We start from the raw sequence: 102,355 nt of genomic DNA, 5'->3' as shown, positions 1-102,355 counted from the left end.
ATAAGACTGAGGTGACGGCTTGGAGGTTGTAATGGTTCTTTTTAACAGAGGTGATAGAAGCCTAGCTATTTCCTTGCCAGATTTAAGGAGCCATAGCTTTGCATTCAGGCACCTAACGTTCTGTTCTGAGTCAGTGACAGGAGTGCTGGTGGAAATGAGGCCCTGTGTCAGTGAAACGATCAGATCCAAAGCCGCTGCATTCCCACTTACAGCATGCCAGGCATTGGCCATGGGCACAGAAAGGCAAAAACCATGTGTGGAACAGCCCACAAACAACCTGGAGCGGTGAGACAAGGCAAAGTGAGCACTATAGCATGACAGATGCTTCTTTCTCACACCAGGCACTTCTTGTCCTTCTTCTCTGTTACTGGTGGCAATAGTGGAACAAAATGCTGCTTTGACAAGCAAGGGTTCTCTGTGATAGGCACACAAGTCTCTACACTTCACTTCCGCTCTTGCTTCTTCCTTTCCTCTTCCCCTTCCCTGCTGACAGCAAGGACAAGACATCTGAAACATGTGAACGGTATGGTGCTCCAGCTCCCGTGTCAGGAGGCATTCCTGCTGCGGAGGAGTGGCACCGAGGTCTCCCCTCATGGCAGAGCTTTACAGCTCTGAGAAGGGATGGTGGCATCAAGCAGCCTGTTTGCTGAGCCATTTCTGCCCCTGTGTGAGAACAAGCACATCTGTGGAGTCCTTGAGAGCCACAGGCAGGGGTTATCATCTCTCTTCCTCAACTGCTGGATGAGATTCCAAGGGGGGAAAGCATCAGTGACTAAAGATCCTCCCTGCAGGAGGCCATAGAGATGACTAACATTACCCAGTGCCTCAGAAATGCTCTTATTTCCAGACTGCTCAGAGCAAAAATACTATTAAAGTATTTAAGAATTAGATTACACCAAGCTGACATTAAGCATTCTCCTGGGAGGAGGCCTGGTATTTCACTAGGGATTTACTGTCTTGGTTTCATTTACAGCAAACCTTTCTTTTAAGCAGAAAAAAGCATTTAAATTATTTGGTCTGAAATACCAGAATCATTTAGCATGAGCACTTAAACCAGGGGCCATTTTATCAACATGTAATTTTTTGGACTAATGCTGGGTAGCTTCATTTGCCCTTAGTGCAGCTTTGATGGAAGATGGAGGCCATATGCCATCCAACTTGCTACAATGTAATTAAAAAAACCCAACCAACCAACCAAACAAAACAACAAACTAAAACCCCAGAGCAAAGGTGTTCCATACTGGAAGCTGTGTTTCAGAAGGCTGAAAACCGTTTAGCTCGATACATCCACCCAGGCAAAGGGACACAAAATGAAACTGTTGCTCTAGTATGAGAACTACACCTTCCCCACAGGGTAATCCTGCATTGTCCGCTACTTAAAATTAACCAGTATGGTTATGAACTGCTGTTTGAATAGCAGGGAAGCTTCTTTCTCCTACTCTTAGTTTCCTTCTGCTCAGATGTTAATGCCTACAAGTTTACCATGAGATGCCTTCGATGATGATCTTCGATCATTTTAGTGTTTGATTGTGTTTGGAGTTAAAAACGACCTCGTCTCCCAAGCAAACACAAAAATTCTTTCCAAACACCCTTGCCTCTTTGACACCTTTATGCCTTGAGTGTCAGGGTAACCTTTTGCAGTGAATCTCAAGCTGGGAGACCGAGAGGGGCAAAGGAAAGGGAGAAAACTCCACATTTAGAGAGGCAGGATTTGAAAAGGAATAATCCTGCTCCTGCTCAGCCACTGGGATAGGGTAGAAGCTGACAGGGCCATTGAATGTGTTATCCCATTTGCCTGACCCCCTTTCCACCTCAAGGAACTGAGCTCATTACAGTGTATGGTCATGGTCAACTAAAACTGTACTGGAAGCAGGAAGCTGGAGGTACAATACTACATTGCCTGCTGAACTTTACCCTCTGAGGCAGCCCACAAAGCCTGTGGGATAACCATCAGAGCTGTCTAAAACAGCAAATCCTCACTGTAAAGAAACCATGGCAGAAAAAACAATTACAGCTCAAAAATCTAAGAAAACCTGTCACTTTGTTCTTCATCCACCTTACTTTCTTGACAATCCAAGGCTTTGTAGACATAAAATTAGCAAATATTTTGTTCAATAGGGCTCAGACCAGCAAGAGCTCATGTGCAACACTAACGGGCTTTGCTGCAGAAGAGAAGGAGACTTGAAGTTGTCAGGAAAGATCGTCACAGCATCAGTGCCCCAAAGAAAGAGGCTCTCTGGGAGTTTTCTCCTCGCTTCCTCCCCCCCGCTGTGCCGGCTCCTCAGATGACTGGTATGGAGCCAATATGATGGTACTTGTGTGATGACTATGTAGGGCCACTGTCTTTCTGACTCAGAGGTCTGGAACTCAGCACTTGTGGTGAAGGCCACCAGGCAGTTCCTTCCATGCCTGACAGAGAATGTGAGTGCCTAGTCCCACCTCTGGGGGCTGAGTATCAGGCTCTAGATGGCTCTGAACAGGTGACCACTGGATAGCTTGTACCAAGAATACATTTACATACACTGGCTTTTTTTCTGAAGGCTTCAAGATCTAAATATCATTCAGAACACTTTCTTGGCCTGCTGCATTTGCAGCCATCAGACTTCACAACAAGAACCCAGTCCTCCAGAGCAGTACAGCTTGCCTGCTCATGAAGAGAAGAGAAGAGAAGAGAAGAGAAGAGAAGAGAAGAGAAGAGAAGAGAAGAGAAGAGAAGAGAAGAGAAGAAGAGGACCATTCAGTTGGAAGGAACCTATGACAAGTGCCTGCTCCAACTGCCCAGCTAATTCAGGGCTGACCAAAAGCTGAAGCTTGGTATTGTGAGCATTGTCCAAATGCCTCTTGAACCCTGACAGGCTTGGAACTTTGACCAATGGACTCTGCCTAGGGAATGATATCTGTTCCAAAAATATGTGGTGAAAGAAGAGACAATGTAAGTTATGCATTCCTCTTCCTCTATTTTTTCCAATAAAATAAACTTCTGGATTCTGGTGTTCTAAACCTCATTAACCAGCAGCCTGCCATTGTGATTCAAGAAACTTCTCTCCCTTCCATGCAGAGCAGTTGCTTGTAATCTGACTTCCCTCTGCTTCTCCAGGTCTCCAAGACTGACTTGATGCTCCATGCATTCCAGCTCCTACAGAGCAGAAGCAGAGCAGGGAGGGAGCTCTTATTCTTGCCAGCAACTTTAAGTCAGTTCTCCACACTGCACTGAAACTTGGTCAAGTGAATCAATGCACTGAAACACAGGGTTCAGACAGCCATAAAGAGGGAAAAGAAAACTGGGCTTTGTTTCCAGGTAGCGGTGTATAATGTGGAAGATGATCTCAGCACTAACCATTTCAGACAAACGACCTTTTACAAGTTCTTTCCATCTAAGTCTCAGCTCCATTCATTTTGCCTGAGACTTAGATCTATTTTTGGAAGCTTTAAAAAATATACAGGGTGTTGCCAACCATTTTTATTCGAATGCAGGAACACTTATACTGAAGACATGACTCTTGACTCCTGCTCTGATGGCAGTTTTTTCCAGGCGAACACCAAACCCTGACCCATGGCACTGTTGTCTAGAGAAGCATCACAGCTCTTTCTGACATAGAACATGGAGTAGACTCAAATCCCCCCAGAACGTTATTGTGCGGGAGGAACTGCCTGTTGGAGTGATCTTCCTGCACGGTGACAAATTTCCATCTTGTGCTTGAGTTTATACATGAAGAGCTAAGAAACTTTCCTGGATTTATTTGCCTTTGGCCACAGCAAAACCCTAGTGCAGGTATAATGATAGGGTTTCCCTCAGGTCACACCCATCCTGCCTGTTTCCTCAGGGGATTTACATCACCAAGGTTCAAATTGCATAGTTGAACCATGCAAGAACCACTTTTTCCTTTTCAATTGGCTATTGAGTCAGAAAAATTCAATATTAAGAAGAGCAGAAGCCACAGATCATTTGATTTTTCTTTGTTTACTGGCACTTGCCCACATGGTTGCATTCACCGTGGGTTATTCTGCACTGGAGACTGCTGTGAGTACAAGTGGATGCACAGCCAGCTGCACCAAAGCTGTTGGTGTTTCCAGAGAAGACACAAATTTACCTGTCTTGATGCATGAAAGAGTTGTTTATTATAGAAAATAACCTTCTTTCCCCTCCATATCTGCAGGAAGTAGCTCTCTTGTTTCCTCTTGCAGAGTCATGAGAGCAGAGAAAGAAGGTTTATGAGGAGTCTCAAAATGTCATCCAGCAGTATCAAATCCCCATTTTGTGGTCCACCAGTGGGCTGCAGAACATCATACCTGCACATGCTTCTTGACACACACAAAGGCAACAGAGCGAGTTCTACATAGGATCTGCATCTGGCAGAAAGCTCTGAGGATGCAGGAAGTTTATAGAAGAATTTGGATTTTAATATTTGAGTTCAAGAAGATAAAAGTGAAGCATAGTCAGAAGGTTGTTCCTGTTTTCTACTATTCCTATAACTTGATGCATTTGTAGAAGCCGAATGTTTTCAGAAGCATAAGAAGTATAGGAATAGGATGGTGTAAGGTAGGACAGAAGCATAGAGTAGCATAGCATAGCATAGAAGCAAACTCACCAGTGCCTATCATGTCCTCATATTGATATTTACAATGTTACTATAGTAAAGATTTCAGGCAATGGCAATCCAGTAAACATTTCATTCCAGCAACACAAACATTCTACAGGAGCCACTCCCACGATAAACAATACAGAGGCAGATACCACCTGCATAGCCTGCCTAGGTAACATGAGCTTTCTTGGAACAAAATCTAAATCCTCTACTGGCCCACAACAATGTGCAGGAACAGTTAAGTATCACCCTGTATTTCATTAACCGCACCCCCAGGCTGATGCCTTCTCTCCAAGGAAATGGATTGCTTTGAAAAATTAGCTCATGAATCTCAAGAGGAATTACTGCGAGTCGTTCTGTCTTGCCTCAGTTTACCTAAATAATTACTGGGATGCTGACAGTCTTAATTAACAGTTGCAATGCACTCTCAGGGCTGAAGGTGAAAAATATGATTATGGTATTACTTAGCTTCCCAGGAATCATTTGCTATTATGAACATTGTCAGGGATTAAGAGGGAATCGGCTGGTTTGTATCTCATTAGTCAAACCACCAGTCCCTGGGGAATCCTCTGCACATGTTGGGATCTTATGGTGGGAAGGTGTTAAATGTACTGTTAGAAACACTGTTAAGCACTTGCAGTAACCACAAGAAGAGGTTCACACTCCAGATCTTTGCCTAAGCTGGATGCAAGAAATTGATTCACTCTCTTTTACTTAGCACAGCTGCTCTTGGTAAATAAACAGGGAATATAAAGCCCTGTTTCTCTGGACAAATAAAAGACAGAAGATGACAAGAGGGAAACAGATATTGATTGCTGGGGGCTGGCCGATGGGTGCTAAGTAGCTATTTGCATTTCAGAATAGAGACAGCAACGTGGTGTTACTTTAACTGTACATTTCTGCACAGACGATGCTCGGTCCACCTGAGCCTGATGGCTGATATCAGTACGACAGCAACAGGACAAAGAAATGTCAAAATAATGCAAGGCTTACCACGTACAAACTCCACTCCCTGCATGGAAGTCTTGAGCCTGACCTTTGGGACCTTTCATTCCTGGCTATAAGATCCTGTTCCTTAGATACATACAAAACATGTCAAAACCTAGTGCCCACCTACAGTTCCAGGTTGCCAAGCAGCTGATCTCCCAAGACATTCCTTGGCCTTGGATGACCTGACCATTTCTCCTCTGGCTGCAGATAAAAGCACTGACTTGCAGACATGTGCAGGCTGACACCTGCTTCAAACAGAATAAAGTTAGGAAGCTGCCTCATCCACTACAAATGACCACAGAAAACTCTTTTTTCCCTCAGGTTTTTCCTCCTTTCCATGAAAATGCAGATGATTTTGCATTAATCAAAATAGTACCTGTTGGAGAGTGTACCCAGATCTTCCTATACCACATGGTACATCCGGCATCCTGGCTTGTTAACATTAAAATGTAGCAAACATTCCTTTCACAGACCTCAGACCTACATGGTCTGACCTACTCTATTAGTCCTACAATCACACCCTGCCACACTGACTCAGTCCCTGCCCCAGGCCTCTGCATGTCCACAGTGGGCCAAACCACAAAGACGTCAATGAACCACAAGGTTTAGGAAGCCAATACCGTTCCTGGGTAGCATATTCCAGGTGCTGAGCATCACATTGGGTGTTGATCCCTCTGTCCCAATCTGAAGCAGCCATCCATCCTTCCCCTGTCTCAGTTGCCACATTTGCAACACTGGGGTAATGTCTTTCACCAGAAGCCTTAACTCTTTGGGAAAAAAAAGTGCATTAACTGCTGTCCAGTCCTTCCTGGTTTTTCAAACCTTGTGTGTGCAGTATGTCTGCTTCCCTCCAGCCGTGTTTTCTCACAGTTTCCATTTTGCAGTATTTAGAGGAAGCAGACCAACAAAACACAAATCAGGTATTTCTTTCTTTTTAGAAGATTCCCTTTTACACAGTCTGTGTTTCTGTGAATGCTAATACTGGCTCCACATGCTGACAGCACACTTTTCATCTGGAGCAGGCAAGGACGTTTCTGTCTGATTATCTAGGTCACTTTGAGTTTTGCTGACTTCATGTTTTAATGTGAACACACTTCAGCAGAGATGAGATTGGATCTGGCACAAATCTCTAGGGGCATGGGCAGGTGATGTTTGACCAGTCTTCTTGGGACAAACAGGTTCAGCATTGGTTTTTTCATAAATTTGATCCAAAAGAAGGAGCCACCTCTGTACTGGCTCCTTGTGTCAACAAGCTGCGGTGTTTCTGGTCTGACACTTAGAATCCTAAATCTGGATTTACTGCTCTGATGAAGGACTGCTCTTCCAGATTCTCCTCAACTTTGTTTTTGCCTAGTTTTCCACAGTAAATGGAGTCCAACTTTCCAGGATGATTCACCCTGGCTATAAGCAGAGATAATCCAGTACAAATCAGACGGAATCAAGCACAATTTGCTGCTGTCCCAAATGCGTCATCATAACCTAAACTCCTTTCATTTCTACTTTGTCATCTTTTCTAATCTCTCTACACCACCTAACATTTGTCATAAGGGATTAAGTATCCTCATAAATCCCAATCATACTACATCACAGTCCTGTGCCATTTTTATCTGTGTCCTACCCAGGAACACGGCATCACATCATGCCATAAAAATGAAATTGGAAATATTTAGCATCATCTAAATATTTTTAGATATTTAGCTACATCTGTCAAAAGTCACAGACAATAACCTGCCCTGCAGAGAACTGAAGCAGCCTGCAGTGCGTAAGCATAAAGGAAGGAGCAGTCTTGTGTAGGCAAGTCATTCCTGTGCTGTGGGAATGAAATGAGAAAGACTCAGCGCATGACCCAAATCTTCTCCTGCTCACACAAGCATCAATATCCTAGAAACAGGCAAGACAGTATCTTCGATGCACATTCATACCACACAAACCTCTGCAACCACACCCCACTCCTGAAATACAGTCATCCATCCACCAGCAGGTACTCAGTCCCACTGCCAGCTCCCCTGCCATTCAGCTGGCTCACGTTTTCGTGTGACTCAGCAAAATCCCAGACAGAGTAACTGCACACTATGTCTGGCAAATTCAGTGTTAGAAGAAGGAACTCCTCTCCTCCTCTCCATTGCCAAGCCCACCAGACAACCTCAGCACTCCAATGGGATACAGAATAAGAGAAGGCCTGGAACACCACAGCGGTCATAGTTGTATTGGAGTGGTGTGCTCTCCAATACGGGGCTTTGCTCACTGTAGAGCTCGGCAGACACATCTCAGATGCAGGGTCCTGACATAACTGTGCATGAATTTAAGTTCGCTTCAGTTCCCAGTGCTGCACCCAGGGATGAAGAGCAAACTACTTAATGGGTGATAGTCATCTTGCATATACAGCTTTGAAAAGAGCTCAGCATGGTGGAGAATTGAATGGCTTGGTCCTCCTATCCAAAAATAGCTCATAAGGAACAACCGCCTTTTGTATTCCAGTAAGTCCAAGTGAGAGTAACAACAGCAAAACTGATACACTTTTTTTTTTTTTTTTGTCCAGTAAACTGGAAGACCATTCTGTTTCCTTTTAATGTCAGTACAAAGTGGGCTTTATTCACTAGGCTCGCTTTCATCATTCTTCTTTAGGCTGACTTTCTTCAAACTATTCAAGTCTACTTTATGGTAAGACAAATCTCACCTTCCAATACTATTTGGAGGTATAGGATTTGTTTAAGCCTACATTAAGGGAATATATTCTGTTTTGTGAATAATTTCAGTGCCTCAGTTTCCTTACATTTAGCATGAAAACCTTAATTTCTCATGCTTCAAGGACAAAAACTTACACCATAATTAGTGCAGCTTGCCCAGCAGCCGGCAGGCATGCGAGGGAGGATACCAGTCCAAGTGATTACAGATACAGCACTGTGTTTATGAAGTTCGTTACCTTGCTTAGTTAAAAAAAAATCTGAAGATATCCCACTGTGGTCTATCCAAAATGCTGCCCACAGAGATTGTAGCTGAAGGGTGTGGTGCAGAATCAGCTGAGTTATTTTACCTCTCAGAAAATTTACAAAAGCCTGTGTCTATGAACCTGGCTCTGTTCTTCCTCACAGTGGTGCAGACCAAGTGCAGCAATTCAGGATTAACCATAGCTGAGACACAAATCTGACCTATTGGGTCAAATTCCAGGATAGCTTGTGTATCCAGGCTCAGAAGAGCTTGGCTCTCTGCTAAGTGCCTCTATTGATTTAATGCTCAGGAAAGGAGGAAGGACATTTGACTGGCACACAGTCTCTGCTATAGTGAGGCCTAGCTTCACCTTTCAAAATTGCCATTAATTCAAATTAATTTCATATTGGACTGTTTTATATAATCCACAGCTTTCGACTTAGCTACCTTGTTTGTAGAATCATTTGGAATACACTATATTGTGAGTACTATAAAAACGTGGGTGTCTGGGAATAATGGACAAATGTGATTTTGGTGAGGGGCTTCCCTGTGCTTGTCCTCAGCTAAGAGTATTTCTTACAGTTCTGCTCTGCTTCTAAAGTAACTGTGGTTCAAGGCATCAATATTTCCTGAGGCTTAAACGGTTCCCCTTTAGGAAAAGTAAAAGCAGTTTTTCCTGTTTGTGAAATCTCTGCATTGCCAAGAACAAGAAAGCTTTCTAAACTCGGTCTTTGCTGCTTGCAGAGCTCCACTGCCTTATAGGGTCTGAATCCCCTCGATTCATACTGGAGGCGGGCTGGGAATGCTGGCTTTTCCTCCTTCTGGGTGACTTTGGGAGGCCCACAAATGATGTCATGGTACATTTCAGGCTACAATAACAGGAAATTATCAAGTGTTTACTCTGGCAGACTGGGCTGTGATGTGATTTTCCTCCTCTTCCTCTCCACCACCACCGCCTCCTCGCCCCTGCCATTTACTTCCTTGATATATCTGCTTCCTCCGATTAAAATACTACAAGGTGACAACACTGAAGGAGGAAAAAGGAAAGCAGGGGATGCAGACAGAAAGGAGTACTTCAAAAGGATGATTCCCCTTGTATCACTCACACGGAACACAATTCCCGCCCACCGGCCCCACGCACACTGTGTTAGCACAGCAGCCCGGCTGTGAGTCGGGAACTTGGCCTGCAGAAGCAGATGCACCGGCCAAGCTGCAGAAACCAAAAAGAAACTCTCCCCTCCCTAATACAGATGACTCACAGGAGAGATCTCCCTAGCAAGGTTCTGCTTCTGAATTTTCCCGTGGTTGGGAAGACTGTGACACACAGACATATCTGAAAACACATGACATAGGGCTGATAGGCTCCAAGAAGGAGAGCCCGCACTTTCAGGGCTTGGGTCAGCAGGACACAAGTGAACTTCACCCAGTGACTGTGACACAATCTGAGGCCAACATCAGGTTTCAGTCAGAGGTGAGTGAAGGTGCTGGTTCTGGGCTGGGTTTCAGGCAAGGCTTGGGCCAGGGATTCACAGCATGAATGTTAGATATTCTGTTCTTTCCAGCTTAATAAAATGGAGGGAAGAAGGATGGAGATGTAAGGACGTACCCAGAAGACAAGGGATTTCAGTAAGGAAAAAGACAAGCGTGGCTAGACTGATAGGCTTAGGGACAGCTCATGTTTCCTGGAAGGATGTGGCATGACTACACCCTTCCAGCTCACTGCTGCGTCACTGGGCCAGCAGAGTACACACCAGCAGCTCGAAGCTGGGGGATGCTAAGGAGTAGGTTGTGGTGGCTATTTCTAGAGCAGGAATTCCATGACACAGGAATTTCATGGCTTATAACCACGTGAAGATTCCTGTGTTTGTCTTACATTTATCCATCCTTGTGGAGAAAGGTCTTTTCTGACACCTTCAGCAACTGTGATAGATTTTCAAAGAGTGGGATTTCTGCTCTAAAATCTCTATTTTCAGTGCATGCTTTTTCAGCGTGTGTTGGCCATGAGGTCCTCTGACTACAGCCACAAGATAGTGGAACAGGCACCCCCTGAAACCATTTGTGTGCCCTTCCTGAAGCCCTCCGCTAAAGCATAACCATGCACTTCCCAGAACTGGGCCCCAGTGAACTCACCCAGGGGAACATTCGCTTTCATTTGCAGATAGGAAGGACATTTCATCCTGGGTGAGGAACACATGACTCCAGTATGGGAGACATCTACCTCCCATCCCCTGTCCAGTGACAGGGTTCACCATCTCACAAATATTCCGCAGCACAAATGATTCTTCTTCAGACCTGAAAAAAAACCTCTGGATAATAAAGTGGTGTGTTTGTTTATCCTTGCTGAGACTCTAAGTTGTCAACCAAGCCTCCGGCACCACTGATAGAGATGGAGGCAGAGGGTGGGGCCATACTTGTCACTGCTGGTGGAGGTAATGGAGGCTTGGCTGATGCAACTGTGCTCTTCCCTTTTCTGCTGCACCTCCCCACTCCTTTCCTGTTTCATCCTGCTTAGTCTGGACATAAACAGGGCAGGAAGGGAGAGAGTAGCAAATAATAATAAAAAAAAATTATTGTCTATTTCTCTCCATTCATGCAATATCAGCAACACTGATAGCTTTAAACGACATCAAGACATCTCCCAAATGGAAAAGCACAAGGCTTGAGACAGTCACTCTGCAAAACTGTTACACTAGGATGAAGGAATTCTTTCTCTAAGCACTGTGGTAATGCATTTAGAAACTGCAGCTCTCCAGTTCATAAAGCTCAAGAGCAGAAAGGTGGGAAAACATTTTAGAAAAAGATACAGACACACCCTGCATCTATGCTGCAAGCGTAAAGTGCAGTTACAGTAGTTAGTGGAAGGAACGGGAACCATGAAGATGTGACTTCACCACTTCTGGTTACTCAAATACTTATCTGTGGTCAGTGACAAGCTGATACAAACTGCGTTAAAGCTGCTGGTTCTATGTCCTTGCTGTCATTACCAGTGGTGTCATTACTTGAGGCACCTAATCTGGGGCATGAGGGAAAGACCATCCCAGCAGTATTCAGACATTCTTTACTCACCAGCACAGATCTGTCCTGGTCTAGAATGAATAGGAAGCTCGTGCACCAAGCAGGTAGCTGGGACCTTAAGCCCACTTAAACATGTAATTCACTCCTAGATGTGCTTAAAATGAAGCACAATCTCAAATGCTTTGCTGAATGAGAGGTTGAGACTTTTCTCTCTTGAGTAATCGCAAAGACAAACTGCCAGGGTTTACCCACTGTTAAATTGTGTGGCCTAATTAACTTATCTTTAGGAAGCACTTTAAAGACAAAGAATCCTGTGCACTCTAATTATTATTAATGTTGTTATATTCCAGAGAAGAGCAACGAAGCTGGTGAAGGGGCTGGAGAACAAGTCTTATGAGGAGCGGCTGAGAGAGCTGGGGTTATTTAGCCTTGAGAAGAGGAGGCTGAGGGAAGACCTTATTACTCTCTACAACTACCTGGAAGGAGGTTGTGGAGAGGAGGGAGCTGGCCTCTTCTCCCAAGTGACTGAGGACAGGACAAGGGGGAATGGCCTGAAGCTCTGCCAGGGGAGGTTCAGGCTGGATATCAGAAAAAAATTCTTCACGAAAAGAGTCATCGGGCACTGGAACAGGCTGCCCAGGGAGGTGGTCGAGTCACCTTCCCTGGAGGTGTTTAAGGAACGGGTTGATGAAGTGCTTAGGGACACGGTTTAAGGGAGTGTTAGGAATGGTTGGACTCGATGATCCAGTGGGTCCTTTCCAACCTGGTGATTCTATGATTCTATGATATTATTAAAGATACCTCTGAGGTAGCAATGTGAAAAGAGAAAATTGTGCACTCTGTTGCAAGCTTAGTAGCAGGCAAAAAGCAATATCCTGAAACTACAACCTGATTATGCTACGAAACCATACAGGCTGCCAAGGACTGGGTGAACAGATATGGGTATGATTCTTAACACTACTAACACAAAGGCCACAGAGGGTCATCTTTGTGCGAGGCTGGGGTGAGGGAAGGAGATTCACTTCCTATTTTGCTCCCAAATGAATGGTGGGATGGAGACTTGTTTCAAAGAAACCGAAGGCCACAGTAGATTAAAGTCACTCCATCTTTCAAGCCTCCTTCTTAAATAGTGACAACGTCAGCCTCGCTGGAGAATGGTTCCTGCAGTTTGGCAGCCAGGAGGAAGGGTGGCTACATTTAAGGCCTTCCATGAGGAACTGAGAGAGAGTCACTCCTCACAAGCTTTCCTCCGATGCTCCTCTGCAGGAAGGGGTAGGCTGAAAGAGGGATACTCAGAGTGTTGCATAGGAAGGATCCAGCATTACTGCAAACAGTGATCTCCCGGCCATAGCCTTTAGGCTGAAAACAGGTTTGTTCAAGGTGTGGTAGCATCAGAGTTGTTTCAAGCTGCCTGACCACAACAAGTGGACAGGGCTCCCAAACATGCGCACATACACACACTCCCATTATTCAGTCCCCAAGGATTTTCCATCACTTCTTTGCAGACTTTATGGGATCTGATTGAAAAATTTCTCAGACAACTACAGCAACATCAAATCTAAATACGTCCAGGAGAGTAGCACTACAATTGCACAGAAACACAGAAAGGGGCACTACTTGTACTTCAGCAAGCAAGTTTAACAGCATGACCATCTGAGAGCCAGTGTATCTTTTGAGGGTGCTTGTTTTGAGCCCTGAGAAAGATCCAGATTTGGGAACTTTCACTCACTTCCCATGCATGTCAAATGGATTTGCTTTCCGTGAGTCAGTGCCTGGGGCTTCACCAGGCTCTGACTTCACAACTATCAACTGAATTTCTCTTTGCTGTTGAGTCATTCTGCCCACAGACAGACTGTGCAGACACCCTGTACATGCAGGCTGAATGATTATGGGAGTGTGCTGCACCAGACCCTAAATCTTCCATACCTTGAGGGCCCAGGATAGTCACCGTCTCTGTCCACAATCTTCTCCCTCCGCCTGAATCCTGCTTACCTCACAAGCCCTGCAGCTGTGTTGAGGACACAAGACTAAACTGCATCAGTCCGTTTGCTGCCACCCTGTGGCGAAAGGGAGATGGGAGCATGAAACTGCCTGCAAATCAGTGCAAGAAAACGGTACGGGACACGGCACACTTGGCTGCCTTGGTCAGACTCCTACTTGCACTGGCAGCAAAGCACCTCATGCTGCACAATTATGCCTCAAAATCTCTTTTGAGCAAGAAAACTGATAACCAGGATGGCTCGTTTTTTCTTGCTGTAGAGGCTTTTTTCTTCCCCTCTCTGCACTCCTGATGAGTGGACAAAGCTAGTCTGAATGCACTTGTCTGGGATGGGAACCAGCCACAGAATAGACTCATTTTGAAACCTGGCTTGGAAACCATGATCGCATGGGAGTGTCAAAGGGTCCAATGGCCTAGCAGAGACCTCACAAATACAAATTTATTTATGGTACAGGGCAGCAGAAGCAGCTTGATCCTCAACCCACTATGAGACAACTTGTGTTAAATACTTTATTTTAAGTGAAAGAGGGAAGAGTTTTGGAATAGGGTAGGAAAAAAAGTGAAAGTAGTAAAGTAGGAAAATAGTAACTTCAAAGCACAAAATATATGACTTGCCTGGTTAAGGAAACCACCCAGCTACAAATCACGTCTGGGAGTTCAATACAGTTCATCCCCATGCCATTACTCTCATCTACTCCCAGGTCACCTGTGGAGCACTGCACAAGGGTCTGAAAGCTGATCAGCGGCTACAGGGCCAAAGGAGCAGCTCATAAGCATGGACAAACCTCAGCACCTTCTTTTGCTGGGCTGTGCAGGAGTCATCAGAGAATTGTCTCACAGACTGCTCTGATGGTGGATAGCACCAGCAGGCAGCAATGCTGTTCCCTTGTCACTCACTAACACACATCTCCTTGCATTGCTCCTCTCACTTAAAAAATATGCAGCTGAGGGGCTCTCCAAGAGAGAGATAAGGGCTTTAGAGGGAGGAAGGAACTCTCATCTGCGTTTGCAAATCTATATTGGCAAGACCAGGCCCCTTTTCCCCATCTCTTTTGCACTGTGTGCAGCTAGGCTGGTGAGCACCCGAATGGCAAGCAACACCTCATCCTTCCACACAGGGGAGCACTGGGAGCGCAAAAGAAGTGGTAGCTGTATATATTTCATGCTGATGCAGAGGTCAGCACAAGTTAGCGGCAGTGGTCAGCATGTGCAAGGGAATTTTCTGCTAGGAAAGCCTAAGCTCTTTTGCAGGAACATGTTCTTTTTATTGCTATTTTCATGAAAGAAGTCAAGAGTGTTCTTTGTCATATGATTTAGTCTTAGGTAGTCCTGTAAAGAGCAGGGAGTTGGAGTCGATTACCCTTATGGCTCCCTTCTGACTTGAGATATTCTGTTATTCTATGGTTCTCTGAAAAGTGGCTTTTTTTGTTTTAAGATCAATCAAGATGGGAGGATTTTGATGACCTAAAAATGCCTCATTGTATCTTTCTTATTTTGGACATTACATTTGTATTAATCCATTATTGTGTTACACACTTATAGAAGTTTTCTTTTGTTTGCCTTGATTGCAAATCAAGTGGTTTTACCTAAGATGGGACAATTTGGTATTCTCAAAGTGATTGATTCCCTGTGGATCTCCCTGGTGATCACTGGGTGGTGTGATGCTGATAACCGTCACTGGATGTGATTCTCACCCTGCTCTGTAGATCACTTCTTATCACCACAAATGTGCCTCATGATGGGCAGCCTTGGCCACATCTGGCTGCCCCCTCTGGGCCTGTACTGCCCACTCACCTCACTTGGCGCTGCCAGGCTAGGTCTTGGCCAACAAGGAAACTGCACCGTGGTTGTGGCTTTGTATTTGGCTCCTGGCCAATGAGCCAGCTAGTGCCCACTGCATCCTGACAATCCGATCCTTAAGATATATCCAGTTTTTGACTTTTTATTCTGATTCGAAACAAAGGCATATCACCAACTGCCAGGATCCCATCTGAGATGGCAATCCTCAGAGAATCCACTTCCACTGCACATGAGACTCTCACCTGAACCCATCCAGGCAGTTAATGGTGTAGCACAGAACACCCCATTGTGCCTGGAGCTCCAGTGACCGGGAAGCTGAGGGCTCAGGTGGGGGCAGTGCCCGCGTATGAAACGCCAGCAGTTTCTCTAGCTCTCAGTGGTGAACCCCAGCCTTCACAGTGCTGAAATCCACTACTAGCTTCCTCACTGTCTGCTCTCAAAGCTTTTTTCCTCTCCCCTTTTTTTCAGGAAGAACCTGCCATGCCCTCTGGAAGGGTTGTGTGTCCATAGCCCAGCTGTGACAAAAGGGAGACCGAGGTGAACAGCCTGTGCTGGGGAAGTATCTCCTCTTCGGTGTCCAGCCCCAGAACTCATGGTGCAGGTGGAGTTTGCTGCCCTGGACTGGCGCAGGTGAGCCTGTGCGTTGGGGATTGCTTCATCCCCGTGCCCATCCTCCCCGGGTACACAGCCTCTCCCGTGTCCCTGCGTGCAGGGCTCCTTGTGTGCCGGGATGGAGCGCGCAGCCTCGGCACACACCAGCACCAGGGGCTTCGCTGTGAGTAGCGGCTGGGGACACCCTGTGCCAGACACTGCTGGTTCCAGCTAGTCCCAGTGGACCTGGCGTAAGGCACAGCCGAGCCCCCAGCCATGCTGCTCTGGGAGCGGGAAGGAGAGTCAGGAGGGAAGAATTGGGGCCAAGTCCAGAAAAAACGGGGAAGGGAAGGTGTTATGTTAGTTTTTATGTTGATTTCTCCTTATCCAAATATGCAAGTGGGGCCATGGTCTACGATTGTGGACCCCTTCTGCATCTGGGGAAAAATCAAGAATGTAACTGGCGAATCTCCATTAAACTGCTGCAATTAATACAAATTTCCAGGAGATTATATGTGGTCACAGAAAACATAGCACCGCTTCAATCTACTAAAGAAAAAATCCCCCTCACCAGCCTGATCTCCCCTCTGCAGAACTCACAGTGAAGGCGGATGCAGGACAACATGGAGACCTTCCTCCAGCTGCCAGGGTGCCTCCAGCTTCTCACATGCTTTGTGCTGGAAATACTGGCAATGTTTTTTCTTTCTCTTTAGACAAAAGCTAATTATTGTAATTGCATTGGAACAGAGGGAAGTTACCTGGTGTTTCAATTAAAAGAAAAGCAGCCTTAAAATATTATTGTGAACAGAAAAATCAGTGACAGACAAAACACAATCAAAATTGCAATTAAAATATAGCCTTATTAAAATTTACATACGTTACCGCATATAGAAATTTTTACTTACTGAACAAAATAATCTTAGTACATCATCCTGCTATATAAACAATGTGATATGGGGGTTTTGCATACATCAACATCATTTGTCATTTCAAAACTAAACATAGGCAACAATTAAGACCGTCCAGTTAAAAGGTGAATATTCCTAGTCTATATCTATGCCTTATGAAAATAAATGTCATTAAAATTATATTGAGTACTGTAGATTGTGTTCTTCTTTTTGAACAGCAAAATCCATACAGATATTTTGGCTAATAGCTCAGTGACATTGTTACTTTAATACAAAGAACTGCTGAAATGTATTGACCCCCTGGAAGCATCCAATAAAATTTAGATCACACTGAGATCAGGAAGAGGTTGACATTGACTTCAGTGGAGCCAGAAAGGCTTTGCAGTTGGAGGGCTTCCTTGCTGGTACCCAAGTGTTGCAGCAATTCCTGTGTGCCCACAAAGCAGGTTATCAAACTGTGTTGGATCTCGGCACTACAGACACTCGGCTCAGCCTGCTCCCTTCTGTACATCAGTGCATGCGTGCAGGCAGACCAGGCCAGAGGTACTGGCTTGTTTAGGTAGAATGGAAAAAAACATCGTTTAAAAAAAAACCAAACATGCTTCTTCCTTGTGGTCAGAGCAGGACCACTGTGCAATTCTTCTTCCCCAGCCTGGAAAAGGAGACTGTGGTCTATCAGGCAAGAATAGTGGGTTTTATGCCAGCTGAGGGAATGTGCTGGGGCCCTATGCCATGGAATTGGGCGATGCACTGCACATTCAGGCTATAACGCAGCATCACAGCCCATCTTTGGACAGCTTGATGAGAGAGAAAAACCATGGCACATAAGAAAGCATGGTGTGAACTACTATATGGGAAAGACTCTCATGTGATTTGACAGGTCTGATCAATTGTGTATCAAGTAATGCAACCGTAGGCCTCAGCAATGATTTGAAACATGCTAAGGCAGCAAGCTAAAGCAGTAAGAAGTATTTGCACTCCCCTCCCAACAAAGCAAATAAACTATGCCAAAGGTTTATCAATAAAGGCAAAGGGGAACAGCAGTTCTGAAGTGTTAGTGTTTCTTGCTCCTTTTCAGCTTCTGTTTGAAGATAGCAATGTCATAATAGCTTTTAAATTTCACCAGGAAAATTGGTATTGGGATGATAATAGTTAGCATGCCGAATACTGCAGCTAATGCTGCTGTCACTTGGCCAGCTGTGGTAAAAGGGATAATATCTCCATAGCCAACTGTAGTGAGTGTGATCAAAGCCCACCAGAAGCAAATAAGAATGTCAGCAAAGTGCAGCTCCCCTGTGTAGGATGGATGGCTACCCAGCAACTCCCCATAGAAAAAGAGAGAGCCAAAGAAGAGAGTCTCAAAGGCCAAAATCATCAGCAGGATGCAAATCTCTCTGAGGACAGACTTGAGGGTGTAGCACAGAACCCTGAGGATCAGTGGTGTTTCTATCAGTTTAGATATCTTCAGGAGTTTGAGGAGATAGACAATGCGAACAAAGCCCAACCAAAGCCCCAGGCTTGGCATTCTCTGAATCTGCCCAGCCACAAAGAGCTCAATATAAACTGGGAAGAGGGAGAGGAAGTCAACCACGTTCAGGGGATTCTGGAAGAACAATTTCTTGTCTGGACAGAAACAAAATCGTACAGAGAATTCAAAAGTAAACCAGAGGACACAAAAAAGCTCCAGATGAAGCAAGTAGGCGGCCTGGTGGTAATAGGGTTCATGGTCATGGCGGGAGACCTCGTAATAGCCAACAGAAGTGAAGTTAGCAGTAAAGAACTCAAACTGTGCCTTGGTCTCCTCACAGAATATGATGACAATTCCAACGATGAACAGCAGAGAAACAAAAGCCAAGCACTGCAGAGGGAGGAAAGGGCACATACACAATTAGTCCAACAAACACGTATCGCATAACTTCACTGCCCCACCACAACCCAGCATCCCCTCCACAGGCATGGTACAATCCCAGACAATCTTTCTCAAATCACCATTGTTTTGCACACACGCAGTGCATTTATACCAGATTGGAAAAATAATAAAGATTGAAGTGAAAGAAAAAAACCACCTGAACCCTTATTTTGGAATTTGAAAGGAAGGGGAAATGTCCAACAGCTGGAGCAACACGGACAGACGTGCACTGAGGCCCTCTTCAGCACTAAATGTTGGCTCCAGAAATACCAGCAGCACAGAAAACATCCTCTGCAGACTCTGACTTGTCTTTGTTGTTCTGTATGCCTGACATTTTAAAGAGGCACAGGGCATGCATTTTGTACAGAGAAGAGGGACAAGAAAAGGAGAGGAGAAGGAGGTGTCTGTTAATGAGAAGACAGAATTTTGTTATCTTTTTTGATCTGGGACTCAAAGCATACTTAGCAAAGCTATAAACCCATTCACATTTTTTCATGGACCCATTCCAGTAACCCCAAAGGACACAGGCTGTGTCCATATCCACTTATACTATTACCTTAGCACTGAAAGAGGAAAATGGTTTTTCAAAAATAGACCATATCTTTGGCTGCCACCTGGTTCGCCAGCTGAAATCCCTTCTTTCTGTCTGGATTATGAGGCACTGGTCATCGGTCTGTTCATTCTCATCCCAAATATTAAACTCCTCTGGCTGCACCTCTCTGTTATTCAGCTTCAGCAAGCAGCAGGATGCTAGCTGTGCCTCATTTATTTCCCAGAAAGCCAGTTCTTCCTCTAAGACTGACCTACAGGTATCAATGGGGCAGTGGAAATGTTTCGTTCTATAATAGTTCAACACGTAGCTAAAGATCTCAGCACTCCTGTCAAAAAAGAACTCTTTGGTGGTTGGATCATAGTCATAGATACTTGGGGCATGGGGCTCAGTTAGGCTGCACAGCTTGGTCCCTGGGAAGGTCCGGAGCGTGCTGCTGTACGTCTCATATCTGACTCCCCCAATATTCAGGGTGATTTTTTCCTTGGAGCCTTCCATCTGAGAGGGAGAAGGGAGGTGCAAGTCCTCATAGGCTCTTGTTTATCTTCAGTCAAAAAAGAGAAGAACACAAATTAAAAGAAGTAAAGGAAAACAGGTTTTAGAGCAGAAAGGTTTTCCAGGGTAACTCATTCCAGTGCTTTTAAAGAACATTTGTACCTGAAACCTGCATTTCCTACGCAGGGAGGAAGGCACATCTGCCGTTCCCCATCATGTTCAGTGCCTGTTCCCAGACTCTGCTCCACAGCCATATTGTTTGAGCGGTTTTCAGGAGATGCATCAAACAAAATGACAAACATCTGGTTTGCATTGCCCGCCCTCTCAGCTTTTCCCCATGGGGACAGAGCACACAGTCCAGAGTCCATTTCTTATTTGTTTGTATACTGTAGTAATTGCAATAAATTCATTTAAGGTAAAGTTCTGATTCCCAAGACATTCCTTCCAGTATCCCACCAATAGCTTATTCTCCAAAGAAGTCTTTAAACGTAATCTCCTGTGTTGAGCCTGGCATAACAATCCACAAGAGCCCCTGCTGCCTGGTGGGAACATTTAGGTTGTCTGAGTTATGCTGTTTCCTTGAGTCTTCCCTGTACATAGTCCCACTGGGCCAAATGACCTTTCTCTCTGCAGGAAGCTCCTCCTTATCTGGAATCTGTATGCAGGATTCCAGGACTAGAAAGAAATGCAGAACAGTATACTGCCTTCTCCTCCAGGGCTAGCTGACATCTCAGAACCGCACCAGAACCTACTGCTAAGGTAGGTCTCTGGCACTGGAAAGCATGCTCAGTTGCTTTTCCTGTAATACCTCCCCTGTTTTCTACTTCAAAATCCAACATACCTGGGAGAAACTCCAGCCCTGCTTTACGAACAATATTCTAAGAGGGGAGGGAAACCAACCTCCTCTGTAGCCCCAGGAGCACTTGGCTCTCCCAAGGGTAGGGCTCGATAAGCCACTTGGCTCTGCAGGGTAGGGGCAGGATGTTCTTGAGAAAGTGGCTAGGGCTGTCATTCATCCATACTTGTCCTTTCTGATGGTGTGCACCCCTCCATTTCCCCACCTCCATTTCCTACATATTTCCATCCAACCTTCTCTTAAGCCCTGCATTTCTAGTTTTGGCCTTTCTCCTCCTAAGACAGCGCAAGCTTGTCTATCTTTCCTGCTTGGACACTCTTACCCAGAGATGGCTGCTCAGTGTGCTGAGACCATGAATACAGAAATTCCAGCTGTCTTTCCTCCCTTTTCTGCAGGAAGTGCTGAGCATGGGAGTCACAGGTCACTTCTGCAACAAACCTCTCCACCCAGGGTCAGCAGGGAAACAAGAACTGCACCTGCAGAGGCTCCCTGCAGTAAAGAACTATCACAGCACTTCATTGAGCTTTGTCAGAAAGGGCTGGAGGCTGCAGCTTGGTCACACATTCGGAAGAGAATTACTGCCCATCTCCTGTCCTTGCCAAGCCCAACAAATGTGAGTCTTGATGCAGCTTCACCCTAAAATTTCCTCGAACTTCAATGAGAGCAGGATTGAATATAAGGATTAAAAGTGCGCAGGCATTGCTTAGTGCTTGCTGGACAGGAATCCACCCAACATGATTCTAAGCATGTTAGATTAACTCAGCCCTTGGCAAATCTAGAGTAATGTTGTTGGCCTCTGTTGTCCCGCTCTCTAAAGAACACTGTTTTTGAGATCCCAGCTAAACTTGCCTTTATCTGCTTAGAATGCCAGATACCTCTTGCTCAAACATAACAATTCAGAAGTGAGAAATAAGCCAAGAAGTGCCATTTCATATTCTTACCTTGGTGTTATTGCAGCAAGTCTGCAAGCAGAAGAAATGAGAATAGACTGGGAAGAACAGAGACAAATTCCGTGAAAACAGGATGTTCGATGGCTAGTCTCCAAACTCAAGCCCCAGAGATGCCAGAAAATAAAACCAGCCAATAGCACTGAGAAGATGTGGAGGCCCCCCTCTCCCTTCCTCTCGGCCCTGTCAGGAGTCGCTCTCCCTGTGCCAGGGAATAACACTTGCACAAGAAGGCAGCAAGTGCCAGGCCAGATATGCTCTGACTGCTCTGCCAGCCAGTGCTCTATGAACAATCTCAAAGGGCCACGGCGTTTGGGAAGTACATGGAGATCAAGTGTCTTAGGGTCAATTAGTGATTATCATGGCACAGAAAGGCAGAAAGCATGACTCTTTCTTGTCTGTGCCTTCTTCAAGTTTGAGTTAAAAATAGTATAGAAAACAACAGGTGTAAACAAACCAAGCAACCAATCACCTGACCTCACTTCTTGTCACACTCTCTTGGGTTTTTTTAGTTTTTAGAGTTTTTTCTTCATTTCTGGATGTCCCAAAGCTTAATCTTTTGCAGCCAGTGATTCTAAATGCATTTTTTTCTCATTGCTCACTCCAGGAAGAAGGTGGGCAAGTAGTTGTTAATCCCAGTCCAGAAAGCCATGCTGCATGTGAGATTTCCTTTCAGCTGACATTCCAAGGCCATTTCTAGGTGTCACCTCTGTTCACCTTGAACTTTGTAGAAAGAAAACTGGAAAATTATTTTCCTCATTCTCAGCAAGAGCAAGACTATTCAGGAAGGCTCTGGGAGCTTCCTTTTCAGTTGTACAAATGAAAAGCAGGTTCGTGTCTCTCTAGAGGAAGTATAATCACAGTCCACCTAGTTCATTTTTTCATTTTAATCCACTGCCTGACATGCTGAAACTTTCCTTTCAAAAAACAGGTTTTTCATTTAGGACTTTTACCTAGATAGAAGTCTGGTTCTTCACTCCTCATTGGCCCTTCACCTACAGGCGCAAGTAACCTCACTCACCCTACTCAGCCAGATTCCCAAAGTGCTGCAGGGGCACCACAGACAATCCCTGCCTCTTCTTCAGCCCACACCACAGCAAGGCTGCAGAAACGAAAATGACAGATTGCTGCCAGTCCTGCGTGGGACATCCTGGGCAGCAAGCATTTTTGCACACTACCTCCCACTTCTGTACTGAGCAACCCAGTAGGCAGACATTGCAGGCAGAGCAGCAGTACAACCATAATCACTATAGATCCAGGCTCTGAAAGCCCAGGAAGCATATGAAACCTAGGCTGGTCCAGTCCCTGCTCCCTTCCATGTCTATAATAGACACCAAACTCCTCACATCTTTCTCCCTCTCCACAGAAAATAAGAATGAAAATTACGCCTTTTAATTTATTTTCTGATGGGTCTCTGAGAGTCTGGAAGCAGGTGATCTAATTAGGTTTGAGGTACCACATCTGCTCTGCAGCACTGCAGTGTTTGCCTTTCACATTTGTGTTGCAGCAAATAAACTGGCAAGCAAAATGACACATGGTGTTCCTGTGCTCTGAATAAGACCCTTTCATTGCAGTAAACAGCCTGTCCTTTCAGAACACTTTTTAAGCAGATGAAAAGCCTAACTTCATTTCCAGTGGTCAGGGCCCTATTCCAAGTTTTCCCCCTCCCTCCTGTCTTTTGAGAATTCACTTTTGCTGCATGAGGCACTGCGGGAATTTGGCGATGCACGTCAAGTCTGTTCCCTCAACCCGGTACTTCTCTTGAGCAATGGAACTCTTGTTCCATTTGGCCACAGAACAAGGTAGGCTTTTGGGGGAGCAGAGTTAAACGGTAACGGACTGAGGCATTTCTCAAAGACAGCACTTTAACAGAATCCATCCAGCATTTCTTCACCCTCATCTCTGGCATTTGGTAAAATAAACATCACGCGAGGCCAGCACTTTTGTAACTTCCTGCTCATTCGCACTCTAACGCGCATGGCAGCGTTACTCAGTCAGGGGGCGTTCACTGTACTTGTGATGGAATATAAGAGAAGTTGCAGCCGAGGAAACATTTCTTTGGAGAACGTTTGTAAAAAGCTGGTGATGACGATTAACAGTTTCGCAAACAAAACCTCACTTCAGGATACGGAACAGAGGCTCATGCTGCCCTGGAGCCCTGAGGGAGACGGCACCGTGGCCACGGGGCCGGCTAGATCGAGCGGCTACCCGGGACTCCGGTCCCAGCCCCTTTTCCTCATTCCACGCTGCGATTCTCCTTTCCCCTGGCACGAGGCTTTCCAGGATGACGCGAACCGGCCAGAGGAAACATAGGCTTTGACAGAACCCTCCCGAACACAGGGTCGGTGCCCGGCGGCCGGCAGCACCCCCCAGCTCGCCCCAAAGGCAGGAGCTGGACCGGCCTGACGCACCGCCACCACCGGGAGGCGCGTGGGCAGGGCGCAGCCGGAAGCGGTTGGCGGCGCGCGGGGCGGAACCGGGCGCTGTGCGGGGCCGGAAGCGGAAGCGGCGCGCGGGCCGGCATGGCGGGTGGCGCGCGGCGGGCCTGGCGGCGCGCGGCGGGCCCGGGCCGCGGGCGGCTGAGGGCGCTGCGCACTGTGGTGGCGTGGCGCGGCCGCGCGGAGTGGGACCAGGTGATGGTGGGGCTGTACTGCGGTGAAGCGCGCCTGCAGCAGGAGGCGCTGGACCGCGTCTCCGCCTGGAAAAGCCGGTACGGGCGAGGCGCACCGGCAGTGGGGCCCGCGCGCTGGTTCCCGTGGGCGGGGCTGCAGCCAGGAACGCTCCTGGGCCTTTAGTCACCCCGCTCCGTTCGCCCTGCCCGCCCGGGCCGGCCTCACGCGGTGGTGTGGGCCTGGGGGCAGCCATGTAATCGCTCTGCTCTAGGTAAAAGGCCCAGGAAGGAGCCTTCGATTCCGTCTTGCTGCGCGCTGTGGTTTACCGCGGAGTGCCAAACGTGGCCAGAAAACCACGCTTTTTCCCAGAATGACTGTATGCTTGTGAGGCTGCTCACCTGTCTCTCCTTTATCTCCAGGTACGGTCCCAAAATGCCCCTTGCGGTGGATTGCACTGCTGAGCTGATTCGTTGCAAGGTCCTGGATTCGTCTGGTAGACTGAAGTCGCACGAGCTCATCCTCTCCTATGGGCTGGCTCTTGTACGGTAGGGCTCCGCAGGCCTGCGTGCCACGAGAGAGGCGCCTGGGCAGACAGCATTTCTCTGCTGTGCTGTTCCACCCTGAGTCTCTGGGACCCTGGCGTTGAACAGTGCACGGGGTTTTGTCTAGGGAGTTCCGAGTGTCTCTGCAGCTCTTGATAGTCGTTTGTTGTTTCTGTAACTTGCGTGCAGGTTTGTTAACTTGATCACAGAAAGGAAACAGAAAATGGTCAGCATTCCTCTGAGACAATTAGCCAGAGAGGTAAATACTTAAGAATTACTCAATAACTTCTGCGTATGTAGAGCGCACATGCACAATGCTGGGTGGAGGGAGTTGTGGGGGGGTCACTCTTTTTTAGCCAAAATAATGGGTATGGATGCTGGTTATTTCCAACTGCAAAGTTTTAAAGAGGTGTGATGCAACTAGATGTAAAAATTCACTCTTTAAAGTTGGAGTAGGAATAACAAAAACCGTCGATCGTTAAAGCACTTTGAATTGTGCAATAAAAAGCCTTGACTTATATGTAAATGATCCTAGTTGGCATACACCACGCATTTTTGCTTCCTAGTTATTTAGATATGGAAAAAGAGCTAAATCTATGGTTTATAAATTCTGTTCTCTTGACAAGCAAGGTTATATGTAAAAAGCACTTAGTTTTGCAAGTATTTTCATCTTATGCTTTCGCTTGAAGTGAGCTTGTCCAGTCCTCTGTGGAGGAAGGAGGGTTCAGGCTGTAATTGTAGTAGCAGGACCAGCTCACCACCTTTTTTTGCTAGCTGCACTGAGCATCATCTCCAGGTCTGCACAGCAAGTGTTGGAAGTGAAGGACAGGCAGTGTTGGAGACTGTCCTGTATGTGAAGCCTTGCCTGGGATCGCTGTGTGAGAATGATGCATTCGTTTTTCTTTTTGCTGGGCTTCTTAGAAAGGTGCATCTTCTCACCTTATAAAACTGATCCAGCTTGAAAAAAGCTGCATAATTAGTATCCTTAGGAAAGCTGCAAAAAAATGCATGCATTTAGCGTGTGTGTGGTTTGAGTGTTAGATGTGATACTATTTGTATCTGATACACAAACTTGCCATCCGGAAGGTTTCATCAATTTAAATATAATTTAGCTGCTTCCCAGTCTCTCCTTAAATTATCCGTAGCTCCTCTGTCTGAAAAGAAACCTGCAGTTGCAGCTAATGGTGAAGAACTTAAAACTGTAAAATCCCAAGTTTGTATGGATCCTAGGCCACAGGAGCAGTGGGATCAGAGAACAAGGGACTTCAGCCCCCTCTTGATGTGGGAAGCAGGGAGCTGCAGTGCAGGAGTGGCATGGAACTATTCCCACCCCGGTGGAGGCTCTCTAGCCTTGCAGGGCTGCACGCTGTTGTGTGATGCAGCCAGAACTGGAGTAATACCTGTGGCTGTTTTTCCAGGTGGACATTCCCACCTGGGTTGTGGATCTCCGTCACGAGCTGACCCACGGGAAGCTGCCACGGCTGGCCCTGTGCCGTAAGGGTGAGTGCTGCCAGCAGGCGGCATTGGGAAGACCCAGCCTGATGTGTGCTCAGGGTGGCAATGCCAGTGCTGCAGGCCCCGTGGGGAACACCCCTCCCTCCACTTTGGGGCGCTACGGAGCAAGGCAGGCAGCAAGCTTGTCCTAGGAGGGAGAGCTGGGGTGCGAAACACTGGAAGGGTTGCCGCTGCCTGGCGGGGGTAGCTGAGCTGTGTCTGGTAGCTCAGAGCTGTGGTGCATCACAGGGCAAGTGCTTAAAGATTTTCTCCTTCTCCTGAAAATAATACTGGAAACAATAGTTTGGCCCTCTTGCTGCTTTACAGCACAGGGAGTTTGTCTCAGGGAAAGAGGTGCTTTTCCTGTTGCAGTAGAGATACCTGAGACTCTCAACAAAATCCCATGTAGGGCAAAATGCACTAGGGTACTGCAAGCCTGAATGAATGACGATCTCAGGGCATTTGAAGGGATTCCTGGGAATTTTGGGTTAAGTACTGAGTAGGCAGCTAAATCACCTTCAGTAGGGTCCTTAGATTGAGTTGGGTAGTGAAATAGTGATGGGAGAAAAGGGGGTTTCTTTCCATTCTATTTAGTGTATGCATATTGTAGTCTTTGCACAAAAAATTAACGTTCTTGTTAGGGACACTGTTCACTAAAGAATTGATTCATTGTCTCATCAAAGTGCTGTTGCTGTAACTTAGTTTCTGCTTTAACTTGGCCTAGGTTGAGCAAGGTGCATTGAGCAATGTCCAATCTTTTCTGTTGCCAAAAAGACGGTGGGTGCGTGTTACCAGGCCTGTGATACTGGACTGTGAGGTTCTGAGTAAGGGGAGGGTAAGAACTGGGTAAAGGGAGGTGTTCTTCTTTTTGTTTTTTTTTTTTTTTAAATTCCTTCACCTTTTCCTTAATGGGATTTCAGGGTTTGTAACTTGTTAATAGCATTTATTTTCATAAGGCAAGTTAGCAACCTGCCACCTCTTATTTTTTTTCAATAACAAAACCTCACTGAGAAGAGAACGTTTTCTGTTCTCCCTAGGTTGTGATGTTGTGCTGGACTGGCTACGAAAGACGTACTGGAGCCGTCAGCTGGGTAATAACTTGTGTGAAGAAAGTGAGGATGAGGACGAGGAGCGGGAGGAGGTGGAAGGAAGTGCAGAGTTGGACAGTGATGCGTGGGAGGCTCAAACCCCACAGCATGAGGCCTGTCAGAAACACAAGGAATTCCATGGTAAGTGTCCTAAGAACAATGGCAGATAGAAGGATTAGAAATGTCCTATGCTACAGGAAGCAGTTTAGAAGCATAATCTTCTAGCCCTGGCAGTTGCATAACTATATACCTTTAGTCCTGGTTTTTGGATTCCTCTTTGACCCTTATTGCTCCCTGGAAATCACATGTGGTGACTGTAATGATCTTTCTAGCTTTAGAATTTCTAGATTTCTTGCAAGTCTGTTCTGGATTCCTTTATAACAGGCACATGCATGGCTAAAGGAGCTGTGATCCAGAAAATATTAGCTAATTTGTTGTGTGCTTTGAGTTTAATACAGAATTTATTGGAACAATCCAAATGTAGAGGCAGTATGAAACTTGGGAATGCAGCGGCACTTAACACTTATCTTGCCAGCGTGTATATCTGGGCTTCTGTCTAACTTCATGTTGGATGAGATCCAAGCATGTGCTAGTTCTTGCTCTCCCTGGCTACCCTAAAAAAATAGGAACACCCCACCCCCAGTTGCTGAAAGAGAGAACCTCAGAATGTTCTGTGATTTGTATGTCCAGATTCTGTCAGAATGTTCTGTGTTTTGTATGGCAATGGTTTATCAGTCCTACAGCTGAAATGCATCTGAAGATTTTCTGGAGTGGTGGGCACCCTGAGAGCAGACAACGGTGACACCTGAGCAGTGAGGTGGTTTGGAAGGTGGTGCTATTTAAAGTGCCATGAAAGTGGTCCACAGGTAGAGAAAGGACTTTCCATGCAGATGGTAAATTAAAGTTTAATGAAGTCCGGTAAGGGTGTAGTTGGTTTGTGAATGGCCACAGTGCTGTTAGAATAGATTTAAAATGGAAGTATAAGGAATACAAATATTCCTCAGAACATGAGCTGCCTATGGGAACAATTTCCTCCTCAACTGAAGTATTTAGCAATTTTTTTGTAGCTGTCTGGATTTATCCAACATGTCTGTCTTTGGTCACTCTTAGTGATAAAATACTGAATTTGCGGTTCAACCCCACTGGATAAAGTCTGTGTTGCTGGACAACCATAGGAGCTGTAGGAATCTTCAGAGTGTGGTTTGAATTGGAACTTATGAGTTCGTTTGACTGATGTCTTCCTTGAGCGTATATTAAGCAAACTAAGCACCCTGAACAGAGACCAAATTCCCTTATGTAGTTGATCTGTTCCCCGTTTAAACTGTATTTATGTTTATTTCTAGAAAAAGTCAGAGATATGCTGATATCCTACAAGAATGAGCAGTTTCGGGTAAGTGCAGTCTGATCATCGGCACTTTAGGTTCTTCTCAGTTCCTGCTTGGGGCAGCAAGTCTTCTCTTTGCTCTTGCTCAAACTGAAGCACTGGTGCTCTTGGCTAGGCCTCATTTGAAATACCTGAGTGCTAGCCCGACTAAGTTGCTGTGCAGGGAGTTCCATGTGACTGCAGGGATCCATTTTTTTGTCTTTATATCGTTCTCCCAGAGTTTGAATCTGTCCAGAAGCATCAGTGATGCAGAAGTGGTATTTTATATAGAAGTTTGTATGAGTGCTGCAGAGGTGGCAGTACGCCAGTGTCTGCAGTGCTGCCAGGGCTTGCCAAGTCAGGTACTCTTGCCTAAAGCAGTGCTGCCCTTTAGTATGTAGCCCAGAGGAGAACTGTGGCTGCCATCTTTGTGGAGAGGGGCATGGTTGGTACCTTGTTCAGTTCTCTCTCCTGGCATTGTCATACACTGCTTGTCAAAGTAAAGCTTCATTGCAGAGAACAAGTTGTTTGAGCTGTGATGATTTCTAAGGCAAATACTTTGTTCATGTTTATAAATGGGATGTGTACTAGGAGGTCCCAAGTCTTCCTTCTCCAGTTGGATAGTGCTTGGTTTGTTTCCGTTCGTCCTTGTGTCTCCAGAAGCTGAGACCTGTCATTCATGTTTTCTATCATCTGCAGTATATTTTTGTAGTGGCCCCAGGGCTGAGGTGCTGCAGTTCAGATTTGTGAATAATTCAACCCCAGAGAAATTTTTCTGCTCAGCTTCCACTTCTTAATAACAGGATAGTTCTTAAGATGTGTTGAGAGCTGTGTGGCAGACCCTGTACAATCCCTTTGGGTATGACCTCACCAGCACACTTGTTATTGGAAAGCTGTTCTCACTTTTATTTTGATTAACGTCATTATGGGCTAAAGGACAAAGAGTGCTAAGATTCCAGTGAAATGCAGACTCCAGCAGTGGGAACTGGCAACAGGGTGTTTATTCAAAATGAACGTTCCGTTTCCTTCATTGTCGTAGAGTAGATAACGTGATTCTCTTTTGTTCATCCATCCGTTTCTGTAGTTTGCACTGGCTCATTTTGTATGTTTTGCATTGCATCTTAAAGGAGCCCAATTGGTTGTACATGGGAAGTGACCACTTAACATGTTAATGGAATAGGGGGAAGTATTTCAAACTGAATAGGAAAACACTACTTCCAAGTTTAAAGTGGTCTGGGTTGAATGGGATGTCAGCGAACTGCTGAAGAGTAATCTCACTCCTGTAGTTTTGAAGCTCACGTGAAACCCTCCTTTTCCCACCAAAATGGTGTATATACAGGCAGAAGTGTAAACTGTTCTGTTTCAATTTAATGGGGTGCTGCATGCAGTGTGTTTGAAATTTCTCTGTGCACCCTTAAGGCTGCCTTTCTTGTTGCATGGTTTCTAATGGTGTGCTTCTAAGTCTGATAGCTGTGACAAAGTACAGCTGAATTGTGAAAATCCATGCCCTGTAGACAGGTGTGTGTCAAATATAGCCTGTATTAATTTTTAATATACCCCCAGAGAGGGGAACTTTGTGAATTCTTTGAAGTGCTGGTGGTGAAGCACACATGGCGCAGGCATCTTCTCTTTGTAGCAGTGCGTTTCCATTCACCGCTGGAGCATGCTTTCTGTTAATGCTTGGATTTTCCTTTCACTCAGGTTATACAGACTGTGCAGTCTGCTTCAAAGTCTCAAGAACTGTGGTTTGATTCCTCTTCAGAAGTGGACTGGATTTTGGCTCAGATCAAAGACCTGATGCAAGAGAACAGGTACATTTCCAATAAGGAGCTGAGGTGAAAGGTCCAGTGCAGAGCTGGGCCTGTACACCTCTTGCACTACCTTTTCACTGTCTTGTTCACATGATTGTGGAGAAAGCAAGTGGTTGATTCCCTCAATGTCTTTGAAAATGGAGTTGTTAATCTGCGTTCATGAGTAGTGTTTCCTGTGCCAGATGGTCTCCAAGATGCTGTCCCTGACTTAGCTGTACTGGCCCCAAGATGTGTCAGCATCTTCTGTGTCTCTTCCTTACTTTCTGTTACTACAAGGGCCTCTAGGGCCCAGTGTGTTGGGACTTTATTATTATTATGTAAATGTGCATGGTGATCCTGTCCCAGTCTGAGAAACGTAGTTAGTGTAACTCTGTAGAGGGGAGCAAGTGTCACAGTACTGGTGTTTTGGATGTAAATGTGTATGCCATACAAGCTGCCAATTATTTTTAAGCGGTTATCAGGTTTGCCAAAAAAAAAAAAAACCAAGGAAGAGACTTGGACCTTAGTGGCATTGCCCATTGGTTGCTGAGCATGGAGTAACGAGCAAGAAAGCATGAAAATTCCGTAACAAGAAGCATAACTTAATAAACATGGGACTGATCTGTAATTTAAACTGTCTGTTGCTGGATGGTTGGAAGATGCTGGTGGAAGCAAGCCATTGCACCTACCTGCAATTCTGATGCTCTCTCCCTAAGAGAGAATTCAAGAGAATCCCGTGACTGGATATTGGGGTAGTTGTAGAACTATCACCTCTGTCCTTTTGCTGCATTTGACTTGACATGTTGGTTCACTCTGCCTCTGTGGGTCCCCTCAGCCTTATGCTTGCCAGTCTAATAGGAGGTGAAGCGGTCCCTGAGACGGACTGTCCTGTGCTCTCAGACTAATAGAAGTTCACAGGATAGCTACAAGGGCAGGAAATGCCCAGAAAAGAGCTGTAGGGAAGAGCAGTTGTGACTCTGCTGTAGCTTCTCTGCCCTTCAGCTGTGAGCTGTGCCTTGAGGTGCACCTTGCCAGCAAGGCACCAGAGCCAGCTTTTCACCTGACGTTTAACCTCACTCTTTGGGTCAGAGGGGCTCAAATCTTGGCTGGCCTGCTGGCAGGATACTTGGATCTTACTGCAAACCATAGGTATTTCAGCATGATAAATGTTTGTGTGCTTTTGAAATACGAAGATATTTACCTTTGCAACCCAAGCAGAAATGTTTCCTTCCAGGTTCTGGTTCTGTTGCAGTTTGCATAAATGCACATTCACTCCAAATCTACTGGATATATCCAGCCTCAAACTGGCATATGATTTTAGTGCCTTACAGCAAGGTACATCACCTTCTCATCATTACAGGCATTTGGCTCTCAGACTTGTTTCAGAACTGGTGCAAGTGATGTTTTGATATGTAATGGAGTAAGTGACATAAGTAAGACTCTCTGATTGCTCTAGGGAAGCAGTTGCTGAAGCTCTTCTCAGTGATGGCTTTCTCATCCCAAAGATGGATTGTCTGAAGATGCTAAATATCAAGTATGAAGGTTAGTGGTTTGAACACCACATAAGTGAAAAGCATGTAGCTAGTGTTATGTCCAAGCCCATTCTTTTTTTTCTTGTTATATTGAAATCTTTAGTTCTCTACATATTTTTCATATGTTTGATTCCTTAAACGTTTTGACCTGTTCCCCAAACCCCTTTATGGCCCTGCTTAGCTACTGCTGTTTCATAAATCTCTTACCATGGAAAGATAGCTCTTCAGTGCTGATGCTGCCTGGCCAAAACATCTTTTAAAGGTTGCATGTCTGCCTTTATCTGCAGTGGTTACTGACTTGGCAAACTCCCACTGGTTTCTTCTCTACATTGAGGATTTTAAGCAAATCTAAGTGGTTTTTTTTTAAGCCCCATTCATTAGCTGCATCGTAACTCCATGCTGCTGCCGATATGACTGGGGGAAGAGTGGCTGGAGAGCTATACAGAGGAGAAGGACCTGGGGGTAGTGGTTGACAGACGGCTGAACATGAGCCAGCAGTGTGCCCAGGTGGCCAAGAAGGCCAATGGCATCTTGGCTTGTATCAGAAACAGTGTGACCAGCAAGTCCAGGGAGGTGATTCTTCCTCTGTACTCAGCACTGGTGAGACCGCACCTTGAGTACTGTGTTCAGTTCTGGGCCCCTCACCACAAGAAGGTTGTTGAGGCTCTGGAGCGTGTCCAGAGAAGAGAAACGAAGCTGGTGAGGGGACTGGAGAACAAGTCTTATGAGGAGTGGCTGAGAGAGCTGGGGTTGTTTAGCCTGGAGAAGAGGAGGCTGAGGGGTGACCTTATTACTCTCTACAACTACCTGAAAGAAGGAGCTGGCCTCTTCTCCCAAGTGACTGAGGACAGGACAAGGGGGAATGGCCTGAAGCTCCACCAGGGGAGGTTCAGGCTGGATATCAGAAAAAAAATTCTTCACAGAAAGAGTCATTGGGCACTGGAACAGGCTGCCCAGGGAGGTGGTTGAGTCACCTTCCCTGGAGGTGTTTAAGGAACGGGTTGATGTAGTGCTTAGGGACATGGTTTAAGGGAGTGTTAGGAATGGTTGGACTCGATGATCCAGTGGGTCCTTTCCAACCTGGTGATTCTATGATTCTATGATTCTGTGTGTGGAGTTGCATGGATTTTATGCAAAGAGAACTAGGTACCTAGGGACAATGAAAATCAATAATTTGTCTGTTTCCCTGGGACCTCTCGGAAACACAAGCCAGAGAACTTCCCAAGAAAGATCCTTACATTTCTGTGGCTATATTACAGTAGTAAAAAGGTAGGAGCTTTTGGTTCTGTGTTGCTTTGATCAACGTGGCTTCTCTTTGCAATATATTTTTAGACAGAATGCTCTTCATTATATGTGAAATGAACTGGATCGGGAAAGGGATTAGCAAAACAGGTAGACTTTCCTGTGGTTTATGGTGTGATTGGATCAAGCATTGTATTGTTGGCTTTCTTCAAAATGTTGTGTTAACACGTTATCCATGCGCTGCTGCTTTTACTTCCCTAGCATAAGAGAATAATAGTTGCAGGTTCAGAGAGGATCCCCAGAAATACCCTAGAGCCAGTGATGGCAGAACAAACTACTTCAGTTTGGAACAAACATCTTACTGATTGTTCACAAAAAATTACAAACCAGTGATTTTTGGCTTCTCTTTTTTTTTCTTCTTATTGCAGCAAGTAAAGAGGTATGGCAGTTCAGAATTCCTCAGACGTTTTACTGCTTTTGGCAGCCTTTGCTGACAAGCCTCCTCTCCCGAAGTTTTACACAGATCCTAATAGAAAAAATGTTTATGGAGTTGAAAGAATGCTCTGACTCTTCAGAACTCCGGCCTCAGTTCTTGATCAACTGGATTTCTGAGATGCTGACTGGTATTGCCAAAGTAAACGCTGGTGAGTATGTCTGGGATTTCTGTGTGTAAAAGATGTTGAGTCTCATCTGTACTGTTGTGAAAACTGGGAGAGTAGTGTGACCTTTAGATGGAAAGTGCAATAACCTAGTGATTACTTTTGTCATGTGAACTCAGAGCCTCTATTGTGTTTGTTACACAAGCTGCAAGTTGAAAAGTATTGTCATGCATTTCTCAGCAAAAAATTGAAACTGCTAGTGGCAACTTTGCTGCAGCCGCCTCAAGATAGGAAAAGCCAGTCTCTCCTGTGAAAGATGAAGCCCTTAAGTCCTGTTTTTTCCAGATACTATTACTTGCAGGAAATAACGATAGCAGGTAACAAATAAAGATGTTATGTGCGACCTGTTGGGAGTTCCCCGTTCCCAGTTCTCTCCTCACTTAACAGAAGCCGGCCTTTACAAGGTGCTTGTCCAGTCTTGCTGTCCTTTTTGAATCCTAGTGCAGGATTTTCATGCCTTCTAAACTTACACAGCAGTGATATTTTGTTTTCTGTTCCTAAGTCCTTGGAACTGCTTAAAGTCGCAGCTGTATGTTTCACTCTAGAGATGGGCACAAGCAGAGCTTCACCTATTTGAAGCGTGTCACAGGAATTCTCTGAACAGGATTCTTATCCTGCAACTAGTATATTGCTGAGATGTTTTCCGGATGGTTAAGTTTGTCACCTTTTCTGTCCACTCCTGGTGTGTCTCCGTCTGCACCAAGATTTTGCCAGCATTTGTGGCAGTCCTGGGTTCGTGTTTGATGCTTTCTGTTGGTGCTGAGAATGCCTATGCCTATGTCCCTGAATGGCAGTCGTTCCCAGCTGTTTTCTACTCATTGCAGTGCTATCTGAGGTGATTCCAGGTCCCAGAAGCAGTATGCTGGGGTCTTTTGGAGATAGTACTGTACAAACACATCTTTTGGCATTCCTGTCTGGAATGGCCTGCACAGAAACAGCCTGGGAATGCCTGCAACCTCACTGTGGTTGCGTCTTGTGGGGTTAACCCAGCTGTCAATGCATGGCAAGTGCCTTGTAACAATCTGTGTGGGTTTTGTCAGTACATATAGTTTTGGACTTGGATTGGAATGCCAGCTCATTCGAGGGTGAATGCTCCTGTAAAAATGCAAAGGATAAGTGCATGTTTGTAATGAGTTTTGAGCACCTTATTGTTTTCATTATCTTCTTTGAAGGGAAGAAAAAACAGCATTGTAACAAACAGGTGTCTGTGAAGGGGCTGTTCCTCCATAAAGTTCCTTTGCAGTGGATAAGGCTGACTGATAACTGCTTGGAAGCTCCCTGCTGGGCAACCCCGCACCTTCTTCAGCTGTAAGTTTGATCCTGTAATCTAGAAAAGGGACAGCAGACAGTGCTGTAACACCTTTGGCTGGCTCCCTTGTGATACGCTGAGTTACAGCTGCATTCCTTTCCCTTCCTTTGCATCCAGTGGGAATTGTGGTAGTTGCATATAAAGACCTACCTTTGCTGCTCATCTCCCCATTGATCCCACAAAAAGGAAAAGGAGGAGAATTTAAATGGATTGCACCTTCAGAATGAGAGCAGAGATTATCCGGGGAGGTTTTAATGAAGCAACCTGGTCAGATGAAATGTGACTTGGTTGCAGAGATGTGACTGCTTATACAGGTGAAATGAATTTAGCACAGGTGGTAACTTTTTCATGTGAAAACAGCAAAGCTGGAATTCAGTTAGAAGTATTCCAAGTCCTTAACTTTAATCATAAAGAGGGACAACTCCTGCATTTGCCCAACAGAGAAAAGTCAGATTTGCCTGTTAGAGGAGATATATGAGTGAGTTGTCCTGGAGGAAACTCACACTTGCAAAGCTGTTCAGCTTGATAAACCTTCATCTGGAATCTTTTTTTGCTGTTAAGGCTTTTACATTGCCCTTTTTTTTTCTCTAGGATCCTCACAATCATGAGACCTCGCTTGCCACGTTCTTCACGGAAGAACCTTCTCTATCTTGCTTCCGTTTACACGGAAGGCGGTGGCCCTTTGTCCAGTCCAGGCCTGTCTTCAGACTGCAGTGGGCAACCAATTTACACTATAGAGAGCTTACAGTGGAGGGCCAGGCAAGAAAATCAAGTTAAAAATCAAGGGCAGACTGCAGAGAAACAAGAAGATGTGCTGGAAAGAGATGATGGTGTAGAAGAGGTGGAGGAGGAGGAAGAAGAGATGGTAACGGAAACAAGTCCTTTGGAAGGACTCGCTCATTCTGGCAACACAGTGGCTATTGCTGAGAAAAGGGCAGCACTGCAAGGGTCAGCCTGGCAGATTACTGCAGGTAAAAAGTGGCTTTGTGGGACTTAGTTTTCATCGCTGGCAAATGTTAATTGAAATGCTGCCCCTTTTTGAATGGTAAAATTATAACACTTATAAAGTACTATCCTATGTCAATTTTTTTTTTGTTCTATTAAATGCCCAAGAAAGGTATAAAAGGGAAAACAAATAAATCTACTGTTTCTTTAGGGCAGTGCTTGGGATTTTGAGCAGATACCAGGTACACAAAACAGACTGGTTTCAGGCAAAGAGAAGGAAATGGCCAAGTTGTACGTGATTAGCAGGGACCTCGAACAGTTGCTGTAATTATTGCTGGCTCTCTGGAGTGGAGTGCTTTATCTTTTGAAGGCACCTGTCTGCTGCTCTTCACTGAGCTGCTCTTAGGCATTCCAAGAATATGTATTCTGTATCGCAAAAGCACATAGGCCTAAGAAATCTTATTGACAAAACAATGACAATAATTTGTATCTTTGATTTAGTTAGATTTGAAATAAGAATGAAATTCAGAGGGGAATTTCCCTCTTGGAAAGTGGCTTTGAAATTGTGGCACCACAGTATAAAGGGATGGACACACTGATGTTATCCATTGTGATGCATTGTTTCCTATTGTGCAGTTTCTGACCCCCACTGGAAGCTGAATTTAACAAATGCCAAGTCGTGGAGAGGAAATATCAATAGGTGCTTGTAAAAACAAACAGCAGAATTTCCACGATGTAATATCTTTTTTTGATTCACCATCTCATCCCAGCCCACTGGTCTGTCCAGAATCGCTTTGTTGGTTAATTTGGCTTCCCCATCCTTGCACTCTTCTACTTCCATGGCTTCAGTACTGTATTGTATCCTTGTCTGTGTACAAATGGCTCTGTACAGAACCGTGCAGAGTAATTTCTTAACAGAAAACATATGTAAGTCACTGTGTATGCTTCACATGAAAGTTTGCTTAAGAGATTAAGGTAAGCATGAAGAGTTGCTCTGGGATACTGTGGAGTTGTTTTAAATGGAAAGTCTCGCAGTGGTTTGGATGAGCTGCACCGTGTAGACCGCATGATGCTCCATAGCTGCAGATGTGTCCCTGTTGCCTCACACATTACAGTCACTTTCTTTGGAAGAGACAGTAAGGTTAGAAATAAAATGAGTTAAAAACTGGAGTTCCAACTCACTTTTGCTTAGTACCTGAGATTGTTCATTTTTGCTGAACAGCTGAGCAGCGTCAGACGGTATTTGTGGACTTTGGGGGGGTCTAATTTTTTAAAAATCTGTCTGAGGAGCTCAGTCTTCTTTATGTACTATTTTTACCCAGATGAAGTACGATGGAAAGACTTTCCTCTTGGAAAACTCCCAGGTCAGACAGATGACCCTGATGGTCTCATGTTGGATAATTACTCCATGATGTCCCTGCTCGATCAGCCAGTGAGAGATGAGTGGAAGTCTCCCAATACTACGTGAGTAATGGTGTGGGCAGGACTTTGCCCTGGAACCACAAAATGCATTTGTCTCTCTGTGCTTTGCATTCTATCATGTGGAAAATTAAGGATGAGGTGTTCTTTTTTACTTCTGTTTGACTAAATAGTTTGACCCAAAAATCTACTATCTCTAGTATCTACTAACTGCAGTTCTCCTGAGCTTTTCAAGTAAAGTGTGTATTTGGAAGGACCTTTCCAGTGCTGGTGTCATAGTGTAACAGTCTGCTTTTCAGACTAGGATACAGTCTAGTAATCCTCAGACTTACTGGTCTGGAAGTGCAGAGCACTGCTGAGAGCTGGTGCAGAATCTGCCTGGTGATACACTGGGATGAATAATGTTAATGGGAAGACCTTGCAGTTAAAGTGCTGAGGACTAGAGGCCTTGGAAGGCTGACATTATCCTCCCCAGTGCCAGCTTTCCCAGATAAGCTAATCTTATATGGAAAGGAGTCATTCCACAATGCACAGTGGGTTGCTGAAGTGCTTTGAGGTATGCTGGTGGGAAACCCTGAAGATGAGGAAAGAAGTAAGCCACAGGAAATGGTGGCCTGCAAATTAATCTTGTAACACCTGGAGAAGGAATTGGACACACATAACTGTGAGGGTGAATAAGCTGACAGCTTCACATCAGTGACTGCAAATGTGTCTCTTTTCTGTATTCTTGAAATGGGGCCTAATGTACACTTCCTGAGTAAAGGCTATGGCACTGCTGCCCCAGCATTTCATCCTATGATTAACCCAGTATGAAAAAAGCTCCCTTCCCTTCATGCTGCCCCACCACAACAGGAGACTTCTGACTTGTTCATACTGCATCAGTCTGACAGTGTGCCTGCATTGTTGACGGACACAGTCAGGCAGAAGTCACTGCTGTCTGTATTGCTGTGACAACTCGCCGGTGTCACAGGAGGTTTCTCTGTGAAGCCGTAACCGTCATCCTTCGAAGCTGGAAGAATAGGCTCTCTGCATTGGTCTCCTTTATCTTTTCCTGTCATCAGATCTGAAAGCTGCTATATCACAGCTGCTGCTGTGATACCTATAACAGTATTGCTGCTGCTCTCATTCCCTTCTGGGAATGTACTTTTATTTTGCGCTCCTTGAGTCATTCACAATATCTGAAAGTTAAATGCAGAAGCATTAACTGGCCACCAAAAATGTTGATTTGCATGGTATCCTTTGAGGAAACTACTTTGTAATCTTACTATCCTCCCTCCTCCTGGTCTTTGTAAAAGAGACCATTGCAAGGATTGTAAGATAATGCTGTTTAGCAGTTTAGAAGTTATCAACACAACCTCAGCAAGTTTGAAAGCTCCATTTCCATGGGGCTCTGATCCTCAGTGTGTTGGCATTGCCCAGTGACATTTTCAGACCTGCAGCTAGTGTGATTTAAGCTGAGAGTTTGACCTTAGTAAAGAAACACAGGTTGTCGTGGAAATCACGGTAGCATTCTACAAAGCTTTAAATCACCTCTGTTACTAAATGAAGCTTATCCAGTTAACCTGTCCTATTGCAGACATAAGGTCATTTTGTTGGTCTCTCAGCCCCAGCTGCTTTCCCTTCTTTTTCATCTCTGTACCAGTGGTCCTTCCCCTGTCTCTGGTGGTTCTTTGTTTTGTTGAATACAAGTGCCAATAGTGGCAATGTGCTTTCAGGGAAGGTGGAGAACTGAGGTTTATCACCATGACAACATTCTTCTGTATCCCCAGTTCCTCAAAAGCCTGTGCCATCAGCATGCTGCTGGCTGCTCCTGCAGCTGGCAAAACACCTTGCAGTTTCTATTGCTTTGTCATCAGCAAGGTAATTAACTGTGTCTTGCTGCTTTTACTTTGGTTTTAGCTGCTTTCATTTAATCCCCACTAAATCTTTCTTTCTACTCCTGTTGCCAGTTTTGCTGCGTGGTCTTGTGGCACAGGACTACTGAAATGCCTTGAGGCACCAGTATGTCATGGCTGTACAGCTGTACAAGGCAGTACCGGTTCAAAGAGGTTTTCTAGCCTAAAAGACAGGAAGAAGAGGAGTCAAAAGCACTTCTGGAACTCCTGACGGGCCGTTTTCTTGTCGATGGCGTGCAGTGCCAGTGCTTCACCAATCAGCCAGTATTCCTGGCTGCAAAAGGCAGAGGAAGGTGCAGAAGAAAATGGTCCTGTGGGGTTTCTGAAGTTGTGGCTCCTTTACAACTGTTGGTGACTGGTGACCTTGGGTTTCTTTGGCATCTCGGGACTGTTGCCTCTGGAATGAACTGATGGAAAACTAGGGATGTTCCAACAGGTAAATGTTCAGAGCTAAAAACGAAAATGGCATTTTCTTTTGGAAATAAAACTTGTTAACAAGTTTAAAGTGCTGTCAAAATTGATGTGGTGATGTGAGCCTCTAAATGAGCTTGGTGCTGATGCGCTTTATTTCTCTTCCTCTCACAGCTCTGCAGAACTGAATATTCCTGCGACGGGAGGATTGTTATGGACCCAGAATGAATTCCATAAAATAAAAAGTGGCCTTCAACTTTTCTAAGACAGCAGAGAGCTCTGCGACTTTCAGTATTGCACAAGATAAGTGGCATGGGAGAACTGGTCATGGTTATGGGGAAACGGCTGCTCCAGGGTATTTTTCTAATGAAGATTTACTGATTTTTGCTGTGTAAAATCAATATTTCATAAAGGTGGTGTGTTTGAAGTTCTATGTGTAGTAACTATTGTCTTGCTTAACCACTGCCATGAACTTTTAGCTTTAGTTGATGTTTGCCAAATTCCATTGGAGTACTTCGGAATCCCTCAGTGTTCCTTATTTTTTTCATGGTTAATAAATACAATGGACTGGGGACAAACCTTTCTGCATCCTGTTTTTCCATTTACACTCAGATAAAGTGGCCTCTGTTTCTCGTTAGCCAGACAGTACTTGAGCCCTTCCTATCCCAGTGATGCTAATATTGTCCTGTATGAGTTTGGATGATTTCGCTAGGCTAAGATTGTGCTGCACTTTTCATCTAGCTAGGTTTTCACAGGAAGCTTCAGGGATCAAGCCTAGGTTAAGCACAGCTGAATGCACCTAGTGCATAAAAATCTTCTAAATTCTCTCACCATTTTTTCAGGTGATGGTCTTGGGTCACTGCTACCACTTTGTAACTGCACCTGTCTGCTTGATGTTATTTCTGTTCTTGATTTTGCTGAGGTTGGTAACCAGCACTGTGGTCTTTACTGAGAAGTGGTATGATTACTGTAGAAACAGACTCGAGTGCTTCGGAAGGTTGTTTAGGAAAAGGACTTCTGGCTGGTTGGTTTTTTTCCCTAAATTCATGGGTTTTAACCTGTACTAAGGGTTATTGGAACTTGGAGGCTTCTGTAATTACCTGTCAAAAAATAGTTCAAACATATATTTATTGCAGGACTCCTCAGTAAGAATTTGTTGGATTGTACCTGCTAGAGGGCAAGACAGGGCCTTTCTCTGCATCAGTCGAATGATTTGCAGTGCGTACAGACCACACAGAAACAGGAACATGTCAGTGCCACTTTGTGAAATGGAATCTCTTTAGTTCTGTAGAACCACTGACATTGTGTGTAGCTGTTCTGTAGAGATACAAATGGGATGTGCAGCCATAGTGTGGCACTGGGTAGTATTGAATTGTGAGTTCAGAACAGCAGCTTTGTGGATGCTTTGGGCTGGCCCTGAAGTAAAGGCTCAGCTCAGTCTCTGTAACGTAAGTATTACATGTGTATTCTAATTTTTTGTCATCCTGTTCTACTCTAGTTGCTCTCTACTAGACAGCCAAAAGTTGTTTAAAATGGAAGATGCATTGTATGTTTCCTTCTCTAAAAACAAGCAGTGCTGATGCAAGAGAAAACAAACTTCTCTTTTTCTGTTAGGCAGGATTTTTCATGTAAGCCCTTCCCCTTTCTAGTATTTTTAGAATTTTCTCCTTTTACCCAGTAGTTCCTCAAACTTATTTAGGAAAGGCTGAGTGAAGAGGATTTGTTCTTTTTTTCCTCTGTTTGGTAGAATATGAAATTACTTAAATTATTGTATTTGGTACTTCTGAGGTCTGCCAATGCAAGCAAGCGTAACAGTTGAAAAAGGAAGGAGTGGTGCTTGGTGAGCACTGCGCTGTGTGCAGCCTTCCCCCCTTTAGAAAAGGTTGACTTAGTAAAATGATGGGCTGCTGTGGTTTCTTTGCCAGCCACAGTCACTGCCCTGTGTATCTGCCATCACCCCAGTGGGCAAGCGATGGAATAAAAACCCTGATCTACTTGCAGAGTCAAATGAAAGAGTTAAACCCAGTGTGGGGAAAGCATAGGCCCACCAGGTGCTTTAAAAAAAGGATATAGAGATGTAAGAAGCCAGGGTAACGGCGGTGTTTGACTGCTATTGGTGATGGATGTGTTAGGAACAGTGGAGGAGGTCAAGGCCTGGGCCTGCTGCTCGTGGGGCCCGTGACCCAGCCTGGCTTTTGCCGCCTTGTGAGTTTCTTTTCAGTGTTGTGCCTGGCTCTTTAAGTCTTTCATATTCTTTTTTCCCATGACCAAAGGGAGCTGCTCTGACGAGGACTCTGGTCCTGCTCAGCGGTTACAGTTTTGGGGAGAAAACCAGAACAGCACAACTGTCCTGTGGAATCTAATTAGTCTTGGTTTTCAGGAGGCTTGAGGATGTAAATTAAGCACAAGTTTCCTGGGATTAAGGAAAAGCAGCTTTGTAATACAGGGGTCTTACTGAGTTTAGTTGGTTCTGTGCAGCCTTCTGACTTGCCTGGTTCCTCGCCTGTGTGAGATCAGTGGGGAGAAGTTCAGGTAAATCCAGAACGCCATGATCCTCGTGTATCATTTTCTTCTCGTCGGCTTTTCTCCTGCTTCCCCATGAGTTAAAGCTGTTTGAGTCAAAGCGTAACAACTGACGTGGTGTCACCTCCTTCCGAGTGAGGGAAATTGTCATGTGTTAGAATCATGAAGGAAAAGACTGGCTGAGGATGTCGTCGTAATGGGACAGCAGGGCCTGAAGAGCACTCTGTCCTCTGCTTTTTGAAGAGGAGTAAAACTCCTGTCCTGCTCCTGTGCAGATGGGAAACATAAGCAATATGGACAATTTCAGAACCTGGGTAATTTTTCAGTAATCAGCCAAGAATACTATGAAAAAATTTGGACAGATGACAGCAGTTGTTTTAGACAGAGTAACACTTTTGGGGCTCTTGCCTACAGAGGGTTACAAAATAAAGAGCTAGAAACATAATCCAATGGCTCTCAGTTTTATTAAATAAGCATTTTTAATATATATAACATATGTCATGTGATTAAATTGTGCAAACCTTTTAACACAGAGCAGGAGGGCAGAATAGGTAACAGCCTTTATTTCCTTCTCTCAAATCTCTTAATACAAGCTTTAAATACCACAGACAAAATGACAGCTGTTGCGTAACAGCTCTGAAGAGGTCAACCCAGCACTGGCACGAGAACAATTCAGTGATTGCACACTTAAATTTTTCCAGGTGGAATATTGCAAGAGATGCAGTTGTTCAGGGCTCTGCCACACCCAGGCTGTGAGCGCGTCAGAAGAGTACAAGCACCAAGCACTCTCCCCGGATCTAATGATCCGAGTGCTCCGAGTCCCGTGCTACCAATACTTCAGGGAAACTTTGGCAAGCCAAGAAAAAGTAATATTTCAACTCTGTGGAGCAAAGTCTCACTGAAACACTGCATGTTCCTTCTCTCTAGCATGGAGTTTTAACAGTTACTGTAGTCAGACTATGCCCCTCACGCTGTTCCTGTTTGGGGTTTGGTCACATCACAGGTATCTTTAACCAGATTATCTGGACAGTCTTTGCATGTTCTGACTTTATCATTAAGAATTCAATATGTTAAAAGTTGCGATTTGAGGCAAACTGGTATTAAAAGTAGTGGGGAATTCACCTATGCAGATGGCTTGGGTTTGTTTGGTTTCTTTTAATGAGGATTCTTCTGCTTGTCCCAAGCAGCCATATGTATGCCTTCTGTTTTTACATTTACAGTTAAAGCATTTGTACAGCAGCAGCAGACTCAGCCAGTGAATGAATCCATGCAGCAGCAACCAGAGCAGTGCACACTTATTACTACCAAGATTTACAAATACCACATACTGGTTAAACATCCATTGTCACTCATTTTGTCATTAAGACTTACGTTATATTTGGGTTGACCAAAAAACCCAAAGAGATTTATAAAATTTTACAACAATTAAACAGTAATGTTTAATTCTAGAAATTAATTAAGCCAGCTACTGCAGCTCAGTACGACAACAACATGACTAACAGTAGTGAAAACATCTATATATACAATTTAATATATTACTGACAGGTAGTTGTTAAGAGAAAAAACCCAAACATTAAATAACTTGGACATCTTGTAAAGCATTTGATTTTTGATTCATGAATTTAAGATTATACACTTTTAAGTGACAAATGTGTGCAAGTAATGTAGCTGAAGATGAAGGATCAGTCACTCAGAACTCCAGAGAATGCTCTGGCCCCTACTGAGTGCTGAAGCCAGCTGCTCAATTCCAGCTGAGCCCAGTAGCCAGCATTTCACCTTCCCGCCTTTTTTTTCTCTCTCATCTGGATATGTAGTTTCAAGAATTTCATTAAAATATAGTTTCTAGAGCTGTTCTTTTACATTTTTAAAAACATTTAAATAGCATGCTCTCAAAAAGAGCATTTATACAAAGTCTGTATTTACAATATAGACAGTTGTGATCAGGTGTAACGAGATCAGCTCTTCCGTTTAAGAAGATCTAAGCTTATGTGCTGAACATTAATGAACATGTCATTGTTTCGAATTGGCTTGTAAACATTTGAAAAAAAGATGTGGATGAGCGAGTTACCACTTCATGCAGTTGATTACGAAAGACCAGGTCACGTACAAAAGTTTCATTACCTCTACAGAGGGCCAAACAAGCACAAAATCTGCACCTGATTCCCAGAGGCTGCACTGCCCATGCCGTGACGCTGCGCGTGGCAGATGCAGATCACTTCTTAAAAAAAGGCAAGTTGCTTTGAAAGTGCCTCAGGGAAATCGTATGTGGGGTTTGTATTGGTGTGGCATTCCCATTTCTTAAAAAGAAATTGTTCTATCAGTAAGACAAAAGTAAGTGGAAATTAGAATGACTAGATAAATCTTACAAAATTAAGTATTTCCACAAACCAACCAAGACTTCATACAGAAATTTCTGCTCAGTTTTCCACACTAGAAAACATCAAAAACACCTATTAAAACTTTCTTAAAATAGCTTATCTTTGTAATTGAAGAGAAAGGGAACAAATGTTATTCTACATACAAATATTTAATTCCATGCAAGATGGAAAATGTGAGTGCACAATAAACTTAATTTTATACTTAAATAATTTATAAATTAATCCATTAAGAATAAAGCAGGGTCTATAGCAATTATAGTTACATTTCAAACACATGCAAATGAGTTAACAGCAACATCTGAACATAAAGTTTAGTGCAAGAATGTGTCTGCTTAATAAGTAGACTAAAGAACCACATAACGCTGCCAGGCGTGCACACAGCATCTGCGCACATCAAACTGGTGCTGAAAGTTGTCCTTGTTTGTCTATAAACTACAAGTGCCCATTTTAAATAAAAAAGGTCCACAGTTACTCATGGGCTACTTCCCTGTGACACATGGTGTCACAAACATTGTGGTGAAAATGTAATACTGAAGTTAACCTAGAGATTATTTTTGGTTTTTATACACAGTTTTTATACAATCAAGAAAAAGAGATACAATTTGTATCAACAAACAAAAGGTCATTTCTGGTTATTTGAGGCATTGCTCTCAGCTGCTTACACCATGCAAGAGAAGAGAAGAAGAATTAACTCAAACTAAAAATATAAAATGCTGGTTAGTAAGAAATGTTTTTGAAACATGGTCGAGTTAAATCTGTTTTCCCCAACTATTTCAAGCCTCTGAAGACTTATTTTTTCTAAATAGCAGAGGTGATGATAACCAACTAATTAAAACTTAAGTTATTTTTAAATGCCAAGTGTAAATGCAGAATCACCTTCAAGTTAATGCATTTTAAATGACACAGTTATTATAGATATAACCTGTACCAATATGAGAATATTGATTCTGTGTGAAATAATGCAGTTATCAAATGTCAGTAAGTTAACTGAAGTTGCATCCGTAACTGTGGTTTGTTGTTAATTTGGGGATTTTTTTTGGTATGACAGCAACATATTTTGCACATGATAAGGAGCCCAGAAGATATTTTGAATCAAACCAACCACTACAGTAACACAAGTGGAGGAAATGGTAGAACTCTCTTCCTCAGACAGACAGAGGACAAGAAAGCAGCATGCAAGCCATTATCAAAACACCAGAAACAACCCTGACTGCAGCCTCGCGTTCCGTGTGTTTCACGGTAAGAAACATTTAGGCAGTGTCACACCTTCTCATGAAGAAACAAAAGGCCATAAACCAGGCCTTCTCAACTTTCATGAAAAAACTACAGTAGAAGTCAACAAGTCCTAGCTCGAGCTGTGCCGAGTTAGTAATGCTTTGAAATGTGGAAATATACAGCGGAGTCAAAAAAGGGCGTCCGATCAGTGCAGCTTAAAAAACAATAACGCCTCTTTTGGAGACATTTAGCTACAAAGGTTCCCACCCTGAGGAAAATACCAGTTGCGCAAACAATGCCACAGACCCGCTAAAACAGGCACTCTAAATCCTTCACCAGGCAAATGCACACCTTTGCATGGATCCCAGGAGCAAGCACCAGGCCAGCTTTGCCAAAGACTGAAACTGTAGCGTCTCTTTTTCCAGAAGCAGCCTTCAACCCCCAACCTACCCATATCTCGTGCAGCCATCTGGAGTGTTAGGCTTGCTCACACACCATCCTTGCTTCCCAAAGAAGGTCTGTAGTTATGGATGAGCTTCCATGCTAACATCCATTTTCTGCTGCTTCAGGTCAAGCAATCCAGTTTACATAAAAATAACCATTTGCTTTCAGCTTCTTTGGCAAGCAGCTGCTCCCTGCAGGGTAGACAGGCAATTCTGAAGAGAGATGCTACAGTTTAACATCTTTTAGTTTATTGAGTGGCACTCCTACCTTTATAGTCCTTCATGTTTTGTTCCTAATTCCATGAACTACTTGGCTTCTGCTGGATTGAGCCAACATTTTGGACAATGTAACAGATACTCAAACTCTTGGAGAACAGTTTTAAAATTTTAAGTGCCAACAGCACTGACATTCAAAAGCTGAAATCAATTTTTCCTTTTACAATTTGAGTATTTTAATTTTTGTCAAGGTTCCTTTTTCTTCAATATTTAATATACCAGTAGGCAGTGTCAACTGACAAAGCTGAAACCCTAAAAGTTGTCTAGGTGTCTATAGAGCATACTTTTAAAGGCCTATTAGGCATTTATAAGCAAATTGAAAGTTTACACTAATACATGCAATATAATTGCTAAAGGTGATTTTGTTGTAGCAGCTTTGTGACACTGAATGTGACACTGTGGTTCTTGATGAGCTATCCATGCAGCAAGGTATGCATTTCCTTTAAAATACTAATAAAAATTCCTATATTTAAAATCTTAAAATTTACAGTACAATCAACTCCTACTTAGTGCCTCAAAATATACACGATTGTTACTGTGTACAGAATTTTATACTCTCTTAGTAGAAAATATTTACAAAGGGTTGGCCCCTTCCTTCTTTGCTTCAGTTTTCCCCTAGGCCCTATTCACTGTATGGTTGCATTTATCCAAAAGAGGCTGTGATGCTTTAACGCCCTGTTCTCAATTTGGCAACAATCATAGCTGCCAGCTGTTGTGCATCTGTCATGTGGGGATTCTTTTCCATCACGGAAAGGACAATGCCTGGAGGGAAAATATTGCAGAGGTTCTTGTATGTCTGATACTGATGTTCTGGGATGACATGTGGTTCCCGTGGCTCACCACAGATCCCGATCCAGGGATTCCTCCAGAGCTGCTCCATCTTCTCAGGCATGCTTCTTACCATTACTGGTTCGTAACATGGCTGCATGAGGTTGTTGCTCAGTGGATACGAGTGGTAAGCATACGAATCTGATGCACACGGCAGTGGATCCCAGCTAGCATGCTGCTCTCGACAGAGAGGTGGCCGCCTCTGCCTGGTCGGGTTACTTTCGTAGAGCCGTGAGTCAGAAATGCTGTCCATTCTTGTCATGACCAAGGCACGGCTTGGTTGTGCAGCTGATGGGTGAACATTTTGAGGCACAGAGTATTCTCCTGGACAACTGGACCGTGCTCCAACCACTGGATGCTGGGCATGTAGGCCTAAGTGGGAAGCTGACTGTTTGCGAAGGGATTGCTTAGGCTCTTCAGTTCCGTAAGTCTGAACTCTACTTAAGGCTTCATGGTAACCATGGGAAAAAGGCTGCAGACGATTTTGCGATGGCAGTCTGTGGATCTTCACATTGTCTTCTGGACTGGCATCTGCTACACCCAGATACAAGTCATTGTAAGAGGAATAAGAATCATTACTTGTATGGCTTAAGCAATTGTCAGGACAGGGGCTTGAGTTTCTAGAATACATCCCCTGGTCCATATCAGCCCCGTAATAATCTGTGTTACGGATACTACTTATGCTCAAGTTGGAGAAATCACTGAGTAAGGAGTAATAGCCATGGTCCCCCACTGATTCGTATTTGGGATACGGGTCAGCATAGCTCACTGAGGTGCCGTGGCTATTGGTGACTAGTATAGGAGGATATTGCACACTGGACATATGTTCCAGTGAGGATTTCTGATGCATGAACTGTGAGGAACCTGGCACTGGGCTGCTTGCAGAACGAGTATTTAATGCACCGGCTGCATGGCTTTTTGGTGGAGGGAGCGTTGGTACACTTAATGCAGAAACCAGAGACGGGACAGAGCTGGCCTCAGACTTCCGGGCTACCGATAACTTTTCCTCAGGCTCCACAGCTACTGATCTAATGCTTGGATCTGACTGCCGTTTTGGGGCAATGCGTTTCACTTCAGAACTGATTTCTCCTTTGGAGCTGGATGGCCCTGTGCCACATTTGGCCAAGGCTCCCTCACTCATAGTTTTCACAGCAGATAATTTGGCACTTATCCGAAGCTCATCCGCTACTGACCTTTGAGGCTGGTTTGCCCGTTCTGGGTGGTAATATTTACATTTGTGCCCATAGGTGCACTTTTTACCTGGAAGAAAAACGTTTTCAGGTTAAATAACCGAAAATTAATGTATAGCATTAGTTGCTATCATTTTTCTTTATATGTTCCTATCTTCTCCATAGCAATATTCTGAGATCAATCCCCTTAATGAATAATTATATACATTATATACACAGGCATTCACACTCTGCTACCTGTATACACGTATACCACCGCATCAAGGGTAAGACACATCACTTTTCCTATCACTGGCTCACAATTTCAATGACAACATACACAGTGCTAATAAAACAAAACAGCTCTAACACAGTTACTATAGTTATTAATCCCCTTCCTTGAATACAAACTGAAGGAAAATAGAAAAAGCTAAAAATGGACGTCATGCTTGAATTGCTACATGAAAAATGGCTGATTTTTTTTCAATTAGTGACAAGATGTTAATTAATTGCTGGCTTCATCTACCTTTGAATACAATAAATCAATCAGACTCAAGCACTTACCATAAGGACACGGTTGTTTTTTATGTTCAGGAATAACCGGCCTTTTCCTTAAGAAATTTTCAAGGCTTGGACCATGGCGCCCCAGAGGATCATCAGGAGGCATAAACCTGAGAGGAAAGAAATGAAATATGAATTTCAGTTTTTACTGAGTATTGTGAATTAGCAAATTCTCTTACTTTTGAAGAGAAAAAACCCATACTTGTCATTCACAAAAGAATACATGAGCAGCCGCTCCTCTATGAACTTCTTCCATTCTGGTTTTTCATTTTGAAGGTCCCGATAGTTGTCATTTGACACAATGATGCCATCTGAGTCAAAGGCATGTTTTACTATGAATCGATCATCGTAGCAAACTACTCTTCTTCCCTGAACTCTTCGGGATGGGGTGAAAACAAGAATTTTTTCTTTCTCCAATTTACGTAAGATTTCTTGATCTGTAAAATAATTTTAATTGAGCAGGTTTTAGAAGAAAGAAATGCAGCCTCTGAAATGTGAAACTTCTTGCCTTCTGTTCTGACAAAGTGTTTTGTCATGTTCATATACTGTCCCTGTTGTCATTAAAGAACATTTAGATGCAGAGTGCCATTTTATTTCTGAGGTCTCAAAGCACTGGGTAAATATTAAATATTTAAGCTTCACACTCACTCTCCTCCTCTGTAAACCACCATGTACCTTTACTCACTGATCACATCAAGAACTGTATTAAAATCGCCACCTTGTTAGTCTAGAGTAAAACATGAGGAATTCTGTGGGTCAGAACACATGCTGCTGCCTCTTCTGCATTTAAGATAACCCTACTAAATGAATCCCTGGCCCGATACGACTTAATCTGTACTCGCACAGCAACTAAGAATCAGTCCCCATGTGCTTAACAGTGTTTGCTAACGGGAAAATTATGACAATTACTTCTCAAAAGTGTTGAAACAATCCAGTAACATCACAAACCCCCAGCATTGTTTACAGGTGCAGATACTTAAATGCTTATTTTCTCATCAGTGAAACCACTGTGTTTTTGAATGAATAGTTGAATGCAACATCAAATCCACAGCCCAGTGTGCAGTTCCCACCAGAATGATGACACGGTTGTGCCTTAATGCAATAGTGGTTTTACTTTTTAACTAAGTCAAGGCAAGTCTTGATTCGTTACCTGTAATTGGTGCGTCAGGTCGAGACTGTTCTTTCCTCCAGGCAGGGACAAACACAGTGATATCTTTATGTCCTTTTTCCAGAAACCAATCAACAGCCAGTTGAATTCCCCGACATGAAAATCCTTCTTTATTCCCATGGCTGAAGAAGATGCAAAAGTTTTAGAAACAGCAAGGACAAAAGTTACGTCTAGCTTTGGTTTTTTGTTGTTGTGGTGGTTTGGGGATTTTTCCTTCTAAAGGTGCCATGGTCTAAAGATAAAAGGGAAAAAAAGCCTGTAGAGAGAGGTAAACCTTTTTGTTGGACCAGCTCACGTGACTGGAAAAAGAATTATCTAGAGCTACTCAGACATAAGATCACAGGAATGCTGTGACTGAAAACTAAAAGCAGTGAAATTTCACTATTCCAAAAGCAAAATCAAATGAAAATGAAGGTTTTCCATTTTTTCATTTTGTTGGTTGAGCCAATGAAAAAATACTGCTTTTCACCAACAAATTGAGCTTATTTTAAGTAGTATCATAAAAAGCTATCAGTAACAGAAAAGGAATGAACTAACAATGCTGTCAGTCAGGGGCAAATGGTGTCTTTAAATATCTACATTTAAAAAATACTTTTCTCTCGTACTAATCTCGTATTGCATTTTTTATTTGGACTTCTTAAGGGAAAGAAATAACTCTCAGAGTTCTTTAAGCCACACCCCCATCAAAAAGTTGTTTTCTGTAACACACAGGAGTCTAAAGCGGCCCATAAAAAGGAATTAAATTTTTAAAATGGCCTAAGAAGTTCCTGCAAAGGGAAAATGAAATTCTTTAGAGGCTTGACAGAAAAAGTTGACTCTTAATTACAAATCTTATTCAAATTACAAATTCTCATGGTGCACCTACCTTAATTTGCTAGACATGGAGTGAACTAAAACATCAGTTTATGAAATAGTATAGGAATGCTTGAAGAAAATAAGCAAGAGAATATAAGAAAAGACGACAACATTTAATTATAATATCCTGAGCAGTTAGTCTGCATAGGTGAGAGACACCAATCTTTGCATTATGGCTGCATTTCATATTTAGATGCAAGTCAAATTTTTCTTTGTCTGAAAAACAGAGTGCATATACTACTGCTACGCCATAGAATTTTGCAATAAGAACTATGTCTTCTGGTTCTTTTCAATTAATATTGTAACTACTTAAGGAAAAAAAATTACTAAATAAAAAAACAAACCCACAAACAAAACCACCTAATATGCTTCACTTTGGCTAGCAAAGCAAGCTACTTCCACAATTGCATTTGAGAAGGGTAAGGGAATGCCTTACTGAGGAGTGAGAGGTTTGCCACGAAAAAGCGGTGGAGCAGTCAGGTCAGGGAGATTCCAGAATGCTGGCCCGGGTGCACCAGTGAGGCTCCCTATCAGAAAACCCACCAGGGGCCTAGGGAGCAGCGCTGGGCAGAAGGCACAGGAGAGGACTCTGCCATGGCCAGAAGCTCATGGCCAGCCCTCATTGTGGCTTTGTGGCGCTGCAGAACATCAGGTACTTCCACCACCTGGAGCAGCTGGCACTGACTGTGCCCAAAGTGGCTTCCAGCTGTTGCACCATCCTGTTCTGAGCTTCTAGTTCTTTGCAACCTCATCCAGAACTGCTTACTTCAAGAAAACTTCAATACTGAAAATGGCAATGGTTCCACTTTCCATATGTAGCCACCTTTCAGTTACAATAACTACATTTTGCCGTAAAGGCAAGGCCTCCATTTGCATTATCGATAACTGCAGCATTTTTAAGCCTTGCACGGATATTCTCAGTCCTGCATATTCTCAGATGCTGCATAATTACGAGATTTGCATCTTATTTAAGTTGTCTTTAGCAGCATTCTATGGATTAGCAGTCAAAATTTTACTTCAATGTTGCTGCTGCTGTACTCCAGCAAAATACCTGCTCTTCCTGGGCTCAATATGCGACATAAAGGAACATTGAAACAGGCCAAAGGCAGACATGTCTAATACTGTATATATAACTAAGGCCTATGGATCACCAGTGTTTAAGTTGAAACTTAAATAATGAATACAGAAGCCGCAATGTGGCTACAGCATTTGTCTTTAGATGTTTATACATGTCAGATTTTACAGAATTTAATATTCTTTTAAATTTTCATGTGAATATGCATTTTGTTACGCGTTGGGCTTTATGATCCTTACAGGTCCCTTACAAATTGAAGTATTCTGTTATTCTATAAGCAGAGCGTCAGCTCGTAAGGGGTGGAAGAGTAAGAGCACACACACGCTTCTCTCCAGGTGCTGCCATATGCTCAGGAGTAACTCGAGCAGCAAATTCAGTATGCACAGGAAAAAAAAAAAGGAAAGAAAATATTTAAATCCAATATTGGTGACACTGCTTTACAGAAACATCTTATGGATTGATGTAACCACAACCTGGCACTGGAAAATCCTGTATATAAAATATTCTTATGGGACTTGGGGGGTTTATAAATTTCAAAACTCTGAAATACTCAATACTCCTAATAAAAACACTAAAGGAAATCTATTGTGCAAATACTACCTGAAGAAACTGCGGCTGATCACTAAACAGACTGCATAAATAAAGACATACTTTCTCCATAATAAACAAACGTTGGCTAGCTGAACTGCAGACACAACATACATGCTCAAAAGTGGCACTGGACAGGTATCTCTCGAGTTAGTGTTGGCCCAAGCAGCTAAGTGGCCCATGCACACCCATCTGAAATGACAAGCACCACCACTGTGTGAGTCAGCATGTTGGCTGATGCATATCCCCATACTGACACAGCAAAATCACATGGAACTCTGAGCAGGCTCGACCAGCAGGAGCTCAAATACCCTGAAGACCACTGCACATCATCAGCACACACTGCATATCATCTCAAAGAGAACCAGGTTTTCCTCCCCTATTTGGTTGCCTCCGGACAGTAAGGAAAGATAATTTTCAACATTGCTCAAGGACCTAAAAAAACTAAACCCATCCATGCAAAAGCACGCTACAGCTAGATTGCTAAACCAAAGATTGCAGAGGAGAACTTGGTTTGAAAAGGCAAAGAGAAGAATTGGAATACAGACTACATATAAAGGAGTAACAACATACTTAAAAGCCTGGACTAAAGAATCCATTAGGATGTATTATTGGTGTAAAATATACTACACATCTTAAAATGACTTTGGCATCAATATTGATTTTTCTCATGAATCCCTTAGTGATTTATTATTTTCAAGTGTTGCAAGAGGGAGACCTACCTCATAGCCACATTGCTTCCATCAATGACAATTGGCCTCAAGTTATCGCTGTTATCCACAACTTCATCCTCAAGTGACAATTCAGGGCTTGCAATTTCCTTTGGGCAAGGGCCTCTTGGTAGCAGAGCACCTGCGGTACTGCTGGCACTGCTCTGTCCCTCTGCCTCACTCTTGTTGCCAAGTCTCACAAGCTCTGCCAAAACATCATTGATGAGCGCATCTGCTCCCAGTTTATTCAGTACAGCCTGGATCTGATCTCCTGCATACCCAAGCTTTAAAGCAAAATCCATTTTAGCTTGGTATTCCTTGTCCAAGTTTGGTTTGCATTCATCTAGCTTCAAGTCTTGTGTGATACTGCTCTGTGAAAAACTTGGGCGATCCAAACACGGGGATCGACAAAGTGGCCGGTGCGGTTTAGTGGGAACTTCCTTTTCTTTCCACTGAGTACTGCTACAGCTGCTTCTGAAGTATGCTTGCTCAGGTTCACTTTCTGAGCTCGTCCATTCCTCAGATTCAGCACTGCACCCCCCAGCATCCTGTTCCACTTTCCTGTCTTCTCTGGAGCACCTCTTCTCCATTTTCAGCTTCCCTACCATAGACCAGGCCGTCATCACGTTCAGCTTGCAGCCAGAGCTCAGATCTCTTTCATTTCCAAAGCCACCTGGAATTCATACTCCGTTGCATCATGTTGGCCAGTTAAAATTTACACGAGGCTGGAGTTAATTTGTCTTGCTTACTATGTTCTGGCATAAACAACACCAACATGAAGTTCCTAAAAGAAAAATAAGCAAACAAATTAGCTTTTGACAAATTCTGTGGAATACTCAACAACAGTGATTTGTTTACAAGTAAGTAGAGGTCCCCAGTCATTCACAGTTCTGTGTAGAAACCAATCATAATAAAGCATATAATTATCTTGTCTCTTTAACCACAAATTAAACTCTCCCTCCCCCAGTTACTCTCTGTAAAAAAAATAAAAAATTATATTTCCCACACAACAAACTTGCAGCTGGAATTAATGGAGAATCCCAGTAACATTTAAAGATAACAGAATAGAAAAGGGTGAACCACCACTGTCACTAGAAATGGGTCTTTACAGCCTGCACTGCAGGAATATCCGTATGGAGTTCCAGCCTGCACAAAATTTAACACCAACCATTTCAGCCTCTTCCAGGAAGGGTTTACCACCAGAACCGAGAAGTTATGTTTACTGCAAGCTGGCTTTACATGCTGGACATGTAAAGCTCAATAACAAGATGCACAAAGGTTCTACACAATGATCATCTTTGCTCTGTTTACTGCATCTACTGCACCAAAAATTCCAAAATCGAGGATGGATATTACTGCATTTTTGTCAGAAAGTCAGAATAGAAGCTCACAATTCTTGTCTTATACTAGAAGAAAAATTTTCCAATGAGTTCTACTGAGAGGTCTGCCAAACAAGAAGATTCAAGTGACCTGTGAAGGGCTGAACTGATGTCATGAAGCCTTTGAGAAATAGTTGTTAAAGGGAATAGCACCTATAGTAGTACACGTTTTAGATTAAAAATGGAAAACTAAGACCTAGATATAAATGCAGGTAACTAGAGAAAACTGATTACCAAAGTAATTAGCTAGAGGCCTACTTTCACAAAGCTGCAAGTCCAACTTTCCACCCCTCTGTAAAACAGCAGGCTGGGGAATGCAGGATCCCATGTGAGTAACAAAAAGGATGCAACAGTCTTGAAGAAACCATTTATTTTAAATCTACTTCCTCATCTTGATAAACCCTGCTTTTGTTAAAGTCTCCTCTTTTAGATGTAACTACAGACAAAGAGAAAACAGATAGCAAGACAGAAAAATGAAAATATACCGCAGTCCTGAAAGAGCCCCAGTTCAAAGCTACAGATCCTGCAGACTGCAATCAGCCAACATGGAGTCTGAAGTGGTACAAGAAGCGTGATCCTGGATTTAAACAGCAATCACAGAAGAAAGACCTAGTACTGACACACTTTTCCAACACACCTTTGCTTTTTAGAAGTCCATCCAGCTACCTTTGCGTTCTGACCCATGCAGCAGATATAAGCTGTGGATGCACAAAAAGCTTTCTCCCGGGATTTCCGTGACACAAAATAGCCATGACTTTGGCACAGTGACAGAGATTGCTCAAAGGCATCCTTTCCTAATAACCTCCTCATGCATCAAAAAAAGAAGTTACAAAGGAAAAATAAAACAACCACAGAAGTATAACTCATGGGGTGTTTTTTTGGGGGGAGGGGAGGCTGAGGGTCACTAGTGTAACTAAGAATAAATTTATATCTCTTTCTGCACCTTTTTCTTCTCTCATGTATCTTCCACTCCCTCAGGCTATGAGCAGGCATTAAAGATGACAAAATTCGCTTCAAAAGACTGTAAGTACTCCAACCAAGTACATGAATTATTTATATACAGGACATTATCAAATACACTTGTATTCAAATGCTTTTAAAAAAAAATCTGACTCCTATCCCCAAGAGACCACAGAGGCTCTTCTTTAATTACTGTGGTCTACCAAAACTGCAAATAATAGGAAAAATACTCCCTTAACGTAAAGCAGTGCGACTCCTGTGAGGTACAGCAATGCCAAATCTAGGGACTAAAAATAAGCGTCGGACTCTCTCTTAGGGGGGGGCAAAGTGTGTCTGGTGTAGCCGGGAGAAGAGCATCTCTGACATTGTTCACTTCATCATTATTTATTTGATTGCCTAAAAAGAGAATTTCATATTCTTCGAAAGAACAAAGTTAAGTAACTGAAATCAAAAGCATAATGGAAATGCCGACACATACAAATATATTTGTTTTACATTACTAAATTAATGTAATAAACATAAAACCAAATTCTTCTATACCAAAAATATCTTTAAAATGAAACACTCATCATTTTTTTTCCTGAAAAAAAAAAAGTTATGGACATGTCACACAGCATTATAAGCCACAAAAGAATCGAATGGAAGAACCACCAGTGTACACGTAAGTCAAAGCTTACTCGAGTTTTGATATCCTTTTGTTTCTAGGTAATAAGATGCTGAAAATCCTAGTCCCTGACACACCACTCATCTTGGAAAGCTTTCTTACTTGACTGTCTCTCTACATTAAATGGTGGGTTTGTTGCCTGTGGGAGTGCTTCAGAGAACAACAAGTGACAGAACTGGATTATCAAAAGCACAGAAATGTCAAAGGATCTCTAAGACAGGTCCTTATTGGCTTAACAACAACAAAACCCCTAGAATTGCCTCAAAGTGAAACAAAGACTATTAATCTGCGAAACATTTACACAGTAATAAGCAGTTACCTTGAACAGATCAAACAGTAATGCTCTACAGACTGCACTCTCACGTCTGCTCTGTGGTTACATCTCACTTGGCTGGCATAAGCTAGCGTACTGGTGAAGATGGTGGAGGTATGTCCAGAACATAATGAGCTTGAACCCACACTTGCAGTGACATCGGAAAGAACCTACGTGTTAGAAGGTAGGTATCCTAAGAAGGAGGTATCCTAAGAATATGCAAGTTCACAAATGAGAAATTTTAGGTAAATGTCTTAGATTGAAATTATATTTATTTGTGTGTTTTGTTTGCCCGTGGGATAAACATCTGTTCTGTTCAGTTCACTTGTGACCTCTTAAGAGTGGCTAAGAGGGAATTACTCCATCATTAACTGTACAGTAGGAAAACAAAGGTTTAGAAGAAAAAAAACAGAATATTATAAAATACAGTCCTAGTTCTCACATCATGTAAAGCACAGTCTGAGTGAAAATTTCTTTCTGTGAATACGAACAGCAAGATTCTCAGCTACATCTAGGTGGTTCTAAGGTAAGTGAGAAGAGTGGCTGTCTCAACCAAAACTATCAATGGTCTCAAAATTACTTCAAGTAGTGCTTCATGTAATGACTTCCACTTGCTCATGCTCTTTAGTGATGCACTTCCATGCAAACACAAACACACATGTACATAGAGAGGGCTGCTCAAACGCCTAGGTTCCTTAGAAAATCCAGCTAATTAAAGAAAGTAGTAATCACTTATATTCAAAAAAAACCTAAAAGGCCAAGTTTTGAGTCAAGCAAGACTGTTTTTTAATAAAGAAGCACCATATTGCAAGCCCTTTATGCAATGTAGAATAAAAACACTGCATTTGAATAGTAGTTCTAACGTTGATGAGTTATGTTTCAGTCAGACTTAGACTAGGTTAGATTTAGATACTTGCTGTTCTTTAATGCCATGCATTCAAAGAGAATCCCTCTAATAACTTTATACGTTCACGAATCCTCTCAAAAATCATACAAAACATCAAATGTTCTATATGTTCACGAATTTCTTGAAAATCATACAAAACACCTAACAGCATTCTATACATTCACGAATCCTCTCGAAAATCATACAAAACGTCAAACATTCTATATGTTCACGAATTTCTCGAAAATCATACAAAACACCTAACAGCATTCCATACATTCATGAATCCTCTCGAAAATCATACAGAACATCAAACATTCTATATGTTCACGAATTTCTCAAAAATCATACGAAACACCTAATAGCATTCTATACGTTCACGAATCCTCTTGAAAATTATACAAAACATCAAACGCTCTAAATGTTCAGGAATTTCTCAAAAATCATACAAAACACCTAACAGCATTCTATATGTTCACGAATCCTCTCGAAAATCATACAAAAGACACCATTATTACCACAGCACTCTTTAGTTTTCATTTGAGGTGATTTGCTCTTGCATAGCACTAACAGCAGTATATTTTAAACCCAAGTACTTGCCAACATAGATGTATTAATCAGCTTCATCTGGAATGGATTTCAATTAGATTGCATGTATAACCTTGTACCCTCCCAAACTAAAGCAAAGGGTATAAAAAATGGTTATAATAGAAGATAAAAACCCCACGTTATCTGCACAATGCACCCTCAGCACAAAATACTGCAACCCAGGGACACTTGCATTACCTGCGGTAAGGCTCCTGGCTTCAAATTTAAGACGCTGTACTGCTTTGGCACCCCACAAAGAACAGGGTGATTCTCTTGGCCCAGCTTTCAAAATCTCTGTTCTTTGTCCAAAGCTGCCACCATCTCTCTAAGTGTAACGTCCTAAGAACATTTTTGGCTTTTGTTAAACTTATCATGCCTGTTTTCCCACCTCTGGTAAATAATCCTAACCCCTTTGCCAGTGGAAATCTCACAAGAATGACCAGCCAAAGGTTCTTAAGAGTGGAAACATCCTTGAAAGTATCATGAAGTGAGAGGAGGTTGTTTAGATTTTCATATTTACTTCTTCGTATTTTTTTCAAGAAATTATTTTCCATAAGTAATCCACTTAAACCAACTTCTAAAGGACCAAATTTACATTCTCTTCTAAACACTTAAATATTAATTTACAATATAAGCAAAATACGTTGTTTCTTAACTGGAAATTACTGGACTCACTCAAAGAGAGGAAGACTTTTTAATAGTACTAAAATAATCTGGGTAACACTATCACTATTACTTCCACATTTAATTTTTTCCCTCATTCTTAGCTGAAATATATCTTATCTGCATATAAACTGACTTCGCCATTTTGTTGCATTGTCCACTTCCACATATAACTCTAGTTTTCTATTATTTAACATCACACAAGCAATTTATCATAAATTTCACTAGTCCTTCCCTGAAATTAAGATGTTTTTAAAACAAGAAGATAGTTTGATCACAACCAGACCTAAATAATCTAAATAATTCTAAGAACAATCTGTCACTGCTGCTGACATACTCACTCCCGCCGGGCTTGGGAAGAAAGCGACTCAGACACAGCCTGCACCTAGGAAGCAGGACCCTGTACCTCAGAGGGCTGCTCTCTGCAGGGGTAGGAAGCAGCATCCTGTACTTTGGAGGTACTCCTAGGTACACACCTTGGTTACTGTGATAGATTGGTGGGTCTGTTATAGAGCTCATTCTGTGGAAAAATCCACTTCCACAGCTCACCTTGGAATTCCTTCTTCCCTTTTTTTTTCCCATTCATTTCAGCCTTCAGTTGAAAGCCACTAACTACGGAAATTTTAGCTGTTTCATCCCCTTCTTGCATAGCGTGGAAAATATTCGATCTGTGCTGTAACAATCACTATTATCTTTCAAATATTTGAGATATGAATTAAAAAAACCTAAATTAAATACATCTTTAGTTATCATCGCATTATTTAAATACTAGATCACAGTGGTTTATAAAAATCTCCTCACATCCATCAAGGATCTTGTGAGGGAAGCACTAAAAGTCAAAAGGTCTCACCTGTACTAGCTGTAGTCATTTCTACCAAGACATATCACAGACCTTACAGTAAAAAGATACGATACGTAGACACTGTAATTTCTGGAAAAGTAAAGAGTTTTTCCTCATTTTCTTTGAACACCCACCACATAGAGTCAACTTCTGTCAAGCAGTTTAGATAACCTGGTTTAGCACCAGCTGCCATGCTGACAGACAATGAGGCAGGCAGTCTTCAGCACCCACCTCTATAAACTTGGACACTTCACCAAAAGCTCCTAGAAAACAAGCCAGTTTGCACCAAAGCCTCTCAGCCATTCCATCTGTGCAACCTAACCGTTCCACTGCATTGACAGACTTTGGACATTGTAGGATTTGTTCCCAAATTCACAAGGTTAAGATTCTCAAACCACAAGGACCACCTCCTTGTTGTGTCAGGAGTACCAAGAGAAACAAATCCAACAACAACAAAAACATGACAGCACAGGACCAACCTTTTCCCTGACCATTGTGAGAGGACACCTATGAAGGAAGAAGCGGTGCGTTCCACTTAAGGCAGCAAACAGAATACAATGAAGAACTGAGCAAGAGGAAGCAGCAACAGTAGCAACAACCACTACTTCAACAAAGCAGCCTCCTCCCCACCTCCAGCTTGGAAATCAGACTTTGAACACCATCATTCAGCTACAAAACCAGCACTATGGTCTATCCGTCGTTTCTTCACAGCCCTGAACAGTCCAATCTATACCCTCCCGCAACCCTTGGAACTTCCAGTTATCCAGTTAGTCCAGTTATCACCACAGATTTATGGTGTGCGTTCACAGACTACAATCCAGAGCCTTGTCCCCGAGTAAGCCAGCTCAACAGTGAGAAGAGGCATAACTACAAAGATTGACTGCTGCTTGTCCTCAAACTGCAGTCATCACTTTTTTAAAATAAATCTGCAGTCGTATTCTGGAGCCCAGGATCACTACAGCACAGATGGAGTCTCTTTTCAGCGCACCAGTACTTTGAACTAACAGGCCTGTCAGTCACTGTCTTTGTCAATGCCAGTGATCAGACATCGCCAGTACCACCACTCTGAAAAGGCTCAGATACCCTGTTCTTGGAGGCAAGGTCTCTGCTCTCTACCACTCTACATCTGAAACCATATTTGGTCTCAGTTTATTTCTGACTTCCAGTTAAGTATCTCTACTTGCTATCGTTACCTCTGCATCTACAGTGCAGTGTATATTCAGTATATTACTCCTTCTTAGTGGACCACATGATTCTCCTTTAAATAAATGAGTCATCTATTATGCAGGCACATCAAGGAAATTGGTTTTCTGTATATTCAAAGCATTTAACCTCAAGGACGTGAATTCACCACCTATCTCAACTGTACAACTCTTTCCTTTGCAACAGTCAAAATAAAGAAACTGCTGATTAAAATCTGTATGTGGGAACTTCTGAAGTTCCTTTAAAAGAAGCTTGACACTGCTAAGAAACAAAGAATTAATGAGATACTGACCAGATTATATCTTGCTAGCTCAAACACAAGACAGGCCCATGAAAGAGTTGTGGCCATTGCTCTTTACACTGATACAGAAAACAGTGGCAGATAAACTCTTTTGGTATCAACACCTTCTCACAGTAAATGTGAAAGGGTGTTAAATAGATACAAGATTAACATTTTAAGGGTGTTTTTTTTAAGCTTCTCATAAGTAATTTGTGTTGCCTTCCCCTCACTACCTCTCTAATTAATACGAAGTTAGAATAAGAACTAACTAATAAGAAGTCCTTGCAACACTCTCTGTATCTATTGCCATTGACTCCTACCTAAGACAGAATTTTAAAACACATTTACAGTTTTAGTATTGTTTCCTGCTTCCAATGCTGTAAGTGTACCTTAAGTATCACTGTCAAATACATGCTGTATACTGTACCAAAGAGCTGTGGTGTCTGTTTGGAGAACCCCGCGTTCCAGCTCTTAGCAATGCTGAGCACGTCACACTAGGTTACACACACAGAGAGCACAGGCACATGGCCGGCACACAGATGTACGTAGATACAAACACTCAGCACTTGCATCTTCATCCGTCTTCAGTTTGAATTAGAAGCTTAACACTTTGGGGGAATTGTAGAATTCTATTCAAGTCAGAAGTCTGAGCACAAGGAGAGCAAATTGTATCCGAATAGTGTGGCCAGCATGAGTGTCCAGAGCAGGGAAATGGAGCTGGGGAAGCAGCCGGAGCACAGAGGTTATGAGGAACAGCTGAGGTACCTGGGGCTGCTCAATGTGGAGAAGCAGAGGCTGAGGGGAGAGCTCATCACTCTCTGCAGCTCCTAGAAAAGAGGTTGGAGCAAGGCAGGTGTTGGTCTCCCAGGTAACACGCAATAGGATGAGAGAAAATGGCCTCAAGTTGCACCAGGGGAGGTTTAGATTGGGTATTAGAAAAAATTCCGTCACCTTAAGGGTTGTCAAGCACTGAAAGAGGCTGTCCAGGGAAGTGATGGAGTCACCATCCCTGAAGGGACTTAAAAGCCGTGTGGATGTGGCACTTTGGGACATGGTTGAGTGGTGGACTTGGCAGTGGGAGGTTTATGGCTGGACTTGATGATCTTGGAGGTCTTTTCCAATGTAAGTGACTCTGTGAGAGAAGGTCTGTAGATAATACATTTGCAAAGCAAATAACAGTTCAAGCCATTTGAATTGACTCCCCAGTAACGTGGTTCAGAACAAAGACAAAAGGAAACAGTGATGAGACTCTGAGACCCTTTACAAAAGGAAGGACGACAGTACAAACTGGAGAGGGGCAGATTTAGACTAGACATTAGGAAGAATTTCTTCACCATGAGAGTGGTGAGACACTGGAACAGGTTGCCAAGGGAAGTTCTGGCTGCCCCATCCCTGGAGGTGTTCAAGGCCAGGTTGGATGGGGCCTTGGGCAGCCTGAATTAGTGGGATGTCCCTGCCCATGGCCGGGGGGTTGGAACTAGATGATCTTTAAGGTCCCTTCCAACCCTAACTATTCTATGATTCTATGGGAGGAGGAGGATAAAATGAGGAGACAAAGTGATAATCTCAACTCTGCCACAACGTTAGCCTGCACACATAGTGTATCTTTGTCGGGGCAGTATCAGATGTCGGGGCAGTATCGGACTGAACAGTACAACAGTGAACTATGGATTACCTTTAGCCTTGTGAAAGCAATTCCTTAATCACATAGAATAAAATGGCAGCTTTCAGGCAAAGTCTTTGGACAGGGATATCTTAGTTGAGCTCTATTTCTGGAAGCAAGAGTTGATCCACCTAGAATTCTCTATTGTCTCATTGCCTTTATCCTCACTTTAAGCACTAATAATCAGTTTACAGAAAAATTCTTGCAGTTAATCTTCCACTTCTTTGTTCTGTTTTTGCTTGCACCTTACACTTTTTAAGTTAGATGCATTAAGGGGATATCACACAGGAGCACAATTTTTATTAAAGCCACTTACAAGAAAAAAACAGAACAAACATTAAAATAATAATAATAATTTGAGTAACACTTGATTTTGCTGATAACTACAAAACTGAGAAATAAGTCCGTGTGCCCCAAAATTTTCTCAAAGTTGGAATAACAGCTCACTTCACAGACCACAAACAATAGCGCTGTATTGCTGAAATTTTAGTATTTATTCAGTATGAGTTACACTCTCCCCAAAGACAAATATGAACACATGCTTAAAGAGGGAAAAAGAAAGCTATTAACAGTTTCTGATATGAAGATACTATAACTCAGAAATATGCTGCAGCTTTAAAATTTTAATTCTCGTGATGTCCATTGCTAAGCAACCAAGTTTTCTCACTAAACACCTCTTTCAGCACAGTCACGACTGACTAGTAGAATTTATAACGTGATTCAGAGAAGAAAGTCAGGCAAAGTTATCTATATTCTGTTCATAAAGGATTAAACTGAAAGCATCTATTCAATTTTGCTGGTAATAAACCAGAAGGAAAATGTCTGCTTAGTAAAACAGAACTGTAATAGTTAAGTAAAAACACTTGGCAATTATTTAATGATTACTGTTCAAATGAAAATTACTATTAAAGAGCTGGTGCTAGAAATACTCTATTCAAAACCTGTTTATTTCAGCAGGACCAACAGAATCAGAGAAGACAGGGTAAAAGAATGGATCACACAACTTCCTTTTGGTCCCTTATGACACTGCCTTTCCACTATCTCAATGCACAGTGAGGAAAAAATATTGCAAATTTCTCCTTTGGGATTTCCTGAACTGTCAAGATAAACATCTTCACAAGAACTCTAAAGCTGGCATGCTTTTATTAAGAAAATTAAGTTATTCCCTGCATGGACTCAGCATAAATGTTAATGCCTTAGTATCTTCACTGCACTTACTGATCATTGGCTTCTCAGTACAGAGCCTTCCCTGTAAGGCAGCATACAGGAAGAGGCATCTTTCTGGAAGAAGGCTGTTCTAAACAGCAACCAGGACGTTGACAACTGTGGCTACTTCTACATCAACAGAAGCTGAGTAAAGCGTACACAGACATATATCCAAACTATTTCACATCACTAACTCATGCACCAGGAGCAACCAAATCGTAACAACATGGACTGACACACAAACTGCACAATCCTAGCAAGATTTCAGGTTTACAAGCCATGAATGAATGAAACCTATCATCTTCACCACTATACAACAGGTATGAGCACTGCAGATCTTCTGCAGCTATGTCTTGTGATTACCATGCAGACAGTGGATAAGCCTACAAACACAAAAGCTGACAACTTCCTGCTTCCACACATAACGATTACGGTATATTAAGAGTCTAAAACCATGGAAACAATCTGAGCAGACACAAAGAGAAAGAAGTCTTTTTAAACACGATTCAGTGTCCAGAGACCCTACGTCCAACAGGATCTTCAACACCGCAGTGTGCTACAGCACAGACCAGGGGCTACTCTAAAGACACTTTCTCAGAGTATGTTTTTGTGTTCTTTAAAGACTTCCCCAGTGTACGACTAAGTGCCATTTTAAAGACAGTACAATTAGGTTCTGCAGCACAAAACAAAAAAAACAAAACCCTGAAATGCACTGCACAAGTCTTCAGGAACGTGACAAAACAGTATTTATTAGGCAGCACTTATTGTCAGAGGACAGAGGCAAAGAGCAGCTCCAGCTGCAGAGATAGCCCTGCAATTTTTGAAACCACGTTTGCACACTGCTCCTGAAAAAAATGACACAACTCAACAGTGGTGTTTTCATGGAAGACACAACCTTCTAGTTGTGTTCTTATTTCAGGAGCCATACAGATATTGCACACTAACTGCTCGCTACTTTGAATATTTTCTGAGGTAGTGAACTATTTTATCTGCTGAGAAAGAAGCACTTAAAGCTGATACAGTATATGAGTCACAAATAAAAATGGTAGCATTTTCTCATTCTAATTATACCGTGAGGTGGTACACATCTGCTGGGATAGATTCACAACTGAAGAAAAGTAGAAAATACTAACATTTGGGTATTTCAGAATCGATTAAAAAATCTGGCAGAGTTGCACTGTGGGACATTATGTGCAGTTCTCTTTTGTCCTCAATGAAAAGAAAAAGGGTTGATGACTTGTAGAGTTTTGCCTATTTGTTTATACACCTTGAACCACCAAGTTTCCACACTTATCACTATTTTAAGCACAGATAACAGGAATACATTACAGTTTACACATGCATACCGCAGCAATACACCTGCTGTAATTCAACAGGAATTAATACCTTTCACCAATTTATTTTTTTAACCTGAGAATGAATTCTTTTCAGCATGTAACAAACGTGGCAGCTTAATGTATTTATTTTTCATTTACTGTGTCAAACATTGCAAAATTGCAGGAAAACAGGATAAAACAGGTTCTCTAGAAAATTATCCTACTTAAGTTGGCCATTTTGAAATTAAAGTGACTCCAAAATGTAATGCTTCTTCAAAAATAAAATATTAATAACTTGTAGTCAAGTGCACCTCTCAGCAGTGTTAACAAGATCACATGACCAAGCACTCTGAATTTATCTAACAGGACTGGGAATAAAGAACTCTGCCCTGTTAGTCCTTTTAGAACTGTATTTTAAATATTTTCATTAAAACTGTCCTCAAAGCTTCTGTACTTAGCAAACAACACTTATATAAGCATCAAATCATTGACAGATGTATAGCCTATATATTCTGAAATAGCTTCCATTAAAACACACACGAGTCACTCAGTGAAGGAAAACGAGTATATCGGGCTTTAACCAAAATAAAAGCAGCTGGCTTTTGATGCAAATATCTGGCATTTACATCACTTATACTGCTTTGCTTGCTGAGGAGAAAGGAATCGTCCTTATTTAAAAGGAATCCTCTTTTTGTAAGATAATTAAAATGAGCACATGTTCAAATACATTTTTTACTTTTTAATCTAACAAATTAAACCAAATAGTTTCTCTGTTATAGAAGCAACGGTCTAAACCAGAGAGCTGAGCACAGATCTGCAGCTCATTTGTACGTTTAGACATGTATAACCAGTATTCCCAGAGCATGCACCAAGTAAAACAGCATTTTTAACAGAAGTATGAAAATGGCAGATCAGAGTTTTTAATCCCTTGATAATTATAGCCATATAAATGACAGCATTTTGATTCATTTTAATGGATTTTTTTCTTACTTTACTATGCAGTGTCAGCCTCAACACATTAATAGGAAGTTTCAACATTGTCATTTTGATGAACAGAACAGAGAGACCTTAAAATTATACAAATCAAAGGCCTAATATTGTGTAGTCTTTTATCAAGCCAAACTCAGAACACTGACAAGAAAAATATTTTATTTTTTCCTACTCGTTATGACTTTTCTAAAATAAAACACGGATACACACTAAGTGTAAAGCGAAGTTCTAGCAGATAACACCAGCAGTGAACCCTTTGTCCTGAAAATTAATATTGAAACCACAACTGAAAAATAGCCTACTGGTTAGCAGTAATTTTTATTTAGAAGCTTCCTCCTTTCCAAGTCAATTCAGAAGTAGCTTTTTTAAAGAAAAGAAAATTTACCATTCCTGTTTATCTATTTCTCTCCCTCCCTTAACCACCTTTGGAGTAGAAGAGCAAGGAATGTGACTTAGCATATATCTGCTACAGAGGCAAGGAGCAAAGTAGGATCTTCAGCGTTGACTCACCAATTAAGGTGAACATAATCATCATCACCACCCAACCTTGAAGGGATATTCTTTCTTAACAAATGCTGAGGGAATGCTTGTAATAGTAGAAGAGGTTCAGCTCAATTTTAAGAATGCACACACCAGAATACACAGAACTGTCAATGACTTTAGAAATACCACTAAGCTCTACCTTTCTGATCTTCGTGTGCCCACCTGTGTCCTGTCAACACGGAACAGTGATAGAAACAATCCCACCATATCCACACACGCGCAAGCGCAGGCACAGAGACACACCTATATTCACATACAAGAGTTCTGCATCTGCCAATGCATCACTTCATACATTTCACAGACTAATTGAGGAAAGTGTTCTTCCTTCCCAAATGCTGCAAAAACTTAAGTCCCCCAAATCCCTTTACCACATTTGGCTCAGTTTAAAACAAATGAAGAACGCTGTGCAAGAACTGTGGCAATGCAGGGTCACTGCCAATGATGGGATACATGCAAACGAGTTAGAAGATCAGCTTATTTTCAGATTTGATGAGAATACCTGTGGGTATCACAACCCAGATTCACACAACTGTGCCACAGACTCTTAACCAAAACACTTCAGCTAGGAACCTCCTTGTTCATGACTCTCCCTACAGTAAAAAGAGGCTGACAGGCTCACACATGCCAGCAGGAAAAGAGATTGGGTGGGAAGTTTTTTGAGGCACAAGCTAGGGCAGAAATGTTTGTTTTGAAACACAGATCAAGTTTACAATGCATCTCAAAAAAATAACTGCACCTGTGCAAAGGGGAACAACATCCTGCAACATGAAGTCAAGGAAAAATCATTGTGGTAGACAAAAATAACTTATACACTTTCATGCAAGAAAATAGTTGTGCAACCACCACCCTGAAGACCTCAGTTTCTCTTTCCACTTCAACACTGCTGAATGCAAGCAACTGGTGTTCAGCTGGGCTACCGAACAGCACGTCTGAGCAAGCGTGTCATTCAGCAGCGATGACATTCTGCTGAGTTACATCCAAGAGTCACTACTTACTCCCCAGACTGTGAAAGGTCATGAGAACCATCCTGCTTTTTTATGGTCTTTTTATTGGAGAAATTATTATTATTATTGGAGAAATTATTATTTATTAGATCAATTCTACAACTCTAGTGATCAAGATAAGCCCTAAAAGAAAACCCAGAAAACCAAAAAAAACTTCCCATATCTGCCACTGTTCCAGCAGGTTACAAAGTTACAAATCCTTTTTTGCCGGACCTTGGTGAAAACTTCCTTGTCCAGCTGAGCAGAAGCAGCACCGAGTTACCATGCTTCCGGGCTTGACAAGCGAAACACAAAATAGAAAAGCACAGCATTTTGCTACATGAGAAGTAAGACCTCAAAGAGGTGCTCAGAACTCACATTTTTCTAACTCTGCTCACGCTGCAGTACTGTACAACACAAACATTGGGTGTATGTCCTGTAGGACTGTCTGGCAAGTTTAAGGAGTGTGACAGGACATCTGCGATGCTTTTCCACGGCTAACCTTCCATAAAGGACTCAGAAATTCACCTAGAGCCATTCCAGACAATGCCAGGAAAAAAAAAAACATTACTGTGTTAACAGACCGCAGGGAAAAGAGTAACAGAATCTCCATCAGCCAGAAGTCTGAGAGATCATAGGCACTTCTGAAAATCCAACATAAAACCAGTTAAACACCAAGGTCACAGTAGAACTGGAACATGAAATAACATAATGCCTTCTTTGCTGTGCAAATACATGATGAATCTCTATGGCCTCATCAAGCCCAAACTTCCAAAGAAACCATTTTGCTTTGGTGATGACCACAGGATTTAATCCAAAACATACAACAGAAGCAGTATTACAGAAGGGAAAGAAAACCTGGTAGGAAGGTATCCCTTTCCACCGTATTCTAAGGATATTGTTGAGTTGTGTTAAACTGAAAAACTGTATTTAAAAACTACAATATTACATCAATGTTTGAGGTACTTCAGATTTATTTCAGCAAATACTTCGAATGATCACAGATACTGGTCTTAGAGTGCCCATAAAAGCAAGTTGTCTCACATGTTGTATCAATAGAAATTGCTTGTGGAGGAGTTAACCACAAATCAAGTGTGAACTGAAGAGAAACGCAAAGGTAGTATAGAATTTAAGCTTCTTACCTTGAACTTCATTCATTTTGTCACATCATCAGTAAAGATTCAAACAGACAGGATGGACACAGTTGGAATTATAGAGGAAGTGGCAAGAAGAGGTAATCCTGAGTACAAGGCAAGTATAAAGGCCAGACTTGTGAAGGGAATGGAATATCTCTATTGCATTAGATATTCAACCATGTTTCCAAACATTAGGAAAAAAAAAAAAAAAAGTAGACAGCAAGCACACATTCACAAGAAGGTATTCTAACAGTAACATAATACCTTTCCACCCATCCTCTAACAATCTCAAGCAATTACAAGCTAGCATTACTGCTACTCAAAAAGTCTGCTGTACCTACCAAGACATCTACACCTCAGCTGACAACATGATGTAAAACCCCAGCAAGAGTGTAACCCCTGAAGAGATTACTTGTCCGCAGTTCCTTATAAAGCAAGATCATCCAAAACCAAAGCAATACCCTAGCTCTCCTACTCCACGTTTTGAGAGGAGACTGTTTGGTACTACCTACTCTGCAGATCCAAATGACTCAGTGCTCCAGGACAGAAAAAAAACATTGTGAATGCAGCAAAGTCAAAAACACATCAAGGATGTGATGCATCTTATCATCTTAACTTATACTAAGCCTAATTTTGTAATTGAATGTTTAGAGCACTACTTTGATACCTTGATAGATTAAACCAAATGCTCCTTTGAACAAAAATCTTTGAGAAACCTGAAGAACCAAGGGTGTTCGGTTTCTAAAGATCTCAACAACACTGGGTGGACCCTCGCATGCTGTGCCATTCAAGAAGAGGTTGGATGTGCTCAACCTTAGGATATACACTTGCTGATAAACTGAAACAAGTGCCTTAGAAGCTGCTAAAAACATGCCAGAAGCAGAGAGACAGCTCGCTCACTAAGCATCAGATACTACCTTTACGGAAAGCAGAAGAGCTTAGAGTCATCTTGTGACTTCAGATTTTCACACACGTTCCCTTGCTTTTGCAAAAGCAAAGTCAGCGCATCACTGATTAGGTCTGCTTTAAGCAGAGTGTTGGACCAGATACCTTCTGAAGCCCAATGCAAACTAATTATTCTTTTGTTCTAAGGGTCCTTCATCCATATAATGACAACACTGCTCAGAGACGAAGTAGCTGGAAAGTCACCCTCAAGAAGACAAGAGAAAAAGTCTACTGCTTTGCTTTTGGAAATGAAAACAGCAAATCCCCACACTCCAGCAACTTTATCTCTGCCTTTCTAAAGTGAGATTTATATATGGACCAGGTTGGAGGGAGGAAGTTTCTTTGGTGTGGTGGGTTATTTTGTTTTAGGGCATGTTCTTTTATTTATTTTTTTAAATCAGGAAATCTAGAATCTAGAAATCAAACAAAGGAAAGACTTGGCTACGAGTCTGAAATTAGTGTTTGAGCTTAAAAAAAAATGGGAGGGGGATTAGAGAGGGGAACCACATGTGAGTTTTAGTTTAAAATTCTCAGAATTTTAACGTTATGCGATTTGGTTAAGGTGTCTGCAGGCTCATTAAAGGAGGACATATGTTAAATTTCTTGTGGATGTCCTTACTAAAAATAATCCAAGTCCGAAATTTTGGCCTCAGCCTAAGCTGATACACTGACCTTGTTACAGCATTCCCCTCCAGACACTGAAAAAGAACTTGACTCAGATAAGCAGAAGAGATATTGATTTTGACAAGTAGGCTCTCTACAGATGAACTGAATGTGGAATAGGTGCTCTTATCTCTCAACTGCATAACCAACAAGCACCTTGGCCTACATTAGGACTTGTAAAAGGCTTTAGTTAAACTGTACCATGATATTCTAATGAAATCCTAGAAGAGGCCTACAATAAACTGTGTAAAGACTAGGTTTTATTTCGACATGGTGATTCAACCTGCTTTGCTGGCAAGCAATGTCAAAAATAACTCACGTAAGAAAATGAAATACAATAGCTACCTTTAAAACTCAAAGACACTCAGCTGAAGCACTTGTTTAAACACAGAAAGACTGTAACGTATATGTTCGAACCAAAACTGCCAGGTAATGAAGAGGATTCCTTACTAAGGCCAATCTCATTAATAAATTGTTCACCTCAGAACAATAAAACCTACCTTTAGGAGAAGCTATACAGCTTAGCCCTGCACTTCCAAACATGTTTCCTAAATCTGAAATATATCAAATGCAGTAGTACATACCATGCCATCAGGAAGCCTGGATCTGTAAAGGTATTCTTGCTTCTAGATCAATTATCCATTTTATCATGTATAGATTGTATTGAATATAACTTATCAGCAAAAATGGACAATTAATAATAAACAAGCACATTAACAGACAATAACAGAATATTAAAAATACCAGTATTATTACTCAGATATGTTATTCATTTATAATGCCTAGCAAAAAACCCAGCCCTTTATAAGAAACTTACAAGAAATATGTTTTTATATCTCTATAAATGTATATTTGTCCAGCCATGCACGCATGGGAACAAAGCCCTTTAAGTCCAGCAGATTCCATGACCAAGAGGACAGTTTTCTCGGGAATGCGTATTGAGGTCTAGATAGCACCACAGCCTTTTTTTACATTCTAAGATAGACAAATCCATATATTAAACTAATTTACAACGTGGCAACACTTGAAAACTTCTGAGTTTATAAATTACATTTCTTCACCTTTCCAAGCCCTGCTTCTGTAACTGAACTTACCTGCTGCTTTCTTTATTCCCCAAAGCTCCAATGCTTCGTCTCATGATGCGAACAGTAACAGAGTTCAAGTGACAGAAGCAATTTGTTTTATTTATGCTGTTCACAGATCTATAGTAGAATTATAAGCGTTTAACAAAATGACATTTCAGTTGCAAACTGTAAAGTGGCTAGGAAAGTCAAACCCAGTAGATGTCTACAATGGAATAATCTGCATTTGAAAAGACGTCCAGAAAGATCAAAGTACAAAAAGCCAGAACTTACCTCATACACAGCAGCTGCCAGTGAGAATTTCTTACTACTTCATCTGCATATAAAGCGTTATTGCTATCCATTCACCATCTGAACACCTCCTTTCCATTCTTTCTGAATAGTGAGCTTGGATCCCGTTACATTTTCATTTTTTTAGATACCTCTGAAAGAGGTCATTCCACCAAAACAGACTTGGGAAGCTTTACAGATCGCTTCTATTACAACTTGCTAAAGCATTAGATCACAGGTCCAGAAAATGTCAACAGCCACAGGACCGATACATGGAAAAGATATGACAGTGAAAAGACATAGTCCAGCGGCAATTACACTGTTCTAAATTGGAGGGTGACCTTGACGTTTCCACTAACCCACTTTTCCAGCAAGAAGCAAATATAATTTCACCAGTGACATTCGCTCCGCCCGTGAAAGGCGCCGCTCGGCCGCGCGCCCCGCAGCGCCCCGTCAGCGCGACTGCCCGCGGCCGCTGCCGAGGCCGCAGGGAGCCCCCCCACCCCCGGGGCAGCTCCGGCGCACGGTGCAAGTTCATAAACGGCCAACAGCTTATTGGTTTTGCCTATTTCCACTTCCCACGATGACAAAACCTGCCAAACCCAGAACCGCAGTCAGAGATTAAAACCAAAGCTGAACAGTGCAGAAGAATCACACGGTTCTCGACAAACCCGAGTTAATTCGGATCGGCATTCACCGACTCCAAAGATGCGACGAGCCTCCGATCGGCCCGCACCGGCGGCACCGCGGCGGGACCGCGCGGCTCTCGAGATGCGGAGCGGGCGACGCGGAGCACAGACCCCGCCCGCAACGCGGCCCGGGGAGCCCGGGGCAGGCGGAGGCCGCGCCGCCGGGAGGAGGGGCCCGGCCCCCTCGCGCCCCGCGCCTCACCCGGTGCTGTCGCTGCAGATGCCGCCGGTGGGGCTCGGCGCGGCCGCGGCACGGGCCCCACTGTGGCCGCTCCCGCCGCATGGAGGGGGAAGGGCGGGCCGGAGCGCAGGGAGGACGGGGGCGGCCGCGGGAGCGGGCTCAGCGCCGGCGGGAGCCCGGGCGCCGCTGCCACCGCCCCATCGCTGCCGCCGCCTCGCCCGGCCCCGCGCCGCTGCCCGGGCGCCGTCGCCAGGCAACCGCGCTCGGTCCCCCCTGCCGCAGCGGCCGGGAAGGGGAGGGGCGTGCGGCGCGCGCCGGAGGGGCTCCTCGGCTCGCCGCGCGCAGCGGATGCTGAGGGGTTCGCGAGCGCCTCAGGTGTATAAATCTGCTGTCCTGGGGCTGGCATATGGCGGCCTCCTGTTATTCCCAATGCTGCTGATGACTGCCTTCGGCTTCCCAAAACTTACCCAAGCCAGCGTCAGCTCTCCCTTACAGCAAGAAGTGGGGTCGTAGGAGGGGGAGAGGGCAGTCGCGGGGGAAAATCTTGCAAATGTGACTCGAGTATGTTTTGAAGGCTCAAAACTTAATGGGACAGAGAAGGAATACATTTTCATTTTAAGCACTCAGAAATTTAAAGCAAATTTGACGACTTAGAATGCACCGTTTTGACTGATCTGTTTTGTGATGTTTAGGTTTGACAGCATTGCTGCCCTCTACTCACCTAACGCAGCAGTGTTAACCAAAGTCCAGTCCTGTTGCAGGCCTTATTGGGAGCTCTTCTCCATCAGACACGATTCTCTAATGCTATTTGTTTCATAAATCTTGTTATACACATTTTTCAGAACAGAACTGTTCAGTGGGAAGGGACCTACAACAAAGGTCTGCTCCAACTGCCTAGCCACTTTGGGGCTGAGCGACAGCTGAAGCTTGGTGTTGTGGGCATCATCCAAATGCTTCTCGAACACCAGCCGGCTTGGGGCACTGACTGCCTCTGCAGGAAGTCTCTCCCAGGGTTTGATCACCCTGGGAAAATGCTCCCTCGTGTCCAGTCTGATCCTGCCCTCATGCAGCTTTGAGCCATTCCCAGACATCCTGTCCTTCGATCCCAGGACAGGAAACTGCAGAGAGCAATGAGGTCGTCCCTCAGCCTCTCTTCTCCAAAGGGGACAAGCCCAGAGTCCTCAGCTGGTCCACACAGGACATCTCTTCCAGCCCTTCACCAGCTTGGTTTCACAGCTCTGGGCATGTTCAAGTACCTTTGCATCATTCAGTGGTGGGGCCCAGCACCACACATAGCACTCCAGGTATCTTAATATCAGTCCGTGCAGATTTTCACCTGCCCTCATGTCTCCAAGACAAGAAAATTCTATCCTAGAGGTAAGGGAAAATGGCGATAGGAATTGTTCCACACATACTGTTTATGTAATAGCAAAGGCATACATACATCTGCATTACATCATGAAAAGTATTCCTAAATCCATAATAACACACAATAAATATCAAACTTTGTGACCACTTTGAAGTACTTTGAAATATGTGGTGTTAGGAGGGTTTTGTCCTTTTTGGTTTTTTACATGGAGAGAAAAATAATTGCTAATGCTTGTGGTTTTCTTCATGTAATTCAAAGCAGAGTAAAGTAAAGAGCTGAACATCTGAATTTCCTTGACCTTTTAGTTTATCTTGTAAAATCAGAAATGGAAAATAGGATAAACATTGCAAATGTTAGCTGGGATTCTCATCACTCCTGTTAGAAGGGACTTACCTTCTCTTCCTCTCATATCCTCACCCTGCCTGCTTTCACTTCCTCAGTGTCTTAGCAACAAGATTTGCTGGCCCACTGTAGCTAACTTGTCTCCTACTCCCTCAAATCAATTTGTTAATCTATTTAAATCATTCATCAAGGAAGCCCGCCCCTTTTGAGCACATAGCTCTCTTAAAGCTCAGCAATACAGTCTTCAGTTTTTAAGGCAGGAAGGGTTTGCCATTGCCTGCAATTGTATCAGAGTCAGATAATAAGTAAAAAATCTCCCCATCCACAACTGCTGCTTATTCATTATCTGTTCCAGAAATAAGTCTTCTGCAATGCCAGCAAGAGTGCATTTGCAAAACTTGGATTTTTATAATACAGATAACCTCTCAAAATCATTACTTGGAAGACTCTGACACTTTATAATGCTTGAAAGCTTCAACTTATTTACTAATTTATTGTCTAGTGAAGTGATAGAAAAAGAAGGTAGATGTTTTGTGCAAGTCATCTGAGTTTTTAACTCTCTAACTACTGATTGTTAATTGTAATTAGCGATAAATAGATTATCAATACCAATAATCCTTTTTCTGAGAGGGAATGTTTGATCATCACTGCCTCTTTCTCGGGCGTTAGGTGAACCTCAACTGCTGCTTCTGATGATGTCCAGCGCTCTTATCTTCTTTCCTTCATTCTCTCTTATTTCTTGCCTCCTTATATTTAGGTCAATTATTTGGAACACAAACCACCAGATTTTGTCCTTGCATTTCTACATTATTACCCTCTACTCTAGTGTGCCAGCTTGCCAGGCACCAGGTACTCATACATGAGGGGGAGCACTGACCCTTTACGCTGTAGCTGTAGATGCAGCTGGCTCAAGACACCCAGTTTTGCGACCACAAGCCCCTACTCGTTCAGATCTACCACATGCCCTGTAAATATGGCCATGCTGTCTTGCATTCAACCTTCTTTCACGTTCCCCCAAACTCCTACCATTTTCATTGTTCTGCTCTGCATTCTTTCCATTTTTATTTTTCACCTCCTTTTCAGAGAACCAGACTAGACACTGTCAAGTCCGATCAGAGGTTAAGTACTTACAGGGCCTTTCCACATAACATTTCCGAACCCATTCCAGAGTAACTGGTCTGTTCTCAACAGCCTCACACCACTGACTGGTGAGGGGCCCGCAACATTCACCTGGAATGTGCTAGTGCTCCTCGTACATTTGTAACATACACAAGTTGATGTTTGCAGAATCCCATTGCTCTACTGTCTAGACCTTGAGCTTAGCATTCATTCTAACGAGCTGATGTTTGGGCATGCAGGTGAGGGATCACGAATTTACGCCGTGGATCCCTTGGGAGGGATGTTGGGAGACCTTCCAAAGTGTTGAGACGTAGCTGTTAGATTCGTAGCTTAAAACACAGTGCTCAGTATAACGCATTACAGGAGCCGAGGAAAAATAATAGCTTGGCTGACGCAAGACCGAGAACCGGTACTTGAGGCCCTGCGATGTGCTCTAATAGTCTCGGCTGGGACGTCCGCGGAAAGGCGAGCGGTCCCTTCGATCCAATAATCACCTCAATCCAACTGTTTTATGTACATTGCTTTTCTTTTCCACAGACACAAGCGCTACGTACAGCAGCAGAAATAAGGGGGGGGGGGGGGGGGGGGGAGAAAAAAAAAAAAAAAAAAGAGAGAGAGAGAAAAAACCTAGAGAACAAAACGCGTCCTTTCCAAACTCCGACCGCGCCCAGATGAGGACGCCCACGCCGCCACCCTCCCACCGCCGAGGCCGCATCCGCTACTTCTAGCCCCGCGCTCGGCCCCGCCCGCTCCCCACGCCGCGCTTGGCCCCCGCCTTCGGGGGGAGCGGCCACGGGGCGCAGGCGCAGCCGCTCGGCCTTGTGGGGGCTGCGGTCCCAGCGCCCGTCGGGCGCATTTCCGCGCCGCTTTGTGCCCCTGACGGGAGGTTTGAGCTGAGAAGCATGGCAGAGGAGCAAGAGATTATGTGCAAACTGGAGAGCATCAAGGAGATCAGGTGAATTCGCTTTGTGCAGCTTGACGCTCCGGGGAGCGGCTGCTGCGCGGCCGAGGGCGGGGGAAGCGCGGCCGGGCGCTGCGATGGCGGCGGGGGTGCGCTTCTCTGAGCAGCGCAGGAGCATCCGCTGCTGGGAATCGCCATGGAACGCGCAGTGCGGGGCAGCGGCCGCGCGTGTCTAGAGCGTCAGCGAGGGAGCCGTGTGGGGCGGGGGAGTTAGACCCTTTGGATCGATATTCCTGGGGCTCCCCGGTGGAAATCCATTGTTTTGCTCCGCTCGCTCGCCGTCGGTAGCCTCGACGGGGGACGGGGCGGGGGGGGGGGGGGCAGCGAGGGGCGGGGACGGTCGTACCCCGGTGGCGGCGGGCCGTGGCGTCCCCGCGCTGTAGGAAGCGGGAACAGCCGGGAACGGTTTGTTTTGTTGAACAGCTTGGGCGAGCTTGGAGTCGCATCGGCAGCAGGCTGTTCTACTAAAACCTATCTGATAGCTGACCCTCACATCTTTTGGTTACTAGCTTTGAAGAGAGAGAGAGAGAGACTGAGTATCAACATTTTTGCTGTGGAATTACAGATTGGCAGGAATGAAAAAATACCAGAGTGCAGACTATGGGCAGAAACATTTACAGATAGGTGCCAGGTACTAAATCCTAGAAAAGAATGAAGAGAATACAGTTACTTGCAAGTGGGATGTTGTTTGAGTTTTTACTATTCTTGTATGTCATTGCTCAGGAATTTTCTTCAGCCTGAAGTTGAAGTTAGTATTTTAGCAGTTTGGATTACAGTCCATATAGTTTTAGTCAGTGTGTATGACGCTATAATTACCTCCAATTCATTTTATGTTTCTCAGAATTCTATGCCAAACCCCCCAGATTTTCTGGATTTCTCTCTTTTGGGACTGGGATTTAATCTGAGCTAATTGACACAGAACAACTCTATTGGTACAAATTCTGTGAATTTACAGTAACTGTTGAAAAGTACACGGTTCTGTTAATTTCATAATTCAGTGTAAGAATTCTCATATGACTGAGAAGCTCAACAAAAGAACTGATATTAGAATTCACCTCTCTCATTGCATTTCATGTTTTCTCAGACACGTTTAAAACGTCTCCCCCTTGTCTGTTAGTGCCATTGCCGCCTTCCATCTATTTACATGTAAATCGACACCTTGCAAAAATGTGTTGTAGTGACTTACTGTTGTCTCTCTATATTTTCAATTATTGCTGCGGTCCAGGAATAAGACTTTGCAGATGGAAAAAATAAAGGCGCGACTGAAAGCAGAATTTGAAGCCCTGGAATCCGAGGAGAGGCACCTGAAAGAATACAAACAGGAAATGGACCTGCTGTTGCAAGAAAAGATGGCCCATGTGGAGGAGCTGCGACTGATCCATGCTGATATTAATGTGGTATGCAACAGCCGAGCTGCAGACAGCCTGACTAAGACACAGTTGTGTATAAATCATTCCACAGATTTTGGAATTGTGCAGAGTAGTGAACTATCACTGGTTCAATAATCTGCACTTTACAACACCATCCTAATATCCTGCAAAGACTGGGAAGTAAATTTGCTGCAGGATAATTGGTTTTTTCTCTGTGTTGGGCAGGATATTTGGTAATGTTGGCATAATAGGCATTTGCACCACGAGGATAGATAACCAAGCCCTTTGTGGGAACAACTCTACCAGTGTTCAGGTATCTTAGAAACACAGAAAATGAGTTTATTCTACTCAAATTTGGTTTTTTTAATGTCCCTTGAGAGTTTTCCCTAGCTTGCTGATTTATCTGTAGCCTGTCTGCCTGCTTTTTCTGGTGTTCAGAAGGTCATATAGGTTGAAGTGCATGTTTTTTTAAATCCTTGCCCAGTTTTCATCCTCCCGGTATTATAACTCATTGTTCTACTATTGCATTGTTCCCAATGCCTTCCAACTTCAGTGAGAAAAATCTCCTTTTTCTGATACAGTCTCTTGCTTAATCAATCAGAGAGCTGTTAAAGGAACAGTTCTTTAAAAGCATGCCCATCTTCCTGTTTCAGATGGAGAATACTATCAAGCAGTCTGAGAACGATCTCAACAAGCTCTTGGAATCTACTCGTCGCCTGCATGAAGAGTACAAACCCCTGAAGGAGCATGTAGATGCTTTGCGGATGACTCTGGGATTGCAGAGGCTGCCAGATCTGTGTGAGGAGGAAGAGAAACTGTCCCTTGAGTAAGTCTCCAAAACAAACATTATCTAGCTTTATATCTTCTGTCAATGATACTGGTTATTTTGTCATTTGTCTTTTGTTGGTAGGTGAGGAAAAAGAAAAACTTAAGCATGAAAAGCAAAACTTAACAAAAAAGAAACATGGGATCACATATATTTGATAACATTCAGTCTGAATTTTTTGGAAGTTGAATTTAGATTATTCCAAGCTGCAGACTCTACATAGGACATGCAAAAATTCCCAAGTTGTTGGTTCTTTAGATTTTTAATCATATGCTGCCTTTTCTAGCAAGACTTTTCCCTGAAAATAATTGGTTTTGAGTTTTTTTTTCATGTTTAGCAAGCAGAGGTAAGAGGCAGCACAAGAAAGAGTACCAATCTAGTAATCTTCAGTTGTTTGTGCTACTGCTAGTCAGAATTTTTCTGTTTGCTGTGTGCACGTGGCAATGGCATTTATATAGACCTGTGACTGTCAACAAGTTTACTTTAGCGATGGAATGAATTCGGATAATAAATTATAGTTTCATTTTTAGGTATAAAATAGGCAGGGGAGGGTGACAGAATTAGCTACTATTCAAGGAACAGTGTCCTTTGTTTAACAGGTCACTTTAACACCATGCAAGTGGTGTTTTAAGAAACTTACATTTCTCTTAATGCCTAGCACAATTGGCATCATTTTCACAGTCACACAGTTAACAAGATTTCTTTTGCTTTTCATTAGAAATGCTGTTTTCTATTCCATGCATCTTGACACTGCGAAGGATGTATTCGAATTGCATACAGAAGTTATTAATTTTAGCAGAATAAGTTATAAAAACTAAGTTTGACAGAGGTGCCTCTAATGCGGTTAAGGATTAATTACATCTGTTGTCTGTTTTCCATCTTATTATATTTCTATTCAGTTGTACACCGAGATACCTTAGAACCTGACAATCTGGAATATGGATGAAGTGTAGGAATGCAGAGGAAAAGCCACCAGTTCTAGTTATGAACTAGGCCAAGTGGTGTCTAAGTGTAGGCAATTTGACTTTAGTGGAGGAGCGTGATACGGAAACGTGATCCATCGGATCATAGAATCATAGAATCACCAGGTTGGAAAGGACCCACTGGATCATCGAGTCCAACCGTTCCTATCACTTCCTTAAACCATGTCCCTAAGCACTTCATCCACCCATTCCTTAAACACCTCCAGGGAAGGTGACTCGACCACCTCCCTGGGCAGCCTATTCCAGTGCCCGATGACTTTTTCTGTGAAGAATTTTTTTTCTGATATCCAGCCTGAACCTCCCCTGGCAGAGCTTCAGGCCATTCCCCCTTGTCCTGACCTCAGTCTTGGGAAGAGGCCAGCTCCCTCCTCTCCACAACCTTCTTTCAGGTAGTTGTAGAGAGTAATAAGGTCTCCCCTCAGCCTCCTCTTCTCCAGGCTAAACAACCCCAGCTCTCCCAGCCACTCCTCATAAGACTTGTTCTCCAGCCCCCTCACCAGCTTCGTTTCTCTTCTCTGGACACGCTCCAGAGCCTCAACATCCTTCTTGTGGTGAGGGGCCCAGTACTGAACACAGTACTCAAGGTGTGGTCTCACCAGTGCCGAGTACAGAGGGAGAATAACCTCCCTGGACCTGCTGGTCACACCGGTTCTGATACAAGCCAAGATGCCATTGGCCTTCTTGGCCACCTGGGCACACTGCTGGCTCGCGTTCAGTCAGCTGTCAACCGTTACCCCCAGGTCCCTCTCCTCTGTGCAGCTCTCCAGCCACTCTTGCCCCAGTCTGTAGCACTGCATAGGGTTGTTGTGCCCCAAGTGCAGGACCCGGCATTTGGCCTTGTTGAACCTGATGCCATTGGCCTCAGCCCAGCGGTCCAACCTGTTAAGATCCCTTTGAAGAGCCTCCAGCAGATCGACACTTCCTCCCAGCTTAGTGTCATCTGCAAACTTGCTGAGGGTGCACCACTCAATGCCTTCTTCCAGGTCATTGATAAAGACATTGAACAGGGCTGGACGCAGTACTGAGCCCTGAGGATCTCCACTTGTGACTGGCCTCCAGCTGGAGTTAACTCCTTTTACCACCATTCTCTGGGCCTGCCCGTCCAACCAGTTTTCAACCCAGGAGACTGTGTGCCCATCCAGGCTAGAGGCAGACAGTTTCTGAAGCAGAATGCTGTGAGAAACTGTGTCAAAGGTTTTACCGAAGTCCAAGAAGACTACATCCACAGCCTTTCTCCCATCCAGTAGTTGAGTCATTTTGTCATAGAAGACGATCAGGTTAGTTTGGCAAGATCTGCCTTTTGTAAACCCATGTTGACTGGGCCTGATCACCCGGTTCTCTTGCATGTGCTTCATGATAGCACTCAAGATTACCTGTTCCATGATTTTCCCCTGCATTGAGGTCAGACTGACAGGCCTGTAGTTCCCCAGATCCTCCCTGCAACCCTTCTTGTAGATGGGCACAATGTTAGCCAGACTCCAGTCTAGTGGAACTTCCCCAGTCAGCCAGGACTGCTGGAAGATGTTGGAAAGGGGTTTGGAAAGGACATCTGCCAGCTCCTTCAATTCTCTTGGGTGGATCTCATCTGGCCCCATAGACTTGTGGGTGTCCAGCTGGGCAAGCAAGTCTCTAACTGCCTCCTCTTGGATCATGGGAGCCTCATTCTGCTCCTCTAACTCCTGGGTTTGTACACAGAGGGAACAACTTTCCTTGCTATTAAAGACTGAGGCAAAGAAGGCGTTAAGTACCTCAGCCTTGTCCTTATCCCCTGTCACTATTGTTCCTTCTGCATCCAATAGGGACTGAATATTCTCCTTAGTCCTCCTTTTCTTGTTGATGTATTTGTAGAAAGATTTTTTATTATCTTTCACAAACTTAGCCAATTTGATTTTTAGTTGGGCCTTAGCCGTCCTGATTTTTCCCTGCACGATCTCACTTCCTCCCTGTAGTCAACCCAGACACAAACCATGTTAACACAAAGATCCTTAACAATCTAATGGAATACTCTAGAAGTTGGTTATATTTTAATTTATTTTTTTTTGTCTAGCTACTTCGAAAAGCAGAAAGCGGAGTGGCAGACAGAACCACAGGAGCCTCCCATCCCAGAGTCTCTGGCTGCAGCTGCAGCAGCTGCCCAACAGCTGCAAGTGGCCAGGAAACAAGATACTAGACAGACAGCAACTTTCCGGCAACAGCCACCGCCAATGAAGGTCAGGGGATGGAATGCACTGGGTTCTCTCTTTTGCCATTGGAATGTATTATGTTTATAAAGGTGATCAATACTTACGAAATGGAAAAATTATGTGTCCTGATTCTGATTTTTCCTGCAGTGTTTTAGATCGAGAGCAGCCCCAGTAGGCTTAAAGTAGTAGCCCCAGTCGTTCAGGGCTAAGGACAACCTTCCTTATTTTTTAACTCCTTTATGACTTAAGAGTCTCCATCAGCAGAGATGTAGACAATTCCCACTCCTCTTGTGTCTCTTGGAAGAAAGGCATGTAAGGAAAAAAAACATGCTGGGCGAAAGGAAAAGTAATAGCTGGGAGGCAACCCCAAATGGATTCATGTTAGAAGCACTGCACGTAGCTCATGAGCGAGAGTAATTGCTGATGGTACAAATTACTGGGAAAGGCGATTATTTCTGTAGTTCTTTGGATCTTCAAGTCAAGGCTAATGTATGGATTAATTTAACCTAGCCACAGGCACCTCAGTGACAGTTTGACTCAGCTCCTTGTATATTCAGTAAAAAGATCTAAGAAATTCCATAGGTATATTCATCTCACCCAAGTTCCAAAGATTCATTGACTAAGGAAGCAGACTGATGTAGGTATAACTCCATAGTTATCTACTTACTATCTGGAGTTAGGCTGTCAAAAAGCTTTTATGAAAGTAATGCGCTTCTGTCAAATTGAAGTTAAAGGGCTTAGTATGGAGCAAAAGGGCAGAGTTCTGCATCTTCTGTTAAATATGTGGAATTCATCTCATCACTTGCTCCTGCCTTGAATTCTGTGACATCACAGTTGGCCTTCACTGTAACTTCTCTGACTCAGTGAGCTATTATGCATGTAATCATCTTTAAAACACGTGGAATGTTTAACATAAAATAGAGTTTAATGCTAGAGTCATTGATACCTTCCTGCACCATGTGTCCGCTGAACTGTAGTTTCAACTCGATGTGATAATCTAGTTTTTCAGTTGGCCTGAAGCTACCGTGCAATCCAGAATCCTGGATTGCATAGAACATCGCAGTGGTTTGCCTTTGTAGGCAAGAAGCCTGAATTACTTTCTTCTGTACTGTTGCTTAGAATATGGTACTCAGTAACCCCTGTGACACCACCACTTATGTGTATGTAATGCAAGGCTGCAATGTCATATTTCAGGCATGTTTATCGTGTCACCAACAAATTCATCGGAATGCACCTATATGTCCACTCTGCAAAGCAAAGAGCCGATCTCGGAATCCCAAAAAGCCCAAGAGGAAACAGGATGAATGAAACCCCGACCACTGACAAGCAAACACGCAACCTGTTCCAGTACTTTTCCAGTAGAACTGCAGATGTGGCGAGACTTCGCTGAAGTGCAGACTCGAGTGTGACTGACCCGTTGTTTTCTATTTAATGCAAAGTAAGCACAATGTTCCTGTCCTGTCTTAATTTCCTTCCAGTCCTTAGGATTTGGTTTTAGGAAAGTTAAGTATTACTGGTGCTACAGTTTTAACATTTCAATCATTTCATCTTTTGGACTCCTAAACAAAGTAGAATTCACATGCAAGTATCCTAAATGCCAGGCTATTCCTGCAGGCCAAACGTGATTACCACAAATGCTTTTATGTTCTCTTTTTAAAAACAGATGTTACTGAAAGATTATTTTGTTTTTTCCTCATAACGGGAGACTATTTGAAGTGCTGAAATAAGAACGAATTTTTTTTTTTTTCGTAAGCTAGTAAGACTGTATAGGTTTGGGTATCCAGTAGAGCTTTTCTTCTACAGGAAATGTTCAGGGGGAAAAAAGAAATTGGTTGTACAGGAAATCCATGCATTAAGGAGACTTGAGTTTTGATTTCCTGGAGTTTGGTTGTACCATTCCCTCAAACGTGACTTAAAATTTGGAAGGGGCATCAAGTCGCTGACTGTGTGTGAATTTCTAAAAATTATGTAATTTGTGATATTTAACGTTGTAATATGGTGTTATTTTCAGCAATCAGAAGACTGATTGACTGAAGTGCAAGGCTGGAATGAACTGTATTAGTGGTCCTCCTAGGCTGTATGGCCAACCGGCTCTCTGTGGTTCTCTAGGAAACATGCATGAAATATCCCAAATCTCTATGGGCACAGACTGCAACATGAGCCATTCTGCATGTCTTCTATTCCTGGTTTCTACAGCCAGAGTCTCCCTTGGCAGATATATCCTCCATTGGAGCACAGGGAAGTTCAGTAACGTACACCAGGAACAGTGTCAGCTCAAAATGATGTATTTCACCAGAACTGCCTGGCTTTGGTTTCGTCGTCCTGCCTCAACCAAATCTTCCTATTTTTGTATGTTTTAATAGGTAATTTTCAATTAAGCTTTGTTTCAGCCCTACTCTTTTCACGCTCTTTATGTGTACCAAAAGAATCCTTACTAAAGGATGGCTTAGACTGCTCCCTGAAACTGTATCTTCCTTTTGTTTCACCTCATGCAATACCAGCCCCTCCAGTGGGGAGGATGGCAGTGACCCACTTGCTTGTTTCCAAATCTGGTTTTGTCCTTGTCTAAGTTGATTTCAAGTATTAAATATTCTTTTCACTAACTTCAGCAGGCAGGGACTCTCTATTTACATTCTTCTCTCATTAGCCCAGCTTTTCTTCTGCTGTTATGCTGGAGTGGTTACATTGAGAGCTTTGCTTGTTCAATAGGAAGAGCAAGAAAGTCCCAAGTCTCTGGTCAGAACTTTGCCAAATGGTGAGGACTGTATGCATCCACATAAACCAATTTTACTGGCCAAATCACATACTTTGTCATCAATTTCCCAACTCTGCCGTGAAGTACACAAGTATTTTATTGAATATAGTCCTATAATTAATGCCAAGTTCACTTTGTATTCTCCCATTTTAATGTTTCATAGCCAAATAAGCTATCTGTCAATAACAGACAGTATGCTACTGTGAAGAGCAGATTCTGCTGACTGAAGTACCGGTCTTCAAAATCTCCGAGATAGCAATAATGGAGGATAGTCTGACCCAATGCTCCAAATGTAGTATGCACTGACTCTATTGTTATGCATTTTTCCTAACACAGGATTCTAATTGTAACGTTCAGAGCAGCCACAGGCTGTGTGCCCTGTTCAGAGCTATTCCTATTGAGCCTAAGGGAAAATGCACACAGAACTAAAGGACAGTATACAGACTCTTCCCGAGTGCATGCATGAGAGCAGCATACTTCAATGCCAATTGTACATAAATTTAAAAAGCAGTGACAGTGGAGAATGGGCAAATGTCTGCAATGAAGTAGTGCAAATAGAAGGATAGATTTATAGAAACTTTGACTTACAGTTCTGAAATGAACGGGGTTGGTCATAGCTGCTCTCACTTCACTGTTACTGTGCCAGGTTTCTTTCTTTCTTGGGATATCTCTAGAGCTCTAAACTGAAGTATGCTTAAGGGTGCCCCATTTACTAATTTAGTGTGGCATTTTTGTAACTTTACTTTTTTAAACTAGTCTCTTGTGCCCTCATGTTTAACAGGATTTGTCTTTTTTAAATTAGAAGAAATGTGGATATGACATACTGTGTTTGTCATATATACTGTTTTGCCATATGTCATGTACTAGTGTTTACAAACCTGTTTTCACATCTTATGAAGTTCTGCCATGTGAGTAGCCTGAGAATGAGTCTGACTGTCAGCGGTGTGCCCTGGAAGCCCAAAGGGCTGACCATGTCCTGGGGTGCATCAAGCACATATCACAAGCCAGTCGAGGGAGTGGATTGTCCCACTCTGTGCTGCACTGGTGCAGCCCCACTGCAAGTCTTGTGGGCGGTTTTGGGTGCCTCAATACAAGATGGACATGTAACTATATGAATGTGTTCAGAGGAGGGCAGCCGAGACAGTGAAAGTCCTCAAGAGCAAGACTGGCGCAGAGTGGCTGAGGTCACTGGGTTGGTTCAGCTTGGAGAAGGGAAGGCTGGGGGTGACCTCATTGCAGTCTGCACCTTCCTGGAGGGGGGCTGTGGAGGGAGAGGAACTGTTCTCTCTCTGGTGATCAGTGATAGGACACAAGGAAATAGAATGGAGCTGTATCAGGGGACGTGCAGGTTCAACATTCAACATTCAGAAAAGGTTCTTCCCTGAGAGGGTGGTCGGTCACTGGAGCAGGCTCCCCAGGGACTTGGTCACAGCACCAAGCCTGTCAAATTCAAGGAACACCTGGACGATGCTCTTGATCATACAGTTCAGTGTTGGTAGTCCTGTGAGGAGCAGGGACCTGGACTCGAATAATCCTTATGGACCCCTCCCAGCTCCAGATATTCTATGATTCTAAGTATTGCAAGGAGACAAAATCTGTATTTATGTGTTAAGGGATCCTGGGGTGGGTAGAGGGGGGGGAAGCAGTATCTTTCATAGGGAACCAGCATTCTCCTTTTCTCTCACAGATCAATTAAGGAAGTGTAACTGAAGAGCTCTTCTCATGACAGACCTAGGCCCTTTTGTCCCAGGCACCATTCTCAAGAGACTAGAGGGATAATGAAGTATTCATTCCTTGTCTTTTTAATCAGAGGAGGAAGCTGTCGGAAGTACAGCTTTTACCCCAAGTCTTTTGCGTTTTGCTCCGTGGAGCAACAATGGCCTCTTCCTTTGTTCCTGAGGTTCTTTGAGGATACTTTTTCACTTGGCTTAAATTCATTCTTATTTGGGTTAAATTCTCTTAATAGGCACAAAGAGACCCTTCTCAAAGCTTACAAGACTCTCATATTACTAAACTCTAGTTTAACCCTGGCTTTGTCATTCCTTCTTCAATGGGTATGCAAGCAACAACAAAATCACTGGATTCGCTTTTGTTATCGTTTGCTTCCAGGGTCTTTTCCTGGTTTCTCGCTTGCCTCAAAGGATAGTTTTGTTGTTCGGCAAATAAATAGCAAAAAAAAGGCAAACCTTTCCTCCTACCCCACCTTAAGCTCATGCTAAGAGGATGTGAACACTCCACCGTGTCTAACAGCTTTGCTGTAGCAGTTTCCGTACCCAAGGTGGGGCAAATCTCTTGTTTGAACTTGAGTGCCAAGGACCCCATTAACTATAGAGAAAACATAAGCCAAATTTTAATACTCATACTTCCTGAAATCAGCTTCTGCTTTGTGAGCAGGATGCTGACTGACTGAATCTACCAGTGGCTTCAAGTTACAGAATCTAGTTTTGAAAAAACAGCCACTGATGTGTTACTCTAAACAGCCAACTATTGAAGAAATTAAGATTTTACTAGCACTTTAAATAAATGAAAGTGCTTTCCTTTATTTTAGAGTTTTCTGGTTCCTCCAACATAGGTTTTCATTTTAGCATTTAGGTATTTTAGCAATATATGTTCTTTTCACCGGCTTCTGTGTTTTAGATATTTTACTCCTGTGCCCAGTAGGAGTAACAGTGTGCTACCTGTTTAATTGGTCTGTACAGTCCTTTTTAATAAATGTTTGTTTCATGTCGTGCTTTCTTCCTGCAGAGTGTTTTCTCATCTGTTATTTGCTTATTCTACTGAGAAGCAGCCATTTCCCAAAAGGTAAAATCCAGCTCCCTAATTTTCCAGGATACAATTAGCCACAATTCTTTTATGCCTTTGTAGAAACTTTATGGAGATAAATATGGGGGAAAAAATATCTTTTCTAATGAATGTTAGGAAATAGAAAAGAAAAGGAGGTGACGAGACAGGTTTTAAGCTGGTCAAACTTCCAGGTTGTGTTTCTGAAACATAGACCACTGTGTGCTTAAATTCCAAGATTGCTGCATCTAAGAGTCACCGAAACACTAATTCCCTAAACCAGGTACTTTGGAAACCAACCTATCCTCTGCCTCAGCTTGCTGCTAACACTAGAACTTGGTTGTTTGCAAACATAAAAATGCCTGATTTACACTTGCAGGTGTTCAGGGCTGAAACTCGAAACAGACCCAGAAGGGAGTGACAGTGCTGGGCAGGCCAGGCCAAGGGGTTGCAGGGGGGAGGCCCAGGAGTTGAGGGACGGGCTGGTGGGCAGTGGTGGTGGCGGGGCTGCAGGGCCAGGGGAGGCAGTGCCGGGGGGGGCTGCTGCTGTCACTGAGCCCGGTCCCCCACCCTCGTGTAAAACAGCATTGTCTGCATTCAAGCTTTTGATTGGTCACAGGGTGCTGTATGCATTTTACATTTTTGGTGTTTCAGACGAAGAAAGGACGAGGCAGAGACCGTCCGAGGGTGCGTGGCGATCACACCATGAGCCAGGGTCTGGCACTAGGAATGCCATGCTGTGCAACGCAACGCAGGCTCCGATTTGGCAGCCCGCTTCGCTGTATGGGCAGTCGATTGACTTGGATGGCGTGCCATCGCGTGTGGATGTTCAGCAGGGAAATAGTCTCACTGTCGATGCGTCTGCCACTGTAAAAGTGCACTTGTGTGGGATTTGAATTCCATGTTATTTTCCTGCACTGGGTCAGTTTTTCCTTTCTAGCCTTCCCGTATTGCAAAGCTGAAGTACTTCCTGTCGGAGCAGCTTCTGCGGTCCGGAGAACGTGTGCCAGGAGGTGTGCAGGAGCAGGAGAAAGCAGCCTTTCCTCTGGAAATGCCACCTCTGTCTTTCAGCTTGTGTTTGTTGGGCAGATCAGGTGAGTGAGATTTCAGGACCGTAGACGGGTCTGAAACCGTCCCCTGGAAGACGCAGGAAGCGCGGGGCCTGCAGCTGCGGCTGAACGTCAGGGCAGCCCTGTTTGCCTGCCCAGGAGCGTCCAACCTCTGCGGAAGCAGGCCAAAGCGCCGGCCTCTCGGTCAGGGTCATCACGAGGGAAGGCACGGTTTGCAACGCCCCAGAGCCCGGCAGCGGGTGAGAGTTGTGCGGGCGGCGCCGTGGGAGCTGCTGCTCCGGCCGATTCGGCGCCCGTTCCAGTCTATCCCCAGAACGGATAAAATGCTAAAAATGGTAAAACCGGCAAAAAGAGCTTTGCCTGGCTCAGGGCGGCTGCGTTGTGGCTGCAGCGCGGTCCTGCAGCGAAAGGCTGAAGGATCTGCCCCGCCTCCGCCGCTTTAAAAAGCTGCGCTGTTCCCCTTTTCCCCACCCCATTGGCCGTACTGAACGCATGCAGGCACAGTGGCGCCGCACGGGTGCCGCCATGCTGTACGGAACGCATGCGTAGTGGCTTCTCCGGGGGCCGCTCTGTTAGTTTCGCTTGCGCTCAGCTCGGTTCGCGGCTGCGTTCGGCTCAGCTCAGTGCCGGCAGCCTGCTGATGGGATGGGCCCTGCGGGGAGCGCACCCATTGGCTGAGCGGTGTGTCGCTCAGAGAGCGACAGCCAATCAGCGCCGGCAGAGCGCACATGGAGCGGTCCCTCAAGCGAGCGCTCCCATTGGCTGGGATCCCTGAGCTCGGGAATGAATGGGGCGGGAGCTCGGTACTGCCGTGCCGCGGCCGCAGTGGGGTACTGCAACGCGGCGGCCGAGAAACCCGAGAGGAGCTTGAGCTGCATCGATTTAAAAGATGAGCTCGGATCCACTCGGCTCAGTCCGACTTCCCGCCGGCTCGGCACGGCTCAGATCGGCTCGGCTTGGCAGCGTGGGGGGCGTAGAGGGTTGGGCTGGCTGGGAGGGGTGGGGTGGGGTGTTGTGGGGAGCGGGCGGGCGACACCTTTCAAAGATCGGCTCGGATCCACTCAGCTTCTCTCCACTCTGCCTGGCACCGTTCGGCACGGCTCGGCTCTGCTCTTCGGTGCCCGTACTTCCACTGCGCCCTCCGCCGGCTGCGGCCAGTGGGATGCAGGCTGAGGCTTGGAGAGGGACAACTCCCCGTGTCCCTACCAGTCTTTCCTCGGAGTCCCCTTGTCTCTGCCCGGGGTCTGCACATCCCCTGTGTCCACTGACAGCCCCGTGAGCGCGGGTTCGTCTCGGCACGGCTCGGATCGGGCCGGTTCGGCTCCGCTCAGTGTGGCAGACTGCCAATGGGAGCGAGGAGAGAGCGCTCCCATTGGTTGAACCGCGCGTCACTCATGGAGCAGCACCTAATCAGCGGTGGCAGAGCACCAGTGGCGGGCCTTAAAATGAGTGCTCCCATTGGCTGATATGTGCGGCAGTCAGAGTCATACACCCAATCAGCGCCGGCAGAGTGCCGGGGGGGCGTGCTGGGAATAGAGCGCTCCCATTGGCTAGCAGTACGTCACTCAATAAAAATCGACCAATCAGAGCCGGTACAACACTCAGTATGCGGGCCGAGAAGTGAGCATTTCCATTTGCTGAGCCGCACGTCACTCAGTCCACGACGACCAATCAGCGGTGCCAGAGGCTGGGGGAGCAGGCCAAGGAGAGCGCACACCTATTGGCTGAGCCCCAAGTCATTCAGCAAACAGTGACCAATCAGTGGTGACATAGTACCGGGTGGGGCGGGCCCTAAACCAAGCACTTCCATTAGCTGAGCTGCGCGTCACTCAGAGAGCAGCCACCAATCAGCAGTGGAGAGCACCCATGGGGCGGGCCCTATGCCGAGCATTCCCATTGGCTGAAGCTCACGGCAGTCAGAGTTACGAACACGGCTGCACTTGTGTATAGAGTACTCACGTGCTGCTGTTACGAACACGGCTCGATCGCTTGTGGCTTTGTTTGGGAGGAGTTGCAGCCTCCCTGCAAAAATCTAAAGCTCCGGTGCTATGTCAGATCCTAACAGTAATGTCCCTTTAGGAAAACGAGGCGGTGCCTGTGAGCAAAGCTAGCCTCTGCGGTGCCCCTCGAACCGAAAACGCCAGAGCAGAGGCGTGTGGAAGTTTGCCCCTTCTCTTCTGGTGCCCATGACAGAGCGCAGCGAATACAAAAAGAGAAAATGCTGGAAGAATTGCCGAAGGAGAGGGTATGAGCTCAAAGCTGCCTTGGGTTCCAGTGCTGAAGTGAAGTAGGTGTGGCAGGACTCGCCTCGCGTGGTCATCTGTTAAGCTCCCAAAGCTTCTTCCTGCCTCTGAGGAAGGGGCAAGAAATATTTCCAGTTGTTTTTTTCAGGTGCCTCAGTTCAAAGCCATACCTCTGCCTTCCTTTGACTGTCTGAGGCTGCCAGAGAAAGTCAAAACCTGCACTCGGCCCAAGCCATTCCGTCTGTGTATGGCAGCACTGCCACCGTACAGAGCTGCAAACAGCCAGTCGGATGAAAAGGGTAAGGGGCACGGCTGGACTTGAAGCAGCGTGTGTCATTGCAGTTGTTTTCAGAAGGCGTCCTGCCCAAGTTGTTCAGGGATCCGAGTTTGAGCAATGACCTATCGTGTCCTTGGGGTGAGACTCGTACTGTGGGTTAGGGATTGGTGTGTTGGAGGTTTTTTTTTTTCTCCCCCTTTTGAGGTCAGCGATGGGATTTACCACAACCACAACCATGTGAAGAGCTGTGGAGTATTTTCTGAGCAGCAGCTGTGCGCAGCTGGATCCCTTTGCTGTCTCTGTGCCTGGGGGTTTATTGACCTGTAAAAGACCCACTGCTTTTCTCATGGGAAGCCTGCAGCAGACACCTGACATTCTCTTGAGGCAATGTTTGGCAAAAGTAACCAGCAGGCAACATGGGACACAACTTTCTGGCTTTGATACGATTTGCTACGTAAACAATTTGCTCTGAGTCAACCTGCCTTTTCCAGTGCTGTGAGTGGTGAAGTCGGGGCAGAGGGAGAGGGTCTTTTTGTTAGCGTCTGGCACTAGATGGGCTCTCTTCTCTTGCAGCTTCAACGGGGCCTGGCAAGGCAGTAGGGTTCAAAGCTCATCCCATCACAGTGGCGTTGCTGGAAGCTTTCTGTCCTTCAAAAGGAAACAAAGCTGTTTTCAGCTGGAGTTCTGGAGACTTGGCTGATGGGTGCCGAGAGCTGGTCAGATGGTGGTGAGAGCAGCGGGAAAAGGAAGAAGTTTCTCCGCTGAGGAGACAAGCGATGGTAAGTGAGCTGTTTTTGTGAACAGGGGCAGCAAAGTAAGGGGCATAAGGTTTTCTCTTTTCCTGAGGCCTGGAGGTATCTGGTAACTACCCGTGCAAGATGGAGCGCTCCAGAGGGAGGCTTCCGTTTGACACTAGTACTGCGCTGCTTCACCAGACTGTCTGTGTGCCAATGTTGTCTCTTCCTGCTTCTAAACTTAGAGAGCCTTTTTGGTGCCGAAGTTCCTGAAAGCCTTCCACTGGTGACAAAAAGGGAGCTGCGAACATTTGAGAAACAGTTGGCAGGTAGAGAAGCCGTAAGGAAGAGACACCGAGAGAGGGTCAGACAGTGACAAGAGCAGCAGGAGCAGGAAGAAGTTGCTCGGCCAAGACGAGAAAATGGTGAGTGAGCTCTTTGTGAATAGGGGCTGCAAAGTAACCCAGAGGGATGCGAGAGTATGCTAAACGAGCCAGCATCGCTGTTGAGCTGCGTTAAGACGGTCTTTTTGAGTTTCCCTGTTACAAACTGAATCCTTAACTTTACGGCTGGTCTGAAAAAAAAACAAAAACCCAAACCCCAACAAACAAAACCACCCCTGCAAACGAAAGAGGCAGCTCTGCTGAGACGGCCGGGTTTTGGAGCTGCACAAGTGTAGTTGTGGGAACAGAATAATCTTTGTAAAGTCCATAACCTCGAAGCGTGCCCTGCGTGTTCCTGGTGGCTCACTCCAGTGCCTGAGGCAGCAAGCAGTCTTATGGACCGACACCTGCCTTCATTGCACCAATGATCTCCCCTGTGAGTTTCACCTTCCTCAAAACTGCAACCGTTTGCCTCACTTTGGCTTTGATATTTTTTTTTTTTCCACAGGTTCACGAGGCAAACCTGGTACGCAAATACCGCAGCGCAGGAGTGACACCCAGCCATCAGCCACTGACTGTGCCAAAGTCTCCCGACGTCTCAGTTAGACTCTGGCGCTGACGGGCATCTGTGGGATAGTAGGAGGGAGGTCTTGTCCCTCTGCACTCTCTGGACAGGCAGAGAAAAGAGGGAGCAGTTGCTTTTGTGCCATCTCTCTGTCTCAATGCTACGCTTGGTTCCATTCTTGTTACGCTTGAAATGCGGATGGACGCGAGCTCTGTCTGAGGCAGATGTCCGAGGCACGGCAGACGGGCAGTGCTGCGCGTTCTCCATTGCCTTACTTGGGGTCTAGGCGTCTTGTCCACCGGAGACTAAACTACGCCTTGTCACTTTATACAAATATCGTGTACCTGAACTAGATCAAAATTCTAATCGGATCGCCATCCCTCGCTGCTGGGCTGAATCCCTTTCCCACAGAGGCTTTGGTAAAAGGCACTTGCTGAACAGGCAGCGATGTGCGTGTTTGGAAGAGCTGCCTTGCCGTCTTGCTTTGCCCTGCGTGTCTGTTTGGCCCGTAGTCTGCATTAAGCTTAACTCGTGTGCAGTCTACAGCGCTTCTGCGGGTCAGTGCATTGCGGGTCTGACTCTGGCGACAGAAGATGTGCCAGGAGCCTTTTGTGCCTCAGAAGGAGAACGAATAGCAGTGTGCCCGGGCTGCTTTTCTATGTCGGACTTTCATGTGGATGTGATTTGGAACATCTTAGCGTAACGAGTTTCCACCGGGTAAGATTCAGTGTGGTTTGGTGTGTCTTTTTGACAGAGTACATCTGACAGAATAACTGTTCAAAGGAATCGCATCCTCTCTGGACTTTTCCGAAACATGGCCCGGTGATGCTGCTTTCCGTCTTGCAAGTCCTCCCTTTCCTTGCGGTTTCCTTTCAGGGGGACAAGTGACAACTTTTGCCATTCTTTGGAAGGAGATTCATATGACTGGCGTGTGATTGGCATGTGATGAACTTGTGATTGGTGGGTGCTTGGCATGTGACTGGTGTGTGACTGGCATCTGACTGACGTGTGATTGGCATGTGATTGGTATGTTGTGGGTGATTGGTGTGTGGTTAGAATGTGATTGGCATGTGATTGCCGTGATTGGCGTATGGTTGGCCTGTGATTTGTATGTGAGTGGCATGTGATTTGTATGTGAGTGGCATGTGATTTGTATGTGAGTGGCATGTGACTTGTGTGTTTGGCGTGTGACTGGTGTGTGATTTACATGTGACTGATGTGTGATTGGCATGTGGGTTGTGATAGGTGTGTGATTTGCATGTGACTGGCATGTGGTTAGTTTGCTGTGTGAGTGGCATGTGATTTATGCGTGACTGGCATGTGACTGGTGTGTCATTTGTTTGTGACCAGCGTATGATTGGCCTGTGACTGGTGTGCGTTTGGTTTGTGACTGGTGTAATTGGCATGTGAATGGCATGTGATTGGCATGTGGCTGGCGTGTGGTGTGTACTTGGCATGTGATTGTGTTGTGACTGGTGTGTGATTGGCATCTGCTTGGTGTGTGTTAGGCATGTAATTGGTTTGTGACTGGTGTAACTGCCACGTGATTGGTGTGTCCTTGGTGTGTGACTGGCACGTGACTGGCATGTAATTGGCTTGGCTTGTGATTTGCATGTGATTGTCGTGTGATTGACATGTGGTCTGTAATCAGTGTGTGATTGGCATGTGCTTGATGTGTGTTAGGCATGTACTTGGTGTGTGCTTGGTTTGTGACTGGTGTGACTGGCGTGTTATTGGTGTGTGACTGGCATGTGATTGGCACGTGGAGTGTAATTGGCATGTGATAGGTGTGTTACTGGTGTGTGTTTAGCATATGATTGGCATGTGATTTGTTTGTGACAGATGTGGTTGGTATGTGACTGGCATGTAATTGGCATGTGACTCGTGATTGTGTAATTGACGTGGTGTGTACTTCGTGTGTGACTGGCATGTTACTGGTATGTAATTAGCATGTGATGGGCATGTGGCCTGCAGAGCTCGGGGGGGGCGGGGAACACAGGTCCTGCAGCAAGCGCTCTTATTGGCTGAGCTGTGCATCAGTCAGAGTCAGGCAGCCAATCAGTGCAGGCAGAGTGTCCCGGGGGTGGAGAGCTGTGAATCGAGAGCTCCCATTGGCTGAGCAGCGCTTCACTCAGGGAGCAGCGACCAATCAGCGCTGTGAGAGCGCCGAGGGGGCGGGCTGAGGAGGAAGCACTCCCATTGGCTGGGATCCTTGTGCGTGGGTTGAATGGGGCGGACGCTCAGTGCTGCCGTGCTGCGGCCGCGTGGGCGGTACTGCAGCGCGGGGTGCGGGGTGGGTGGAGCGCAGCGCACCGGGCCGGTCTAGCCAGGAGGGGTGGGGCGGGGCGGGGAGCGGGCGGGCGGTGCCTTTCAAAGCTCTGCTTGGCTACTCTTGGCTCCGCCCGGCCACAACGTACCGTACGGCTCGGCTCTGCTCGTCGGTACCCTTCCACCCACCCTGCCTGCCTCCGGCTGCGGCCAGTGGGATGCAGACTGGGGCTGGGAGAGGGACAGCGCCCCGTGTCCCCCTGTCGCCCAGTGCCCCCGTGAGAGCGGGGCTCGGCTCGGCGTGCGGAGGGCGGGGGAGGATCGCGGGGAGGGCGGCGCTTCACAGTCTTTCTTCTTATTTTTATTTTTAGATTCTCTGTGACAGCTTTATCGGACTTGAGTTTTAGCCTCATGACTCACATAAGACATGGCGGTATGTGATGGGAGGACTACTGGGAAAATGGCAAGAGGAGGATCAACAAGAAACAGTGGAACCTGCGCTTTGGAATTTGCTGCTCATTTGGCTGCTGAGAAAGAGGAGTCTCTGTGAATTTGCTACTGTATGAGACAGATCAAAGAAGTTTAATAAAAGTTCGGTTCTATCTAAATGGTGGGTGGGAATAAGCTTATGTAAAGCATATGGTATGTAACATTGATATGATTCAAAGCACTGTATCTCAGCAGCTAGAACATGGGAGGAATCTTTTAATCTAGACAGGTTTTTAACAATGATAATTGACATTTAGTGGCTTAATAACATAGATAATTTTATATAATTTAAATCAAGCCTGGCTGTCATACGTTGAACTTTCAGTAAACCACCAACATTTTATATTTAGAAGTAATCTCTTATTACCCATCCTAAGTGGGATGCTAGTTTTTCTCTTAAAAGGGTGGGTCTTGTTCAAAAGCTTTTGAAGGTAATAGTTGGGTTGGTTAAGTCTGTGCTACACCCGCGGTCAGCAATTAGGTACAGGTGAAGGTTTTGCCCCTTAAAAGGCCTCTTGATTTAGAGGTGAGTCTCTAGCCGAGTGTGCTTTTCTTTGTAGTGCATTTGAGCCTTCTGTCACCGTTTCTTCTGTGAGTTTCAGGTACTGATTTTGTTTGTGGGTTTGATTTTTAGTCTTAAAGTAAAATTGGTTTGGAATGTGGCAGCTTCAGAGAAGTGTTATCACAAACGTTTGCAGTCAATTATGTCTTGTCTTTCTTTGTTCTTTTATTAGAAGCAGGAATTTTTTTTTTTTTTTTTTTTGGCTATATTGAGGCACAAAGGATTTAGGCTTGGCCTAAATGAGATTTCCAATGTAGTTTTAGTGATAGGTGTTACTGGTTTTCCCAGAGCTGGTTTGTTTACTTTGGGTTTTGCATCATAAGCGGTTGAAAATTATGTTTGCCCAGAATGTTTTGAAGCAATACCCAAGGAAACTGTTAGCTTGCCTATATTGCTGGGAATTTTTTTGCTTAATCTACATCAGCACCTGAGGACTCCAGGGAGGTAAATATAAGAGCAGTTTTAAAAACGCTTCCTAGGGGAGAGTCAGTAAACTATTCACCAGTAAGGCTGTGACAACTGTGCCAGGCAAGTTATTAGAAATGGTAACGAAGAATGGAATTAAGGGGTATGGATAAGTGTGGTGTTTGTATGGGAAAATCCTACCGCACGCATCTCAGTTTTTTGAGGGAAACTGCAACCGTGTAAATTAGGATGATTTGGTTGATGCTGCATTATCTACTGTTTGTATGGTGTTTTCATAAAAGCAGAAAGAGAAAGCTATTCCTATACACTAGCTAAAACTGTGTGGATTTTTTTGCCCACAGGTAGAATGGTTGAATTCTATTGACTTACTGAATGAGAGCATTGGGGGGATGGTGGAATTTCTGTGCTTTTTTGTGCTTTTCTGTTGTTCTTGTTTAACTCCTGCTCAGAACTTGGAAATGTTTTGAGTAGAGAGAACATAAGAGGTTTTAGATCTAGTGCCTATTTATACAAGAACAATATTTTTTATCTTATTTTTAGAAAATGTTTTCAGGTGCATGGTGACTGTTCTAAATACTTTTATGTAGAAAACCTTGTATAAAAAGCAATGAATAGCGAGCTCTTGTAAGCTTGTTAAGGTTGCTCAGGCAGGGTGAGTGAATCTGGTCCAGAAACACTGCTCTTTGGTCAAGTGAGCAAAATGGAACTGAACGATGCTCTTCCTCACCAAGCTGTGTGCAGGTGCGTGTTCCATCGCGGCATTTCTTGTGGTGTATTTTCACTTTAGGAAAACAGCTCATTTGGTTTACCCTTTGATCCAAATACTTTCCTGGGCTGCTTTTCTGATAGTACTCTTGGGATAAAAATCTGAGGGTTCTGATAGTACTCTTGGGATAAAAATCTGAGGGTTTTTTCATGGTTTTTAGGCTATCTATTTTATCTATTGCACTACATGAAATTTCAGAATGGGACGCAGGACAAAATTGCTGCAATGTTACTGTAAATATAGCTCAGCCCTAACTCGGTCTCTGCCATTTCTAGAAGTTGTCCCAAACCCATGATGTGGCTTGGCACAGTTAAACACAATTGGAATCTCTGTTCCATAAAGGTACTTAATGGAGCTGTTGCGCAGGATGAACTGTGTTTCACCTTATGATGCAGTGAGGTTTATGCAAGTTAGCGCAGAGGCCACTGCCAGACCCCTCCACATTGTCTCTCTCCACTGGAGTTGCTGTGTATTGCAATTCAGATTGAAAATGTCCTTGGTTTGGTTCTGGCTCCTGCAGTCCATTTCACACATCCTCATGTAAAATTTCACAGCAGGAGTAACCAAAACAGTTGTATAACTGGAGGGAATGGATAATGCAAGCACCTTCCCATGGAGCTAGGGAACACGCTGTGTTAAATAGGCTCCGTTTTCCTCAGTGAGGAGAGGCGGGGAGGGTTTGCTACTGTGCTAGATGCTTTTACTGATGTGAGGCCGGAGATTATCATAAGATCAGAAAGTGACCAGTGTGAGAAGCAAAAATGATAATTAAGACCTGATATAGATCATCTGCTTACGTCTTGTGTCTTTAGTCATTGAGGAAAGGCCAATCTGAAAATTCCTGCTTGCCTGTCCATAGGAAGAAGAGTTTCTCAGTAACGATGGCAAATTGTCAAGTCTGGAATTCACAGAATCACAGAATCACAAGGTTGGAAAGGACCCATTGGATCATCGAGTCCAACCATTCCTAACACTCCCTAAACCATGTCCCTCAGCACTTCATCCACCCGTTCCTTAAACACCTCCAGGGAAGGCGACTCGACCACCTCCCTGGGCAGCCTGTTCCAGTACACAATGACTCTTACTGTGAAGAATTTTTTTCTGATATCCAACCTGAACCTCCCCTGACGGAGCTTCAGGCCATTCCCTCTTGTCCTGTCCCCTGTCACTTGGGAGAAGAGTTGTGGAGAGCTATAAGGTCTCCCCTCAGCCTCCTCTTCTCCAGGCTAAACAACCCAAGCTCTCTCAGCTGCACCTCGTAAGACTTGTTCTCCAGCCCCCTCACCAGCTTTGTTGCTCTTCTCTGGACACACTCCAGAGCCTCAATATATTTCTTGTAGTGAGGGGCCAGGAACTGAACACAGTACTCAAGGTGCGGTCTCACCAGGGCCAAGTACATTGGGGGAATAACCTCCTTGGACCTGCTGGTCACGCCATTTCTGATCCAAACCAAGATGCAATTGGACTTCTTGGCCACCTGGGCACATTCTGGCTCACGTTCAGCCAGCTGTCAACCAACGCCCCAGATTCTTCTCCTCTACACAGCTTTCAAGCCAGGCTTCTCCTAGTCTGTAGCCCTGCATAGGGTTGTTGTGCCCCAAGTGCAGGACCTGGTATTTGGCCTTGTTAAACATCATGCCATTGGTCTCAGCCCAGCGGTCCAGCCTGTTCAGGTCCTTTTTCAGAGCCTCCCTACCCTCCAGCAGATCCACACTTCCACCCAGCTTAGTTGTCATCTGCAAACTTGTTAAGAGTGCCCTCAATGCCTTCATCCAGGTCATTGATAAAGACATTGAACAGGGCTGGACCCAGTACCGAGCCCTGGGGAAACCAACTTGTAACTGGCCTCCAGCTGGAGTTAACTCCATTGACCACCACTGTCTGGGCCCAGCCATCCAACTAGTTTTCAACTCAGGAGAGCGTGCGCCTGTCCAGGCCAGAGGCTGACAGTATTTGAAGCAGAATGCTGTGAGAAACTGTATGAAAGGCTTTACTCAAGTCCTCGAAGACTACATCCACAGCCTTTCCCTCATCCAGTAGTCTTAGTCATAGAAGGCGATCAGGTTAGTTTGGGAAGACCTGCCTTTCATGAACTTGTGTTGACTCATGAGGTGGAGTATCCAGGGAACATCTCATGTTAAGATTAAAGACTGAGGCAAAGGCAGCCCTAAGCCCCTTATCTTCAACCTTTGTCACTATTGTTCCCCCTGCGACCAGTAAAGGATGGAAATTCTCCATTGTCCTTCTTTTGTTATTGATGCCTTTTTAGAAGGATTTCTTATTATCTTTCAGAGAATCGGCCAATCTAAGTTCTAATTGGTCTTTAGCCTTTCTGATTATTTTGTCTACATCCTCTCACTTCATTTTTGTAGTCCTCACAAGTCACCTGCCCCTTCTGCCAGAGTTTGTATATTTTCCTCTTTTTCCTGATTTTCAGCCAGAGCTCTTTACTCAGACAGGCATATCTGTGGATGTTGACGTCTGGTTGGCGCTGCTCTGCCTGAGGCATAGAAGTGCTAGTGAAGAGAAGAATAACAGTGAGATCCTATGATTCATAGACAGCCTGGGGTGGTGCATGCACAGAGAGTACAAAAATAGAAGAAAAGACACAAAGAAAGAGCACAGACACACACAAAACAAGCCCAGAGACAAAAACACTGGGCACAGAGATGCTGATATTTAAGCCTTTGACACAGTTTCTCACAGCATTCTGCTTAGGAAACTGTCAGCCTCTGGCCTGGACGGGCGCACACTCTCCTGGGTTGAAAACTGGTTGGATGGCCGGGCCCAGAGAGTGGTGGTCAATGGAGTTAACTCCAGCTGGAGGCCAGTCACAAGTGGAGTTCCTCAGGGCTCAGTACTGCGTCCAGCTCTGTTCAATGTCTTTATCAATGACCTGGATGAAGGCATTGAGTGCACCCTCAGCAAGTTTGCAGATGACACTAAGCTGGGAGGAAGTGTCGATCTGCTGGAGGGTAGGGAGGCTCTGCAAAGGGATCTGAACAGGCTGGACTGCTGGGCCGAGACCAATGGCATGATGTTTAACAAGGCCAAATGCCGGGTCCTGCACTTGGGGCACAACAACCCTATGCAGCGCTACAGACTGGGGGAAGAATGGCTGGAGAGCTGCACGGAAGAGAAGGACCTGGGGGTGCTGGTTGACAGCCAACTGAACATGAGCCAGCAGTGTGCCCAGGTGGCCAAGAAGGCCAACGGCATCTTGGCTTGTATCAGAAATGGGGTCACCAGCAGGTCCAGGGAGGTTATTCTCCCTCTGTACTCGGCACTGGTGAGACCGCACCTCGAATACTGTGTTCAGTTCTGGACCCCTCACCACAAGAAGGATGTTGAGGCTCTGGATCGTGTCCAGAGAAGAGCAACAAAGCTGGTGAGGGGGCTGGAGAACAAGTCTTACGAGGAGCGGCTGAGAGAGCTGGGGTTGTTTAGCCTGGAGAAGAGGAGGCTGAGGGGAGACCTTATTACTCTCTACAACTACCTGAAAGGAGGTTGTGGAGAGGAGGGAGCTGGCCTTTTCTCCCAAGTGACAGGGGACAGGACAAGGGGGAATGGCCTCAAGCTCCGCCAGGGGAGGTTCAGGCTGGACATCAGGAAAAATTTTTTCAGGGAAATGGTCGTTGGGAACTGGAACAGGCTGCCCAGGGAGGTGGTTGAGTCACTTTCCCTGGAGGTATTTAAGGGATGAGTGGATGATGTGCTGAGAGGCATAGCATAGGGAGTGTTAGAAATGGTTGGACTCAGTGATCTAATAGGTCCCTTCCAACCTAGGGATTCTATGAGGCTGTACGTAGGAAGAACAAAACAAGGCTCCCTTGATCCAGGAGGAAAGGGCTAGAGACCTGCTTAGGCAAATTAGGTATTCATGTCTATGGGGCCAGAGGGGATTCACCCTTTCCCCACTTCGTATTATAATTAGTTCTGGAAAGTTCACTCCAAACTTGCGCCTCCATAGTGCCTCGGGATGGTCGTGGGCCGGGATCTTAGGGATGAAGTAGGAAGTCTTCCACGGGCTGAATACATTTCTTTTTGAACTTTGTGCAGACTCAGTCTCCTCTGGCGGTTTTCTAACTCCTGAACAAAATGCAGCCAGCTTTCTGTATTCCAATGCCCACTTAACAGTAAACTGCTGCTAGCTGGCTCCTTCATTATCAACTTCCAAGGTCTTCAAGGCGAACAACACCAAGCTCTAATGAACACTCCCAACCCCCCTTGTCTGCTTTCGCTCATAAATTCCCCCCTATCTTTTTAACATGAGCAAATTCATTTGCCAACGCTGTAATTTATCTCTGAAAAGGGAATTGTATGATATTTTGTTGGAAAATTACCTTTTTAATGCATTCTCATGGGCACTAGACATAGAAGTCAAAATTATTAGTCATTGTAGCATTCTCCAATTCCAAATAAATAACATAGCAGAGAAAACAAAGCTAACTAAAACTAGCATCAGAAGGGCAATAATGGGGTGACACAACTTATTTAGAATGCCAGTCACAGTAGGGGACCATATGAACAACACATCCCTCCAATGATGATTTAAATTTTCTTTTACCGTTTTAGGACCCCTTTTCTTTCCAGTCATGGTGGACTGTTATCAGGGTCTTGTCCCACTTTCCTGGACCTCATCCAGAATGATAATCAAGTCCTGATGTTTCATTAACTATTTCATTAATAATTTTACCAATGTAAGATTCATTCCAATAGGTACAGGTGATAATTTGTGAAATATTGTATAATTGGATTATATCAGCTGATGTGATATG

At 44.2% G+C, this 102,355-nt stretch overlaps 4 protein-coding genes and 1 long non-coding RNA gene across 19 annotated transcripts; 3 read left to right on the top strand and 2 right to left on the bottom strand.

The window, feature by feature from the left end:
• Nucleotides 1–16,771: 16,771 nt before the first annotated feature.
• Nucleotides 16,772–22,307, bottom strand: LOC104054307 (potassium voltage-gated channel subfamily C member 3-like). Its single transcript, XM_009555287.2, has 3 exons — nucleotides 21,566–22,307; nucleotides 19,280–19,817; nucleotides 16,772–18,672 (listed from the first exon to the last, which is right to left on the bottom strand). The coding sequence occupies exons 2-3, from the start codon at nucleotides 19,769–19,771 to the stop codon at nucleotides 17,869–17,871; spliced, it is 1,296 nt and encodes a 431-aa protein (XP_009553582.1). The 5' UTR covers nucleotides 19,772–19,817; nucleotides 21,566–22,307; the 3' UTR covers nucleotides 16,772–17,868.
• Nucleotides 22,308–23,619: 1,312 nt separating this feature from the next.
• On the top strand, nucleotides 23,620–47,343 carry LAS1L (LAS1 like ribosome biogenesis factor). 8 transcript variants are annotated; one of them, XR_008451507.1, is made up of 14 exons: nucleotides 24,067–24,281; nucleotides 24,603–24,728; nucleotides 24,915–24,984; nucleotides 26,144–26,225; nucleotides 27,257–27,448; nucleotides 28,651–28,697; nucleotides 30,372–30,481; nucleotides 31,917–32,002; nucleotides 33,663–33,878; nucleotides 35,066–35,201; nucleotides 35,794–36,173; nucleotides 37,470–37,611; nucleotides 40,047–40,794; nucleotides 45,822–47,343. XR_008451507.1 is itself a non-coding variant. In XM_054075787.1 (13 exons), the coding sequence occupies exons 2-13, from the start codon at nucleotides 24,616–24,618 to the stop codon at nucleotides 39,670–39,672; spliced, it is 1,731 nt and encodes a 576-aa protein (XP_053931762.1). In that variant the 5' UTR covers nucleotides 23,620–23,912; nucleotides 24,603–24,615; the 3' UTR covers nucleotides 39,673–40,032. The 8 variants fall into 8 exon arrangements, 5 of the variants coding, with proteins under 5 accessions (XP_053931762.1, XP_053931761.1, XP_009553617.2 ...); XR_008451506.1 differs by having other exon boundaries at nucleotides 40,047–43,261; XR_008451505.1 differs by having other exon boundaries at nucleotides 40,047–43,398.
• Nucleotides 40,227–73,264, bottom strand: ZC3H12B (zinc finger CCCH-type containing 12B). 4 transcript variants are annotated; one of them, XM_054075781.1, is made up of 6 exons: nucleotides 73,127–73,264; nucleotides 53,674–54,445; nucleotides 50,416–50,555; nucleotides 49,468–49,702; nucleotides 49,269–49,375; nucleotides 40,227–48,795 (listed from the first exon to the last, which is right to left on the bottom strand). In XM_054075781.1, the coding sequence occupies exons 2-6, from the start codon at nucleotides 54,282–54,284 to the stop codon at nucleotides 47,375–47,377; spliced, it is 2,514 nt and encodes an 837-aa protein (XP_053931756.1). In that variant the 5' UTR covers nucleotides 54,285–54,445; nucleotides 73,127–73,264; the 3' UTR covers nucleotides 40,227–47,374. The 4 variants fall into 4 exon arrangements, with proteins under 4 accessions (XP_053931756.1, XP_053931758.1, XP_053931757.1 ...); XM_054075783.1 differs by lacking the exon at nucleotides 73,127–73,264 and adding an exon at nucleotides 72,239–72,820; XM_054075782.1 differs by lacking the exon at nucleotides 73,127–73,264 and adding an exon at nucleotides 68,518–68,656.
• Nucleotides 73,265–76,730: 3,466 nt separating this feature from the next.
• On the top strand, nucleotides 76,731–88,522 carry ZC4H2 (zinc finger C4H2-type containing). Of its 3 annotated transcripts, XR_008451497.1 has the most exons (7): nucleotides 76,731–76,890; nucleotides 78,122–78,293; nucleotides 78,920–79,092; nucleotides 82,123–82,285; nucleotides 83,453–83,696; nucleotides 87,759–87,815; nucleotides 88,449–88,522. XR_008451497.1 is itself a non-coding variant. In XM_054075727.1 (5 exons), exons 1-5 carry the CDS (start codon nucleotides 76,838–76,840, stop codon nucleotides 83,564–83,566), a joined length of 675 nt encoding a protein of 224 aa, XP_053931702.1. In that variant the 5' UTR covers nucleotides 76,731–76,837; the 3' UTR covers nucleotides 83,567–86,820. The 3 variants fall into 3 exon arrangements, 1 of the variants encoding a protein (XP_053931702.1); XR_008451496.1 differs by lacking the exons at nucleotides 87,759–87,815; nucleotides 88,449–88,522 and adding an exon at nucleotides 84,270–86,820; XM_054075727.1 differs by lacking the exons at nucleotides 87,759–87,815; nucleotides 88,449–88,522 and having other exon boundaries at nucleotides 83,453–86,820.
• A 75-nt stretch (nucleotides 88,523–88,597) lies between these two features.
• On the top strand, nucleotides 88,598–98,161 carry LOC128853171 (uncharacterized). 3 transcript variants are annotated; one of them, XR_008451499.1, is made up of 6 exons: nucleotides 88,598–88,888; nucleotides 90,944–91,406; nucleotides 91,958–92,163; nucleotides 92,364–92,543; nucleotides 93,010–93,783; nucleotides 95,706–98,161. It is a non-coding gene; the product is annotated as an uncharacterized LOC128853171 (long non-coding RNA). The 3 variants fall into 3 exon arrangements; XR_008451500.1 differs by lacking the exon at nucleotides 88,598–88,888 and having other exon boundaries at nucleotides 89,902–91,151; nucleotides 91,256–91,406; XR_008451498.1 differs by lacking the exon at nucleotides 88,598–88,888 and having other exon boundaries at nucleotides 89,902–91,406; nucleotides 95,706–98,160.
• Nucleotides 98,162–102,355: the final 4,194 nt, after the last annotated feature.

The sequence above is a fragment of the Cuculus canorus genome, chromosome 10, assembly GCF_017976375.1.
Source record: "Cuculus canorus isolate bCucCan1 chromosome 10, bCucCan1.pri, whole genome shotgun sequence".
NCBI lineage: Eukaryota > Metazoa > Chordata > Aves > Cuculiformes > Cuculidae > Cuculus > Cuculus canorus.
The sequence above is the reverse complement of the archived record's forward strand: the minus strand, read 5'-3'. Positions and strand labels throughout refer to the sequence as shown.

What these genes read in the sequence shown, in the direction of transcription:
- LAS1L (XM_054075786.1), top strand. Translation starts at nt 24,094, where the DNA reads ATGGCGGGTGGCGCGCGGCGGGCCTGGCGGCGCGCGGCGGGCCCGGGC. An exon ending in ACAAGAATGAGCAGTTTCGG is followed by an intron (nt 28,698 to 30,371) that starts GTAAGTGCAGTC and finishes CCTTTCACTCAG; the next exon opens with GTTATACAGACTGTGCAGTC. An exon ending in GCTAAATATCAAGTATGAAG is followed by an intron (nt 32,003 to 33,662) that starts GTTAGTGGTTTG and finishes TTCTTATTGCAG; the next exon opens with CAAGTAAAGAGGTATGGCAG.
- ZC4H2 (XM_054075727.1), top strand. Translation starts at nt 76,838, where the DNA reads ATGGCAGAGGAGCAAGAGATTATGTGCAAACTGGAGAGCATCAAGGAG. An exon ending in TCCATGCTGATATTAATGTG is followed by an intron (nt 78,294 to 78,919) that starts GTATGCAACAGC and finishes TTCCTGTTTCAG; the next exon opens with ATGGAGAATACTATCAAGCA. An exon ending in AACAGCCACCGCCAATGAAG is followed by an intron (nt 82,286 to 83,452) that starts GTCAGGGGATGG and finishes GTCATATTTCAG; the next exon opens with GCATGTTTATCGTGTCACCA.
- ZC3H12B (XM_054075781.1), bottom strand. Translation starts at nt 54,284, where the DNA reads ATGACGGCCTGGTCTATGGTAGGGAAGCTGAAAATGGAGAAGAGGTGC. An exon ending in GGAAGCAATGTGGCTATGAG is followed by an intron (nt 50,556 to 53,673) that starts GTAGGTCTCCCT and finishes CATCTTCTTCAG; the next exon opens with CCATGGGAATAAAGAAGGAT. An exon ending in AAAACAACCGTGTCCTTATG is followed by an intron (nt 48,796 to 49,268) that starts GTAAGTGCTTGA and finishes TTTTTCTTCCAG; the next exon opens with GTAAAAAGTGCACCTATGGG.
- LOC104054307 (XM_009555287.2), bottom strand. Translation starts at nt 19,771, where the DNA reads ATGGAAGGCTCCAAGGAAAAAATCACCCTGAATATTGGGGGAGTCAGA. An exon ending in TTTCCTCTTTCAGTGCTAAG is followed by an intron (nt 18,673 to 19,279) that starts GTAATAGTATAA and finishes CTCCCTCTGCAG; the next exon opens with TGCTTGGCTTTTGTTTCTCT.